This window comes from Nerophis ophidion, linkage group LG14, assembly GCF_033978795.1.
Source record: "Nerophis ophidion isolate RoL-2023_Sa linkage group LG14, RoL_Noph_v1.0, whole genome shotgun sequence".
In the NCBI taxonomy this organism is placed as follows: Eukaryota; Metazoa; Chordata; class Actinopteri; order Syngnathiformes; family Syngnathidae; genus Nerophis; species Nerophis ophidion.
The window spans coordinates 44,751,452-44,895,630 of NC_084624.1; the positions used below are offsets into that span (position 1 = coordinate 44,751,452).

The window sequence follows — 144,179 nt, forward strand, 5'->3', positions numbered from 1 at the left end:
CATTGATACACACAACAACAAAACAATATACGACAGGGGTGTCAAACGTACGGCCCGGATCAGGCTCGGGAACGGGTTTTATCCTGGCCTGCCCGCGCGATGCGTTTGCCGAGTGTAAAAATGAACCGGAATTTTTGGAATGCAAGAAACTGCTGTTCTAAATGTGTCCACTGGATGTCGCAATTGCAATTCTTTGTGTCTTTGTAGATCGTGGGTATCAAACTCTGGCCCGCCGTGTAATTTAATTTGGCCCTTGAGGCAGTGTCAAATTAACATTAGAGCTGGCCCGCCGGTAAAATGCTTCAAAGTGCAAGTTAAAGCTCTACTATACAAAGCGAAAGCCATTTATCAACAACATCCAGAAACGCCGATCTGTAATTTAACCCCCTTGCCATGCTTTAAAACTCACCAAATTTTACACACACATGAGGACTGGCGAAAATTGCCATCTAATAAAAAACCAAACCCTAAAAATCAAAATTGCGCTCTAGCGCCCCCTAGCAGCCAAAGGCAGACCCGACTTTAATTTCATTTGGCCCTTGAGGCAGTGTCAAATTAACATTAGAGCTGGCCCGCCGGTAAAATGCTTCAAAGTGCAAGTTAAAGCTCTACTATACAAAGCGAAAGCCATTCATCAACAACATCCAGAAACGCCGATCTGTAATTTAACCCCCTTACCATGCTTTAAAACTCACCAAATTTTACACACACATCAGGACTGGCGAAAATTGCCATCTAATAAAAAAACCAAACCCTAAAAATAAAAATTGCGCTCTAGCGCCCCCTAGCAGCCGAAGGCGGACCCGACCAACGCTGCTTGCAGCTTTAATTTCATTTGGCCCTTGAGGCAGTGTCATATTAACATTAGAGCTGGCCCGCCGGTAAAATGCTTCAAAGTGCAAGTTAAAGCTCTACTATACAAAGCGAAAGCCATTTATCAACAACATCCAGAAACACCGATCTGTAATTTAACCCCCTTACCATGCTTTAAAACTCACCAAATTTTACACACACATCAGGACTGGCGAAAATTGCCATCGAATAAAAAACCAAACCCTAAAAATCAAAATTGCGCTCTAGCGCCCCCTAGCAGCCAAAGGCGGACCCGACCAACGCTGCTTGCAGCTTTAATTTCATTTGGCCCTTCAGGCAGTGTCAAATTAACATTAGAGCTGGCCCGCCGGTAAAATGCTTCAAAGCGCAAGTTAAAGCGAAAGCCATTTATCAACAACATCCAGAAACGCCGATCTGTAATTTAACCCCCTTACCATGCTTTAAAACTCACCAAATTTTACACACACATCAGGACTGGCGAAAATTGCCATCTAATAAAAAACCAAACCCTAAAAATCAAAATTGCGCTCTAGCGCCCCCTAGCAGCCAAAGGCGGACCCGACCAACGCTGCTTGCAGCTTTAATTTTTCATTTGGCCCTTGAGGCAGTGTCAAATTAACATTAGAGCTGGCCCGCCGGTAAAATGCTTCAAAGTGCAAGTTAAAACTCTATTATACAAAGCGAAAGCCATTTATCAACAACATCCAGAAACGCCGATCTGTAATTTAACCCCCTTACCATGCTTTAAAACTCACCAAATTTTACACACACATCAGGACTGGTGAAAATTGCTATCTAATAAAAAACTAAACCCTAAAAAAAAAAATTGCGCTCTAGCGCCCCCTAGGAAAAAACCCAGACAAAACTGCATGTAACTTCTGTTAGAAATGTCATAGAGACATGAAATAAAAACATCTATGTTGGTCTGACTTAGACCAGGGCTTGAGTAGCGGCGGCATAAGCCAAAGGCGGACCCGACCAATGCTGCTTGCAGCTTTAATTTTCAAATGTTATTGATATTATTTGAAACTTGGTTTTGCATGTCACTATAAAGTTATATAAGCCTTGCTTGTTCAATGTTCAATGCAAAACTTGTTTGGGTCCCTATTAAAAGGTTAACTTGTTCAACCTTGGCCCGCGGCTTCGTTCAGTTTTAAATTTTGGCCCACTCTGTATTTGTACGGTAGGCTACATTGTGGTCTTCTACAACCATGCATTTATAATGGTATTGGTAGGTTCTCTTCCACTCTCTACACACATCCATCTATTGCAGACCAGGGCAGATTAAGGCCCGGGGGCCACATGCGGCTCGTTAGGCTTTTCAATCTGGCCCAAATATTTTTTTTTACATCTTTAAGATGGAAAGTGTAGCTGCCATTATTATTTTCTAACGACCGTAAGTGTTGAACTATACAAAGTATTTCAATGGTTGGAATCTGCACTTTTGCACGATATACTAGTTACTATGGTAATATAGAATTAGTTACTATAGTCATCAGGGACAGAAGCTCTCACAATATTATGTTAGATCCACTATGGACTGGACTCTCACTATTATGTTGGATCCACTATGAACTGGACTCTCACTATTATGTTAGATCCACTATGGACTGAACTCTAACACTATTACGTTAGATCCACTATGGACTGGACTCTCACTATTATGTTAGATCCACTATGAACTGGACTCTCAATATTATGTTAGATCCACTATGGACTGGACTCTCACTATTATGTTAGATCCACTATGGACTGGACTCTCACACTATTATGTTAGATCCACTATGGACGGGACTCTCCCTATTATGTTAGATCCACTATGGACTGGACTCTCACTAATATGTTTGATCCACTATGGACTGGACTCTCACACTATTATGTTAGATCCACTATGGACTTGACTCTCACTATTATGTTAGATCAACTATGGACTGGACTCTCACACTATTATGTTAGATCCACTATGGACTGGACTCTCACTATTATGTTCGATCCACTATGGACTGGACTCTCACACTATTATGTTGGATCCACTATGGACTGGACTCACACTATTATGTTAGATCCACTATGGACTGGACTCTGACAATATTATGTTCGATCCACTATGGACTGGACTCTCACACTATTATGTTAGATCCACTATGGACTGGACTCTCACTATTATGTTAGATCCACTATGGACAGGACTCTCACAATATTATGTTAGATCCACTATGGACTGGACTCTCACACTATTATGTTAGATCCACTATGGACTGGACTCTCACACTATGTTAGATCCACTATGGACTGGACTCTCACACTATTATGTTAGATCCACTATGGACTGGACTCTCACACTATTGTGTTAGATCCACTATGGACTGGACTCTCACACTATTATGTTAGATCCACTATGGACTGGACTCTCACAATATTATGTTAGATCCACTATGGAGTGGACTCTCACACTATTATGTTAGATCCACTATGGACTGGACTCTCACACTATTATGTTAGATCCACTATGGACTGGACTCTCACACTATTGTGTTAGATCCACTATGGACTGGACTCTCACTATTACGTTAGATCCACTATGGACTGGACTCTCACAATATTATGTTAGATCCACTATGGAGTGGACTCTCACACTATTATGTTAGATCCACTATGGACTGGACTCTCACAATATTATGTTAGATCTACTATGGACTGGACTCTCACTATTACGTATATTAGATCCACTATAGAATGGACACTCACAATATTATGTTAGATCCACTATGGACTGGACTCTCACTATCATGTTAGATCCACTATGGACTGGACTCTCACAATATTATGTTAGATCCACTATGGACTGGACTCTCACACTATTATGTTAGATCCACTATGGACTGGACTCTCACAATATTATGTTAGATCCACTATAGAATGGACACTCACAATATTATGTTAGATCCACTATGGACTGGACTCTCACTATCATGTTAGATCCACTATGGACTGGACTCTCACAATATTATGTTAGATCCACTATGGACTGGACTCTCACACTATTATGTTAGATCCACTATGGACTGGACTCTCACAATATTATGTTAGATCCATTATGGACTGGACTCTCACTATTATGTTAGATCCACTATGGACTGGACTCTCACAATATTATGTTCGATCCACTATGGACTGGACTCTCACACTATTATGTTAGATCCACTATGGACTGGACTCTCACAATATTATGTTAGATCCACTATGGACTGGACTCTCACACTATTATGTTAGATCCACTATGGACTGGACTCTCACACTATTATGTTAGATCCACTATGGACTGGACTCTCACAATATTATGTTAGATCCACTATGGACTGGACTCTCACACTATTATGTTAGATCCACTATGGACTGGACTCTCACACTATTATGTTAGATCCACTATGGACTGGACTCATGGGAGGGACAGAAGCTGGAGATGTTTAGGACAAAGTTCTAAAGCTTAGTGATCTATCAGACATATCAGATTGTAGGTGTTTTTTTTTTCTTTTACCATTCGCGTTCATATTTTTGTTGCGTTTCGCTTGATTTTAAAATATGTGGATGGAGAGGGGGTGTGATGTTCATATGTTGTCAATATTCAGTGTTTTATCCTTCATAGTTAATATTGTAAATCCCACAAGTTTTTATTTTCATGTACATTCTGGGTGTCTTATTCAGTTAAAAAAAATTTTTTTTAAATGCCATTCTGTTTTTTAAGGTGGTCTGTCAGAACGTTTTTAGCGTTCGGACATTATTGTGAGGTTTTGTATTACTCTTCCTAAAAATCAGATGTACCGGCCCCAGACACATTGTTTCTCTAAATTTGGCCCCCCCAAGTCAAAATAATTGCCCAGGCCTGATCTATTGTGTACAGGAATGTCTCAGAAATGTTAAATATTGTGATAAAGTCCTTTATTTTCTGTATTGCAACTAAAAACAGGAAAATGTCATACATTCTGGATTCATTACACATAAACTGAAATATTGCCAGCCTTTTGTCGTTTTAATATTGCTGACTATGGCATACAGCTTTAATAAACTCAAATATCCTATCTCAAAATACAAACCCCGTTTGCATTTTGTGTTAGATGTAGATATAAACGGAATACAATGATTTGCAAATCCTTTTCAACCCATATTCAGTTGAATATGCTACAAAGACAACATATTTCATGTTCAAACTCATAAACTAATTAATTTAGAATTTCATGGCTGCAACACGTGCCATAGTAGTTGGGAAAGGGCATGTTCACCACTGTGTTACATCACCTTTTCTTTTAACAACACTCAATAAACGTTCGGGAACTGAGGAAACTAATTGTTGAAGCTTTGAAAGTGGAATTGTTTCTCATTCTTGTTTTATGTAGAGCTTCAGTCGTTCAACAGTCCGTGGTCTCCGCTGTCGTATTTTACGCTTCATAATGCGCCACACATTTTCCATGGGAGACAGGTCTGGACTGCAGGCGGGTCAAGAAGGTACCTGGACTCTTTTTTTACGAAGCCATGCTGTTGTAACACGTGCTGGATGTGGCTTGGCATTGTCTTGCTGAAATAAGCAGGGGCGTCCATGAAAAAGACGGCGCTTAGATGGCAGCATATGTTGTTCCAAAACCTGTATGTACCTTTCAGCATTAATGGTGCCTTCACAGATGTCATGAGGGGAGTTCTCCTGCCTTTTTTTCCCTCTTGTCTGCAAGTCTCTCCCTGGTCGTCAGTTGCAGGTGTGCTGCCAGCCATCCAAACCCACCTGCAGCTAATCAACGACCTGACTTAAACCCTGGATCTCCACCCAGCCAGTGCCAGTTCGTTCGTTGCCTGTGGTACATTCTAACCTGAACACTATCATTCTGACCTTTGCCCTGAAACCTTTTTTGAACCCTGTTTTTGTATTTCCTCAGATGCTGAACAGACTTTTTGACCCCGTCTTCCTGGAGCTGACTTTTGTTACTCTTAAATTATTTTCTCCAGTGATTTTTTGTTATTAAAAATACTTTTTACTGATCCGCAATTGGATTAAATTTTTTGAAACCGTAACAACAGATGTGTAAGTTACCCATGCCTTGGGCACTAATGCACCCCCATACCATCACAGATGCTGGCTTTTCAACTTTGCGTCGATAACAGTCTGGATGGTTCGCTTCCCCTTTGGTCCGGATGACACAATGTCGAATATTTCCAAAAACAATTTGAAATGTGGACTCGTCAGACAACAGAAACTTTTCCACTTTGCATCAGTCCATCTTAGATGATCTCGGCCCAGAGAAGCCGGTGGCATTTCTGGATGTTGTTGATAAATAGCTTTCGCTTTGCATAACAGAGCTTTAACTTGCACTTACAGATGTAGCGACGAACTGTATTTAGTGACAGTGGTTTTCTGAAGTGTTCCTGAGCCCATGTGGTGATATCCTTTAGAGATTGATGTCGGTTTTTGATACAGTGCCATCTGAGGGATTGAAGGTCACGGTCATTCAATGTTGGTTTTCGGCCACGTGGAGTGATTTCTCCAGATTCTCTGAACCTTTTAATGATATTATGGAGCGTAGATGTTGAAATCCCTAAATTTCTTGCAATTGCACTTTGAGAAATGTTGTTCTTAAACTGTTTGACTATTTGCTCACACAGTTGTGGACAAAGGGGTGTACCTCGCCCCATCCTTTCTTGTGAAAGACTGAGAATTTTTTAGGAAGCTGGTTTTATACCCAATCATGGCACCCACCTGTTCCCAATTAGCCTGCACACCTGTGGGATGTTCCAAATAAGTGTTTGATGAGCATTCCTCAACTTTATCAGTATTTATTTCCACCTTTCCCATTTTTTTTGTCACGTGTTGCTGGCATCAAATTCTAAAGTTAATGATTATTTGCACCCAAAAATAAATGTCTTACAGTTTGAACATGAAATATGTTGTCTTTGTAGCATATTCAACTGAATATGGGTTGAAAATGATTTGCAAATCATTGTATTCTGTTTGTATTTACATCTAACACCATTTCCCAACTCATATGGAAACGGGGTTTGTAGTTGCATTACAGAAAATAAAGGACTTTTTCCGAGACAGTCGTGTATTCAGCTCCCTGTGTGAGTACATGTGCTTTGACAAGATGATCTCACTGAAGTGAAGTCCAAGATGAACTCTTCGACCGCGGCCGGCTCCAAGTCCAACCTGATGGCCAGCATGTTGATCACATAGTGGTGAGCAGAGGTCAGCTGCGCCTTTCGCTTCGCCCTCGCATGAACGTAATTGTCCTGGATGAGGAGGAGGATGGAAGGTGTTTATTGTAGTATTTGATTAGTACTTCCTGTTTATATAGCAGGATTACTCACTTTGGGCGACTCCATCACTTAGAGGTGAGTTGCCACTTTGCAGGTGAGATGTTCTCAAGCTTAAGCCTGCATTAAAACATGAACTAGGATTAGTTCAATTGCCTAAATGTGCTGATAAAAACATCAACTTGAAGATAAATGAGTGGACTATTATAAAATGTGTGCTAATCAGCACAAACTTTGCACATTCATTTCCCCTCAGTGACCACGCCCCCTTTTTGTGCCTTTGAGCGCCCGTCTTGTGCTTCATTGTGACGTCATCCTTCTTTTCGTCGTTTAAAAACGAGTTTACGTTGCAAGTGCGAGTACTTTGTAATAGTTTTTTTTTGTTGTTTTGAAAACGTCACACTCGCGTCGCATAACTTTTGGTCGTCGTGATTATAAAAACATCAAAATATTGTGACGACAGCAATACGCATGCTCAGACTCTTCCAGATTATGTGGAAAAACCCTGGGATAAAAAGTACGTGTGTTTAATGTGGGGTCAATTAGTCCGAAATGTGCTTTGAGTTTTTTGCGATTTTATTTGGACTCCCTTTTGTGGACTCATCTCAATGTCTAACTTTGACACTGTAATGTGCCTTTAAAAACATGTGTATACCGAAACATTCAGCCCACAACTAGTCCCACTTTTTTAATGTTTCATCATAAATTACACAATTTTTGTTTCTATAAGCCATTAAAACCTTTTTTTGGGGGGGGGCTCGCTGTTTGTGATGTTAAGTTCCTGTTAAAAGCTGTTATACAGTATATGCCTTGAGCTCTTATTTTGAAGGCGCTACGAACGGAAGTGTTGACAAGGAGGTTTTTATAAAAGAAAGAAAATAAAAGTTTTCCTCGTGTTTATTCCACATAAATAAGAAAACAGCAGCAAAATGATTTGATTTACCATGAATTGATTAACGTGGACCCCGACTCAAACAAGTTGAAAAACTTATTGGGGTGTTACCATTTAGTGGTTAATTGTACGGAATATGTACTGTAATGTCCAATCTACTAATAAAAGCTTCGTTCAATCAATCAATTATGTTTAATTCGTGTTACAAGCTGTTTTACAGTATATGCCTTGAACTCTTATTTTGAAGGCACTAGAAGCGGTAGTGGAGCGGAGGTTTTTGATAATAAAAGCAAATAAAGTGGTACTCGTGTAAAACTGGATCCTCAGTGTTTGTTGATACAATTTCTGAAAGTATTAAGAGCACATTCGAAATATTGTCTGACAAAAATGTTAATGTCTTCATTTATAGGTGTTGTTTTTAGTACAAAAGATGAACGTCCATCCATTTTCTTCCACTTATCCGAGGTCGGGTCGCGGGGGCAGCAGCCTAAGTAGGGAAGCCCAGACTTCCATCTCCCCAGCCACTTCGTCCAGCTCCTCCCGGGGGATACCGAGTCGTTCCCAGGCCAGCCGGGAGACATAGTCTTCCCAACGTGTCCTGGGTCTTCCCCGTGGCCTCCTACCGGTTAAACGTGCCCTAGGGAGGTGTTCGGGTGGCATCCTGACCAGATGCCTAACCACCTCATCTGGTTGCTCTTGATGTGGAGGAGCAGCGGCTTTACTTTGAGCTCCTCCCGGATGGCAGAACTTCTCACCCTATCTCTAAGGGAGAGACCCGCCACCCGGCGGAGGAAATTCATTTCGGCCGCTTGTACCCGTGATCTTATCCTTTCGGTGATAACACAAAGCTCATGACCATAGGTGAGGATGGGAACGTAGATCGACCGGTAAATTGAGAGCTTTGCCTTCCGGCTCAGCTCCTTCTTCACCACAACGGATCGGTACAACGTCCGCATTACTGAATATGCCACACTGATCCGCCTGTCGATCTCACGATCCAATCTTCTGTCACTTGTGAACAAGACTCCGAGGTACTTGAACTCCTCCACTTGGGGCAGGGTCTCCTCCCCAACACGGAGATGGCACTCCACCCTTTTCTGGGCGAGAACCATGGACTCGGACTTGGAGGTGCTGATTCTCATACCGGTCGCTTCACACTCGGCAGCGAACCGGTCCAGTGAGAGCTGAAGATCCCGGCCAGATGAAGCCATCAGGACCACATCATCTGCAAATAGCAGAGAACTAATCCCGCGGCCACCAAACCGGAACCCCTCAATGCCTTGACTGCGCCCAGAAATTCTGTCCATAAAATTTATTAACAGAATGGGTGACAAAGGACAGCCTTGGCGGAGTCCAACCCTCACTGGAAACTGGTCCGACTTACTGCCAGCAATGCGGACCAAGCTCTGATACTGATCATACAGGGAGCGGACCGCCACAATAAGACAGTCCGATACCCCATACTCTCTGAGCACTCCCCACAGGACTTCCCGAGGGACACGGTCGAATGCCTTCTCCAAGTCCACAAAGCACATGTAGACTGGTTGGGCAAACTCCCATGCACCCTCAAGAACCCTGCCGAGAGTATAGAGCTGGTCCACAGTTCCACGACCAGGACGAAAACCACACTGTTCCTCCTGAATCCGAGGTTCGACTATCCGGCGCAGCCTCCTCTCCAGTACACCTGAATAAACCTTACCGGGAAGGCTGAGGAGTGTGAACCCACGATAGTTGGAACACATCCTCCGGTCCCACTTCTTAAAGAGAGGGTCTGCCAATCCAGAAGTACCGCCCCCGATGTCCGATGCTGCAGAGTCTTGTCAACCAAGACAGCCCCTCAGTATCCAGAGCCTTAAGGAACTCCGGGCGGATCTCATCTACCCCCGAGGAGCTTTTTAACTACCTCGGCAACCTCAGCCACAGAAATAGGAGAGCCCACCACAGATTCCCCAGGGACCACTTCCTCATAGGAAGACGTGTTGGTGGGATTGAGGAGGTCTTCAAAGTATTCCCTCCACCGATCCACAACATCCGCAGTCGAAGTCAGCAGAACACCATCCGCACCATACATGGTGTTGACAGTGCACTGCTTCCCCTTTCTGGTCCAGAATCGCTTCGAAGCCGCCCGGAAGTCATTTTCCATGGCTTCCCCTTAACTCCTCCCATGTCCAAATTTTTGCCTCCGCGACCGCTAAAGCTGCACACCGATTAGCCTGTCGGTACCTGTCCACTGCCTCCGGAGTCCTATGAGCGAGAAGAACCCGATAGGACTCCTTCTTCAGCTTGACGGCATCCCTCACTGCTGGTGTGTACCAACGGGTTTTAGGATTACCGCCCCGACAGGCACCAACTACCTTGCGGCCACAGCTCCATCAGCCGCCTCGACAATAGAGGTGCGGAACATGGTCCACTCGGACTCACTGTCCCGCACTTCCCTCGTGACATGTTCAAAGTTTTTCCGTAGGTGGGAATTGAAACTCTCTCTGATAGGAGACTCTGCCAGCTTTCCCAGCAGACCCTCACAATGTGCTGGGGGCTGCCAGGTCTGTCCGGCATCCTCCCCCACCATCGCAGCCAACTCACCACCAGGTGGTGATCGGTAGAAAGCTCCGCCCCTCTCTTCACCCGAGTGTCCAAGACATGAGGCCGCAACTCCGATGACACAACTACAGGGTCGATCATGGAACTGCGGCCTAGGGTGTCCTGGTGCCAAGTGCACAAATGGACACCCTTATGTTTGAACATGGTGTTTGTTATGGGCAATCAGTGACGAGCACAAAAGTCCAATAACAAAACACCACTCGGGTTTAGATCTGAGCGGCCATTCTTCCCAATCAGGTCTCTCCAGGTTTCACTGTCGTTGCCAACATGAGCGTTGAAGTCCCCCAGAAGGACAAGGGAATCACCCGGGGGAGCACTTTCCAGTACTCCCTCGAGTGTACCCAAAAAGGGTGGGTACTCTGAACTGCTGTTTGGTGCATAAGCACAAACAACAGTCATGACCCATCCCCCCACCCGAAGGCGGAGGGAAGGTAGCCTCTCATCCACTGGGTTGAACTCCAACGTGCAGGCTTTGAGCCGGGGGGGGGGCAACGAGAATCACCGCCCCAGCCCGTCACCTCTCACTGGCGGCAACGGCAGACTGGAAGAGAGTCCATCCCCTCTCGAGACAACTGGTTCCAGAGCCCTTGCTGTGCTTCGAGGTGAGTCCGACTATATCCAGCCGGAACTTCTCTACCTCGCGCACTAGCTCGAGCCCCTTTCCCCCCAGTGAGGTGACGTCCCACGTCCCAAGAGCTAGCTTCTGTAGCCGAGGATCGGACCGCCAAGTGCCCTGCCTTCGGCTTCCGCCCAGCTCACGATGCACCCGACTTCTATGGCCCCTGCCATGGGTGGTGAGCCCACTGGAGAGGTGACCGGTGTTGCCTCTTCGGGCTGTGCCCCGCCGGCCCTCATGGGAACAGGCGCTCGCCATCGCGGCCCAACTCCGGGCCTGGCTCCAGAGCGGGGCCCCGGTAACCCGCGTCTGGGCGAGGGAAATCTGAGTCCATTATGTTGCAATTCCATAGAAGTCTTCAAGCTGCTTTTTGTCTGATCCCTCACCTAGGACCTGTTTGCCTTGGGAGACCCTACCAGGGGGCATGAAAGCCCCCAGACAATTTGATTGATTGATTGATTGGTACTTTTATTAGTAGATTGCACAGTTCAGTACATCCATCCATCCATCCATTTTCTACCGCTTATTCCCTTTCGGGGTTGCGGGGGGCGCTGGCGCCTATCTCAGCTACAATCGGGCGGAAGGCAGGGTACACCCTGGACAAGTCGCCACCTCATCGCAGGGCCAACACAGATAGACAGACAACATTCACACTCACATTCACACACTAGGGCCAATTTAGTGTTGCCAATCAACTTATCCCCAGGTGCATGTCTTTGGAGGTGGGAGGAAGCCGGAGTACCCGGAGGGAACCCACGCATTCACGGGGAGAACATGCAAACTCCACACAGAAAGATCCCGAGCCTGGATTTGAACCCAGGACTGCAGGACCTTCGTATTGTGAGGCAGACGCACTAACCCCTCTGCCACCAGTTCAGTACATATTCCGTACAATTTCGGGGGCGGCATGGCGTAGTGGGTAGTGCGGCCTTGCCAGAAATCTGAGGGTTGCAGGTTCGCTTCCCACCTATTGACATCCAAATCGTTGCCGTTGTGTCCTTGGGCAGGACACTTCACCCTTTTCCCCCGGTGCTGCTCACACTGGTGAATGAATGATTGGTGGTGGTCGGAGGGGCCGTAGGCGCAAACTGCCAGCCACGCTTCCGTCAGTCTACCCCAGGGCAGCTGTGGCTACAGATGTAGCTTACCACCACCAGGTGTGAATGAATGATGGGTTCTCACTTCTCTGTGAGCGCTTTGAGTATATAACAATAAAAAAGCGCGATACAAATCTAATCCATTATTATTATTAATTAACCACTAAATGGTAACACCTGAATAAGTTTTTCAACTCGTTTAAGTCAGGGTCCATGTTAATCAAATAATGGTAAAAAAAAAAATAGCTCCTAGGATCATTTGGACACGCAAACTCCTCTACCACGGTAAGGTGGCAGCTCAGAGAGGAGAAAAAAGAACGTAAGGTAATAAAAATGAAATATTGAATGCAAAAATTAAAAAAAAGTGCACAGTTTGGCTTAGTTCAACGGGTGGTGACGCGCTCTCGCTGTAAATGACGTACACGCTGATCCTGGATCAGACTGTGGGAGGAAGCAGTGTTTCGTGGTCGACTGTGATTGGTCCACACGGCCGCTGTTGTCCACCAATAGCGGGCGGACATCTGTTAGCTTGAGCGAGCTCTGGAAAGTCACTCTCCTCTACAACCGTGAGTCTCTCCGGCCAGACCTCCCAGGAAGGACAACACATCTCTAGCCGATATTAAGGCTAAAAAAGAATAATAATAATTAAAAAAAAGGGCAAAATGCAAATGTTGAGCGCTGTCGCGGTGCTTTTAATAGCGTGCTGCGCGGAAGCGACGGTCTACTTTCGTGAGGAGTTCACGGACGGCGGTAAGGTGGAAGTGCAGAAATGGAATTAACTAATTTTATTTATAATAGTCCTTAATTTATATTCTATTCGTACCCATTTGTATCTTAAAGCTCTTTTTTTTTACAATTTTATTCGTTATATTTGCCCTAAGCTAGCAAATATAGCTAATTATTGTGTCGTCGAGTGGGCGTTTTTTTCATTGTGTAATTGGCCCTTCTGTAAATTTTTCATTTTCTACCGCTTGTCCCTTTCGGGGTGGCAGGGGGGGGTGCTCTAAATGACTTCAACGTGTCTTTTCAGCCGAATGGAGAAGTCGCTGGGTGGACTCCAAACACAAGTCTGACTACGGAGAGTGGAAACTGACGTCTGGCAACTTCTATGGAGACGCTGAAAAAGACAAAGGTGAGCATATTAAAATCAAAGGTGAGCATATTAAGAAAATGTGCCTTCCAAGTAAAGGTAACGTCACTCTTTGACATTTTTATTGATGTCATTAGGGTACTTTTTTTTTTTTTTTTTTTAAAGTTTTTTGTTGAATTGCAGTTGGGCGCATTATGAAAGAGAAAGCAAAACTACTCTTGCAGTGCCTGACTAGGAAGCACCGTGCAATAAACGCATTAAAGGCCTACTGAAATATTTAAACGGGGATAGCAGGTCCATTCTATGTGTCATACTTGATCATTTCGCGATATTGCCATATTTTTGCAGAAAGGATTTAGTAGAGAACATCGACGATAAAGTTTGCAACTTTTGGTCGCTAATAAAAAAAGCCTTGCCTGTACCGGAAGTAACAGACGATGTGCGCGTGACGTCACGGGTTGTGGAGCTCCTCACATCTGAACATTGTTTACAATCATGGCCACCAGCAGCGTGAGCGATTCGGACCGAGAAAGCGACGATTTCCCCATTAATTTGAGTGAGGATGAAAAATTTGTGAATGAGGAAAGTGAGAGTGAAAGACTAGAACAGGGGTCGGGAACCTTTTTGGCTGAGAGACATGAAAGCCAAATATTTCAAAATGTAATTCTGTGAGAGCCATATACGGTAATATTTTTTAACATTGAATACAACTAAATGCGTCCATTTTTAAGACCAACGTTTTTAGAGTATAATAAGTCCCTTATTCTTTTTAATAACATTGTTATTCTAAAGCTAACCAATAATAAAAATAATACTTCTTACAATTAATGCAACTTCTTGAACAGGTGCGATTGGAAAATGCATGGATGGATTAAAAATGCATGAGAATGTTTTATAATTTGGACGTTATTTTTAACACTGATTACCAGCGGAATTATTCATTACTTATTGTGTTCAGCAATGTCAGCTAAGATTTATCAGAGAGCCGGATGCAGTCGTCAAAAGAGCCACATCTGACTCTAGAGCCATAGGTTCCCTACCCCTGGACCAGAAAAAGAAAAAAAGACGAGGTCAGTGGGAGCGATTCAGATGTTATTAGACACATTTACTAGGATAATTCTGGAAAATCCCTTATCTGCCTATTGTGTTACTAGTGTTTTAGTGAGATTATATAGTCATACCTGAAAGTCGGAGGGGTGTGGTGACCGCCACGGAGGAGCCAAGAGAGTCACAACTGCCTCTTTGACAGCTGCAGGAAGAACGACACAAGGTCCACTCATGTCTACAATAAGAGCCGACTTATTACCACAATTATCTCACCGAAACCTGTTGGTTGACATGTGGTAGAGAACCATGTTCGCTTGGCCGCTCTGTTCCATACTAAAGCTTCACCGTCATCTTTAGGGAATGTAAAGAAAGAAACACCGGCTGTGTTTGTGTTGCTAAAGGCAGCCGCAATACACCGCTTCCCACCTACATCTTTCTTCTTTGACGTCTCCATTATTAATTGAACAAATTGCAAAAGATTTAGCAACACAGATGTCCAGAATACTGTGTAATTATGCGATTAAAGCAGACTACTTATAGCTGGGATTGGGCTGGAACAAAATGTCCGCTACAACCGGAGACGTCACGCGCACGCGTCATCATACCGACTTTTTCAACAGGATTCTTCGCGCGAAATTTAAAATTGCAATTTAGTAAACTAAAGCGGCCGTATTGGCATGTGTTGCAATGTTAATATTTCATCATTGTCGGTAGTAGTGGGTTTCAGTAGGCCTTTAACGAGGGCTGCGACGATTAAATCGATTACAAGAAAGCTTCAATTGATACATTTGTGCTTCTATTAAACGTTTAAAGGCCTACTGAAAGCCACTACTAGCGACCACGCAGTCTGATAGTTTATATATCAATGATGAAATATTAACATTGCAACACATGCCAATACGGCCGCTTTAGTTTACTAAATTGCAATTTTTAATTTCGCGCTAAGTATCCTGTTGAAAACGTCGCGGTATGATGACGCCTGCGCGTGACGTCACGGATAGTAGTGGACATTTTGATCCAGCACCGATCACAGCTATAAGTGGTCTGCTTTAATCGCATAATTACACAGTATTCTGGACATCTGTCTTGCTGTATCTTTTGCAATGAGTTCAATTAATAATGGAGACGTCAAAGAAGAAAGATGGAGGCGGGAAGCTTTTAGCCTATAGCCACACAAACACAGCCGGTGTTTCCTTGTTTAAAATTCCCGAAAGTGAAGCTTTACTATGGATCAGAGCGAACAAGTGAACATGGATCCCGACTACATGTCAACCGGCAGTTTTCGGTGAGAAAATTGTGGTAAAAGGTCGGCTCTTACCGGAGACATCAGCGGAGCTTCTGTCCTGCTGCAGATGCGTGACTTCCCTTAGAGACTCTGGCGGTCAACACACCCGTGGCCACACCCCTCCGACTTTCAGATACTATTTAATCTCACTAAAACACTAGCAACACACTAGGCAGATAAGGGATTTTCCAGAATTATCGTAGTAAATGTGTCTAATAACATCTGAATCGCTCCCATGGCAATCGCCTTTTTTTTTAATAGTCTTTCACTCTAAATTTCCTCATCCACGAATCTATCATCCTCACTCAAATTAATGGGGAAATCGTCGCTTTCTTGGTCCGAATAGCTGTAGCTGCTGGTGGCCATGATTCTAAATAATGTTCATATGTGAGGAGCTCTACAACCAGTGACATCACGCGCACATCGTCTGCTGCTTCCGGTACAGGCAAGGCTTTTTTATTAGCGACCAAAAGTTGCGAACTTTATCGTCAATGTTCTCTACTAAATCCTTTCAGCAAAAAAATGGCAATATCGCGAAATGATCAAGTATGACACATAGAATGGACCTGCTATCCCTTTTAAATAAGAAAATCTCATTTCAGTAGGCCTATATGACAGCAATGGTGTATGAGTGCCATGATCTCTGTGGTGGTGAATGGCAGAGATTAAAAAATAAATAAACAGCTCAAGAAATGTGGCCCAGCTTGTTTTTTTTTTTTTACTGGCCTGCGTAATATTCTAGCAAAAAAGTTAATAGGGCTGCAGCTCTCGATCTTTTTAATAATCGGGTAATTAATCTATTAATGTGTTCATTACTCAAATCATTGCGTTAAAATAGACGTTTTAGTCTCAATGTGACTTTTAGGACAAATTGTTGAAATTAGAGGTGTCCGATAATGGCTTTTTTATTCCGATATAGTCCAACTCTTGGTTACCGATTCCAATATCAACCGATACCAATATATACAGTCGTGGAATGAACACATTATTATGTCTCATTTTGTTGTTATGCCCTGCTGGATGCATTAAACAATGTAACAAGGTTTTCCAAAATAAAGCAACTCAAGTGTTTGGAAAAAATGCCAACATGGCACTGCCATATTTATTATTGAAGTCATAAAGTGCATTATTATTTTTTTTAACATGCCTCAAAACAGCAGCTTGGAATTTGGGACTAGCTCTTCCTCGGAGAGCATGAGGATGTTGAAGTGGGCGGGGTTCGAGGGGGAATGGTGTATATTGTGCTGCAAGGGGTTCTGGGTATCTGTCCTGTTGTGTTTGTTGTTACGGTGCGGATGTTCTCCCGAAATCTGTTTGTCATTCTTGTTTTGGTGTGGGTTCACAGTGTGCCGCATATTTGTAACAGTGTTAAAGTTGTTTATACGGCCACCCTCAGTGTGACCTGTATGGCTGTTGACCAAGTATGCGTTTTATTCACTTGTTTGTGTGAAAAGCCGTAGATATTATGTGACTGGGGCGGCACGCAATTATTGGTGCCCTGGACTTCTCCCTACTTCTATGTACACAGTGGTGTTCGAAATATCATACATCTTAGCTTTTGAAACAGATATTGATAATTTAAAAAACGATTCAGATATTTTCCGATATTACATTTTAAAGCATTTATCGGCCGATAAAACCGGCAGTCCGATATTATCAGACATCTCTAGTTGAAATAAACAGACTCTGCTGACGACCTTTATTCTTTCTTCTTATAAATGCACATAATATATAAATTGCATTTTTACGGGAGTGTCACCACATAAATACTTCATTTAAAAAAAAAGTAGATAAAAAAATTCAATAGAAGTGCACTGTCAATGTTGATGATGTGCAGGTGTTATAAAAAATGAAGGTTATGTCAAACAGAAAAATCTTTAGTTTAACTGATTTATCTAAAGTGTCTGTGTTGGCCCTGTGATGGAGTGGCGACTTGTCCAGGGTGTACGCCGCCTTCCGCCTGAATGCAGCTGAGATTGGCTCCAGCAACCCCAAAAGGGACAAGCGGTCGAAAATAGATGGATGAAAGGGGCAATAAAGTGTCTTTTATCCGATTACTTTATCAAACAAACTAATCAATGACTCGATTGCTAAAATAATCGATTACTGCAGCCCCAACGCCAACACACATTTACACTAGAATACTTACAAAAAAAAAAAAATAGAAGTGCACTATTCTATTTTAAAATAAAATACAAGGGCACCATACTATTCAAATGTTGATGATGTGAATTTATTATAAAAAATGAAGGTTATGGCAAACAGAAAAATCTTTAGATTAGCTAGTTTATCTAAAATATTAAAAAATAATGATAAAATAGAAGTGCACTATTCGATTCTATTAAAAAATAATAATAAAATAGAAGTGCACGATTCGATTCTATTCTAATCTTGATGATGTGCATTTATTATTAAAAACGATGGTTATGGCAAACAGAAAAATATTTAGATTAGCTAATTTATCTAAAATATATTTAAAAAAAATAAATAGAAATGAACTATTCGATTCTATTCTAATGTTGATAATGTGCATTTATTATAAAAACAAAGGTTATAACAAACAGAAATCTCTTTAGTTCAGCTAATTTATCTAAAATATGAAAGGGACAAGCAGTAGAAAATGGATGCTTTGAGGCTATAAAGTGTCTTTTACTCGATTACTCTATCGAACAAACTAATCAATGACTCGATTACTAAAATAATCGATAGCCGCAACCCTAACGCCAACACACATTTACACTAAAATACTTAAAAAAAATAAATTAATTATTTTTTAAAATATAAGTGCACTGTCAGTGTCAATGTGCATTTATTATAAAAAATAAAGATTATGGCAAACAGAAAAATATTTTGTCCAAAATATAAAAGGGACAAGTGGTAGAAAATGGATGCTTTGAGACTATAGAGTGTCTTTCATTCGATTACTGTATCGAACAAACTAATCAATGACTCGATTACTAAAATAATCGATAGCCGCACCCCTAACGCCAACACACATTTACACTAAAATACTTAAAAAAAAAAAAAATTTAATATAAGTGCACTGTCAGTGTCGATGTGCATTTATTATAAAATATGTAGGTTTTGGCAAACAGAAAAATCTGTAGCTTAGTCTAAAATATGAAAGGGACAAGCGGTAGAAAATGGATGCTTTGAGGCTATAGAGTGTCTTTAATTCGATTACTATATCGAACAAACTAATCAATTACTCGATTACTAAAATAATTGATAGCCGTAGCCCTAACGCCAACACACATTTACACTGAAATAGTTAAAAAAAAAAAAAAAGGAAATAAAAAATGTGAATGTTGTCTGTCTGTGATGAGGCGGCGACTTGTCCAGGCTGTACACCGCCTTCCGCCGGATGCAGCCAAGATAGGCTCCAGCACCCCCCGCCCCCCTGAAAGGGACAAGTGGTACAAAATGGATAGATGGAAAATAGAAGTGCACTGTTAAGGTTGATAATGTGCATTTACTATAAAAAAAATGGAGGTTATGACAAACAGAAAAATCTTTATTTTAGCTAATTTATTTAAAATTGGGGACAAGCAGTAGAAAATGGATGTTTTGAGGCTATAATGTGTCTTCGATTCGATTGCTCTATCGAACAATTTAATCAATGATTCGATTACTAAACCAACACACATTTACACTAAAATACTTAAAAAATAAAAAGATAAAAAAATTTAAGTGTGTGAATGTTGTCTGTCTATCTGTGTTGGCCCTGTGATGAGGTGGCAACTTGTCCAGGGTGTACACCGGGTTCCGCCCGAATGCAGCTGAGAGGCTACAGCACCCCGCCTCCCCCGAAATGACCTGTCCCAAGATGCGGTGCCATAGCACAAACAATAAATAATACACCTTTCTAGTGTCTCTTGTCAACGTAATATGAAAATGATTTCTTGAATATACAACATTATGTCCATAAGTGAAGAAAAATCCATAAATTAGATGCACCGTTTCATAAGCCGCAGAGCTCAAAGCGCTGTGAAAAAAAAATAGTGGCTTACAGTCTGGAAAATACAGTCCCTGTTGGCGTTAACGCACTTTTTGTGTCTTTTTACACTTTGAAATCAGAAAGAACGTGAATTTCCTGAATTTACCATTCTTTTTTTTCCCTTTTTCTTTTTTTATTGGTCGTCTTCCAAGTAATGATCTTTCCGGTACAAATTCGATCCGCTGAAAGTTTTATCAATGACAAATACTGCTCCAGTTTGCACTGGGACAACTTTACCGCGAGGGGCTGTCAAAAGAAAGACTTCATGGTAAACACTAAAGTGAGTGAAAAGTCAATATTTTTCACTTCATCTTGTGCCATGTCTCCAGTAAATGAGTTGTTTTAGTCTTTGTGAGTCCATGGAAACTTCACTTTTATCTCCCGCTGGATCGACATCGTTGGAGGACAGGCTAGCTGTTACTTTGCAGGTCAACAAACGGGGCAAATATGTGCTTTTTGAAGTGTTCTTGTGTGAGGAGTGTTCAAGAGGAGTCTCTTGGAGAAGTGGCTGACAAGTTAGCAAGTGTCGCTCGCATCGCTGACTGTGACGTCATCACCGTCATTACTGAAGCAGAGATGCTGACTCAGCGCTATTATAAATGTGCATGCGTCGCCAGCTTCTGCCTTTTATCGATAGACTTATCAGATTTAATTATTTATCTATGGCAGGGGTGTCAAATGTGTGGCCCGGAGGTGACGTGTTATATGGATTTTTCCATCCCACCTGAAGACTGTCAACAGGGACAAAGGAGCCTACCAACTATCCCACACCTGGGACACAGTCCTGCAGGATAGCGCCGGCCGTTTGGTAGACATCCAGGCGACAGGGGGCGCCATGCCCTACCCCCGGCGCGTGCCAGGGGACACCGAAAGTGGTGGGATGGAAAAATCCATAACATCACGTGACACCTAGGGATGATACTCGAAACTGGTTTTCCCGGTTCGATAAGAAAAGAACCGAGTCCTCGGACTCGAACCCCTTTTTGATTACCGGTACCCGTTATCTAGACCACTATAGTAAAGAAAAACAGTTGGTTCTTTATTCGAATCCGTCCCGACCATAAGTGCTCCGTGAGACATCACAAGAAACGACGTCACGTAGCTCAGTCATTTGGTGCAGATAGCGAAAGCAGGAAAACGGGCGGGAAAAAGCGCTCCAAGGTGTAATAAAGTTCAAAACAAAAGACATAATCCAATGAATAACTTTACTGAGAGATTTGAGCAGGGTACAAACACAGGACCAACACTTTTACGACCAACCGGAAACATAACAACCACATACATATATATACAACATATCCCCCTTTTTTAACTTTTGTTTTTCTTTCCTTGTAAACAAAGCAAAGTCGCACTGTATATGTGTTGTCAGTCTAATTATAAATAATGCAGACCAGGCATGTTGGCTCAGTTCTTGACGTTTACTGCCGGGTGACGACATTTAACAACACTTTTCGGGGCTACCGTCACTCCCGTTGCATGCTGGGTAGTGTATTCGTTATATTCCCTAGCTCAGGGATGGGCATTACGTCGATCGAGATCGACTGGTCGATCTCGGAGGGTGTGTCAGTCGATCTCAAGCCAGGCATTAAAAAATAGACATAAAAATGAGCAATCATCAATCATACCCAGACTTCACTTTCGTCAGTTGTTTGACATTCTCGGCACCCGAGGATCTTGTGAGATGACGCTGGCTGCTGTGAGCTCATATTTAAGAAAAAAATCACTAACAGGTCGGATGCAGAGAAACACATTTTATTTCTAGAGACTCCGTACTTACTGTCAAAACTCTAAAGACCGACTGCACAGTTCCTGTCTTCACCATAAAAGACCTGTTTCATCCTGCCTGTGCTAACAAAATAAGAGTCTCAGAAAGCTAGCGTGCACAAGCTAGCAAGCTACGGAGTTTGATGCCAATGTATTTCTCCCCCGCCCTCAGCGACCGCTTTCTCACTTGCTTGCCCACCCGCACAGTCACTGACGTCACTCACCTGCTGCCAGACATTAAAGGGCCACACACATATGCTACTCTCATAACAAAGTGTTTAAAAAGGAGTATGCAAGTTGGACAAATGAGATGCCAAATCCAACCACTTTCATGTGGTATTGGACAGAAAGGAGGACTTTTTTTTCCCCTCCATTTGAAAATGCGGACGTTATCAGCACCACTGTCTGATTCCAATCAATGCAAGTCATCAGAATCAGGTAATACACCAACTTATATTATATTCTTGTCTTCATGAAAGAAAGGAATCTGTGTGTTAAACATGCTTGTATTATCATTAAACACCATTAACTTGTTAACAAAAATGTCTCTTTCATAAATAAATAAATATAAATTATAAATAGGAATGAGGTAGATCTCCTCGACTTGGTCAATTGAAAAGTAGCTCACCTGCAGAAAAAGTGTGAGCGCCCCTGCCCTAGCTCATAAAGAAATAATGTTAACTCAATATAGTGTATTTCTTTTTTTAGCTTTAACTTTTCATATTTTAGCATTGTAACCACATTTGCAAACAACTTTTTTCTTCATAGAATTTTCTTTCAATAAAGAAATAAAGTGCAAAAATGTCAAAGCATCATAACAAACATTTATGTCAAATAGTAGCAGAAGTGCACTTTTTGGGGAGCTGTATTATTTTCAGTTTTGTGCCCAAGGGACTGATTTTATTTAACACTATATTATTATTTATACACCTATAGTGATCACAAAGACAGGTTGTTTTTGTTACTTTTTATATTTGTTTTTCTGAAAAATCCCACTAAATATACTTTGGGTAACAACAGTCAATATTTATTTATTTTATTTTATTTTTTCAGGGGGGTAACAGTCAATATTTATTAGATTTTATTTTTTTCTTATATAATATAAGTGAGCCTTTGTTAAACCAAATATATATATTTTTTTCCATGTACAACAACCTATCTGGACTCGATAAGGAATCGGTTCGATAAGAGGATTCGATAATAGGTTTGAACTCGATAATTTCTTATCAAACATCATCCCTAGTGACACCTCTGATGAAGGCTGCAGAAGGAAGGTAGTCCAAACTAGTCAGGTACAAAACTTTACCTTACTAGCCTATATAAATCAACCATTTATAAATACTATTAAAACAAACAAAAGTGGAATAAAAAAGCTTACAGGTGAAATGTCATTTAGGAAAAGATGCGATGTTGACTACCCCCGCGACCCCTAAAGGGACAAGCTGTAGGAAATGGATGGATGGATGCAATGTTGACTAATAAAACAAAGCTGTTTTTTTCTTTAAAACTGTCATAGCTCAAGTCATATTATTGAATCAAAATCTAGGTTATTATGAATTATTGACCTATCCAAGGCTCTGATTACAAATATTTCACTTTGAAAAAAAAATGTTGTGGAAGATTTTGCATGTTGTGTGTTTGCCATAAAAAATATGTTTTCTTTGACAAAAAGGGCAGAAAGCAAGCAAGCAAACATAAAAAAACAGCAACTTAGAATTGATGGATGGATCTGAACTTGATGTAGACTCGAGATTTACGTGTTAAATGATGTATGCCCTGGAACATGATTCTCATAATTTAATAGATAGTACTTTATTGATTCTTTCAGGAGAGTTCCATCAGGAAAATTAAAATGACCGAAGCAATAAAACGTTTTACACTTTTTATACTGAAATAAATACACCTACAACTTCCATCCATCCATTTACTACCGCTTCGGGGTAGCGGAGGACGCTGGTGTCTATCTGAGCTACAATCGGGCGGAAGGCGAGGAACTCCCTGGACAAGTCGCCACCACATCGCAGGGCCACACTTACAACTTATTAAATAAAAATATACAATAAACTACTGGCAGCGGTAAAGTTTAGATCCATTGAGGAAAGAAGAAAGTGAATGAATGTTTAACTGAATGGATTTACGTGTGCATAAAACTGTGTTTTCTTTTGTATTATTTTGTTTACGAGTTACCGGTTATGACAACCTTTTTCCAAAACACAATATAGAATGTGAGGTATAACAAGATAAGGCATGCATTTATCATTTGTTTTCAATACGATTACAAAAAAATGGGACCCCATCTTGGGACCCCATTTTGAGATTACCTAGCACCAACACTAAATATAGAATACGACTTTAGAGTAAATGTTTTTTTTTTTTTACTTTTCATGTAAAATAAAGCACTGATGAATAGTATCCATTCATCCATCTTTTTTCGCTCATCCGAAGTCGGGTCACGGGGGCAGCAGCCTAAGCAGGGAAGCCCAGACTTCCCTCTCCCCAGCCACTTTGTCCAGCTCCTCCCGGGGGATCCTGAGGCGTTCCCAGGCCAGCCGGGAGACATAGTCTTCCCAACGTGTCCTGGGGTCTTCCCTGTGGCCTCCTACCAGCCGGACGTGTCCTAAACACCTCCCTAGGGAGGCGTTCGGGTGGCATCCTGACCAGATGCCTGAACCACCTCATCTGGCTCCTCTGAGTAGTATCTAATAATATTAAAATGTGAACAATAATCCCTGATAAACACCTGTAACTCTGCAGTTAAGCAAATTTAAAAGTCGCTGGCCGCCATTGGGGGAAGCACATTATACGTCTGGGTTTTAATGCAAATTACCTTTTTGTTTTGCATAGGGCTCCAGACAAGCCAGGATGCCCGATTCTATGCCACCTCTGCCCGCTTCGAGCCGTTCAGCAACGAGGGCAAGAGCCTGGTCATCCAGTTCACCGTCAAGCACGAGCAGAAAATCGACTGCGGCGGCGGCTACGTCAAGGTCTTCCCAGCCGACCTGGATCAGACGGCCATGCACGGGGATTCTTCGTACTACATCATGTTTGGTAAGTCACAACCGCCCCCCGAATGTAGTTACACAGCGTTTTCTGATTGTGATCATTCACCACAAACACAGGCCCCGATATTTGCGGCTACAGCACCAAAAAGGTCCACGTCATTTTCAACTACAAGGGCAAGAATCACCTCATCAAGAAGGAAATTAAGTGCAAGGTAATTTTGACATTTAAAGTATGGATATTGCCAATGCTCCAGTTATAGCCTGAACCACAAAAAGGAGTAGGTAAATTGGATCGAAGCTGGTATTTCTATAATGTAAATGAATACATTTCTTATGTATTTACTGTCAATCAATCAATCAATCAATGATTATTTTTATAGACCTAAATCACAGGTGTCTCAAAGGGCTGCACAAGCCACAACAACATCCTCTGTTCAGATCCCACATAAGGGTAAGGAAAAACTTACAACCCAGTGGGATGTCAATGTGAATGACTGAGAAACTTTGGAGAGGACCGCCAGTGAGAGTCCAGTCCATAGTGGATCTAACATAATAGTGAGAGTCCAGTCCATAGTGGATCTAACATAATAGTAAGAGTCCCGTCCATAGTGGATCTAACATAATAGTGAGAGTCCAGTCCATAGTGGATCTAACATAATAGTGAGAGTCCAGTCCATAGTGGATCTAACACAATATAGTGAGAGTCCAGTCCATAGTGGATCCAACACAATATAGTGAGAGTCCAGTCCATAGTGGATCTAACATAATAGTCAGTCCAGTCCATAGTGGATCTAACATAATAGTCAGTCCAGTCCATAGTGGATCTAACATAATAGTGAGAGTCCAGTCCATAGTGGATCTAACATAATAGTCAGTCCAGTCCATAGTGGATCTAACATAATAGTGAGAGTCCAGTCCATAGTGGATCTAACATAATAGTGAGAGTCCAGTCCATAGTGGATCTAACATAAAAGTGTGAGAGTCCAGTCCATAGTGGATCTAACATAATAGTGAGAGTCCAGTACATAGTGGATCTAACATAATAGTGAGAGTCCAGTCCATAGTGGATCTAACATAATAGTGAGAGTCCAGTCCATAGTGGATCTAACATAATAGTGAGAGTCCAGTCCATAGTGGATCTAACATAAAAGTGTGAGAGTCCAGTCCATAGTGGATCTAACATAATAGTGAGACTCCAGTCCATAGTGGATCTAACATAATAGTGTGAGAGTCCAGTCCATAATGGATCTAACATAATAGTGTGAGAGTCCAGTCCTTAGAGGATCTAACATAATAGTGTGAGAGTCCAGTCCATAGTGGACCTAACATAATAGTGTGAGTCCAGTCCATAGTGGATCTAACATAATAGTGAGAGTCCAGTCCATAGTGGATATAACATAATATAGTGAGAGTCCAGTCCATAGTGGATCTAACATAATAGTGAGAGTCCAGTCCATATTGGATCTAACATAATAGTGAGGATCTAACATAATAGTGAGAGTCCAGTCCATAGTGGATCTAACATAATAGTGAGGATCTAACATAATAGTGAGAGTCCAGTCCATAGTGGATCTCACATAATAGTGAGGATCTAACATAATAGTGAGAGTCCAGTCCATAGTGGGGCCTGGAGGAGACCATCCCGAGCGGAGACGGGTCAGCAGCGCAGAGATGTCCCCAACCGATGCACAGGCGAGCGGTCCACCCCTGGTCCTGACTTTGGACAGCCAGCACTTCATTCATGGCCACCGGACTGCGCCCCCCCTTCCAGAAGGGAGAGGTGGGCAGAGTGGTAAAGAAAAGAAATGGCAGATCAAGTGGTCTAAAAAGGGTGTCTATTTAAAGGCTAGAGTATACAAATGAGTTTTAAGATGGGACTTAAATGCTTCTATTGAGGTAGCATCTCTAACTGTTACCGGGAGGGCATTCCAGAGTACTGGAGCCCTAATAAGCCGGAGTTCTTTGAAGGCAGATTTCTTGCCGGGACATATGGTACAATACAATCAGCAAGATAGGCTGGAGCTAGACTGTGTAGTATTTTATACGCAAGTAGTAAAACCTTAAGAGTCACATTTTAAGTGCACAGTAAGCCAGTGCTGGTGAGACAGTATAGGTGTATATATTGGTAGTATATACTGTATGTATATACAGTGTAAGCCTATTATGATCAAACTTTCTTGTTCTTGTCTAAAGTCTAGCAACCGCATTTTGTAAAAACTGTAATCTTTTAATGCTAGACATAGGGAGACCCCAAAATAATAGGTTACAGTAATGGAAACGCAACGAACACATGAATAATGATCTCAGTGTCGCTAGTGGACAAAATGGCACGAATTTTAGCGATGTTACGGAGATGAAAGAAGGCCATTTTAGTAACACTCTTAATGTGTGACTCCAACGAGAGAGCTGGGTACTAATTATGTATGATTATTTTTTTAATCATTACAATATTTATTATTACTATTCTATTTTTATTAATGTATTTTGTATTTGCCTTATATAATTAAGTAATGTATGTATTTCTACGTCGAATAAATATTTTGAGTGCATGATAAAATGGAAAGAAAAATCTTGTTTTCTTTGACTAAATTGCCATTTATTGACAAGTATATTAACACAACACTGCCATATCAGAACCAATGTTGCAATAGCGGTAAGGCACGAACTGCTCAGCCATCATTAATGCTGATGAATAAATACAAAAACAATAGTACGGCATTTGTGTAACATCGCCACTTTCCGGCAAACAGAGTATCATTTTGAAGTGTTTGTAGAGAAGCTGCTAGATATTGATGGTACTTCAAATGCAGCTACTGTCATCCTGTTAATGCCAATGCTGTTTGATTTTGCAGCATTAAGGACTTCATTGGTTATTTGCTTTTGTAGACCACATATCCACTAACTATAGGAGACTGCTGGTTGGTTAGATAGAGGTGATAATGAAACTTAAAAGTTAAAGTACTCATGATTGTCCCACACACACAAAGTGTGGCGAGATTATCCTCTGTATTTGACCCATCACCCTTGATCACCCCCTGGGAGGTGAGGGGAGCAGTGGGCAGCAGCGCTGGCCGCGCCCGGGAATCGTTTTTGGTGATTGAACCCCCAATTCCAACCCTTGACGCTGAGTGCCAAGCAGGGAGGTAATGGCTCCCATTTGTATAGTCTTTGGTATGACTCGGCCGGGGTTTCAACTCACGACCTACCGATCTCAGGTCGGACACTGTAACTACTAATTGGATCATTTATGTTATTCCAGGACATGTATTTTATTCATCAGCCCCAAGCCCCCGTTTTCTCACTTCCAGTGTAATCCAATCCCCCCCAAAATGTTTGTCTTTCAGGATGACGAGTTAACCCACCTGTACACGCTGATCCTGAATCCCGATCAGACCTACGAGGTGAAGATCGACAATGAAAAGGTGGAATCTGGCAGCCTGGAAGAGGACTGGGACCTGCTGCCCCCGAAAAAAATCAAGGATCCCGAAGCCAAGAAACCTGAGGACTGGGATGACCGGGCCAAGATTGACGACCCAGAGGACAGAAAGCCTGAGGTATATATCATTAGGAATATACTGTATTTCCTTGACTTGCCGCCGGGTATATAGTATGCGCCTGCCTAGAATTACAGCCGGGTCAAACTCGTTTCGCTAAATATTATTTTTATTAGCGCATGTCTAGAATTTCCGCCGGGTCAAATTCGTTTCGCAAAATAATTAGCATATGCCTAGAATCTTCATCGGGTCAAACTCGTCACGTGACGAGTGACACTTCACCTGTCATCATTTTCAAAATGGAGGAGGCTGATTTCAATCATTTGAAATCGCATAAAGGGAAGAAGATTAAGAGCTATTCAGTAGGATTTAAGGTCCAAGCTATTGAATATGCTAAAAAGAACAGTGAGCAGCTATGTTTTATTATTATACCGTAGCTGCGTGTGTCAAATATGAGTCATTAAAAGACTCCCGCCTCCTGTTGGTAGAGGGCGCTAGTGATCCTTCTCGCAACTACTCGGCTGCAGAAGAAGTGACAACAAGCAGCAAGAGTGAGCAGCGATCGTTTATTTTTTCCTCTCGCTTGCACTTTTAACATGGAGGATTACATATCTAAAATAAAACAGTTTTCTAAACTGGACTTTCAATCGAAGCAGGAGGTAATAAAGGAAGATCTCCATCAAGACAGACACTTTTAAAACTGAAGAAAGATAAGGAAGACTTCTATAAACAAGTTATCGATGCTTTTGATCAGAAGGAGCTGCGCATGGACTTCATTTATAAGTAAAGGTAAGACCACAATAAGGTTTCTTTTAATAAATGTGCTTTTCATCCTTACATCACACTCAAATTTAGAAGCGCAGGCCTAAATGTACCGCATGCCTTTGGTAAACGCCGGAGGGAGAAGAGGTTTTAAATTAATTAGCGCCCCGGCTGCAATTCAAGGAAATACAGCAATAAGGGTGTCACAAGCCAATATTGTTGTATATCAGGAAATAAATCAAGGATGTTATTACATGGGCTGGCAGGTAAAATGTCTGAAATAAGTTCTGATACAAGCGGCAGTCCTGCAGTGTTTTCTTGTGCAAAGCTGTACTGCCAGTTAACATCTAAATGTCCTCCAAAAAGCACACAAGGTTGGTCTTTTCTTGTATTTTAGTCATTTACAAAAGATAAACATGGTAGGTGTATAGGCTACTCGGAGCTAGCGCCTACACAACAGCTAAGCACGCAATAGCACACAAGCTAAACATACTTAGACAAACGTTAATGATCCACAAGGGAAATTGTTCCACAGTAGCTCAGTTACAAAGTATGGAAAGTGTTGGGATGGAAAGGACAATGCAGGTATAAAATAGACAAAAAATTTACCGCAGTAGCAATATAAAATATAACATATATGAATGAATGGGTTCCCTCTGGGTACTCCGGCTTCCTCCCACCTCCAAAGACATGCACCTGGGGATAGGTTGATTGGCAACACTAAAATTTGGCCCTACTGTGTGAATGTTGTCCGTCTATCTGTGTTGGCCCTGCGATGAGGTGGCAACTTGTCCAGGGTGTACACCGCAGTCCACCAAATTGTAGCTGAGATAGGCACCAGCGCCTCCCACGACCCAAAAGGGAATAAGCAGTAGAAAATGGATGGATATATGTAATATTTACATAATATAAGACAGTATATGATATATACTGAAATGTTTATATCAAAAATACAATATATAACAATTACCATGTACAATAGTACCATGAATTGTTTAACGTGGATCCCGACTTAAACAAGTTGAAAAACTTATTCGGGTGTTACCATTTAGTGGTCAATTTTACGGAATATGTACTGTACAATCTATAATAAAAGTTTAAATCAGAACAGTATATGTAACATCTGCCGCATAAAATAGAGTAGATCCAGCAGAAAATAGACATTATAAACAAAGAAGTAGCTAACATTGAAGGTGTCCGGTAATAGACAGATACGTAATTGGTTTCCGACATTGAACAATATTGGAGTCTAAATTGGCACATTTTTAAATATAAATAAGTATCAAATAATCATATTTACATATTACTTACACAAAGTCTACAAGGCAGAAGCATATTGGTAACCAGTAACAAACCTGTCCGTCATTCAAATTACCACACCATGAACTTTACTTCATGAATTATTGTGACCACTAGCTGTCGGCAGAAGATAATTTACTACTTCACTCCACTACCATTGTGCCTTAATTATCATTTGATCTGGGGCTGGGCGATATATCGATATACTCGATATATTGTGGGTTTGTCTCTGTGCGATATAGAAAATGACTATATGGTGATATTGGAGTATACATTCTCACGCAGTTGCTTTTAGCTGCTGGCATTACACTACAGGCTCTCCTCACTCTTGTGTCTCCTTCTCACAGACCGCAAGCGCACCTTACATACGTCATATACTATAACGTCATACGTCACATACTATAACGTCATACGTCACATACGTATTTTTACACGTCACATACTGTCACGTCATACGTCACATACGTATACGCCCTCGCGGAGCAGAGAAGTAACAGCATAGTTACGTTAGCTGTGTCGAGAGTGGGTAACAAATGAAGGGAGAATTCTTTCCCAAGAAAAACGACAGGGGGTCCATCGTTTGGCTTCAAGTGGGAATATGTCGAACTGACAACCGTAATTTGTCCAAGTGTGGGGCAAAAGCATTGCTATAAAAAGTAGCATTACTGCTAATATCATTTGAAAAGTCACCCACTAGAGAATGAAGAGTGCTTACTCAACATATCAACATCTCTATTAGGTGCCGTACGCCCCACCATCAAAATGCTGAGGCAAACATTTCCAGATCAACACAATAGTGATTTTTTTTTTTTGTGATTTCCTTCTCTGCATGAAAGTTTAAAAGTAGCATATATTAATGCAGTATGAAGAAGAATGTTTTAATGTAGACACATAGAATCATCATACTGCTGTGATTATATGCATCAAGTGTTCATTCAAGGCTAAGGCAAAATATTGAGATATATATGGTGTATCGTAATATGGCCTAAAAATATTGTGATATTAAAAAAAGGCCATATCGCTCAGTCCTAATTTGATCCATCCTTTTATAACATTCCACCCTACAAAATAATGAAAACATGACCTATGAATTATGCTGATGTTGTAGCGGGTCAATATCAGTTTTGGTTTATATTAGACGTGACTTGAGAAAGTTGTATCGGGAAACCCCTAGAACAGTGGTGAGTGAACATTTTTTTAAATCAAGTACCCCCTAATAAGAGCAAAGCATTTTTGGTTGAAAAAGAGATAAAGAAGTAAAATACAGTACTATGTCATCAGTTTCTTATTTATTATATTGTATAACGGTGCAAAACATTGCTCATTTATAGTGGTGTTTCTTGAACTATTTGGAAAAAAAGGTATAAAAATAACTAGAAACTTGTTGAAAAATAAACAAGAGATTCAATTATAAATAAAGATTTCTACACATAGAAGTAATCAACTTAAAGTGCCCTCTTTGGGGATTGTAATAGAGATCCATCTGGATTCTTCAACTTCTTTCCATAAATATTTGTTCACAAAAAAAGAAATCTTCAACATCAATATTTATGGAACATGTCCACAAAAATGAATATTGCATTGTTGCATTTCTTTTCACAGTTTATGAACTTACATTCACATTATGTTGAAGTATTATTCAATAAATATATTTATAAAGGATTTTTGAATTGCTGCTATTTTTAGAATATTTTCAAAAAAAAACCCTGCCCTAAAATATAGCATGGCGAGAGGCAGACAGTTTTTTTTAAAGATGTTTCCTTGACTTTCCTCCTTTAGGATTGGGACAAACCCGAGAACATCCCCGATCCCGATGCCAAAAAGCCAGAGGACTGGGACGAAGACATGGATGGAGAGTGGGAGCCACCCATGATTCCCAACCCAGAGTACAAGGTAGCCTTTAAACAGAGACTGTTTTTTAGCCAACTGTCAGGCCAACAAATAGAACAAACATCCTTTGCCGCTGCAGGGAGAATGGAAACCGAAGCAAATTGACAATCCCAACTACAAAGGAACCTGGGAACACCCTGAGATCGACAATCCGGAATACAGTCCTGACGCCGCCATTTACAAATTTGGCAACGTCGGTGTTATTGGTCTTGACCTTTGGCAGGTATGATTTTAATATGACAACAGTTACTGATGTTTACATGTTACTGATGCAATTTGTTGGTCTTGATTAAAATCTCAGGTGAAATCCGGCACCATCTTTGACAACTTTGTGATCACGGATGACGTGAAGGAAGCCGAGGACATTGGAAACGAGACGTGGGGTGTCACAAAGGTACCGGCTCTACTCTCTGTATTTTCTATCAGATATTACCGTATTTCCTTGAATTTCCGCCGGGGCGATAATTTAAAACCTCTTCTAACTCCGGCGTTTACTAAAGGCAAGCATGCGCTAATTATTTTAAAACCTCTTCTCACTACAGCGCTTACCAAAGGCATGTGGTAAATTTAGGCCTGTGCTAATAAATTTGAGTGTGATGTAAGGATACCATCATGAAAAGCACATTTAATAAAAAAAACGTTATGGTCTTACCTTTGCTTATTAATGAAGTCCATGCGCAGCTCCTGATCAAAAGCATCGATAACTTGTTTATAGAAGTCCTCCTTATATTTCTTCAGTTTTAAGACTGTCTCGATGGAGATCTTCCTTTATTACCTCTTGCTTCGATCGAAAGTCCATTTTAGAAAACTGTTTTATTTTAGATATGTAATCCTCCATGTTAAAAGTGCAAGCGAGAGGAAACAATAAATGATCGCTGCTTGTTGTCACTTCTTCTGCAGCCGAGTTGTCGCAATAAGGATCACTAGCGCCCTCTACCACCAGGAGGCAGGAGTCATTCAATGATTCATATTTGACACACGCAGCTACGGTATATTAATAAAACATAGCTGCTCACTGTTCTTTTTAGCATATTCAATAGCTTAAACCTTAAATCCTACTGAATAGCTCTTAATCTTCTTCCCTTTATGGGATTTGAAATGATTGAAATCAGCCTCCTCCATTTTGAAAATGATGACAGGTGAAGTGTCACTCATGACGGGACGAGTTTGACCCGGCGGAAATTCTAGGCATGTGCTAATTATTTGGCGAAACAAGTTTGACACGGCAGTAATTCTAGGCAGGCGCATACTATATTTCAAGGAAATACGGTAAGCAAGAATAAATCCCTAATTACCTTTTTATCCACGCAGGAACCTGAGAGAAAAATGAAGCAGGAGCAAGACGACTTGAAACGAAAAGAAGAGGAGGAGAAAACCAAAGAGCAGGATGCCGAGGCGGGCGAGGAAGATGATGATGATGATGAGGAAGAAGAGGAGGAGGCTGAAGAAGATGAGGATGAGGAAGAAGGACTCTCAGAAGAGGATGCAAAGCTTAAAGATGAGCTTTAAGGAGGTCACAGATTTTCTTTAAAGATAAAACTCCTGTGTACATTCCAGGGATATCATGGCTGCTGTGCATCCTCACCCTTAAAATAACAACACCTTTGAAATGTAGTGCGGGAGGGGAAAAGCTCTGTCACTCTGGTCATTTGTCTCACAACTTCTGGTAATGCGCTGAATTTCAAATCTCTTTACGTCACGTGCTCCAGCCTCTCTAAAAATGGCTTGGTGTAAAACATTTATATTTTCAATATTTACACTCTGTTGTTGTGTGAAGATAAATACATGAATTTCAAATAAAAATCAATGCGGAAAACCCCAATCACTTGGGGGGAAAACCCTGTCATTTCTAAACAGAATGTTAATTCATTGTTGGTACTGATACATCCACGTCCTGTTCCAAGGCAAGTGCAAATTTAATAATTTGGTTTCCATGTCTTTATAAATGATTTAAATAATAGTTTTCATTTCTGTGTTCAACTGTCTTTTGAAGCAACTCTTGCCCAGTTATTATTAATGGAGTACTTTGCCCAATTGTGTTTGATTATACCAACATTTTTAATAAAGTTGTCAGATTCCACTTCTGTATTTATTGGTAAATACGATCATCCATTACCACGATCCTTGGTTGTCTAGTGCAAGTTCAAAATGTTGAAAGAGCCATATTAGACCAAAAATACAAAAACAAATGTGTCTGGAGCCCCAACAAATTAAAAGCCATAATACATACAGATAGTGTGTCATGAGATATAAATTGAATTATGAGGACTTAAAGGAAACTAAATGAGCTCAAATATAGCTACAAATGAGGCATGATGATGCAATATGTACATATAGCAAGCCTAAATAGCATGTTAGCATCGATTAGCTTACAGTCATGTAGTGACCAAATATGTCTGATTAGCACACTCCACACAAGTCAATAACATCAACAAAACTCACCTTTGTGCATTCATGCACAACGTTATCAATTTGGTGGACAAAATGAGGCAGGAAAAAAAAGTGGCAAAAAACACGTCTCAGATAGTCGGAGAAAGTTATACATGTAAACAATCCACGGTGAGTTCAAGGACCGCCAAAACGGTGCTTGCCAATTACTTGAAACAGTGAAGCATGTTTAATATAAACAGCGTGCTTTATAAAAATTAGGGAGATTTGTGTCGTGTGTCCTATTGAAACCAAATTAAAACAAAAAATATGTTTTTCCCCTCATTTCCATTTTTCATATATTTTTGAAAAAGCTCCTGAGAGCCGCTAGGGCGGCGCTACAGAGCCGCATGCGGCTCCAGCGCTGCGGGTTGTCGACCCCTGGTCTAGTGGTTAGGATTCGGCGCTCGGCCCGGGTTTGATTCCCAGTCAGGGAATTCTCCTTTTTTTATGGTCAACAGTATTTTTTTAAACTATGAATGCCTGAAATTCGGGACTAGCACACCCCATTCTTCATTAAAACTTTATAAAAAGTCGGCAGTCGCTTACGTGTTCTCAACGTTGAGTAGCCGCCCACTTGTGAAATTGTCCAATTAAAACCAAGCAGGAAATGTTCCTACAGGCTGAAGCAATTGTCAATCATCTTATGATACACGCCCACCATTTTTACGATTCGAAAGTACTGGAATAATAATACTATATTTACTATAATACTATATAAAATAATAATTTTAATCGTAAAAAACATACAGTTGTGAGCCTTCACTATAAATTGGTTGAATTTGAAAATTTTAAGATTAAGTACCGATGGATGGTCGTCCTTGGAAACAAACTTAACTACAAATACATCACAAATTTAAAATAGTAAATTTGAATGAATGTCGTCATATTTCAATCTTAAAACACGTACACACGTTTCAATAAATTAACATTTAATAATTACATTTTGTGGCCGGAAATGAATAGGCTACAACGTGAACGCGCATCATCAGCGAGGAGTGCGTGCACGCTCCCGAGACACCACCAGGAAACATGGCGGCGCTCCTGACACTCAGCCAGGTAACAACTTTCACCTAAGCTTCGTAAAAGTCGTTTTTACACTTCCAACTTTTCCAACGCTCACACCACATCTAACTTCATCCACACGCGGTGGGGAATGTGTGACTGTAGTCATTTTGAGGGCTGAATTCGTCGTCTAAATCCAAGTTGTTTGGCGTCAGTGAGCCGCCAAGCCTCCTTTCCTCAGGAAATACAACTTAAAAAAACGTATAAAAAACAACCCAATCGAAACAAAAACGATTCTTAGTTTAATAAACACCTTCTTTTTTTTTAATCATACTTCTATGTTTTCCCCTCAGTTGTCAGGCGGGAACCCAGCTTACGAGAGCTACTACAGACAGGTAGGAATGAGGTTTTTGTGAAAGAGCTTGACTTAATAAAGTGGTTTATTTGGATTTTTTTTTGTCTCCCATACGCTTTTTTTTTTTTTTGCAGCTAGATCCGGTCAGCAGTGGCAAAGTATCAGCTGGGGATGCGGCTCAGTTCCTGAAGAAGTCAGGGCTGTCGGACAATACACTGGGCAAGGTATGACGTCATGCATACCTTCATAATATTGTCCTCATAGGGCTGGGCGATATGGCCTTTTTTTAATATTTAGATCAGGGGCGCTCACACTTTTTCTGCAGGCGAGCTACTTTTCAATTGACCAAGTCGAGGAGATCTACCTCATTCCTATTTATAATTTATATTTATTTATTTATGAAAGAGACATTTTTGTTAACAAGTTAATGGTGTTTAATGATAATACAAGCATGTTTAACACACATAGATTCCTTTCTTTCATGAAGACAAGAATATAAGTTGGTGTATTTGATTCTGATGACTTGCATTGATTGGAATTAGACAGTGGTGCTGATAACGTCCGCATTTTCAAATGGAGGAGAAAAAAAAGTCCTCCTTTCTGTCCAATACCACATGAAAGTGGTTGGATTTGGCATCTCATTTGTCCAACTTGCATATTCGTTTTTAAACACTTTGTTATGAGAGTAGCATATGTGTGTGGCCCTTTAATGTCTGGCTGCAGGTGAGTGACGTCAGTGAGTGTGCGGGTGGGCAAGCAAGTGAGAAAGCGGTCGCTGAGGGCGGGGGAGAAATACATTGGCATCAAACTCCGTAGCTTGCTAGCTTGTGCACGCTAGCTTTCAGAGACTCTTATTTTGTTAGCACAGGCAGGATGAAACAGGTCTTTTATGGTGAAGACAGGAACTGTGCAGTCGGTCTTTAGAGTTTTGACAGTAGGTACGGAGTCTCTAGAAATAAAATGTGTTTCTCTGCGTCCGCCCTGTTAGTGATTTTTTTCTTAAATATGAGCTCACAGCAGCCAGCGTCATCTCACAAGATCCTCGGGTGCCGAGAATGTCAAACAACTGATGAAAGTGAAGTCTTGGTATGATTGATGATTGCTCATTTTTATGTATATTTTTTATTGCCTGGCTTGAGATCGACTGACACACCCTCCGAGATCGACCAGTCGATCGCGATCGACGTAATGGGCACCCCTGATTTAGATATTTTTAGGCCATGTCACCATACACTTGGGCTGGGCAATATGTCAATATATGCGATATATATCGCTGGTTTGTCTCTGTGCGATATAAAAAATGACTATATCATAATATTCGAGTAGACGTTCTTACACAGTTGCTTTTAGCTGCAGGCATTACACTAAAGCAGGGGTCGGGAACCATTTTGGCTGAGAGAGCCAAGAAGCCAAATATTTTAAAATGTATTTCTGTACGAGCCATATAATATTTTTTGTAATAACATTGTTATTCTGAAGCTAACTGTGGAGGGGGGCGTGGCCTGCGGGCCTGCATCGAAGCGGGGTGTTGCCAGGATCAGCCTCAAAATCAGCGACAGGTGCGTAGATGGCCCTTCTAGGCCTTGTTATCTAATCACCTGCCGCTCTGTTATAAGCAGCAGCCAGGAGGAGAGACGGGGTTGGAGCTGGAGCCAAAGCACAAGCGAGGATGAAAGACAAAAAGACAATTGCTGAAAAGCAACTGAGGACTTATAGAAAAATAAGACAATATTTTAACCCTGAAACAGGCTCTCATGTTGGTGCTTGGTGGTCTGAAGAACCCCCAGGAGGGCAAGCCCCACACTAACCAATGGTAAATAAATAACTTCCTACCATTAATGCAACTTCTTAAACAGGTGCGGTAGAAAACGGATGGATGGATTAAAAATGAATGAGAAGGTTTTATATTTTGACCCTTATTTTTAACACTGTGATTACAAGTGGAATTATTCATTACTTATCGTTTTAAGCAATGTCAGCTCCGATTTATCCGAGAGCCAGATGCAGTCATCAAAAGAGCCACATCTGGCTCTAGAGCCATAGGTTCCCTACCCCTGCACTAAAGGCTCTCCTTGCTCTTTCCCCTGTCTCCTTCTCACAGACAAGCAGGCGCACTTTCTTACATACGTCACATACTGTCATGTCATATGTCACATACGTATACGCCCTCGCTCAGCAGAGAGGTAGCGTCATGGCTAACGTTAGCCGTGATGCTAGCGTAGGGGTAGGGAACCTATGGCTCTAGAGCCAGATGTGGCTCTTTTGATGACTGCATCTGGCTCTCTGATAAATCTGAGCTGACATTGCTTAACACAGTAATGAATAATTCTGCTGGTAATCACGATGTTAAAAACAATATTCAAAATATAAAACATTCTCATGCATTTTAATCCATCCGTTTTTTACCGCACCTGTTCAAGAAATATAAATGTTATTAAAAAGAATTAGAGACTTATTATACCCTTAAAAATGTTGGTCTTACTTAAAAAATGCACACCTTTAGTTGTATTCAGTGTTAAAAAAATTATATGGCTCTTACAGTAATACATTTTAAAATATTTGGCTTTAATGGCTCTCTCAGCCAAAAAGGTTCCCGACCCCTGATCTAGAGCCAGATGTGGCTCTTTTGATGACTGCATCTGGCTCTCAGATAAATCTTAGCTGACATTGCTTAACACGATAAGTAATGAATAATTCCACTTGTAATCACAGTGTTAAAAATAACGTTCAAAATATAAAACATTCTCATGCATTTTCATCCATCCATCCGGTTTCTAACGCACTTGTTCAAGAAGTCGCATTAATGGTAAGAAGTATTTTATTAATTTTTGGTTAGCCTCAGAATAACTATGTTATTAAAAAGAATAAGAGATTTATTATAGTCTAAAAGTGTTGGTCTTTCTTAAAAATGCACGCATATAGCTGTATTCAGTGTTAAAAAAAAAATTATATCGCTCTCACGGAAATACTTTTTAAAATATTCGGCTTGTATGGCTCTCTCAGCCTAAAAGGTTCCCGACCCCTGTGTTAGCGGGTTCTTGCGAGAGAAAGAATGTGCGAATCTCGTAACAAATGAAGGAAGAATTAATTCCCAAGAAAACAGCACGGGGTCCATCGTCTGGTGGTGCTTCGGCTTCAAGCGGGAATATGTCAAATAGACAACTTTAATTTGTCATGTGTGGAGCACAATCTTTACTACCAAAAGTAGCATTACTGCTAATATGTAGCATCATTTGAAAAGTCACCTGCTATTCCATCCATCCATCCATTTTCTACCGCTTATTCCCTTTTGGGGTCGCGGGGGGCGCTGGCGCCTATCTCAGCTACAATCGGGCGGAATGCGGGGTACACCCTGGACAAGTCGCCACCTCATCGCAGGGCCAACACAGATAGACAGACAACATTCACACTCACATTCACACACTAGGGCCAATTTAGTGTTGCCAATCAACCTATCCCCAGGTGCATGTCTTTGGAAGTGGGAGGAAACCGGAGTACCCGGAGGGAACCCACGCATTCACGGGGAGAACATGCAAACTCCACACAGAAAGATCCCGAGCCTGGATTTGAACCCAGGACTGCAGGACCTTCGTATTGTGAGGCAGACGCACTAACCCCTCTTCCACCGTGAAGCCCTGCTATTAACTTTAATAAATACAATTTTGGTCAATTGACTTAGTTGTGATTTCCCTCTCTGCATGAAAGTTTAAAAGTAGCATATATTAATGCAGTATGAAGAAGAATGTTTTAATGTAGACACATAGAATCATCATACTGCTGTGATTATATGCATCAAGTGTCATTCAAGGCTAAGGCAAAATACAGAGAAATATATCAGATATCGCGATATGGCCTAAAAATATTGCGGTGTTAAAAAAGGGCAATATCGCCCAGCCCTACGATACAACATATATATCTCCATATTTTGTCTTAGCCTTGAATGAACACTTGAGGCATATAATCACAGCAGTATGATGATTGTATGTTTCTACATTAGGGATGTCCCGATCCAGGTTTTTGCACTTCCGGACCGATACCGATATTGTTTTTGCACTTCCGATCCGATACTGGCCTATCCGAGCATGTATTAAAGTTTAAAGTTATTTAGCCTACTTAGTTGTCAGATTCATGCTGAAAAGGATTTTAGTACTCTTGATAACAACTAGCCAGCTGAATTAGGTGAGATTGAATAATACACAATAGTTGGTATTCAAGGATAAACACAAAATATCAAAAATGATACATGACAAACAGAAATGGCATCATTAAACAGTAAAAGAGTGAACAGCATAAAGTGCAAATAATGCTGTAAACATTATTAAAAAAAGCAAAACACACAAACAACCTGAGTGGGATAAAATGTCTATAACTCAGCATCAATACTTGCTCTTGAACAAGTGTAAACTTAAAAAAAAGATATCTACACACTCCCTTCAATTGTTTGCCCCAGTCATGGGGGGCAAACAATTGAAGTATAAGCAAAATGGGGAGATTCTTTCTAACAAAGACGAGCACTTCAAGATGCTGCAGGTGTCAGCCTGCTTCTGTGTTCATCAATGATGAGTGCTAAAAAGCCTCTCACTCGCAAGAGTCATTAAAATGTCTTACAACTTTACCACCACGCTTGACTTTATTGTGGCATGTTTTGCACTCCACCTCTTCATCTTTTTCGTTTTGTAGGGTAAAATAATCCCACGCAGCTGACATTTTTACCGTAACTTTTAATGCACACGGCCGTCTGAACGATTAGAACACAGACCTGTGGATGTGTTGAAGGTGTGCTGGAAAATGCAGAACGGAGTTTAGGGAGCAGCAGAAGAATGGAATGTATTATTTAAATCGGTGCGTTGGAAAACACGGTCCGGAGTTTTCGATCCGATCCAAATTTCGGATCGGGACAACCCAAGTCCACGTTATAACATTCTTCATCATACTGCATTATTATATGGTACTTTTAAACTTTCATGCAGAGAGGGAAATCACAACTAAGTCAACTGACCAAAAGTGTATTTATTAAACAGTTATTAAGCAGCGGCACAAATATTCATGTCATTTACAAAACAGAAAGTGCAAGATTGTCAGAGACATTTTAAAACAAGCTATTAGTGCACTTTTGTGCATGATGTCACTTAGATGACATATCAAAACAGTAAATTAAAGTGCACTATTTGTAGAGAATGCCACTACAATAGTTTAAAACAAATAAAGTGCACTTTTGTGCATGATGTCACACAAGATATTTCAATAACTGTCAAATAAAAATGAGCTGCATAATAGGGAATCAAATAATGTGTCCTTCGCTATGTGGTAGGTTCCTGCGGACGTTATCTCTAGGGCTGCGAATCCCACGATTCGATTCAATATCGATTCTTGGGGTCACGATTCGATTCAAAATCGATTTTTTTTTTCAATTCAACACTATTCTCTATTCAAAAACGATTTTTTCCCCGATTTAAAAGGATTCTGTATTCATTCAATACATAGGATTTCAGCAGGATCTACCCCAGTCTGCTGACATGCAAGCAGAGTCGTAGATTTTTGTAAAAAGCTTTTATAATTGTAAAGGACAATGATTTATCAACTGATTGCTGTAATGTAAATTTGTTTTAACTATTAAATGAACCGGGCTTCAAGGTGGCAGAGGGGTTAGTGCGTCTGCCTCACAATACGAAGTTCCTGCAGTCCTGGGTTCAAATCCAGGCTCGGGATCTTTCTGTGTGGAGTTTGCATGTTCTCCCCGTGAATGCGTGGGTTCCCTCCGGGTACTCCGGCTTCCTCCCACCTCCAAAGACATGCACCTGGGGATAGGTTGATTGGCAACACTAAATTGGCCCTAGTGTGTGAATGTGAGTGTGAGTGTTGTCTGTCTATCTGTGTTGGCCCTGCGATGAGGAGGCGACTTGTCCAGGGTGTACCCCGCCTTCCGCCCGATTGTAGCTGAGATAGGCGCCAGCGCCCCCCGCGACCCCGAAAGGGAATAAGCGGTAGAAAATGGATGGATGGATATTAAATAAACCAAAAATATGACTTACCGTATTTCCTTGAATTGCTGCCGGGGCGCTAATTAATTTAAAACCTCGTCTCACTCCTGCGCTTACCAAAGGCATGCGGTAAAAGTAAGCATGCACTAATTATTTTAAAACCTATTCTCACTCCGGCACTTACCAAAGGCCTGCAGTAAAAATTTGAGTGTGATGTAAGCTTGGACCTTAAATTTTACTGAATAGCTCTTAATCTTCTTCCCTTTATGCGATTTCAAATTACTCGTGACGTCACGAGTTTGACCAGGCGTTAATACTAAGCATGCACTAATTATTTTGCGAAGCCAGTTTGACCTGGCAGTAATTTAAGGCAGGCGCATACTATATGCCCTGCAGCAATTCAAAGATATACGGTATTTTATCTTTGTGAAAATATTGGACACAGTGTGCTGTCAAGCTTATGAGATGCGATGCAAGTGTAAGCCACTGTGACACTATTGTTGTTGTTTTTTTTTTATAAATGTCTAATGATAATGTCAATGAGGGATTTTAAATCACTGTTATGCTGAAATTATAACTAATATTGATACTGTTGTTGATAATATTAATTTTTGTTTCACTACTTTTGGTTTGTTCTGTGTCGTGTTTGTGTCTCCTCTCAATTGCTCTGTTTGTTGCAGTTCTGAGTGTTGCTGGGTCAGGTTTGGTTTTGGAATTGGATTGCATTGTTATGGTATTGCTGTGTATAGTTTTGTTGGATTGATTTAAAAAAAAAAAAAATCTGATTTTTAAAACATGAGAATCGATAATGAATCGCACAACGTGAGAATCATGATTCAAATTCGAATACATTTTTTCCCACACCCCTAGTTATCTCCTGTTGTTAACTTATTTGTTTCATACAGTGGTGATCTGGAAATGGCTGCTTTGGCATTTTGTTGGTGTGGCACCGAACGGAGATGTCAACATGCGGAGTTTCAAGCACTCTTCATTCACTAGCGGGTGACTTAACAAATTATGCTAAAAATGAGCAGCAATGCTACTTTTTGTAGCAACGATTCAGCACCACACTTGACAAATTACGGTTGATTGTCCGACATATTCCCATTTGAAGCCAAACCACCGCCAGACGATGGACCCCCTGCTGTTTTTCTTGGGAATTAATTCTTCCTTCATTTGCACCTTCTTTCTCTGGTATTACCACTCGCATGGCTCCGCTATCATCACAGCTAACATTACTCATGCTGCTACCTCTCTGCTCCGCAAGACAGTATGTGACGTGTGCAGGGTTTCCCACTCATTCATTTATTTGTTGCTGCCCGCCACGAAAGAATTACGGCCACCACAAATAGATTTAAAAATAAAATAAAATAAAAAAAAGTTTATTTATTTATTTATTTATTTTTTTCGGCTTTTGACTCGCTCGACGGGCTTCTCGGTGGAAGAGGGGTTAGTGCGTCTGCCTCACAATACGAAGTTTCTGCAGTCCTGGGTTCAAATCCAGGCTCAGGATCTTTCTGTGTGGAGTTTGCATGTTCTCCCCGTGAATGCGTGGGTTCCCTCCGGGTACTCCGGCTTCCTCCCACTTCCAAAGACATGCACCTGGGGATAGGTTGATTGGCAACACTAAATTGGCCCTAGTGTGTGAATGTTGTCTGTCTATCTGTGTTGGCCCTGCGATGAGGTGGCGACTTGTCCAGGGTGTACCCTGCCTTCCGCCCGATTGTAGCTGAGATAGGCGCCAGCGCCCCCCACGACCCCAAAAGGGAATAAGCGGTAGAAAATGGATGGATGGATGGACTCGCTCGACCCCTCATAAAAGCAATGGGACTCTGTCTGTGAATGGAGCTTGTAGTTACAACTCCAGTGCAGTAGGTGGCGGTAGCCTACTATGCATTTTAACTCCGCCAATGTAATTATATTCCAACTCCGCGTTCTTCTTGGTCATCGCCGCCGCCGCTGACACAACCCCACTGCCTCCACCCCCACAGCCTGACCACACCACCACAAATAGATGCCTGACCTGTGGGAAACACTGCTTGTGTAAGAAAGTGGGTACTGTCACATCACGCCGTGACTTATTTTGAGTTTTTTTGGTGTTTTCCCTTGCGCAGGGTTTTAGTTCTTGTCTTGCGTTCCTAATTTGGTGGCTTTTCCTTTTTCGTATGGTATATCATGGTTACTCTGCCGAGCTCTAGACAACGCCAACACTCAACAACGGCACATTATTTGCAGATTAGAATTACCGGTTTGCAAAAGATATTTTTAACCCAAATAGGTGGAACTGCATAATTGTATCTCACGGGTGGTTGAAAAACACTGCTGTACATGGTTGTTCATTTTTTTTAATCACCCCGTTTTGTCTTCCAAGATATGGGATTTGGCTGACGCAGAGCGAAAGGGCTACCTGGACAAACGGGTAACACACAGGCATCATTTGAAAAAAAACAATCAAATAATACAAATTTATTAAAAAAAGTGCTGTGAGTGAATATTGACTTGCCCACCAGTCACTGGGGTTCACTCCCTTTTTCTCTTCCTCTTCCTCAGGGCTTCTTCATTGCCTTGAGACTGGTGGCCTCTGCGCAGGCAGGACACGAAGTCAGCCTCAGCAACCTTAGCCAAACAGTTTTGCCTCCTAAGTTTGTAAGTAACAAAACTGGCTGCGTCCACGCACTCTGAAGTCACTGACACTGTATATGGAACATGTTAAGGATTTATATATAATGTCAATCAATCATTCAATCAATCAATGTTTATTTATATAGCCCTAAATCATAAGTGTCTCAAAGGGCTGCACAAGCCACAACGACATCCGCGGTACAGAGCCCACATAAGGGCAAGGAAAAACTCACCCTAGTGGGACGTCGATGAATGTTTATATAAAATACAGTAATACAAATATAAAATACAAACAGTTAAATACAACTGTAATTAAAAAGAGAGCACATTTTATTACCTTTTGACCATGTGCTTGGCTTACACACTAGAAAAGGGTGAAAAAGGAAAAAAGTAATGTTCAAACTAGGGATGTCCTGATCCAGGTTTTTGCACTTCCGTTCCGATATTGTTTTTGCACTTCCAATCCGATACCGATACTGGCCTATCCAAGCATGTATTAAAGTTTATTAAAGTTATTTAGCCTACTTAGTTGTTGGACTAATGTTGAAAAGGATTTTAGTACTCTTGATAACAACTAGCCAGCTGAATTAGGTGAGTTTGAATAATACACAATGGTTGGTATTCAAGGATAAACACAAAATATCAAAAATTATACATGACAAACAGAGATGGCATCATTAAACAGTTAAACAGTGGACAGCATAAAGTGCAAATAATGCTGTAATCATTATTTAAAAAAGCAAAACACACAAACAACCTGAGTGGGATAAAATGTCTAAAACTCAACATCAATACTTGCTCTTGAACAAGTGTAAACTTAAAAAAAATATATATCTACACACTCCCTTCAATTGTTTGCCCCAGTCAGAGAGAGGCAAACAATTGCAGTCCAAGCATAATGGGGAGATTCTTTCTAACAAAGACGAGCACTTCAAGATGCTCAGGTGTCAGCCTAGTCCTGTGTTCATCAATGATGAGTGCTAAAAAGCCTCTCACTCTCAAGAGTCATTAAAATGTCTTACAACTTTACCACCACGCTTGACTTTAGTGTGGCATGTTTGGCACTCCACCTCTTCATCTTTTTCGTTTTGTAGGGTAAAATAATCCCACACAGCTGACATTTTTACCGTAACTTTTAATTCACACGGCCGTCTTAACGGTTAGAACACAGGCTTGTGGATGTGTTGAAGGTGTGCTGGAAAATGCAGAATGGAGCATAGGGAGCAGCAGAAGAGTGGAATGTATTATTTAAATCATTGCGTTGGAAAACACGGGCCAGATTAAAAAAAAAAACTGGATATGGATCGGCATTTTCCCATGCGGCCATGCCTTGCCGATACGCATTTTTTGGCAACCCTAGTTCAAACGCAACAAATTTCTGAGCGAAGCTTGTGTTTACACTAATGTCCAAAGAAGGCTTGTCAAAAGTATCAATACTTTTATACCAAGTTGATACCAACACCAAAAATACATTGATACCTGCTTTTGTTTTACTAAATGCAGGGACGAATAATATAAACAACGTTTTCCTTGGCGAGCTGCGTCAATTCTTAGTGTATGAACATTGAGTTAGCATCGAAGAAAAAATGCCTCCTTTATATAAAAAAAGGAGCCAGTTTCTCCATATTATAGCATATTCAAGAAAGCCTGTCACGAATGCGGGTGTGGCGCTTCCGGTTTGCCCTCGCTCACAAACGATAATGGGAGTGTGTCAGTGTAGCAGAACTGTAGGCGCGGCGTAACTCTGCTTCAAAACACACCTCATACACGCTTTCCTAATGAATAAGACTTAGTAGAAATGATCTTTGTTCACTTTAAAAAAGTTAAAGTACTAATGATTGTCACACACACACACACACACTAGGTGTGGCGAAATTATTCTCTGCATTTGACCCATCACCCTTGATCACCCTCTGGGAGGTGAGGGGAGCAGTGGGCAGCAGCGGTGGCCGCGCCCGGGAATCATTTTTGGTGATTTAACCCCCAATTCCAACCCTTGATGCTGAGGTAATGAGTCCCATTTTTATAGTCTTTGGTATGGCCACTTTGTCGCTATACATCTATTTTCTACAGCTTATTCCCTTCGAGGTTGTGGGGCGTGCCGGAGCCTATCTCAGCTAAAATCGGGCGGAAGGCGGGGTACACCCTGGACAAGTCGCCACCCAATCGCAGGGCCAACACAGATAGACAGACAACATTCACACTCACATTCACACACTACGGACCATTTAGTGTTGCCAATCAACCTATCCCCAGGTGCATGTCTTTGGAAGTGGGAGGAAGCCGGAATACCCGGAGGGAACCCACGCAGTCACGGGGAGGACATGCAAACTCCACACAGAAAGATCCTGAGCCCGGGGTTGAACTCAGGACTACTCAGGCCCTTCGTATTGTGAGGCAGACGCACTAAACCCTCCACCACCGAGCTGCCCCATGTTGTCGCTATATTTAATAAATGGAGGTACATATTAAAAGTGAAAGAGAGGTGTATCTTGGGTCATGCATTTATTCATTAATCAAATAGAAGCGGAACGTATTCGCCGCAAAAGTGAGCATGGAAGTCTGCCACCACAAGCCCAGAGAGTGTGCTTGTGCAGAAAACTTCTAGAAGCGTGAAATCCAAGGTTTATCACCTCCATAAGTGCTGAGAAAACACAGCTTGGGGACACTCTTCTGTCATTTGAAAACACTTTAAAACACCGCTGCTTGACTTATCTCACCAGGAAGGCAAATGTGGTCTCGGGGCCATTTATGTCACATTTTAGAAATAAACAAAAAACGGTAACAGCATAATCAGATAATATTTAAACAACACACAAAGATTTGTCTTTAAATACATGGTTTTGCCTTTTTATTAGCCTATTCCATTATAAATGACATGATTATGTCACATTAGCACTTATTGAGATATTGTTTTATTTACAGTACTTGAAGGCTCCATAACGCTGCTGTTTTTTTCCCAAATGTAAAATAATTTCCTATTGTTATTTATGAGCATTTTTATGAGCACAGTATTGTTTAGATATACGGGGGGTTTATAGAACATTCTTTTTTTATGAATGGCTATTTACCACATGGAGTGTAGCCAGATGAGGTGGTTCGGGCATCTGGTCAGAATGCCACCCGAGCGCCTCCCTAGGGAGGTGTTTAGGGCACGTCCGACCAGTTGGAGCCCACAGGGAAGACCCAGGACACGTTGGGAAGACTATGTCTCCCGGCTGGCCTGGGAACGCCTCAGGATCCCCCAGGAGGAGCTGGACGAAATGGCTGGGGAGAGGGAAGTCTGGGCTTCTCTGCTTAGGCTGCTGTCCCCGTGACCAGATCTCAGATAAGCGGAAGAAGATGGATGGATGGATCGGCTATTTACTTTGTGGCACCTATGATTACTATTTAAATTCTGCACAAAAGGATGTTGAAGCACAGGGATCTTAAATACTTGATACTTTGAAACTCTTTTCACTTAAATAGTGAATTACAAAGTGAAGGTTTCAATTTTTTCAATTTTTCATGCGGCACCGGGATTTGTAGTAATTGATAGGTTTCGACTACTGAAATTCTGGTATCGTGACAACCCAAGTCCCAAGTTTTAATACTGCGACACGTCGTAAACTGAGAAAGTTCCTCCTGTACATAGACATCCATCCATTTTTTTATATTTATGTAAATAAATATAAAACGGTGATATCTCGGGTTTTGTTTACTCCATATCCCTTAGGATTTGTTTTTCGGTGGAAAATTTTTCCCAAATTTTGCACCGTTCTACGTGTATCGTCACAGTTGTCGTACGACTAGACACTTCGCAAAAGAAACTTGGCGCGTATCTTTCCATTGAATCGAGTTTCCAAATGAGGAATCCGCACGTTTGTGACAAATTTGTTTTAGTTATTTTTTTTTTATTATGATTGAAAAAATAATCCACCATGGGGCCAAATAAAGTTATAAGTGTCAGCACTTTAAAAAAGAAGGTGAGTAATTCTATTGAATTCAAGAAAAAACCGACAGTGACGTCTGTGTGGTTTATCCTGCCCCTTTCCTTCTCCTCTTATCGTTCATTATTTTAATGAATGAATGAATGAATGAAATAAGTTTATTTCGGTCATATAATCAATCAAATCAAACAACCATTTTGTGTGATCAGTTTTACAGTACATGTTACATGTATACAATAACGCACATTTACACACGAAAGAAAATAAAAAGAATGACCAAAAAAGGAATAGGCTAAAGCCAAAGCTTATATTTGCCTATCCTATACCTTCACAGAAGATTAGATTGCCTGGAACATCAACGTCAAAAAAAAAAAAAAAAAAAAATCAATGGGATGAAAGTAATTGTTACTATATTTTATAATTTTCAATTATTTCACCTTTCAAGGTTTTCTTAAACCTTACCAAAGAATAGCATGTCTTCAGCTCATCACTGAGCTTATTCCACCATTTAACTCCTGAAACTGTAATACATTTGTATTTTATATTTGTTCTCGCTTTACCTATTTCAAAAATCAATATCCCCGTAAATTATAGTTTTCTCCTCTTAAATGAAATAGCCTGAGAATACAATCTGGAAGGCTGATGTTCTTTACTCGAAACATAATTTCCATTGTTTTTAAAAACACAATGTCTGAAAATTTCAATACATTTGAACTCATAAATAATGGATTGGTATGTTCATAGTAGCAGGCTTTGTGTATTATTCTAATGACCCTTTTTTGAAGTTTTATTATTGGGTCTATGTTTGTTTTATAAACATTTCCCCAAATTTCAACACAATACGTTAAATATGGAAAAATAAAAGAATAATACAACATATTTACTTTATAAAGAATAGCAATAGATTTGGATATTTCTCCTTTTATATATTCAATATGCGGTTTCCAACACAGTTTATGATCAATTATTATTCCCAAGAATTTAGTTTCATATACTCTATCAATTTCCACTTGATTTGATTTTAATTTTGCTTCACAATTTGTCCTTGCACCACTAAACACCATAAATGTAGTTTTTTATCATGTAATGATAACTTATTAATATCAAACCATTTTTTTAGCTGAATTAACTCAACCTCTGTTATCCTCAACACTTCCTTCAAGTCTTCTCCTGAACAATACACATTTGTATCATTTGCAAACATAATACATTTCAATTTATTAGATACTGAACAAATATCATTTATGTAGATTATAAATAACTTAGGTCCCAATACCGAGCCTTGTGGAACACCACAAGTTACTCTTCTTGGCTGTGATTTAATCTTATTCATTTCCACATATTGAGATCTGTTACTTAAATAACTACTTAACCACTGTTGCGAAACACCTCTTATGCCATATTTTCCATAATTTTTGTCTATTATCAATGTGAAACTCAAATTCCTCTCTATAAAATGTTTTGTCTTAATATTGTATTGTAGAATTTGGTCTTCATCTGACCCCTGGAATACATCACTAACAAAAGTTGAGATATACATATATTAACTGGTCACAACATACCGTCAACTTTTATTTACAATCTAAACTTGCAGCAAAAATGTTTGGATTATGATATAGTTGATATTATATGATGTATATATGTGATATTCATCATCAGCCAGCGCGGAATATTATTCCACTGCTATGCCAATGACCCTCAACTCTAGCTGAAAACAAACCCAACCCTCTCTGCAGCCTTGCCATCATTCACACTTACCAACTGCCTGGTGACATAAAGGTGTGGATGTAACACAATTTTCTTCAACTGACCAGCTTCATAACCGTAGCCATTCTCGTCGGCACCCCGCATCAGACTCAGTCGTACACCATCACCAGCATCGCCTTCTCCGGCCACGACATTCACGTCTCATCCCTAGTCACTAATCTGGGTGTGAGAATAAACCCTCACCTGACCTTTGAGGCACAAATAAAACAACTGTGCAAGACCTCCTTCTACCACCTCAGGAACATTGCTAAACTCCGCCCCTCACTCGCTCCCTCTGATGCCGAGAGGCTTGTCCACGCCTTTGTCTCCTCCAGGCTCGACTACTGCAACGCACTTCTTGTCGGGATCCCCAGCAAGAACATCCAGAAGCTGCAATACATACAGAATAGTGCTGCTAGGATCCCGATGAGAGTGCGGAAATACGACTATATCACACCAATTCTCAAATCCCTTCACTGGCTTCCTGTTCCACTCAAGATTGAATACAAAGTCTCCTTGCTAACCCACCAGTGCCTCCATGGAAATGCCTCCCTCTACCTCAAATAACTCCTCACCCCCAAATCCTCCACACGACACCTCCGCTCCAGCCAGACTAACCTCCTCCAAACTCCGAGGACAAAGCTCCAAACAATGGGAGACCGTGCTTTCTGCTCCGCCGCTACCAGTCTGTGGAATGCACTCCCTGACCACCTGAGGGCACCACAGACTGTGGATGCATTAAAAAAAAGGCTTAAAAACCCTTCTCTTAAAAAAAATAAATCCTTTTTTTAAGATACATGCATATTAGTTCTAGCTATTAGGCTGTTTTAGATTTTATTTTTTATTTATTTTTGTTATCTTTTTATTTATTCATTTTTTAATACACTGTAATACGTTGAGGTTGTTTGGTCAATATAAAGTGATTTTTACGAATAAAATATATTATTATTTTTATTATAATAGATGCCAAAACATGCACCTGGGGATAGGTTGATTGGCAACACTAAATGGTCCCTAGTGTGTGAATGTGAGTGTGAATGTTGTCTGTCTATCTGTGTTGGCCCTGCGATGAGGTGGCGACTTGTCCAGGGTGTACCCCGCCTTCCGCCTGATTGTAGCTGAGATAGGCTTCAGCGACGCCGAAGAGAATAAGCGGTAGGAAATGGATGGATGGAATTATCACATTTATTGTATTAAGTGGTTGAAAACAACAAACCAGTCCTGTATTCATGTGTAATTTGTACACTTTATCACCTTATGTTGACTTGGTTTTATTGCTAATATGTATTGTAAGTTATCTTGTAATGTATGTATAATGTTGTCAGTAAATGTATGTCTTTTTTTTTAAAGGGCCCTCCTTTGAGCAACAGATAAAATTGAGCTATTGTCGCGAATTTTGGCATATTTACTATGATTTTTTTTTTGCTCACATGTCGATTAATATGCATGTTCCTCATCAAATAAAGATATTCAATTCAATGACATTGTACTTTGCGCCGGTGTGGTACTGTAATGCAGTGGTTCTCAACCTTTTTTTAAATTAAAGTACCCCCTAATCAGAGCAAAGCATTTTTGGTTAAAAAAAAGAGATAAAGAAGTAAAATACAGCTCTATGTCATCAGTTTCTGATTTATGAAATTGTATAACAGTGCAAAAATATTGCTCATTTGTAGTGGTCTTTCTTGAACTATTTGGGGAAAAGATATAAAAAATAATTAAAAACTTGTTGAAAAATAAAAACAAAAAAAGAAATCTTTCACATCAATATTTATGGAACATGTCCACAAAAAATCTAGCAGTCAACACTGAATATTCCATTATTGTATTTTTTTTTCACAGTTTCTGAACTTAGTCATATTTTGTTGAAGTATTATTCAATACATATATTTTTAAAGGATTTTTGAATTGTTGCTATTTTTAGAATATTTTAAAAAAATCTCATGTACTCCTTGGCATACCTTTAAGTACCCCCGTGGGTACGCGTACCCCCAATTTGAGAACCACTGCTGTAATGTACCTTTCACGTGGGTTCAGAAGGTAATAAAACGAAATAGAGCATGACAAACGACAACCACAATAACAAACCTTGTTAGCCATTTGAATGCTAATGCTGGGAAAAATGTGTAAGGCAAAGAGAGTAAAACAACAATAGATTAGATTAGATTAGATAGTACTTTATTTATTCCGTCAGGAGAGTTCCTTCAGGAAAATTACAATTTTCAGCACAATCCCATTCAAGATCAGACAAACATTACAGGGAGACAGAACAGGATCGCTGACGGGTCTGCCGGGTTCCAGCGCCCCTTACAAAAAAGATGACATACAGGTAAACGGGGGGGAAAGAATAAAAGATTAAAATAAAATAAAAATCGGTCTTAGCCTGGGCCCTGGAGAGGGGGTGCAGACTGAGGCCAAGGGAAAAAAAAAAAAATAGACTAATTCATTAAAAGGGAATAATAAGTAATTTCACATAATTGACCAAAATGTCTTGTTTCTTCCAGCGAGACAACAGCAGCCCTCTATTGAGTGCCTCAGCAACTGATTCCAGTTGGGCAATAAGGGCGAGTGATTATTTTAGTTTGAGTTATTTCGGGGTATCCCCATGATTATTTGAATTGTCGTTTGTTACTCAACAGCCGGATGAAAAGGGGAAGTTTGAGGGCATCTTTGAGAGTCTGTCCCCCGTCAATGGCCTCCTCGCAGGCGATAAAGTGAAGCCCATTTTGATCAACTCCAAACTACCTCTGGATGCACTGGGAAAGGTGATGTTACACTCTCTGTATCTTGCTCTAGGCTTGCTGAGTTTTGTTTCGTTGCAGATCTGGGACTTGGGAGACACGGGCAAAGATGGGTACCTGGACAAGGAGGAATTTATTGTGGTAACTTGTCGATCATCAGATTTTTTTATTTTTTTTTTAATCTTCCTTTAGTTAACGCAGCTCATCTAATCTGTTAGGTCATGCATCTTGTGTATCGAGCAATGGAGAACGAGCCGGTGCCGACGACTTTACCCGCATCCTTGATCCCTCCCTCAAAGAGGAAAAAAGTGCCTGGTGCGCTGCCTGGCGCTGTGGCGGTCCTGCCCAGCCGGCCTGGGTTTTTGAGCACCTCGCTTCCTCTCAAAGACACCCTCCGAAGTGCTTCACCTCTCACCACCTCAACTAGGAACCTCTCCCCAAAGTACTCCTTCAGAGCAAGCAAACAGGTATGTTATATTTACAAAGTTTTAATGGTCAAACACATTCTACAGTTTGTTTACACTTTAAAACTGTGTGGGAAATAGTCAGTTCCGCGGTCAATCTGTTCATCATTAAACCCGTTAAATGTTCAGCCATTGTTTAAAATATGAACTGCTGACATTTTTAAGCCTTTATTATGTAAATATGGCCAATACTGTAACAATTCCCGGTACCTGGTAATCCACGAGTACCAATTATCAGCACTTTTGTGGGTGTTCATGTGGCTAAAGTTAGGTTCAAACACTGATGACATCTATTAAACAGACAAGGAGCAAGGAGTCATGCAAAGACAGAGTTCAATTTTGCTCAATTGAGGACAGACTTTTTTTGGGCTGTACTCTAGTTACAGATCCAAACTACGCTCTTAAGTCCAGCCCACGTGCTTCCTCTATTTATTTGGGAGGTCCCTGGTTACATCACTGATGCTGCCGCTGAAGGAAGGGGGTAATCTCGACAGTTCCATTTAGACACAATATAAGAATATTAATGAAATCCAAATGTGCTGACACTCGTAATATCACCATGTCTCTGCTTTGTCTGCGTCACGGCACTCAATGTTCGGCCTTGGCAGTCAGCAGGCTGATTCTGGAAGCAAACATTCATACGAGACTGACTTTGCACAGATAAATGATAAATAAATGATAAATGGGTTGTACTTGTATAGCGCTTTTCTACCTTCAAGGTACTCAAAGCGCTTTGACACTACTTCCACATTTACCCATTCACACACACATTCACACACTGATGGAGGGAGCTGCCATGCAAGGCGCTAACCAGCACCCATCAGGAGCAAGGGTGAAGTGTCTTGCTCAGGACACAACGGACGTGACGAGGTTGGTTCTAGGTGGGATTTGAACCAGTGACCCTCGGGTTGCGCACGGCCACTCTTCCACTGCGCCACGCCGTCCCTTATAGAAAATAATGCAACTTCAGCACAATTGATATTAACTTTAGCAACAGCCCTTAAGCATAAGAGTTGTGTGATAATATATACATAATTATTCTAACAAATTTGTTTACTAATAAAAACATAATAATTTAACATTTGACTGTGAGCTGATAATGATAACTGTGCTGTCCAGTTGTCTGGTATTGCTTGTATTCCAACAAGTGATTTCTTCCTGGAAGTGAAAACCAGTGGTGGTTAACCAAGCCGAGATGGCTGTTGATTGGAAATGGGAAATCCTAAACGCTAAAAGTATATCAAACAAACCTTTAACGGAGTGATCACATGTGAATTCTCCGGCCATGCTCCCTTGTACTGGAGTGCGTGGTACTTTAGTCATCATCTTTCATAAAATCCTGCACTCTTCCGCTCGTCTTGATTACCTCTCGAGGAACGCTGAAGAAATGTTTATCCTTTTTGTAATTTAAACGGTTCATACAGCCCCAAACAACACAAGCAAAGGGTCTGTTTTTTCCTAAAAAAGGCTAAATGGCACCAAATACCCATCAAAAACAGATACTGTCTTGATCACCACGCTTATTCGGTGAGCTGGCAGGATGTCATTTTAAATCCAAGCAATTTACCGCATTTTTTGGATTATAAATCGCTCCAGAGCATACGTCGCACCGGCCGAAAATGCATGATAAAGAAGGAAAAAAACAAATATACGTCGCACTAGAGTATAAGTCGCATTTTTGGGGGAAATTTATTTGAAAAAATCCAACACCAAAAATAGACATTTGAAAGGCAATTTAAAATAAATAAAGAATAGTGAACAACAGGCTGAATAAGTGTACGTTATATGAGGCATAAATAACCAACTGAAAACGTGCCTGGTATGTTAACCTAACATATTATGGTAAGAGTCATTCAAATAACTATAACATATAGAACATGCTATACCTTTACCAAACAATCTGTCACTCCTAATCCATAAATCCCATGAAATCTTTTTCCTCGATGTCGCTTCTAAACAACTCTGTCAACTCCAAAGGTATGCGCCGCTTCCTCTTGTTGTTTTCTGCTGCATATTTCACTACGTCCAGCTTGTAATCTGCAGTACATGATTTCCTTTTCGGTGCCATTTTTGTTCAGCCCTTCTCAGTTTCTATAAGTTACCGCCAACGTTGAAATTATCCATTTTAATAGCTACGGCAGTAGCATATAGCAGTTAACATCCACAATGCACTTCTGCCACGACCCTCCCCCGGCGAATTATTATTGATTGACGTGTATGTGACGATTGCTGACATTTTATTCATCTCTTCCGCAAATTACATAAATATTATTATTTGATATTTTACGGTAATGTGTTAATAATTTCTCACATAAGTCGCTCCGGAGTATAAGTCGCACCCCCGGCCAAACTATGAAAAAAACTGCGACTTATAGTCGGAAAAATACGGTACTTCCACATTTGAGTTCCATTTGCAAGTATGAATTATTTTAGTTTGTCCTAGGTGTGTTGCTGTAGTCAGGAACTACTCTTTGCAATTAAGTTGAATGTGCTAGTCTCATCTTTTGTTGAGTCCTACAAGGTGCTTATACTGTAAGTATTGTAGTTATTACACACCTGCTGTTTGATTGAACGTGCATCTTAGTTATAGTTTTCATAACCATGTTTGAAGGTGTTGCCATGTAAAATCCACCAATCCATTTGCTATAGCGCTTATCCTCACTGGGTTGCGGGTAAGCTGGAGTCTATACCAGCTGACTTCCAGCGAGAGGCGGGGTACACCCTAGAATGGTCATCAGCCACTCGCAGGACTTACCGGTACATAAACCACATATCACACTCGCATTTATACCTAGTCAAATTTTAACGTGCATATTTTTTGGAATGTTTGAGGCCAAACACTAGAAAAGCCTATTTTATCCACTTATCAAACTATAGAGCATTTTTATTTACAGAAGTATTTTATTCAAGACCGAAGACTTAACCTCTAAAGGTCTTAGTGGCCACATGTGTGGACAGCACCTTTTAGCTCTTATTTCCAAAACTGTTTACACTACTGAATTGGGGTCTTATGGCCACTTATGTGGACACTTAAAATGCCATCTGGTGGTGTCAGAACAGTATAACATACAATGGAATTTGGAAAAAAAGTGTAAAAATAAAAATTTGCATGTCACTACACATGAAGTACACATTTGTGTACTTATGGACCAAGTACATTATATTAAAAGATGATTTTTAGTTTTTATTCAAACTAGGGTCCAATAAGCCCAAATAGAAAAGAGAAATATGAAAAGCATGTAAACAAAGAGCTTGGGCCTTAAGAGGTGTTAAGTTTGAATTTATTTATTTGCATGCAATGATATGTGGCCCTGCGATGAGATGGCGAGTTGTCCAGGGTGTACACCGGCTTCCGCCCGATTGTAGCTTAGATAGGCACCAGCGCCCCCCGCGACCCCAAAGGGAATAAGCGGTGAAAAATGGATGGATGGATAGATGATATGCTACATTTTTGTTTACAAAAGTATTTTATTCAAGACTGAAGTTTTGCCTTCCATTGTGAACTCTATATTGAATACCTTAATTGCATATTGATCAATGTATTAGCAAAAGCATCACAGTAAATATGCCAGAATTAGTTTTAATATCTTAATTTAATCTGTTTAGTAATACAAACAGTATTTTACACAAAGTCCAATGTATGCCTGTTTTAATGAGAACCAACTTTATAAAGGTTGTAATTTTTTCTAAGCGTAAGACACAGTGTATGCAGTACACTAGTTGTTGATCAAACAAAAGTGAAACTTGTTTTGAATTATCTCTTGTAATTTGCACTCATTAGTTTCTTTAAACAGTAGGGAGAACATTTGGAAAAAATTGTTCATTTAGTTTTATGTGGAAAAAATCTGAACATTTTATTTTTAGGCCATATCGCCCCAGGCCTAGCTAGTATGAGCCGAGGACTCTCGTCTCATAGAGCTGTTTTTCGGAGAGTTTTTTAAATTATTTTATCGTATTTGTCGGTATAATTATCTGTCGAATATTCATCATGCACCCCTAGTTCCAGAGTATATTTAGCATAGATATCAGTGTTAAAGGGGTCATTCTGATTTTTTTTTCTACATTTCAAACACTTCCTTGTATAAAAAATAAGTCAATACATAATATTTCAGTGGTCCCTTGGCCCTTCTGTAGTGGAAAAGTTGGCACATTTTTAACTCTCCTTGCAAGATGTTTGTGTGGGGAGGCGTTCCCTTTCGATTGCAAATGAAACCGTTCACGCCCCACCCTCTCTAAAAGTGTTATTTTATTTTGTGAAAATGTACACATTTATATATATATATATATATATATATATATATGTATGTGTATTTATATATATATATATATATATAATATATATATATATATATATATATATATATATATATATATATATATATATATATATATGTATGTGTATTTATATATGTATGTGTATACGTATATATGTACATATGTGTGTATATGTATGTATATGTATATATGTATGTATGTATATGTGGATGTACGTATGTATATGTACTGTATATATGTATATGTGTATGTATGTATATACATATATATGTAGATATTCATGTATATATATATATATATATATATATATACATGAATATTTACATATAAATGTGTATATATATACACACATATATATACATATATATATATATATATGTGTGTGTATATGTGTATGTACGTATGTATATGTGTATGTTTGTGTGTATATATATATATATATATATATATATATATATATGTGTGTGTGTATATATGTGTATATATATATATATATACACATATACATGTATATATATACACATACATTTATATGTACATATACATGTATTTATATATGTGTGTGTATGTATATATATGTGTGTGTATATATATGTATATATATATATACACATATACATATATATGTACATATACATGTGTGTATATATATATATATATGTGTGTGTGTGTGTGTGTATATATATGTATATATATACACATATACATATATATGTACATATACATGTGTGTGTGTGTGTATATATATATATATATATATATATATATATATATATATATATATATATATATATATATATATATATATATGATGTCGCACATGGCGCATTGTTTGAAAAAAGACTGCAAAACACAGTGGAAAGATGTATCAAATTTGCATTACAGCACACGCCCAAATGCATGAACCTTATGATTTGATGCTTTAGCATTGTTTAATACGATTTTGACATTGTAACAAAATGTACGTGTCAAAAAAGAGGAAAATCATGGGTAAATGCACGGTCCTATTACAGATTATCTGGGGATTGCCTTGCAAAAACTTTATTTAATGATTATTGGGGATTATAATCAGACACTCTGACAAATCTTGAAAAAAATCTACATATTTTGAAAAAATTTACAGTTAGAGGTTTTAATAATATTTACTCAATTTGTATACCTTTTTGTTTTTTTAGTGAATAATGCTTCAATCCTAAAGGCAGAATACAGGACTATCCTGACAAAATGATTGTATTGGGTTGTCAAGAGTATCACTTCCTTTCAAATGTGGAGTTGTGGTTTTAATTCTACTGGTTAAAAGCCATCCATGTTGGCTGCTGTGTGATGTAAAGGCCGACGCGGCATGGAGAAGCCACACTGACATTTCATGCATTAATTCTGTTCTGTTGCGAATAGAGCAGCTTAACTTGTTCCGCGGCTTTGCACCATTGAGCGTAACTCTTTTCCACGTTGTTGCATCAGGGATCTTTCACTTGCAGAGCTTTGACAAACAGGTTTTTCCCCATGATCGAGAAGCCAGGCCTGTCGGTTGTCCTTTTTTGTCGTTCTCATCTGTCACTTTCATGTCACTTTGTCGTCTTTTTTTTAGGAAACTTGCGTCATAAAATATTTATTCATGCACTTTGTACTCAGAATTGTGTCGCAAATAATTCATAAATAAAACTTGTGTGTGTGCGCTGTGGTGATTCCAGCCAGAGGACAAGTGGGTAGTCCCGGTGGCCGACAGGGAGCGCTACTATGACATCTTCAAGCAAACCACCAAGGAGAACGACAGCTTGATCAGCGGAACGGAGGTCATAGAGATCTTCATGCACTCCAGCCTCTCCCAGACCATGCTGGCACAAATCTGGTGAGACGGAGACATGGCATTGCGACATAAAAACACTTTCCCTATTTCTGTAGAAAACACACCTTAGCTGCACAATAGAACACCTACACTGCATCATTAGGTACACCTACACACTTGTACACAATTCAACACGTGAGCCAATACATGATGAAAGGTTAAGAATGTAAAGTCAATTACCCTGCATAGGTGAGAACTCTGCTCCCTTTGTATGTTACATTCTTACTCCAAAATAGAATGTATTATTTTAAATTTATACAATAAAGTAAATAAAAGTGAATTATATTTACATAGCGCTTTCCTCTAGTGCAGGGGTCGGGAACCTTTTTGGCTGAGAGAGCCAAGAAAGCCAAATATTTTAAAATGTATTTCCATGAGAGCCTTATATTATTTTTTTTAACACTGAATACAACTAAATGCGTGCATTTTTAAGTAACGTTAACATTTTTTGAGTACAATAACTGTCATATTCTTTTTAATAACATTTATTATTCTGAAGCTAACCAATAATAAATATAATACTTCTTACCATTAATGCGCCTTCTTCAACAGATGCGTTAGAAAACGAATGGATGTATTAAAATGCAGGAGAATGTTTTGTATTTTGAACATTATTTTTAACTCCGATTACCAGTGGAAATATTAATTTGTTAGCTTAGATTAATCAGAGAGCCAGATGCATCCATCAAAAGAGCCACGTCTGGCTCTAGAGCCATAGGTTCCCTACCCCTGCTCTAGTGACTCAAAGTGCTTTGCATAGTGAAACCCAATATCTAAGTTACATTTAAGCAGTGTGGGTAATAGGGCTGCAAATCTTTGGGTGTCCCATGATTGGATTCAATCAATCGATCAATCAATGTTTACTTATATAGCCCCAAATCACTAGTGTCTCAAAGGGCTACACAAATCACAACACAAACCACTACGACATCCTCGGTAGGCCCACATAAGGGCAAGGAAAACTCACACCCAGTGGGACATCGGTGACAATGAGGACTATGAGAACCTTGGAGAGGACGAAAGCAATGGATGTCGAGCGGGTCTAACATGATACTGTGAAAGTTCAATCCATAGTGGATCCAACACAGCCGCGAGACTCCAGTCCAAAGCGGATCCAACACAGCAGCAAGAGATTCTTAAAGTCATGATTAGATTCAATTTTTTTTTTTTTTTTTCTCCAATTCAACACGATTTTCGATTCAAAAACTATTTTTTCCCGATTCAAAAGGATTCTCTATTCATTCAATACATAGGATTTCAGCAGGATCTACTCCAGTCTGCTGACATGCAAGCAGAGTAGTAGATTTTTGTAAAAAGCTTTTATAATTGTAAAGGACAATGTTTTATCAACTGATTGCAATAATGTAAATTTGTTTTAACAATTAACCAAACCAAAAATATGACTTATTTTATCTTTGTGAAAATATTGGACACAGTGTGTTGTCAAGCTTATGAGATGCGATGCAAGTGTAAGCCACTGTGACACTATTGTTCTTTTTTTATTTTTATAAATGTCAAATGATAATCACAATGAGGGATTTTTAATCACTGCTATGCTGAAATTATAACTAATATTGATACTGTTGTTGATGATATTCATTTTTGTTTCACTACATTTGGTTTGTTCTGTGTCGTGTTTGTGTCTCCTCTCAATTGCTCTGTTTATTGCAGTTCTGAGTGTTGCTGGGTCAGGTTTGGTTTTGGAATTGGATTGCATTGTTATGGTATTGCTGTGTATTGTGAGAATCGCGATTCAAATCCGAATCGATTTTTTTCCCACACCCCTATTGGGTAAAGTGTCTTGCCCAAGGACACAACGGCAGTGACTAGGATGGCGGAAACGGGGATCGAACCTGGTACCCTCAAGTTGCTGGCCCGGCCGCTCTACCAACCGAGCTATACCGCCCCAATAAGAAAAAAATAAATGTTACTTGAATATTTAATTAAAAATTTACAAAAAATTTAAAAAATTGAATAGAACCCATGTGCACGCGTTCACCCCCCGTCTCTCGTGCTTTCTCTGCAGGGGTCTGGCCGACACCAAACAGACAGGCAAGCTGACCCGGGAGCAGTTCTGTCTGGCCATGCACCTCATCCAGCAGAAGATCACCAAAGACATTGACCCGCCATCCACTCTTACGCCGGACATGATTCCTCCTTCGGAGAGGACGGCGGCTTTAGCAACGATCCCCCCTGTAAGTCTTGACACAAAGGACCCTCTACTTTATGTCATTACAACACCGGCTTCAAGTAGATTCATCCAATCAAAAAGAGTTTTCCTGCTTTCTGGCTCATTCCAGCTCTTCAGTCCTGCTGTGCTTTTGCTTTTTTTTTTTTTGCATTTTTTGAACTGGTTTCCGTCCTGTCTGACAGAGCTTCTCAGGTTTTCTATTTGACGGGAGAGCTGGTAATGCTGCACTCTCTCTTTGCAAAGTGAGTAGTGGCTCTAATCAAACACAAGGAGGCGCTATTGTCCCATGATATATTCTGTCGGTGTCATGCATGAGCATGCTGTCTTGTTTTCTTCTGTTTTCTTTCTTTTTTTTCTTTTTCAAAACCTTCTCCATTACATTACACATACACCATATAAAATTGTCTAAAGACCAATTAATTATGACATATTTTCTGATAATCTGACATTAGAGATGGATGTAGAAAGACTGCACTAGAGAATGTTTATTGCATTTAGAGATGTTCGATAATGGCTTTTTGCCGATATTCTGATATTGTCCAAGTCTTAATTACCGATACCGATATCAACCAATACCGATATATACAGTCATGGAATTAACACATTATTATGCCTAATTTTGTTGTGATGCCCCGCTGAATGCATTAAACAATGTAACAAGGCTTTCCTAAATAAATCAAATCACATTATGGAAAAAAATGGCCACTTGGCACTGCCATATTTATTATTGAAGTCACAAAGTGCACTTTTTTTTTACATGCCTCAAGACAGCTTGGAATTTGGAACATGCTCTCCCTGAGATAATCCTGATACCCACTACAACTATGAGAAATACTATACTTTGACTTTCACAAAGTTACCTTATTCTTCGGAGTATAAGTCGCTCCGAAGTATAAGTCGCACCTGCCGAAAATCCGTAATAAAGAAGGAAAAAAACATATATAAGTCGCACTGGAGTATAAGTCACATTTTTTGGGGAAATGTATTTGATAAAACCCAACACAAAAAATAGACATTTGAAAGGCAATTTAAAAAAATAAAGAATAGTGAACAACAGGCTGAATAAGTGTACGTTATATGAGGCATAAATAACCAACTGAGAAGGTGCCTGCTATGTTAACCTAACATATTATGGTAAGAGTCATTCAAATAACTATAACATATAGAACATGATATACTTTTACCAAACAATCTGTCACTCCTAATCCATAAATCCCATGAAATCTTATACGCCTAGTCTCTTAGATCCCCCATGGATCAATAAAGTACTTTCTATTCTCTTCTATCTATTCTATTACGTGAATGAGCTAAATAATATTATTTGATATTTTACTGTAACGTGTTAATAATTTCACACATAAGTCGCTCCGGAGTATAAGTCGCACCCCTGGCCAAACTATGAAAAAAACTGCGACTTATAGTCCGAAAAATACGGTAGGCACACAGCTTCAGTCCAGAGTATACCAAAGCATACTTGCCAATCTTGAGACCTCCGAATTTTGGAGATGGGAGGGGGTTGAGGTTTGGGGCTGGGTTTGGTGTTAGCGGGGGCTATATATTGTAGCGTCCCGGAAGAGTTAGTGCTGCAAGGGCTTCTGGGTGTTTGTTCTGTTGTGTTTGTGTTGTGTTACGGTGAGGATGTTCTCCCAAAATGTGTTTGTCATTCTTGTTTGGTGTGGGTTCACAGTGTGGCGCATATTTGTAACAGTGTTAAAGTTCTTTATACGGCCACCCTCAGTGTGACCTGTATGGCTGTTGACCAAGTATGCTTTGCATTCACTTGTGTGTGTGTGTAGAAGCCGCATATATTATGTGACTGGGCCGGCACGCAAAGGCAGTGCCTTTAAGGTTTATTGGCGCTCTGTACTTTTTGAAACCGATACCGATAACTTTGAAACCTATACCGATAATTTCCGATATTACATTTTAAAGCATTTTTTGGCCGATAATATCGTCAGCCCAATATTATCGGACATCTCTAATTGCTTTAATTAAGAAAATGGATGTTAAAATGTATCGTTTGCATCATAGATGGCAGTTAGGTGCAAATAAACATAGAGTGGTACAACAAGTTTTAAATGCCCTATTTTTGTATGATTAGGTTTTTACCCAACTTTACGTAAAACATTTTGGTAACTTGTTATACAAACTAGTCTTTTGGCCTGCGTATCATTCTTCGGAATTGAGTGCCCAAACAAATAATTCCACGCGTTCATGATTTAGTCTCGGTACATTTTTTTAAATTGAGTATGGCCGCAAAATAAAACACAGAGGGGCCAAAGAAAGTTGCAAGTGGCAACACTTTGATAAAAGACGCATGGAACACTGTTGAATTCAAGAAATAACTCATAGCAAATTACAAGCGTGGCGTTCACATGACTCATTTCCTCTTAGCTCATCTCCATTGTATTCAATAAATGTGAAAGCGATGTTAAACATTTCATTCATTAGTTATACTTACTTGTTTTCTGCATGTAAATTGTTAATTATTCTTTAAGATTTGTTTCTTCATATTTTTGATGTATTTTTATTTCTTTTGGAAAAAAACTATGCAGTGTTCATAAGATTTAACTTTCTTCTTACCTTGTAGAGCAGATACCGGTACTAAGAAAAGTCATTTATACTGCGCTTTTTCTCCAGTGACTCAATGGGTTTCTCGATGTAAAGCGCTTTATCTACTGTACATTTAAGCTACATTTACACCAGTGTGGGTGGCACTGGGAGCAAGGTGGGTCGAGTGTCTTGCCCAAGGACACAACAGCAATAGGATGCAGAAGCTGGATTCGAACCAGGAACCCTCAAGTTTCTTATTGGCCACTCTATCATCCGAGCTACCCCGCCCTACAAATTAAAAAAAACATAGCTACCACTTGCGTTATGTAACCCGTGAGACAAATTAGCAGTTAAGTATTCGAGGAGGTTTGCTTACCCGAGTTACATTTTACATGACATCATCACTCAAAACTGTGCATTCTTTTGTGTTGTCTTGCCGGAGCGCTTTTCATGTATTGTTTGCTCGTCCTGCACAAGACACACCTCCTTCCTGTCCTTTTATTTTGTTGGACACATCAGCGGGGGGAGCTCCTTCACTTCTGTGTGCCCGATCCTTCACTCTTGCCTCTTGACTTGCGACTACAGCTGGGCGATATGGACTTTTATTAATATCTCAATATTTTCAGGCCATGTCACGATACACCATATATATCTCCATATTTTGCCTTAGCCTTGAATGAACACTTGATGCATATAATCACAGCAGTATGATGATTCTATGTGTCTACATTAAAACCTTCTTCATACAGCATTAATATATACTACTTTTAAACTTTCATGCAGAGATGGAAATCACAACTAAGTCAATTGACCAAAACTGTATTTATTAAACAGTTATTAAGCAGCGGCACAAACATTCATGTCATTTCCAAAACAGAAAGTGCAAGATTGTCAGAGACATTTTAAAACAAGCTATGAGTGCACTTTTGTGCATGATGTCACTAAGATGACATATCAAAACAACACTAAATTAAAGTGCACTTTTTGTACAGAACACCGCAACAATAGTTACAAACAAATAAAGTGCACTTTTGTGCATGATGTCACGCAAGATATTTTAATAAGTGTCAAATAAAAATGAGCTGCATAATAGGAAATCAAATAGTGTATGTCCTTCGCTATGTGGTAGGTTCCTGCGGACGTTTACCAAAAGTGTATTTATTAAACAATTATTAAGCAGTGGCACAAACATTCATGTCATTTCAAAACAGAAAGTGCAAGATTGTCAGAGACATTTTAAAAGAAGCTATTAGTGCACTTTTGTGCATGATGTCACTAAGATGACATATTAAAACAACACTAAATTAAAGTGCACTTTTTGTACAGAACGCCACTACAATAGTTTAAAACAAATAAAGTGCTCTTTAGTGCATGATGTCAGACAAGATGTTTCAATAAGTGTGGTAGGTTCTATGTGGTAGGTTCTTGCGGATGTTATTTCCTTCTGTTGTTGACTATTTGTTTCAAACGGTGTTGATGTGGAAATGGTTGCTTGGGCATTTTGTTGGTGTGGCACCGAACAGAGATGTTGACCTGCGGAGTATCAATCACTCTTTATTCTCTAGCGTGTGACTTTTCAAATGATGCTACATATTAGCAGTAATGCTACTTTTTGTAGCAACGTTTTTGCCCCACACTTGACAAATTACAGTTGTCTGTTCGATATATTCCCCCTCCAAGCCAAACCACCACCAGATGATGGACCCCCTGCTGTTTTTCTTTGGAATTAATTCTTCTTTCATTTGTTACCAGATTCGCACCTTCTGTCTCTCGTATTACCACTCGCACCACAGCTAATGTTACCCATGCCGCTACCTCTCTGCTCCGCGAGGGCATATACGTACAGTAGGGGGCGTATGTAAGAAGGTGGGCTTGTTTTACTGTAAGTCTCTGTAAGAAGGAGAGACATCAAAGAGTGAGAAACGCCTGTAGTGTAATGCCCCCAGCTAAAAGCAACTGCGTGAGAACATATACTCGAATATCACGATATAGTCATTTTCTATATTGCACAGAGAGAAACCCGCGATATATCGAGTATATCGCCCAGCCCTACTTGCAACATCTGCTCATTCTACCTAGTGATCCATCGCCCATCTATGTCAGCGTATCAGTTTTGTTTCACCACTTTTCTGACTGTGCTGCCTCAACCCCCACCCCTACCCCGCCCATCAGGACATCGCCGTTGCGCCAGCTGAGTTGACGGGCATCAAGGAGCTGGATGACCTCAGCCAGGAAATAAGTCAGCTGCAGAGGTGAGCCCTTCCGGCTTTGCAATGAGGAGAGATTCGTTTCTCTTCTTTGTTGGAAAAACGACGGAAAAGGAACTCTGTTAAAAAAAAAGGCTCAATTTTCTTATAATATTAATATTTTTAAGCCCTAAAGCTGATATCTGCTCTTTTATACAGAGAGGCTGTGCCAAGCCAAGCATTTTCACATCCTTTGTTTGTATTTAGAGATTGAATTTACATAGTCATAAGCGGTAGAAAATGGATGGCTGGATAGTCAAATTAACTTGCTTTACATACTTTATAACTTTCAAGATTGTTTATCGTCATATGCACATTTAGACAGTTTTCCGTACAATGACAATCATACTTTGCTAGTCCACCCTTCAACAAGCCACATGGTACTTAGCTAAAATAAAACAATTTTTTTTTATATACAAGGCACAGTGAGTAACATCACAGTACAAATATGGAGGTGACATTGGGTCACAGCAGCAGTTAAGTTTCTTTAGTGATCAAATGTGAAAAGTGTCTAAAGTGATGGTTAACAGTGGTCATGGTAACTGTCTTTTGTTAAAAAGATAAAAGTAAAAAGGGCGGGGGGGAGGGGGGGTTGGTAGCTGGGGGAGCTAGCATTCACAAGCCTGATGGCCTGTGGGTAGAAACTGTTTGTCAGTCTTGTAGTCCTGGGTTTCAGGCTCCAGTATCGTCTTACTGTAGGTTTTTTCCTCATACAAAACCCGTTTCCATATGAGTTGGGAAATTGTGTTAGATGTAAATATAAACGGAATACAATGATTTGCAAATCCTTTTCAACCCATATTCAGTTGAATGCACTACAAAGACAACATATTTGATGTTCAAACTCATTAACTTTATTTCCATCCATCCATTTCCTACCGCTTATTCCCTTTCGGGGTAGCGGGGGGCGCTGGCGCCTATCTCAGCTACAATCGGGCGGAAGGCGGGGTACACCCTGGACAAGTTGCCACCTCATCGCAGGGCCAACACAGATAGACAGACAACATTCACACTCACATTCACACACTAGGGACCATTTAGTGTTGCCAATCAACCTATCCCCAGGTGCATGTCTTTGGAAGTGGGAGGAAGCCGGAGTACCCGGAGGGAACCCACGCGTTCACGGGGAGAACATGCAAACTCCACACAGAAAGATCCCGAGCCTGGATTTGAACCCAGGACTGCAGGACCTTTGTATTGTGAGGCAGACGCACTAACCCCTCTTCCACCATGAAGCCCTTAACTTAATTTTTTTTTGCAAATAATAATTAACTTAGAATTTCATGGCTGCAACACGTGCCAAAGTAGTTGGGAAAGGGCATGTTCACAACTGTGTTACATCACCTTTTCTTTTAACGACGCTCAAGAAACGTTTGGGAACTGAGGAAACTAATTTTTGAAGCTTTGAAAGTGGAATTCTTTCCCATTCTTGTTTTATGTACACTTCATATTGCGCCACACATTTTCGATGGGAGATAGGGCTGGCCTGCAGGCGGACCAGGAAAGTTCCCGCACTCTTTTTTTTTACGAAGCCACGCTGTTGTAACACTTGTCTTGCTGAAATAAGCAGGGGTGTCCATGATAAAGTTGCTTGGATGGCAACATATGTTGCTCCAAAACCTGTATGGACCTTTCAGCATTAATGGTACCTTCTCGGGTGTGTAAGTTACCCATGCCTTGGGCACTAATACACCCCCATACCACACAGATGCTGGCTTTTGAACTTTGCCCCATAACAATCCGAATGGTTATTTTCCTCTTTGTTCTGGAGGACACCACATCCTCTGTTTCCAAATATAATTTGAAATGTGGACTCGTCAGATCGCAGAACACTTTTCCACTTTGCATCAGTCCATCTTAGGTTAGCTCGGGCCCAGCCAAGCTGGCGGCGTTTCAGGATATTGTTGACAAATGGGTTTGACTTTGCATAGTAGAGTTTTAACTTGCACTTACATATGTAGCGACCAACTGTATTTACTGACAGTGGTTTTATGAAGTGTTCCTGAGCCCATGTGGTGATATCCTTTACACACTGATGTCAGTTTTTGATGCTGAGGGATCAAAAGTCCGTAATATCATCGCTTACGTGCAGTGATTTCTCAAGATTGTCTGAACTTTTTGATGATTTTACGGACCGTAGATGGTAAAATCCCTAAATTCCTTGCAATAGCTTGTTGAGAAATTTTGTTCTAAAACTGTTTGAAAATTTGCTTACAAAGGTGTGACCCTCGCCCCATCCTTGTTTGTGAATTACTTAGCATTTCATGGAAGCTGCTTTTATACCCAATCATGGCACCCACCTGTTCCCAATTAGCCTGCACACCTGTGGGATGGTCCAAATAAGTGTTTGATGAGCATTCCTCAACTTTATCAGTATTTATTGCCACCTTTCCCAACATCTTTGTCATGTGTTGCTGGCTTCAAATTCTAAAGTTAATGATTATTTGCAAAAAAAACAATGTTTATCAGTTTGAACATCAATTATGTTGTCTTTGTAGCATATTCAACTGAATATGGGTTGAAAATGATTTGCAAATCATTCTAACACAATTTCCCAACTCATATGGAAATGGGGTTTGTACATATCATGCATGCACAATCTACTGTAATCACCTCGACCTGTATTGACAATACTGTGTGGCTCTATTACAGAGATAAATATATCCTTGAACAAGAGATACGGGAAATGCAAGAAACTATCAGGAAGCAGAATATTTCTGTTCAAGTAAGAGGAAGTACAACCAAAAAAAATGTCTGCAAACAGGAAGAACATGTGAATTTATCGGCCCTATGTGTTTTAGGACATGCAGCAGGATTTTGACCGGGAGAGCAGCAGCCTGCAGGACATGGAGTTTCAAAAGCAGGACGCACAGAAGCGCCTGGATGAGATGGACCAGCAGCGTTCCAAGCTGGAGGGGATGCTCAACGATGTCAAGCAGAAGTGTCAAGAAGAGACGCAGATGGTTAGTTTAGCCCTGATTATACTCATTTTCCAATACATTAGTGTTCCATAGCTCGTTTTTTATTGCCACATTCTAACAATTAAATGCATTTATTATTAATGCAATATATTTTTAGATATTACACTGATTTGCTTTCAATCAATCAATATCAATCAATGTTTATTTATATAGCCCTAAATCACAAGTTTCTCAAAGGGCTTCACAAGCAACAAAGACAGCCTCAGTTCAGATCCCACATAAGGGCAGGTAGAAACTCACAACCCAGTAGGATATCAATGAGAATGACTATGAGAAACCATGGAGAGGACCGCAGATGGAGATCGGATTCAATGGACATTGAGTGGGTCTAGCATAATAATGTGAAAGTCAAGTCCAATAGTGAGAGTCCCGCCCATAGTGGGGCCAGCAGGAGACCATCCCGAGCGGAAACAGGTCAGCAGCGCAGAGATGTCCCCAACCGATGCACAGGCGAGGGGTCCACCCCGGGTCTCGACAGCCAGCACTTCATCCATGGCCACCAGACCTGTGCCCCTCGTTCCACAAGGGAGAGGAGGGCAGAGCAGAAAAAAAAAGAAACGGCAGATCAACTGGTCTAAAAGGGGGGTCTATTTAAAGGCCAGAGTATACAAATGAGTTTTAAGATGGGAGCTAAATGCTTCTACTGAGGTATCATCTCTAATTGTTCCTGGAAGGGCATTGCAGAGTACTGGAGCCCCAATAGAAAACGCTCTGTAGCCCGCAGACTTTTTTTGGGCTCTGGGAATCACTAATAAGGTAGGTAGGTAGGTCTTTATTGTCATTGCAACAAGTACAACGAAACTTTGTTTTCAGCACAAACCTGTTCAAGATTAGACAAACAGTGTACAGGGTTACAGAACAAGAACGCTGACGGGTCGCCATAAGGTGCCCCGTAAAAGATGGGAAAAAGATAAACGCTGGGGAAGGGTGAGTAAAGAATTACAATCCAGACTGTGCTCCTAAGGGGGCCCAGTTCGGAGTGAGAAAAAACCTCCTTAGCAAAGCGCATATACATATTACAACATACATCTCGAGATATGTAGCAACAGAGGGAAGGTAGTTCAAGGTCATGGTGGTAGGCCGCAGCTCTCAGGCGCTGACCATCCATTCATCACCCCTACGAGATTGCGTCGAGGGCGTTGGATTGGGGGACAGGAGGGTGTATGTGTGGCGTATATTTTTGTGTGGATGTGTGAGTGTGTGTGTGTATAAGCCCATAGTGTGTCTCTGTTCTGCGGCCTTGATGTATTTGCCGTCGCTAGTCCAAAGTTCACAACAACAGTTGTGTGTCCATGAGAGACAAAAAAGGGAGTTTGTTGTGTCTTCCTGCAGTGATCCTCGGGAGAGTCTCGAAGCTAGGGAAAAAAATCCAAGTTAAAATGATTTGTATGCGAGTGAAAATAAAATTTGCTTTTCACTCTAAAATTGTCTATAACTGGTCCTCAAAAACTGCGGGGTAGACAGTACGATGTAATCCGCAGTTCTTCCGGCATCCTCCAATCATTTGTGGCAGCTTTGGGGTACTTTGAAGACTGCCAGCAACTTCCAATTTGTCGACAAACCAGAGCAACGCTTACTCCAATCAGCAAATGTCCTGTTGTCATAAGTCCGAATAGGTGGATAACTTCACGTCCTCGACAGAAAAGGGTCGCCAGACACGCAGCACTCCTTCTCCCAAGAGTCCGTCGTGTGTCGAGCAACAACCGCTTCGTCACGACAGCAGGTTCCCCCAAACCCAAGATCTTGTCAATTTTGTTGAGGCCAGTTAAATAGTTCCAATGTTTAGATTTGGAGAGCAGTGCAAAAAGAGGCAACAAGAAAGTTAAGACAAGACAAAACAAAGAAGCAAGCAGGAGAGATAAGGGAGAGGAAAGGGGAGCGTCCACCCTCGGTGAGTGCCAGAGAGAAAAAGCCGGAGTTCTTTGAACGCAGATTCCTTGTCGGGACGTATGATACAATACAATCTTTGCATTGTATTGCGTATTGTAATATCTAGCTTTGTCATCTATAACAGTAAGCTAAGATGTGGATGCAGTTTTGTTTTGATATCTTTGCATGTATTGACTCACACTAAGAAAACAAGAGTCCTAAAATTGAGGGGTATCTTTAAAATAGTCAACGATTTTGATTCGGAAAAGTCCAGTTTGGCAATCAACCTCACAATTGAATCGTTAGACATTGAACCCTGCTTCTCTCTCCAGAGAAGGAGGCAAGTTTTTGCCTTTGTCTTTGAGATGGATTTGAAGAAATCCCAATTGGCTGTGCTCTTAAAAAAACAAAAAGTTAAAGTTGGATTCGACACTTAGTCAACAACATCCTTACTAAAATTTCAACTGCGTTGGTGTAGATCTCAACTCTGCAGAGCCAGATCCGCTCCGAGGAGACCAACCTGCAGAGCCAAGAGCAACAGGTGGGCCGCACCAAGGCGGACCTCAGTCGGCTGCAAGAAGAGGAGGCCCAGCTGGAGCAGAACCTGCTATCAGGGCGCGTTCAGCTAGACAGCATCACCAAGTCTCTGAAGAACACCCAGGAAGAGATGAACCAGGTTAGAGTGGTCACTTGGGGATGGTTAAAATCATTATGCCTCATTCAAAAGTGCATGTGTAAATCAATAGGGCTCTTCTTTTAACATACAACTCCTGGAAGTTTGAATAGAGATGGATTAAATGGGCTTGTGGTCTGCTATCAAAAAAAGAATAGCCAAAGCCGTCACAGTCCGTAGGTTAGACCACAGTCAACAATAACCCCTTTTGTTCTGTTCCTTTTTTAGGCTCGCAGTAAGTTGTCACTCCTCCAGGAAAACCAGAAGGAAGTCTCCAAGACCATCGAGCAGTACAACGCTGCACTGAGCGACCTCGGGGGAGGAAACAACATGGCTGACATGACCGACCTGCTCGCCGAGAATGAGAACAGTGTCTTCAGAAGTGTGGTAAGACGAATCGTAAATAACCTGTCACACCACGTGACTTCTCGGGTTCATTCTATTATTGTGCGTCAAATGTTTCCCCCATTAGGATGAATCATTCAAGTCAAGACTAGCCATGTTCAACCAAAGCGCTTCCAAGGCAGCAGACCCTTTCCAGACAGAAGACCCCTTCAAGTCCAACCTCTTTAAAGGTCTGTTTCCTAGAGCGACACTGTGCTGTAATTCAAACACCGACACATTGGCCATTTCTTTCTAATCTAATTGATGTGTCAACACTTGGGCACTAAGCAAAATTCCCCAAAAAAGTATTTTCTTAAAAATATGTTGCCTATTGTACACAATCATTATGAGAGTCAAGAAATCGCATGTCTTTTTTGTTTTTAGGATTTTAAAGATGATTAAAAAAAAATGTTTGCAAGATGCAGCTGATTGGAGTCACCATTTGAGCCTTAGAAGCCCTCTAAAACAACTTCAAAACCCTCCGGCAATGTTATGTATACAAGCTGCAAATCTATTTACAATATAGTTACAGACACAATCATAACAATATGTAATATGTACAATATATACCGTATTTTGGTCATTTTATGCACAGCCTGAACTAATAAAAATAATAGATTTTATTTGTGAAAAGCAATTTACATTGAGCAAACAACCTCAAAGTGCTACAGTGTAATTAAAAAAAAGAAAAATAATTACAAGATAATAAAAATAACTAAAAACTAGAACAGCTTCATAGCTAAAACCATCAATCAATCAATCAATGTTTACTTATATAGCCCTAAATCACTAGTGTCTCAAAGGGCTGCACAAACCACAACACAAACCACTACGACATCCTCGGTAGGCCCACATAAGGGCAAGGAAAACTCACACCCAGTGGGACGTCGGTGACAATGATGACTATGAGAACCTTGGAAAGGACGAAAGCAATGGATGTCGAGCGGGTCTAACATGATACTGTGAAAGTTCAATCCATAATGGATCCAACACAGCCGCGAGAGTCCAGTCCAGTCCAAACTAGTATGCTTATAAGGGACGGCGTGGCGCAGTGGGAGAGTGGCCGTGCGCAACCCGAGCGTCCCTGGTTCAAATCCCACCTAGTACCAACCTCGTCACGTCCGTTGTGTCCTGAGCAAGACACTTCACCCTTGTTCCTGATGGGTGCTGGTTGGCGCCTTGCATGGCAGCTCCCTCCATCAGTGTGTGAATGTGTGTGTGAATGGGTAAATGTGGAAGTAGTGTCAAAGCGCTTTGAGTACCTTGAAGGTAGAAAAGCGCTATACAAGTACAACCCATTTATCATTTATTTATCATTTATATCTATAAAAAGGCTTGTTTAAAAAGAAAGGTTTTTAAGACTTTTTAAAAAAGCATCCAGAGTCTGTGGTGCCCTCAGGTGGTCAGGGAGAGCGTTCCACAGACTGGGAGCGGCAGAGCAGAAAGCCCGGTCTCCCATAGTTCGTAGCTTTGTCCTTTGAGGTTGGAGGAGGTTAGCCTGTTTGGAGCGGAGATGTCGTGTGGAGGATTTGGGGATGAGTAGTTCTTTGAGGTAGAGGGGGGCATTTCTATGGAGGCACTGGTGGGTTAGTAGGGAGACTTTGTATTCAATCCTGAGTGGAACGGGAAGTAAGTGAAGCGATTTGAGAGTTTGTGTGATATGATTGTATTTCCGCACTCTCATCAGGATCCTAGCAGCACTATTCTGTATGTATTGCAGCTTATGGATCAGGCCTGGGCAATTATTTTGACTCGGGGGCCACATTTAGAGAAAACAATGTGTCTTGGGACCGGTATATCTATTTGTAAGAACACTAATATAAAACCTCACAATAATGTCTGACTGAATGCTAAAAACGTTATGACAGACCGCCTTAAAAAATGTGATGGAATTTTACATTTTTCTATGAATGATAAAACACCGAATATTGACAAAAATGAACGTCACACCCCCTTTCCTTCGACATATTTTACAATCAAGTGAAACGCAAAAAAATGCAACAAACAGTGACACATAAACGCGAAGGGTACACAGTAAACCCACCTACAGTCTGATATATCTATTTGCTGAATTTCCCCCAGTGATCAATAAAGTACTTTCTATTCTGTGTATCACTAAGCTTTAGAACTTTGTTGTGAAAATCTCCTTCCACGTCTGTGGAAACGTTTCCCACCCACACTGCTTGGTGCTTCGTCTGAGCTGCTGTGAATTAGATTACCATCGTAACTAATTAGATTACCATCGTAACTGGTCTATCATCCATTTGTGCAGATTCCAACCATTGAAATACTTTGTATAGTTCAAGACTTACGGTTATTAGAGAACATCACTGCACATCATAATGGCAGCTACTTTCCATCTTAAACATCTAAAAACATTATTTGGGAATGTCCGGCGGGCCAGATTGAAAAGCTTAACGGGCCTTATGTGGCCCAGCCTTTAATTTGCCCAGGTCTGTTCTGGATGTTCTTGCTGGGGATCCCGACAAGAAGTGCGTAGCAGTAGTCGAGCCTGGAGGAGACTAAAGAACTAATTCTTCTGCGTATTTATTTCCGTTTCCATAGCAGCGCACTTCCAACTTCCAACAAAATGTGTTCAAAGACCCTGGGAAATATGACCACCATTACACGCTAACATACACATTAACACTAGCCATGTGCACGGGGTTGTCTGGCGCAGAAGCAGCGTGTCTGCAATGTGGATGTACTTAAATATATTTGGGACGGCGTGGCGCAGTGGGAGAGTGGCCGTGCGCAACCCGAGGGTCCCTGGTTCAAATCCCACCTAGTACCAACTTCGTCACGTCCGTTGTGTCCTGAGCAAGACACTTCACCCTTGCTCCTGATGGGTGCTGGTTGGCGCCTTGCATGGCAGCTCCCTCCATCAGTGTGTGAATGTGTGTGTGAATGGGTAAATGTGGAAGTAGTGTCAAAGCGCTTTGAGTACTTTGAAGGTAGAAAAGCACTATACAAGTACAACCCATTTATATACCCGCGGACAGTCATATTTACAATTTAAGATAACGGTTTTCAATAAGAGAGAGGCTCCCAGCAGCGCGAATCAAGTGGGCTTGTCATCATGGACATAGCGTGACAGAATCTAAACAGCATTTCTAAACACGAGTACGGTCGCCAGTAACACCAGAAATAGATGATATTGTTTATTGTTTATTGAATGCATCCCCATTAGCTGACGCCAATGCGACTGCTAGTCTTCCTGGGGTCCATATAGGAGCATACAAAATAAAAATACCGTATTTTTTGGACTATAAGTCAGTTTTTTTTAAGCGTTTGCGACATATACTCCGTAGTGACTTATGTGTGAAATTATTCACACTACCGTAAAATATCAAATAATATTGTTCATCTCATTCGCGGAAGAGACGAAGAAAATGTCAACAATCGTCACATACACGTCAACCAATAAGAATTCGCTATATGCTACTGCCGTAGCTATTAAAGTGGATCATTTCATCGTTGGCGGTAACTTATAAAAACTGAGAACGGCTGAACAAAAATGGCACCAAAAGGAAATCATGTACTGCAGATTACAAGCTGGACGTAGTGAAATATGCAGCAGGAAACGCGCCAAGAGGAAGCGGCGCATACCTTTGGAGTTGACAGAGTTGTTTAGAAGCGACATCGAGGAAGAAGATTTCATTGGATTTATGGATTAGGAGTGACGGATTGTTTGGTAAAGGTATAGCATGTTCTATATGTTATAGTTATTTGAATGACTCTTACCATAATATGTTAGGTTAACATAGCAGGCACCTTCTCAGTTGGTTATTTATGCCTCATATAACGTACACTTATTCAGCCTGTTGTTCACTATTCTTTATTTATTTTAAATTGCCTTTCAAATGTCTATTCTTGGTGTTGGATTTTATCAAATAACGTTCCCCCAAAAATGCGACTTATACTCCAGTGTGACGTATATATGTTTTTTTCCTTCTTTATTACGCATTTTCGGCCGTTGCGACGTATACTGCGGAGCGACTTATAATCCGAAAAATACGGTACAAAGAATACATACATTACTAAACATTATACAAAGGAAAAATACAACATGACATAAAAAGCTAGCTAAACTCAGTATTAAAAATTCACGCCATGTGGGCAGCTGCAATAGGTGTATCTTCAAAGCTGTCTTGAATGACAATTTAACTTTGTGAGAGATGAATGTGAGATGGCAACAGATTCCAGAATAATATACATCTATACATGATTGTATGTTTGAGCATATTGGTCCTGGGAGCAGGAAGTGCCAAATAGCCATTGCTGGCATTCCTAGTGTCCTAGTGATAGATTTGTTGCCAATTCTTTTTATTACAGAAAAAGTGACTAAAGGGATCAGAGATATCTCCAAAAAGAAAGAAAAACTATTATCAACAAAGTACATTGCACAATAAACAGTAACAATTTAAAAATAGAACAAACCGTACTATGAAAGAAAAATAAAGGGGGACCTAATGGAAATCTCAGATCAAAAGCCATGGGAAGTTGTTCTCGGGACCAGACATGACAATTTTACTTTAAGTCGGCATGAGACGACGAGATTGGAGAGAACATTGAGCGTGCATTGCTGCTTGGAGTGAGGAGAAGCTTTACGTTCGTGCTTGGATTACAGTTAAGAGCTTTGAAAACATAGTTTAGTAGGGTTTATTATTTCTTCGGTCGGTGGTCAACAAAATAAACAAACAGTTTTACATAAACACTTGTGCATTCATAAATTGAACATGTTGCAGAGCAAAAGGGTTTAGGCTAAAGTTGAACACTTATTGCGCCAAACCCTATAAACAATGTCAAACACAAGATGAGCTTCCAAAAATTATGAAATTTCCTTTGCACGACATATTATAAATACACCTTGTACACAACATAAACACTGTTCAACTATATTCACAGTAAAGGCATACGAAATATCCATGTACACGTGTTAGTTAAACCTTTGTACCAATGATATACTACATATTAGAGGAGTGGGAAAAAAATCTATTTGAAATTGAATCGCGGTTCTCACGTTGTGCGATTCAGAAGCGATTCTGATTTATAAAAAATCGTTTTTTGTTTTTTCTAATCAATCCAACAAATCAATACACAGCAATACCATAACAATGCAATCCAATTCCAAAACCAAACCTGACCCAGCAACACTCAGAACTGCAATAAACAGAGCAATTGAGAGGAGACACAAACACGACACAGAACAAACCAAAAGTAGTGAAACAAAAATGATTATCAACAACAGTATCAATATTAGTTATAATTTCAGCATAGCAGAGATTAAAAATCCCTCATTGACATTATCATTAGACATTTATAAAAAAAAAAAAAAAAGAAAGTGGCTTACACTTGCATCGCATCTCATAAGCTTGACAACACACTGTGTCCAATGTTTTCACAAAGATAAAATAAGTCGTATTTTTGGTTCGTTTAATAGTTAAAAAAAAATTACATTATTGCAATCAGTTGATAAAACATTGTCCTTTACAATGATAAAAGCTTTAAAAAGAAATCTACTACTCTGCTAGCATGTCTGCAGACTAGGGTAGATCCTGCTGAAATCCTATGTATTGAATGAATACAGAATCGTTTTGAATCGGAAAAATATCGTTTTTGAATCGAGAATCACGTTGAATCGAAAAAATCTATTTATTATAGAATCGCGACCCCAAGAATCGATATTGAATCGAATCGTGGGACACCCAAAGATTCACAGCCGTACTACATACATAAAATGTAGATTGTTACTCGACCTGCTTTAGTAAGATGGAATACAAGCTCAGCAGGAATCTTAAATCTCTGTTATCGGAGATTTTTATCAAAACATCTCATGTCTTTTCTCATACCAATCACACACGTCCGGTTGGAGGCTTCACAATAATAGCGCTACGCTTCACATCCAGTCTAACCAACACAACTAGGAAAAATCATCTTACAATAGATCATGCTATTATGTTACTCTGTGATATTGCTACCTAAATAAATGTTTTCTGGCAGATTAAAATTAAGTATATGGTAGCTGCAGCGTTCGCATGCTCTCCCCGTGACTGCGTGAGTTCCCTCCGGGTACTCCGGCTTCCTCCCACCTCCAAAAACATGCACCTGCGGATAGGTTGATTGGCAACACTAAATGGTCCCCAGTGTGTGAATGTTTTCTGTCTATCCGTGTTGGCCCTATTTTGATTGATTGATTGATTGATTGAAACTTGTATTAGTAGATTGCACAGTACAGTACATATTCAGTACAATTAGCCCCTAAATGCTAACACCCGAATACGTTTTTCAACTTAAATCAATTCAGGGTAATCCAGTGTGATGAGGTGGCGACTTGTCCAGGGTGTACACCACCTTCCACCCAAGTAGAGCTGGGATAGGCTTCCAGTACCCCTGTGACCCCGAGAGGGGCAAATGGTAGAAAATGGATAGATGAATGAAATGGCAGCGGCGATGTGAAGGAGGAAGACTTTCTCTCTTTGGAACAATCTAGTCATCTTTTTCGCTACCCCTGAGACTAGGTTTATCACTGCAGGCATGCCTACCACTGCCCTCTGCAGCCCACATCCGGTAACTACAGTTCACTACACAATATTACCAACGCTATGGCATATTATTTTATAACCTGTTCTGATTGATCGTCCGCATTCGCAGAATGTTTAACAGGCTGAATATTAAATTTAATTAATAGGTAGGTAGTGAAGGTTAAAACATTGTCATGCAGGGATATGAATGCCATTAACTTGAACTACTGTGTAGAAGTTTGGGGCAATGACTCCACGAGCACATTATATGCACTCATCAACCTGCAGAAGAAAGCAGTAAGGGTAATTCTTAAGGCAGGATATAGGGATCACACAAATAAATGTTTCCTACATTCCAAACTAATGAAATTAATGATCATTGTGAAACTGCAAACAGTACAAATTACATATAAAGCACTAAACCAGGGGTCTCAAACTCCATTTACCAGGGGGCCACTGGATGCAGAAACTGGGTGAGGCTAGGCCGCAAGAAAAGGTTTCTTTAAAAAATCTAACATGCAATTTTTAATGAATTCACCTTCTTTGAATGGCTTTTCCGCCCTAGCAAAATACTTAACTCTCGCTATCCTTTAACGTCCTTTACAACTCGCTGACTCGTCTGCATTTCCCCCATATAAACAGTGTGCCAGCCAAGTCACATATTATATGAGGCTTCTGCAGACCCACTCAAGTGACTGCAAGACATAGTTGATCAACAGCCATACAGGTCACACTGGGGGTGGCCGTATAAACAACTTTATCACTGTTATAACTGTGCGCCACATTGTGAACCCACACCAAACAAGATTGACAAACACATTTTGGGAGAACATCCGCACTGTAACACAATATAAACACAACAGAACAAATACCCAGAATAAAATGCAGCCCTAACTCTTCTGGGCTACGAAAGGGGACGGGGTTGGGGTGGCGGGGGTGCATATTGTAGCCCGGAAGAGGTGTGACCTGTGTGGCTGTTGATCAACTATGTCTTGCAGTTGCTGGCTGCGTCATTAGAAGCCAAATACAACATGGGGCTGAGTTGGCACGCTATTTGTACAGATTGTAGAGGACGCTAAAGGCAGTGCCACGGTGCCCCCTTAATAGACCAGTAGGGGTGAAATTTGGGAGAATGACTTCCCTTGGAGGGGAACTGAAAATTGAGTGTGTCCTGGTAAACTCGAGGGTACACAAGTATGACGCTGTAAAGCGCCATTCATATAAAACTCGCGGGTCGCACCAACATATAATTTTCATATCTAGCTGCGGGCCGCAAAATAACGTCACGGCCCACGGGCCGCGTGTTTGAGACCCCTGCACTAAACAATTCCTTTGTCCCATGGGATTTTCAAACAAATGTTTTCACACCATATTTTTAAACTTTGAGCATCGAACCTTTTGCCGCCTTTATGATGTGCAGTACCATTTTTACATTTCCGTAGTCTTGAACTATAGAAAGTATTCCAGTGGTAGGCATCTGCGCTTATTACAGTAATTATAGGGACTACGTCACAGCAGATGAGGCACTAAGCAGAATGGCCGGAGTTTGTTACCGCTCGGATTTGGCAGTCCCAGAGTTAAAAACTCCGACATGGGAGGAGTTCGGGGAAAACTAAGGTAAAAAGGCTTCTGGACGGCTTCAAAGCGATTCCGGACCACCATCTGCTGCTTCAGGAGAAGAAAGCAATGTCAACCCCTTTTATGGTGGGGTGCTGCTGACCTCGACTCAGGATGTTGTAGATTGGTGGTGGTTCCTCTTTTTAAGAAGGGGAACTGGAGGGGGTTTTATAGTGGGATCACACTCCTCAGCTTTCCCGATAAGGTCTATTCATATGGACTGGAGAGGAGGCTACGATGAATCGTTGAACCTCGCATCAAAAAAGAGCAGTGTGGTTTTAATCCTGGTCGTAGAACTGTGGACCAGATCTATACTCTTGGCCGGGTCCTTGAGTGTGCATGGGAGTTTTCCCAACCAGTCTACATGTGCTTTGTAGACTTGGAGAAGGCATTCGACCATGTCCCTTGGGAAGTCCTGTGGGTAGTGACCGGAGAGTATGGGGTATCGGACCATCTGATTATGGCGGTCCGCTTCCTCTATGATCAATGTCTAAGAGTTTGGTCCACATTGTAAGTTTCCAGTGAGGGTTCTGTTTATGACTTTTATGGACAGAATTTTCTAGGCTTAGTCAGGGCGTTAAGGGGAGTCGATCTGGTAGCTGTAGGAATAGGTCTCTGCTTTTTGCAGATGATGTGGTCCTGATGGCTTCATCTGGCCAGGATCTCATTGGATCAGTTTGCAGCTGAGTTTGAAGCAACTGGGATGAGAATCAGCACTTTCAAGTCCCAGTCCGTGGTTCTCTCCCGGAAAAGTGTGGAGTGCCATATCCGGGTTGGGGAGGAGATCTCGCCCCAAGTGGAGGACTTCAAATGCCTTGTGAGTCTTTTTCACAAGTGAGGGAAGATTGGATCGTGAGATGGACAGGTGGATCAGTGCATCCAGGGTCTGCATTGATTGATCCATTGTGATGAAGAAGGAGCTGAGCCGGAAGGCAAAGCTCTCAATTTACCGGTTGATCTACTTTCTCATCTTCACCTATAGTCATGAGCTTTGGGTTATGACCGGAAGGACAAGAACACGAGTGCAAGCGGTCGAAATGAGTTGTCTCCATCGGGTGGCGGTTTTCTCCCTTAGAGATAGGGTGAGAAGCTCTGTCATTCCGGAGGAACTCAAACTAAAGCAGCTGCTCCTCCACATCGAGGGGAGCCAGATAAGGTGGTTCGGTCACCCAGTCAGGTTACTCCCCCGGGCGCTCCCTGGGGAGGTGTTCAGGGCATGTTCAACCGGTAGGAGGCCAAGGAAGACCAATGACATGTAGGGGAGACTATGTCGTCCTGCTGGCCTTGGAATGCCACAGGATCCCCCAGGAGGTGCAGGACGAAGTGGCTGGGAAAAGGGAAGTCTGGACTTATCTGTTTAAGCTGCTTCCCCCAAGACCTGACCTTGGATAAGCGGAAAAAGCTGGATGGCTGGATGGATGGGTGGCTGGCATTCTATTAAACATTCTGTGACCCAATGGACCCAAGCACACATCCATCCATCCATCCATCCATCTTTTCCGCTTATTCGAGGTCGGGTCGCGGGGGCAGCAGCCTAAGCAGGGAAGCCCAGACTTCCCTCTCCCCAGCCACTTCGTCCAGCTCTTCTCGGGGGATCCCAAGGCGTTCCCAGGCCAGCCGGGAGACATTGTCTTCCCAACGTGTCCTGGGTCTTCCCCGTGGCCTCCTACCGGTTGGACGTGCCCTAAACACCTCCCTAGGGAGCCGTTCGTGTGGCATCCTGACCAGATGACCAAACAACCTCATCTGGCTCCTCTCGATGTGGAGGACCAGCGGCTTTACTTTGAGGTCCTCCCGGATGGCAGAGCTTCTCACCCTATCTCTAAGGGAGAGCCCCAGCACACGGCGGAGGAAATTCATTTTGGCCGCTTGTAGCCATGATCTTATCCTTTCGGTCATGACCCAAAGCTCATAACCATAGGTGAGGATGGGAACGTAGATCGACCGGTAAATTGAGAGCTTTGCCTTCCGGCTCAGCTCCTTCTTCACCACAACGGATTGGTACAATGTCCGCATTACTGAGAAACGTCGCACCGATCCGCCTGTCAATCTCACGATCCACTCTTCCCTCACTCGTGAACAAGACTCCTTGGTACTTGAACTCCTCCACTTGGGGCAGGGTCTCCTCCCCAACCCGGAGATGGCATTCCACCCTTTTCCGGGCGAGAACAATGGACTCAGACTTGGAGGTACTGATTCTCATTCCGGTCGCTTCACACTCTGCTGCGAACCGATCCAGTGAGAGCTGAAGATCCCGGCTAGATGAAGCCATCAAGACCACATCATCTGCGAACCGATCCAGCGAGAGCCGAAGATCCCGGCTAGATGAAGCCATCAAGACCATATCATCTGCAAAAAGCAGATACCTAATCCCGCGGCCACCAAACCGGAACCCCTCAATGCTTTGACTGCGCCTAGAAATTCTGTCCATAAAAGTTATTAACAGAATCGGTGACAAAGGACAGCCTTGGCGGAGTCCAACCCTCACTGGAAATGTGTTCGACTTACTGCCGGCAATGTGGACCAAGCCGGAACACCTCAACGCCTTGTCTGCGCTTCGAAATTCTGTCCATAAAAGTTATTAACAGAATCGGTGACAAAGGACAGCCTTGGCGGAGTCCAACCCTCACTGGAAATGTGTTCGACTTACTGCCGGCATTTCGGACCAAGCTCTGACACTGATCGTACAGGGAGCGGACCGCCACAATCAGACAGTCCGATACCCCATACTCTCTGAGCACTCCCCACAGGGCTTCCAGAGGGACACGGTCGAATGCCTTCTCTAAGTCCACAAAACACATGTAGACTGGTTGGGTAAACTCCCATGCACCCTCAAGAACCCTGCCGAGAGTATAGAGCTGGTCCACAGTTCCACGACCAGGACGAAAACCACACTGTTCCTCCTGAATCCGAGGTTCGACTATCCGGTGTAGCCTCCTCTCCAGTACACCTGAATAAACCTCACCGGGAAGGCTGAGGAATGCAATCCCATGATAGTTGGAACATACCCTCTGGTCCCCCTTCTTAAAGAGAGGAACCACCACCCTGGTGTGCCAATCCAGAGGTACCGCCCCCAATGTCCACGCGATGCTGCACAGTCTTGTCAACCAAGACAGCCCCACAGCATCCAGAGCCTTAAGGAACTCCGGGCGGATCTCGTCCACCCCCGGGGCCTTGCCATCGAGGAGCTTTTTAACTACCTCAGCAAACTCAGCCCCAGAAATAGGAGAGTCCACCACAGATTCCCCAGGCACTGCTTCCTCATAGGAAGACGTGTTGGTGGGATTGAGGAGGTCTTCGCAGTATTCCTTCCACCTATCCACAACATCCGCAGTTGAGGTCAGCAGAACACCATCTGCACCAACACGGTGTTGATAGTGCACTGCTTCCCCTTCCTGAGGCGGCGGACGGTGGTCCAGACTCTCTTCGAAGCCGTCCGGAAGTCGTTTTCCATGGCTTCCCCGAACTCTTGCCATGTCCGAGTTTTTGCCTCCTCGACCACTGAAGCTGCACACCGCTTGGCATGTCGGTACCTGTCCACTGCCTCCGGAGTCCTATGAGCCAAAAGAAGCCGATAGGACTCCTTCTTCAGCTTGACTGCATCCCTCACCGCTGGTGTCTACCAACGGGTTTTAGGATTACCGCCCCGACAGGCACCAACTACCTTGCGGCCACAGCTCCAATCAGCCGCCTCGACAATAGAGGTGCGGAACATGGTCCACTCGGACTCAATGTCCAGCACCTCCCTCAAGACATGTTCAAATTTCTTCCGGAGGTGGGAATTGAAACTTTCTTAGACAGGAGACTCTTCCAGACGTTCCCAGCAGACCCTCACAATGCGTTTGGGCCTACCAGGTCTGTCCGGCATCCTCCCCCACCATCGCAGCCAACTCACCACCAGGTGGTGATCGGTAGAAAGCTCCGCCCCTCTCTTCACCCGAGTGTCCAAAACATGAGGCCGCAAATCCGATGACACAACTACGTCGATCATAGAACTGCGGCCTAGGGTGTCCTGGTGCCAAGTGCACATATGGACACCCTTATATTTAAACACGGTGTTTGTTATGGAAGATCCATGACAAGCACAAAAGTCCAATAACAAAACACCACTTGGGTTTAGATCCGGGCGGCCATTCTTCCCAATCACGCCTCTCCAGGTTTCACTGTCGTTGCCAACCTGAGCGTTGAAGCCCCCCAGAAGGACAAAGGAATCACCCTGGGGAGCACTTTCCAGTACTCCCTCGAGTGTACCCAAAAAGGGTGGGTACTCTGAACTGCTGTTTGGTGCATAAGCACAAACAACAGTCAGGACCCGTCCCCCCCACCCGAAGGCGGAGGGAAGCTAGACTCTCGTCCACTGGGTTGAACTCCAACGTGCAGGCTTTGAGCAGGGGGGCAACAAGAATTGCCACCCCAGCCCGTCGCCTCTCACTGTCGGCAACGCCAGAGTGGAAGACAGTCAAGCCCCTCTCGAGAGAAGTGGTTCCAGAGCCCATGCTGTGCGTCAAAGTGAGTCCGACTATATCCAGCCGGAACTTCTCCACTTCGCGCACTAGGTCAGGCTCCTTCCCCCCCAGTGAGGTGACGTTCCACGTCCAGCAGATTATTATATGCACCCACCGGCCCCAACACCTCCAGATGCACTTTTTTCTATAAATTTGGCCCCATAGTAAAAATATATCTCCAGGTCCGTACTAGCCTAATCAAACTATTTATCATACTCACATTTGCATGTGTCTTCAACCAAGATTCTTTTGGGGATCCTTTCACAGAAAGTGACCCCTTCAAAGGCACCTCATCCGAAGATGTCTTCAGCAGGACCGGTAGCTTGTTTGCACACTCCGAAGCTTTTGCAGGGAAACCCAGGCCTCCAATTAAGGTACTGTTGAAGATTTGATGGGTTTGACGTCACCGTGTGTTTTAAGCTTCACTCACTCAACTTTTGTTTATTGTCAGCCTGGCTCCTACAGTGATAGCGACCGCTTTTCATCCCTCCGCTCCATACCAAAGAATTCAGGTACTTATTCATAATTTTCATATAGAAAGACAGTTTTGAGATGAGGATCAGTCCTGGCGGGGTTACACTTTTTTTTTTTTAATGACTTAATTATCGGAAATGCTTTTTTACCAGTGAACGTTTAATGTTGCATAGGACCCCTACTTCAATTTTAACCTCAGTGGAATAATTAGTTTTCATTAACTTTTGTGTGGTAATGAATTGAATTACACACAAAAATGACAAAGAGGAACCCTTTAAAATCTGATCAGTATTCTGATAAAAGCCAAGCTAAATTTGTGTGGCACTTTTTAAAAAAAACCACCACTGACCATTGTGCTTATATTTTCTATTCGTGTTAATCTATTTTTTAATCTCTAATGTTACTGTTTCTGTGTTTGAGTTGCTTTTTGCTTGATGAGCTAAAACAACGCCAACACTCACAGAACAGACAACCTCGCAACTCGCCGGTGAGAAGTGCCGCAAAGTAACACAAATTAGGAGGGAAAAAATAAGATTACAAAACCAGATGTCCTGTTGTGGAAATATTTCAGCTTCAAATGAAATGAGCCATAATGAGCCCATCAACACGGACAAACAGGCGAAAATGCCGTGATCACGTGATGGCAATAAACAAAAAAACAACGTTCAACCCCATTTTTCCAAGACCACTTTTAAGTTGTTAAATATTTCTATTAAGGATAAGTTTTTGCTTACAAAAATGAGTATTTTTATTTTTTGTTTGTTTCTTTGTTTATTTATGATAAAGTTATGTACCTTCCAATTACACTACAATGGTTAACGATTCTACGGTAATTTGAAATCAAATTGTATTTATATCCTTTTAAATTGGTACTCACATTAGTTATATGTTATGATAACATTACGTAATAAACACTGTATAGTTTTTATCAATTATGTGTTCAGTTAAGGAGCATGATTCAGACAAAAGCTCAGAGTCTGTCTGCATAAAGCCAAATACGTTTTTAAGTAAATTATTTCATCTTGTCGCCGCCTCTTCACAGGGCCAACACAGACAGACAATATTCACACACTAGGGACCATTTAGTGATGCTAATCAACCTATCTCCAGGTGCATGTCTTTGGAGGTCGGAGGTGGGAGGGGCTTATCCCCAGGTGGATGTCTTTGGGGTGGGAGGGGCCTATCCCCAGGTGCAAGTCTTTGGAGGTGGGAGGGGCCTATCCCCAGGTGGATGTCTTTGGGGTGGGAGGGGCCTATCCCCAGGTGCAAGTCTTTGGAGGTGGGAGGGGCCTATCCCCAGGTGCAAGTCTTTGGAGGTGGGAGGGGCCGATCCCCAGGTGCAAGTCTTTGTAGGTGGGAGGGGCCTAGCCCCCGGTGCAATTATTTGGAAGTGGGAGGGGCCTATCCCCCGGTGCAAGTCTTTGGAGGTGGGAGGGGCCTATCCCCAGGTGCATGTCTTTGGAGGTGGGAGGAAGCTGTAGTACCCGGAGGGATCACAGGGAGAACATGCAACCTCCACACAGAAAGATCCCGAGCCCGGGATAGAACTCAGGACACTATTGTGAGGCACATGCACAAACCCCTATTCTACCGTGCTGCCCACCGACTATAAAATGATGTATCAAATATACATATTGCTACAACATTATTACAGCATTACTTCGTACAACTACTGAAGTTGTTTTTAATACATTCTATTGTATTTTTTACTACAATATTTATTATCTAAAATGATTTTTAAAAGTGAAGTGAAGTGAATTATATTTATATAGCGCTTTTTCTCTAGTGACTCAAAGCGCTTTACATAGTGAAACCCAATATCTAAGTTACATTCAAACCAGTGTGGGTGGCACTGGGAGCAGGTGGGTAAAGTGTCTTGCCCAAGGACACAACGGCAGTGACTAGGATGGCAGAAGCGGGAATCGAACCTGCAACCCTCAAGTTGCTGGCATGGCCGCTCTACCAACCGAGCTAAACCGCATGTTAAAACTGCTGTTCTGGGAAGGAACAAGCAGTGACATTGATGTAATTTCATTTTAATGGTTGACACGCTTTCACAATACGAGCTTTTTGGAGTACAAGCTGCATCACTTATTGACATAACTATTTTGTAAGAGAGACAGACAGATCCTTCTCATGATTCTGTATTGCCAATGGTAAATAAAGAGAGTTGGAGAGGTATTGGACCTTCGAACCATTTGTGTCTAAATTAGTAGTTTACACACATTAATTATGCAAATTAGGCAATGGCATCATTTAGTGACGCACAGCAAGTTTTTTTTTTTTTTTTTCTTTAACAGAAGAGTTGACCACAATGGTGTAATTGTCAAGAAGCAATGACTCCAAAAGTGTCTTATGTGAGGGAGCATTGTGCAACACCTCAAAGAAGCTCTTCTTTGCCACTCTGGGCGATACGTTCAAAAATTACCTTTTCCCTCTCTGTGGCTTCCGATGTTCCGGCGGTCGGAGGCTATTTTTAGTCGAGCGCCTACGCATTTAACTACCGGCCAACTAAAAATATCTTACCTTGCCCTGGAAAATCAGGAGCCAAAGCCAACAAAGTCTGTGACGGTACCAAGCACACTGTCACTGCTTGTCTTGCCTTTTACGTGTGCTGCAAAAAGTCAGTGTTCAAAAACAAGAAAAAAAAATACAAAAATTAGGGGTTTTCTTATTTGAACTCAGCAAAATTTTCTGCCAATAGAACAATAAATTTTGGCTTGTCAAGACTTTCCAAAACAAGTCGAATTAGCTAACCTCAATGAACCCCAAAATACCTTAAAATAAGTATATCCTCACTAATAAAAAGTGTACTACTATATTAGTACGTATTTTCTATTGTTTCGTTAATTCCCAAAGATGAAGCTTTACTATGGATCGCAGCTGTCAAGCGAACATGTCAACCGGCAGTTGGGAGAGTGGCCGTGCGCAACCCGAGGGTCCCTGGTTCAATCCCCACCTAGTACCAACCTCGTTACGTCCGTTGTGTCCTGAGCAAGACTCTTCACCCTTGCTCCTGATGGGTGCTGGTTAGCGCTTTGCATGGCAGCTCCCTCCATCAGTGTGTGAGTGTGTGTGTGAATGTGGAAGTAGTGTCAAAGCGCTTTGAGTACCTGGAAAGTAGAAAAGCGCTCTACAAGTACAACCCATTTATCATTTATCAAAGTCCATTTGGCTGTCATCTGTTTTTATATGAAACACAATTGTGTCAAAGTCATGATTTTTTTTCATGCTTGAAATAAGAAATTATTACTTTAAAAAAGTAGTTATATACTTGTGAGTAGAGATGTCCGATAATGGCTTTTTTGCCAATATCTAATATTCCGTTATTGTCCAACTTTTAATTACCGATACCGATATCAACAGATGCCGATCGATACAGTGGTGGAATGAACACATTATTATGCCTAATTTTGTTGTGATGCCCCGCTGGATGCATTAAACAATGTAACAAGGTTTTCCAAAATTTATCAACTCAAGTTATGGAAAACAATGCCAACATGGCACTGCCATATTTATTATTGAAGTCACAAAGTGCATTATTTTTTTAAAATGCCTCAAAACAGCAGCTTGGAATTTGGGACATGCTCTTCCTGAGAGAGCATGAGGAGGTTGGGGGGGCGAGGTTTGGGTAGGGGGTAGTGGGGGTTGTATATTGTAGCGTCCCTGAAGAGTTAATGCTGCAAGGGATTCTGGGTATTTATTCTGTTGTGTTACGGTGTGGATGTTCTCCCGAAATGTGTTTGTCATTCTTGTTTGGTGTGGCGCATATTTGTAACAGTGTTAAAGTTGTTTATACGGCCATCCTCAGCGTGGCCTGGATGGCTGTTGACCAAGTATGCCTTGCATTCACTTGTGTGTGTGAAAAGCTGTAGATATTATGTGATTGGACTGGCATGCAAAGACCGTGGCTTTAAGGTTTATTGGCGCTCTGTATTTCTCCCTACGTCCGTGTACACAGCGGCGATACCGATTATTTCCGATATTACATTACATATTAAATAATATCGGCAGTCCGATATTATCGGACATCTCTACTTGTGAGTGTTAATGACACAGCTTTGCAACAGTTGATATTCTAGTTTCAAGCATGTTTTACTCAATATAGGTCATCACATCTCAGCAACAAGCTGTAATATCTTACTGAGATTATTTAAGACCAGAATCCTTAAAACAAGTAAAACACTCTAACATTATATCTGCTTAGTGAGAAGAATGATCTTATCAGACAAAAAATAAGCCAATATCACCCTTATTTGAGATATTTCATCCTACTTACATTTCACTTTTTGCAGTGTGTGCTGTGCTTCACTTACGTGTCTTCATTCAACGTGGAAGTTGTTTTAAGTTGCCGCTAGGGGCGACCGCCGCTTTGCCCCGCCGTCAAATGAAAACAGAGGCGACTGTGGACCAGTGCGGAAAAGAAAACACGGCCAGCCCCGCATCAATAGGGCCTCTTGTGGGCGCACACGCACAACAAACATATTCTATTACAATGTTTTGTTTTTTCACTGTAATCATCTGCACATTTTTTTTCATAAAGTGGCGCAACCACAAAGCTTCAAAACAAGCCGGTTACAGTTCTGCCTAACAGTGCTTCAACTGACGCCTTTAATTAGCTAATCAGAGGCATACGTCGGGTTTAAACAGCGCAGACGCTTTTTTCAGGATTTGGGCAAACGTTGTGGAACGTTTAGCAGCTGTGACGGCGAAAATAGCTCACAGGCCCTCCCGGAATAAGCAAAGCGAGATGATTTCGAGCATGTGTTTTTTTTTTTTTAATGATTTTTCCACGTTTAAATATTCCAAATCTGCTCCTGTCGCAGAGTCCTTCAGGACGGCAGACCACTTTGGAAGCACCGCCTTGAGAAACAAAGCCGGATTTACTGATTTTGGCCAGATGTCAAAGGTGAGTAGTGCACACATCAGTCGTGTTGGCACAATAGTTTGATTACTCCGTTAAATAGACGTTTACATTTGAGGTAACGATATGACTTAGCGTCGTGTCTGTCTCAAAATCAGGGGTGTCCAAACTTTTCCACCGAAGGCCACATCAAAAAAAATGTAAGGATACTAAAAATAACTTTAAGAAAGTAATCCAGTGTAGGTCATTGAATAAGTTACTTTAAGAAAACATCTTAGTGTTGTCTTGTTATAGGAAACAGAGAAAAGTTGTTGACTAACAAAGAACGCTATTGAACTACTATTAAATGTTTTCATCGGATTAATCACACTTAAAAACTTTAATGCATAATTTTAATTAAGTCATATTTTGACACAAAAGCATTCATCCAGGAACATTTTTCAAATGATTTACTTGAATGTAATATTTGCTAAAAGTTTTATCTAAAGTCGGGTTCATTTTCAAGTGAAGTTTGCCAGCGAGCACACTAGACAGAGTCTACTCAATCCTCTTTGCACTAACGTGTGCATTGACTGACCGTATAACAATACACTCCTTATTTTAGGTAACCATCCGCCAAAATAAAAGGAGCATTTGTGGGCAAAATAAACAGCAGCTTAGAATTTGGGACATGCTCTCCCTGAGAGAGCATAAGGAGATTGAGGGGGGCAGGGTTGAGGTGAGGGGGGATGTAGGGGATAGCGGGGATATATATTGTCGCGTCCCGGAAGAGTTAGTGCTGCAAGGGGTTCTGGGTATTTGTTCTGTTGTGTCACGATGCGGATGTTCTCCCGAAATGTGTTTGTCATTCTTGTTTGGTGTGGGTTCACAGTGTGGCCTATATTTGTAACAGCGTTAAAGTTGTTTATACGGCCACCCTCAGTGTGACCTGTATGGCTTGTATTCACTTGTGTGTGTGAAAAGCCGTAGATATTATGCAACTGGGCCGGCACCAAAAGACGTGCCTCTAAGGTTTATTGGCGCTCTGTACTTCTCCCTACGTCCGTGTACACAGCAGGGTTTTAAAAAGACATACATTTTACTTTTTGAAACCGATACCGATAATTTCCGATATTACATTTTAAAGCATTTATCGGCCGATAATATCGGCAGTCCGATATTATCGGACAACCCTAATTGTTAGCATTTTTTTTTATGTGTTCTTGTCTCAAATAAGCATTGAATAAGATTCCAAAAATAGTGCGGTTCCCCTTTCATGCGTTAACTTTGTCCTAATTATATTTTCAGAACATCCATAGGAAACCAAACCAGCTGCCGATTGACACATTAAACATCTATCTCTGTTTTAAAGCATTAACCTCGTATGATGATGTAAATACTGAACTTTTTCCTTGTGTGTGAACAGAAGTCCGATAACCCTGTTCTCCCTTCAAAGAAAAGCATCCCTAGCCGGCCTGCCCCTCCCTATGGTAAGTTTGTGTGCATGTGTTAGCTCCACCTGTACCCAAGCTAGTTCTGAATAGTGTTCCTTCTATAATGATGAGGGTTAACTTCCAAACAAATACCTTAACCCACACTTGACACTTCTTACGATCTAAAACCTACAACATTTTAACATGAACAGGGTACTCTATTCACAGTGCACTTGATCGTAATTTTGGGGGATGAGTACCGAATCAATGCTCTGAGACCATAGTGAGTGAACTGCAAAATAGAAAGGAATCTCTGAACGCACTTTGTTTGTTGCATATCCACTCTAAGCCAGGGCAATATGCCTTAAACATGCCGCACTTCCCTATTTGAGTTTCGAGATGCCACAAAATAATTGAGTTTTTTTTTACATGAAACCTGTGTTTCACGCAGTAGCATGAGCCTCCAGTAAACGTACTTTTAAAGTCGGACAATGCAAAAAAATGTACTCAAGCGGAAAAAAAACGTGTGTGTGTGCGCGTTACTCTTGCAAAACCCACAGGCCGTGCCCAGCACCTGCCCTTCCACTGTGACCTTGCACTTGTGCTTTAAAGCAGAAGCCAGAGCGTGAGAAAGTCAGTGTTCCTTTTTGCTCAACCACACAGAGTGGCAGTGGGCATGCGTGTGTGGCGGGCTAGGTTAAATGTGAGGTCTCTAATAAGATGATTAAAAAAACACTATTCGGCGCTAAGAATCTGAGAAGTCATTTTTTTATGAGGGAAAATGGCACAAGAACACAGACTGCTACATCAAAATCCTGCACCTTTTATCTAGATTTTCACCAAAAATATTTTTATTATTCATTATTAGGCAGCCTACATACAAGTACCGTATTTTTCGGACAATAAGTCGCAGTTGTTTTTATAGTTTCATAGTGTGCGACATATACTCCGGAGCGACTTATGTGTGATATTATTACCGCATTACCGTAAAATATCAAATAATATTATTTAGCTCATTCGCGGAAGAGACGAAGAAAATGTCAGCAATCGTCACACAAACGTCAACCAATAAGAATTTGGCGGGGGAGGGTCATGGCAGAAGTGCATTGTGGGTCATGGGATGCCAACTACTATATGCTATATGCCAGTGGTTCTCAACCTTTTTTCAGTGATGTACCCTCTGTGAAATTTTTTTTAATTCAAGTACCCCCTAATCAGAGCAAAGCATTTTTGGTTGGAAAAAAAATACAGCACTATGTCATCAGTTTCTGATTTATTAAATTGTACAACAGTGCAAAATATTGCTCATTTGTAGTGGTCTTTCTTGAACTATTTGGAAAAAAAGATATACAAATAACTAAAAACTTGTTAATAAACAAGTGATTCAATTATAAATAAAGATTTATATACATAGAAGTACTCATCAACTTAAAGTGCCCTCTATGGGGATTGTAATAGAGATCCATTTGGATTCATGAACTTAATTCTAAACATTTCTTCACAAAAAAAAGAAATCTTTAACATCAATATTTATTGAACATGTCCACATAAAAATCTAGCTGTCAACACTTAATATTGCATTGTTGCATTTTGTTACAGAATTTATGAACTTACATTCATATTTTGTTGAAGTATTATTCAATAAATATATTTTACAACGGATTTTTGAATTGTTGCTATTTTTAAAATATTTTCAAAAAATCTCACATACCCCTTGGCATATCTTCAAGTACCCCCAGGGGTAAGCGTACCCCTATTTGAGAACCACTGCTATATGCTACTGCCGTAGCTATTAAAATGGATCATTTCAACGTTGGCCGTTACTGAGAAGGGCTGAACAAAAATGGCACCGAAAAGGAAATCATGTACTGCAGATTACAAGGTGGACGTAGTGAAATATGCAGCAGAAAACGACAAGAGGAAGCGGCGCATACCTTTAGAGTTGGCAGAGTTGTTTAGAAGCGACATCGAGGAAGAAGATTTCATGGGATTTATGGATTAGGAGTGACAGATTGTTTGGTAAAGGTATAGCATGTTCTATATGTTATAGTTCTTTGAATGACTCTTACCATAATATGTTAGGTTAACATAGCAGGCACCTTCTCAGTTGGTTATTTATGCCTCATATAACGTACACTTATTCAGCCTGTTGTTCACTATTCTTTATTTATTTTAAATTGCCTTTCAAATGTCAAATGTTTCACTTGTCCTATTTCCAAACAACATTAACTTAGTCTTCAGTAATGCGGACGTTGTACCGATCCGTTGTGGTGAAGAAGGAGCTGAGCCGGAAGGCAAAGCTCTCAATTTACCGGTCGATCTACGTTCCCATCCTCACCTATGGTCATGAGCTTTGGGTCATGACCGAAAGGATAAGATCACGGGTACTAGCTGCCGAAATGAGTTTCCTCCGCCGGGTGGCGGGTCTCTCCCTTAGAGATAGGGTGAGAAGCTCTGCCATCCGGGAGGGACTCAAAGTAAAGCCGCTGCTCCTCCACATGGAGAGGAGCCAGATGAGGTGGTTCGGGCATCTGGTCAGGATGCCACCCGAACGCCTCCCTAGGGAGGTGTTTAGGGCACGTCCAACCGGTAGGAGGCCACGGGGAAGACCCAGGACACGTTGGGAAGACTATGTCTCCCGGCTGGCCTGGGAACGCCTCGGGATCCCCCGGGAAGAGCTAGACGAAGTGGCTGGGGAGAGGGGAGTCTGGGTTTCCCTGCTTAGGCTGTTGCCCCCGCGACCCGACCTCGGATAAGCGGAAGATGATGGATGGATGGATGGATGGATGGATGGATGGATGGATTAACTTAGTCAGGTTTAAAGACAATTTATTATAGTCAAACCAAATTTTTAGTGTACTCATTTCTTCCATTAGTCTTAGTCAGGTTAAATGACAATTTATTATAGTCAAACCAAGTTTTTAGATTACTAATTTCTTCCATACTGACCTCTTTCTTTCTTCTTTCTTCCTTAGTTTATTTCGAACATGAACATACTTACAACATAATGCATCAGACAATTTCATATCATTTCACATTACATCATGTCCGAAAAGGAGTAGGAAGAAGCAAAGCTAATTTAATCCTACCCCTTTCCCACGTCAGAGCGTTTACAAATATATACATTCATTTACTGACGTTTTTATAGTAAAATAACGTCCGTGATTGAGTAATACAACAGTTTTGTAATATGTAATTATTTTTTCCAGTCATAATTAACATATCTTATTTTCAATAAGGTTGAAAGTCTTTCTCCTAATTCTTCTTCTTTGTACTTTGTAAGCACTATTAATTTGAACAGCCTCTTAAACTGGATCATATGAGTACAATGTTTAACTTCTTTACTTAATCCATTCCATAATTTAATTCCACATACAGATATGCTAAATGTTTTAAGTTTTGTACGTCCATGCAAATGTTTTAAATTAGATTGCAGTTGATTTAAGTCATCCCCTGAACAAAAAATTGCTAGTGTCATTTTTCTCATAGTAGCATTACTAGTTGTTGTGACATGTAAAGCACTAAGATGTTTGTTACGATTTTGTTTTTGTTTTCTATTTTATTTTACGTAGCTTTGACACATCCGTAGACTTTCTCCGTCCTGACTTTGACAAGCCTGATTCAAGATTGTTTATTTTCATATGCTCAGTTAAACAGTTTGCCGTACAATGAAAATCTTACTTTGCTAGTCCACCCTTCAACAAGTCACAAGGTACTTAGCTAAAATAAAATAAAAATACAAAAATGTTATATACAAGGCACAGTAGGTAACATAACATTATTGCACATTCTGATTCACAGTCTACAGTATAAATATGGAGGTGACATTGGGTCACAGCAGCAGTTAAGTGTCTTTAGTGATCAGAGATGAAAAGTGTCTACAGTGATGGTTCACAGTTCGGGGGTGGTCATGGTAGCTGTCTTTTGTTCAAAAATTAAGATAAAAGTAAAAAGGGGGTGGGGTAGTTGGGGGAGCTGGTATTCACAAGTTACCATGAATTGATTTACGAGGACCCCGACTTAAACAAGTTAAAAAACTTAGCATTTAGTGGTCAATTGTAGGAAATATGTACTTTACTTTGCAATCTATTAATACAAGTTTCAATCAAGCATTCACAAGCCTGATGGCCTGTGGGTAGAAACTGTTTGTCAGTCTCGTAGTGCTGGCTCGACTTCTTAATGGCTCTGCCTCTTACCGTTGGGTGGTTTGCGTAACCCAGTGTGGTTGTGCCGTGGGAGATTATCTAATTTCACCTATTTGGGGTAAAAAAAAAATTGCAAACCAGTAATTATAGTCTGCAAATGATGTGTTGTTGTTGTTGAGTGTCGGTGCTGTCTCGAGCTCGGCAGAGTAACCCTTTGATACTCTTCCATATCAGTAGGTAGCAGCCAGCAGCTAATTGCTTTGTAGATGTCGGAAACAGCGAGAGGCAGTGTTCAGGTAAAAAGGTGTCTATTGTGGCGACTTGTCCAGGGTGTACCCCGCCTTCCGCCCGATTGTAGCTGAGATAGGCGCCAGCGCCCCCCGCGACCCCGAAAGGGAATAAGCGGTAGAAAATGGATGGATGGATGGATGCTTAAACCAAAAATAAACCAAAGATGGGTGCCCCTAAGAAAAGGCATTGAAGCTTAGGGAAGGCTATGCAGAACGAAACTAAAACTGAAGTGGCTACAAAGTAAACAAAAACAGAATGCTGGACGACAGCAAAGACTTACTGTGGAGCAAAGACGACGTCCACAAAGTACTTTCGAACATGACGTGAAAATCAACAATGTCCCCACATAGAAGGATAAAAACAACTGAAATATTCTTGATTGCTTAAACAAAGTAGATGCGGGAAATATCACTCAAAGGAAGACATGAAACTGCTACAGGAAAATACCAAAACAAGAGAAAAAGCAACAAAAATAGGAGTGCAGGACAAGAAGTAAAACACTGCACACAGTAAAACAGCAATAAACTCAATAAGTCAGAGAGTGATGTGACAGGTGGTGACAGTACACATACTTTGAGACAAGAGCTATATTGATGCATGCTTAGTTATGCTTTAAAGTCATATTCAACAATTGCGACAACGACATTTTACTGTCAACTTAGTTTCATTTTTTAATGATGTCTGCTGGTGGTGTGCCTCCAGATTTTTTCAACACAAAAAATGGGCCTTTGCTCAAAAAAGGTTGAAAAACACTGGTTTAACCAAGGCAAAATAAATTTGTTTCTGATTGGGTCTGCCCCTTACTCGTGCACAGACCGAGTAACCAATCAGATGGCGCGGGGGGCGGGACAATGCTTGAGATGCTAGCCCGACTGCCTCTGAGCCAAACTGACTCGATTTGAATGGGTCCGTCGGATTAATAAGAGCTGACGCTTGTTTGATTATTACATTTGAAATGATAGTAATGGTGATAATAGAGGTTAAATAGTACTATTTATTATCAATATTAAAAAAAAAAAGCCATGGATAAAGGCCGATGCAAATTTCATATATCGTAGCCGATAATTGGTTGATGTATGATCACTCAAAATATCTCATGTGGGGTCGCATCTTTCTGTGGGGTTCGATCTCCCAGGACGCAGACGGACCACTCCGGACAAGGTGAGCAGGTAGGAACATGATTTAATCTTCAAAATTAAACACCTACCAAGAACAGAAAACAAGCAGAAGGCACAACGTGCCGATTGCACGGGAAGCTAAGGTACCAAGTTAGCTCAGGAAGGATAAACTAGGAGTCAAGAAATACTAATGTAACTTGTTGTGTGTGTTCAGCAAACAATGAAACCACCCTGAGCGTGGTGAGAAAGGTGAATAAGTAGCTCTCTGATTAGTGGTCAACAACAGGTGAGTTTGCTGACCACTAACAAGAGGCAGGTGAACCCAATTAATCTCCACGGAAACTCGATCAAACCCAGAGGTGCACAAACAGGAACGAAGGAAGTCCAAAACTAACAGAAAATAACCAAACATGATCCGGGCCACAGATCATGACACACATGACTTATGTCTTTTTTTGTTTTGCTCCTGTGTGTCAACATGGTGAATTTTTGTATTTTGTGTTCTCCCGCCAGAAAATGAAGGCGAGCAGGTAAGATCGGTCGGCCAGTCCGCATCCCAGCTTCTTGCATGTGCCGCGATCGTGCCGACGCGTTCAAAAAAATGTCTCGGTGATCCGAACTGGCATGTGCGAGGTGGACTTTGTGGGCCGCGTGTCTTTGTGCTTCCATCTGCCTTGTTTCTTTGCTGCAACATTAATCTCAAATCAGCTCAGCCACGTTTGGATGTACTTTTCCTTTCCTTTATTTTTTTGTTTTGTTTTTTTTTGACAAAATTTGCATCCTAAGTCCAAGTTAAGCCTTTTGCCCTTGCTGTGTTTCCTCTGGTAACGTCTTGTTTGTGGTCTTCTAGCTTGGAAGTGAAAGCCAGCAGCTGGAGTGGGCCAAGCGGGAGAGCGAGCGTGTGGAACGTGACCGGCTGCAGCGGCTGAAGGTCCAGGAGCAGCAGGACCTGGAGCTGGCCATCGCTCTTAGCCGGGCCGACGTTACCAGTTCCTGAGAGGCGCTCTGGCCCTCCAACAAACTCCACTCGTCCTTCCTTCCCCCGCTTTCTGACGTTTGCACTGACACCCAACCAACACTCCAAAAGCCCTCTAAGACCCTGAACCATCGTGTCAAATGACTGCGCTTTTAGCGTCTAATCTAAAGTCATTGCTCCCATATAATCATGGCTCGGATGGATCCTCCTGATATCTCGCGTGGTTTCATTTGGACTCAACCTTGCCATCTGAAGGAAACACAAAGCAGGTGGCCACTTAGGTTTTGTCTCTGTTATGCCCTCCAAAACCCTGAACCATCGTGTCAAATGACAGCGCTTTTAGCGTCAAATCTAAATTCATTGCTCCCAAATCATGGCTCGGATGGATCCTCCTGATATCTCACGTGGTTTCATTTGGACTCAACGTAGCCATCTAAAGGAAACATGAAACAGGTGGCCACTCAGGTTTTGTCTCTGTCATGTCCTCCGAGACCTTGAATCATCGTGTCAAATGACTGCGCTTTTAGCATCTAATCTATATTCATTGCTCCCAAACATGATGATACAATCAAGGCTCGGATGGATCCTCCTGATATCTCGCGTGGTTTCATTTGGACTCAACGTAGCCATCTAAGGGAAACACGAAGCAGATGGCCACTCAGGTTTTGTCTCTGTTATGCTGCCTTATTCCAAAGCCTGCCAGGAAACTTAACTTTTTTTTTATCATCATAATTTTTACTGTGTTTTATTGTATTTATAAGCAAAGGTGTGAAGGTGTGCTGCATGAATGAACTTATGAAATGCACTAAATCAGATGTTTTTATTTTTCGTAGTCTCTTAGATTCTTTTGGAGGAACTTAATATCCTGTAGATATTAAAACATAGTAATGCTCTTTGTTATTAATTGACACGGTCAGAGACGTGTTCATTGAACAATATGACTAAAGTTGTGGGTGAGCGGTTCCAATTGTTTGGTTACATTATTTAGCAATACACCACGACAAAGTACAACCACAATATTTAAGTAAATATTGTTCCAAGAATGCATCTTTGCATCATATATTGTGCAAGTGTACTTAATGAAATGGCTTCTGTGTATCAGATCACATGTTTTATTTATCTTGCACGAGCATTTGTGCCTATGCGTATTTTATGTGGCCTTATATTCCAGACTGCACAGGTGGTACAAAGTATTTGTCCTGAAATTGCTGAAAAGCATTATTTAGTCACCTCAGTTTTTTTTTTTTTAAAGGCCGGAAGGAATGTTCCAAACTTTTAAGTGTAAAACCACTTTATTGACACTTGTACTGTTACACAAAGCTTTAACACAAACGTAGCTTTAAGACATAATCATTAAAAGTGCCAGTAACATGCATAATTAGCAGCATATACATGTCATGTTACAGTATGTCATTGATTCATGGGGATTTATTTAACAGTGCTGGATGAAGGTGACTTTTCATAATAAAACATATCGGTACTGAGGTGGTGCATTTGAAATGTTGTAGTGCAGTTTCATATTGGAACTCTTAGGAGACAAAAAAGTGAAACTGAAATAAATTTGCATTCAAAACATATTTTTGGACACTTTGCCCACTTCCTCCTTTTTAATACGAGCAATGTCCTTTTTTCTTCCAGAATATTTCTACGCTGACGGTGTTTCTTGGACCATCTAAGTGTTCTCTCTTCTGGTGGAAGGTACAAAATACCTATTTTTTTAGTCCACAATCAATTGTATTTGGTCCCGCTTATCGTTTTACTACATGCATGTGATAAACAACTTAACACTTTTTCCCAAAAGCCAATATTTTATGCTCTTAAGGGACAAATACACTTGGATATGCAAAACCCAAAACCAGTGAAGTTGTGTAAATGGTAAATAAAAACAGAATACAATGATTTGCAAATCCTTTTCAACCAATATTCAATTGAATAGACTGCAAAGACAAGATATTTAATATTCGAAAAGGTAAACTTTTTTTTTTACAAATATTAGCTCATTTGGAATTCGATGCATGCAACATGTTTCAAAAAAGCTGGTACAAGGGACAACAAAGACTGAGAAATTTGAGGAATGCTCATCAAACACTTATTTGGAACATACCACAGGTGAACAGGCTAATTGGGAACAGGTGGGTGCGATAATTAAGTACAAGCGAAGCTTCCATGAAATGCTCAGTCATTCACAAACAAGGATGGGGCGAAGGTCACCACTTTGTCGACAAATGACTGGGCAAATTTTCCAACAGTTTAAGAATATTACTCAACGAGCTATTGCAAGAAATTGAGGGATTTCACTAACTACGGTCCGTAATATCATCTAAAGGTTTGGAGAAATCGCTGCACGTAAGCCATGACATTACGGACCTTCGATGCCTATGGCGGTACTGCATCAAAAAGCGACATCAGTGTGTGAAGGATATCACCACATGGGCTCAGGAACACTTCAGAAAACCACTGTCGGTAACTACAGTTTGTCGCTACATATGTAAGTGCAAGTTAAAACTCTACTATGCAAAGCGAAAGCCATTTATCAACCACACCCAGAAACGCCCGAACTCATCTAAGATGGACTGATGCAAAGTGGAAAAGTGTTCTGTGGTCTAATGGGTTGACATTTCAAATTGTTTTTAGAAACTGGACATTGTGTGCTCCGGACCAAAAGAACAATCCGGACTGTTATAGGCACAAAGTTGAAAAGCCAGCATCTGTGATGGTATGTGGGTGCTTTAGTGCCTAAGGCGTGGGTAACTTACACATCTTGGAAGGCACCATTAATGCTGAAAGGTACATACAGGTTTTGGAGCAACATATGTTGCCATCCAAGCATCGTTATCATGGACGCCCCTGCTTATTACAGGCACATTTTTTACGTTGAAAAAATGCTGAAGCACACCACTAGCGGAAATCATTAAAAAACGAAACTCAGTTGACAGTAAAAAGTCGTCACAATTGTTGGATATGACTTAAAAGCATAACCAAGCATGCATGACTATAGTTCTTGTCTCAAAGTAGGTGTACTGTCACCACCTGTCACATCACACTCTGACTTATTTGGACTTTTTTGCTGTTTTACTGTGTGTATTGTTTTACTTCTTGTCTTGCGCTCCTATTTTGGTGGTGTTATCTCTTTTGTTGGTATTTTCCTGTAGCAGTTTCATGTCTTCCTTTGAGCGATATTTCCCGCATCTACTTTGTTTTATCAATCAAGAATATTTTAGTTGTCTTTATCCTTTTTCGTGGGGACATTGTCGATTATCATGTCATGTTTGAATGTACTTTCTGGACGCCGTCTTTGCTCCACGGTAAGTCTTTGCTGTCGTCCAGCATTCTCTTTTTGTTTACTTTGCAGACAGTTCAGAGTGAGTTTAGTTCTGCATAGCCTTCCCTAAGATTCAAATACTTTTCTTAGGGGCAGTCACCTTTATTTATTTTTGTTTTACGCATTAGACACTTTTTTACCTGCACGCTGTCTCCCGCTGTTTCCGACATCTACAAAGCAATCAGCTACCGGGTGCCACCTACTGATATGGAAGAGTATTACACGGTTACTCTGCCGAGCTCTAGACAGCACCGACACTCAACAACACATAATTTGCACACTATAATTACTGGTTTGCAATAAATATTTTCACACCGAATAGGCGAAATTAGATCATCTCCCACGATACACTAGTGTGCCGCAGCACAGTGGTTGACAAACACTGATCTAGTTACATTTGAACCAGTGTGGGTGGCACTGAGAGCAGGTGGGTGAAGTGTCTTGCCCAAGTGACTAGGATAGCAGAAGCGGGGGTCAAACCTGGAACCCTTAAGTTGCTGGCACGGGCCACTTTACCAACCGAGCGATGCCGCCCCTGATTTTTAAACGCCACTGCGGTGGCACACGGAGGCCAACATCATAACGAGCTCCTGTCATCCAAATACTTGTGGACCTGGTCAAATTGGCACGAAAATGTCAGGTTCAAACACTGATGACATTTATTAAACAGACAAGAAGCAAAGAACCATGCAGAGACAAGAGCTCAATTTAGCTCATGAGGAGAACGCGTGGAGCTGCACACTTAATCACAGTCTCGCACTACGCTCTAAGCTTCAGGGGTCACATATGTCATGTGGTTACATATATCAAAGGAGTGGTCACATATATCATGCAAAGCAGGTCCAGTACGCACGATATGTGACGGAATGTGCTGGGGGCCTTGTGATTTCCATGTTTCTGCTTATCTTCGTTGAGGTCCTTGAAGTCTTTGGCTGTTAGCGGACTAAAACAAAGATAACATCTGCGGCTGAGGCCACCCCTCAGACAAGAATTTTTGTCCTTGCACAGATAGAAAACATGCAGTTTGAGCACAGTAGCTAATAACTATAGCAACGGACTTTAAGCATACTAAAGTTGTGTGATAATACAAACCCCGTTTCCATATGAGTTGGGAAATAGTGTTAGATGTAAATATAAACAGAATACAATGGTTTGCAAATCCTTTTCAACCCATATTCAATTGAATGCACTACAAAGACAATATATTTGATGTTGAAACTCATAAACTTGTTTTTTTTTTTGCAAATAATAATTAACTTAGAATTTCATGGCTGCAACACGTGCCAAAGTAGTTGGGAAAGGGCATGTTCACCACTGTGTTACATCACCTTTTCTTTTAACAACACTCAATAAATGTTTTGGAACTGAGGAAATTAATTGTTGAAGCTTTGAAAGTGGAATTCTTTCCCATTCTTGTTTTATGTAGAGCTTCAGTCGTTCAACAGTCCGGGGTCTCCGATGTCGTATTTTACGCTTCATAATGCGCCACACATTTTCCATGGGAAACAGGTCTGAACTGCAGGCGGGCCAGGAAAGTACCCGCACTCTTTTTTTTTTTTACGAAGCCACGCTGTTGTAACACGTTCTGAATGTAGCTTGACATTGTCTTGCTGAAATAAGCAGGGGCGTCCATGAAAAAGACGGCGCTTAGATGGCAGCATATGTTGTTCCAAAACCTGTATGTACCTTTCAGCATTAATGGTGCCTTCACAGATGTGTAAGTTACCCATGCCTTGGGCACTAATGCACCCCCATACCATCACAGATGCTGGCTTTTGAACTTTGCGTCGATAACAGTCTGAATGGTCCGGATGACACCATGTCGAATATTTCCAAAAACAATTTGAAATGTGGACTCATCAGACAACAGAACACTTTTCCACTTTGCATCAGTCCATCTTAGATGATCTTGGGCCCAGAGATGCCTTCGGCGTTTCTGGATGTTGTTGATAAATGGCTGTCGCTTTGCATAATAGAGCTTTGACTTGCACTTACAGATGTAGCGGCAAACTGCATTTATTTACAGTGGTTTTCTGAAGTGTTCCTGAGCCCATGTGGTGATATCTTTTAGAGATTGATGTCGGTTTTCGATACAGTGCCGTCTGAGGGATCGAAGGTCACGGTCATTCAATGTTGGTTTCCGGCCATGCCGCTTACGTGGAGTGATTTCTCCAGATTTTCTGAACCTTTTGATGATATTATGGAGCGTAGATGTTGAAATCCCTAAATTTCTTGCAATTGCACTTTGAGAAACGTTGTTCTTAAACTGTTTGACTATTTGCTCACGCAGTTGTGGACAAAGGGGTGTACCTCGCCCCATCCTTTCTTGTGAAAGACTGAGCATTTTTTGGGAAACTGTTTTCATACCCAATCATGGCACCCACCTGTTCCCAATTAGCCTGCACACCTGTGGGATGTTCCAAATAGGTGTTTGATGAGCATTCCTCAACTTTATCAGTATTTATTGCCACCTTTCCCAACTTCTTTGTCGCGTCTTGCTGCCATCAAATTCTAAAGTTAATGATTATTTGCAAAAAAAAAGGTTTTTTTTCATAATGCACCACACATTTTCGATGGGAGACAGGTCTGGACTGCAGGCGGACCAGGAAAGTACCCACACTTTTTTTTTTACGAAGCCACGCTGTTGTAACACTTGTCTTGCTGAAATAAGCAGAGGTGTCCATGATAAAGTTGCTTGGATGACAACATATGTTGCTCCAAAACCTGTATGGACCCTTCAGCATGTGTAAGTTACCCATGCCTTGGGCACTAATGCACCCCCATACCATCACAGATGCTGGCTTTTGAACTTTGCGCCTATAACAATCTGAATGGTTATTCTCCTCTTTGTTCTGGAGGACACCACGTCCTCTGTTTCCAAATATAATTTGAAATGTGGACTCGTCAGACCGCTGAACACCTTTCCACTTTGCATCAGTCCATCTTAGGTGAGCTCGGGCCCAGCCAAGCTGGCGGCGTTTCAGGATATTGTTGATAAATGGGTTTGGCTTTGCATAGTAGAGTTTTAACTTGCACTTACAGATATAGCGACCAACTGTAGTTACTGACAGTGGTTTTATGAAGTGTTCCTGAGTCCATGTGGTGATATCCTTTACACGCTGATGTCAGTTTTTGATGCAGTACCGCCTGAGGGATCAAAAGTCCGTAATATTATCATCGCTTACGTGCAGTGATTTCTCCAGATTCCCTGAACTTTTTGATGATTTTACGGACCGTAGATGGTAAAATCCCTAAATTCCTTGCAATAGCTCGTTGAAAAATGTTCTTAAACATGTCCGACAATTTGCTTACAAAGTGGTGACCCTCGCCCCATCCTTGTTTTTGAATTACTTAGCATTTCATGGAAGCTGCTTTTATACCCAATCATGGCACCCACCTGTCCCCAATTAGCCTGCACACCTGTGGGATGTTCCAAATAGGTGTTTGATGAGTATTCCTCAACTTTTTATCAGTATTTATTGCCACCTTTCCCAACTTCTTTGTCACGTGTTGCTGCCATCAAATTGTAAAGTTAATGATTATTTGCAAAAAAAAAAAAGGTTTATCAGTTTGAACATCAAATATGTTGTCTTTGTAGTGCATTCAATTGAATATGGGATTTGCAAATCATTGCATTCCGTGTATATTTACATGTAACACAATTTCCCAACTCATGTGGAAACGGGGTTTATATATATACATGATTATTCTAACACCGGCCGGGGATGCTCGTGAAGCCAGTGAAACGCGCGCACGTGTGTAATTGTAGCATTAAGGGGGCGCTTTTTGATGTGCTATAATTTCTAGCCGGCAGAAAAAAAGCAGGAGTCTGTTAAGGGCTTTGCTGCATGCGCCCCTCTTGTCCAGACGGCTCCGGGCTCACTCTGTAATTATGGAAATGGAGTGTTTGTATTTATAGGCTAAGCCCGCAAGTGGCTTGCAGCTTGCCTTCCCTGCAGCTGCAAAACATCACAGTGGAAATCAAGTGTTCATATGTTAAAAAGAAAAGTGCTTACACAACGGCAACGTGCTTAAACCCTCTCCTGGCCAAGGTCTTGCAGGTATTTTCAGAAGCCAAAAAGAGAAAAGGAGTCTTACATGATGTTTGCGTTCAGGTTTTAATATTTACAATAAATACACATTCCACTGTATAAAATCCATTGTACATATTTATATAAATTTACGTATAAAATAATGCACAGGACGTCAAGCCCTGATAGTGTACACAAGGGGGGTGGGATCACAAAAAAAAAAAAAATAATAATAATTAGGCCACTCAGTTCATTCATTGAGGCAGTTTTTCTTTGGATTGGAATAAACAAAAACATTGTCTTAATAGCACTTCCTGTCAACAAGATTGTCTACTTAAGTGGCGTGCGGGACACGGTGAACAGTAGCAGAGTCGTAGAAAGGCACTTCTGTGTCAAACACAGCGTTCCAGTTGCGTGGATGAGGAGGAGAGTACATCACATGTGCAGGTGCAATCAGTTACAATATGCCGAGGGGAAAAGAAAAAAAATAGATTCACGGATTCCAGAAGTTCCAATTCAGATGACGAGTCAAAGCTCGGGACATAGTTATATATATTTTTTTCTGATGAGAGCGTCAATCTTTAGTTCGCACTCATCAGACATTTTTAAATAACAGCAATATTAAAATGATGAAGAAATACTTTTTTTTTTTTTACTTTTTGAATTGAACCACTGAAATAAATGACCCTTATAAAAGCAATTGAACTGAAGCACCTGTATATTCTGTACAGGACCAGCCCCTTTTTCTTTTTTCTTTTGGCATCTTTTCTCACCCAAAGTAGTACCAGCTACATTATTGGATACATTATTAATATTATAGTCGGTAACACTTTGGTATGGGGAACATATTCACCATTAATTAAGTGAAAGTACCACTAATAGTCACACACACACACTAGGTGTGGTGAAATTACCCTCCGCATTAGACCCATTACCCTTGTTCACCCCCTGGAAGGTGAGGGGAGCAGTGAGCAGCAGCGGTGGCCATGCCCGGGAATCATTTAACCCCCAATTCTAACTCTTGATGCTGAGTGCCAAGCAGAGAGATAAAGGCTCCTATTTGTATAGTCTTTGGTATGACTCGGCCGGGGTTCGAATTCACGACCTACCGACGTCAGTGCGGACACTCTAACCACTAAGTAGGTCTGAGTAAGTTGCTTATTAAAACCTCTAAAGGCCTTAGTGGCCACATGCGTGGACAGCCCATTTTAGCTCTTATTTCCAAAATTGTGAACACTACTGAATTGGGGTCTTATGGCCACTTATGTGGACACTTATACTGCCATCTGGTGGTGTCAGAAGAGTACAACATACAATGGAATTTGAAAAAAAAAGTGTAAAAATAAGAATTGGCATGTCACTAAACATGAAGTACACGTTTGTGTACTTATGGACTGAGTACATCATATCGAAAGATGATTCTTAGTTTTTACTCTAATTAGGGTCCAAATAGTAAAGAGAAACATGTAAAAAAAAAAACAGCTTGGGCCTTAAGAGGTTAATTAAAGTAACAAAGACGTAATTTAGAGTTATTTGGACACTAGGGGAGTATATAAGGGTTACTAATGAGCAACAATTTTGAGACTCTTAGTTAATGGCTTAAGGCATTAATAAGTACTTTATTAATAAGTAACCTCCTCCAACTTTCACGGACAAAGCTACGAACTATGGGAGACTGGGCTTTCTGCTTCGCTGCTCCCAGTCTGAGGAACGCTCTCCCTGACCACCTGAGGGCACCACAGACTGTGGCTTAAAAACCCATCTTTAAAATAAAAAAAAAGCCTTTCTATAGACATGCATGCTGGTTCTAGCTATTGGGCTGTTTCTAGTTTTATATTTTATTATCTTTTTATTATTATTATTACTATTTTTTTAGACTGTGGCACTTTGAGGTTGTTTGCTCAACGTAAAGTGCTTTTTTACAAATAAAATGTATTATTATTGTTATTACTGTAATGACTAATTAACAGCCAATATGTCCCCAATTTGCATGTTTATAAGCAACTAATTAATGGTGAAAATGTGCTCCCCATACTAAAGTGCCATCCATCCATCCATTTTTTCTACCGCGTATCCCTTTCGGGGTGGCGGGGGTTGCTGGAGCCTATCTCAGCTACAATCAGGCGGAAGGCGGGGTACACCCTGGACAAATCCCCATACTAAAGTGTTACCTTATATTCATATATATGTGTAAAAAAAAAAAAAACATGTAGAGAACACTTTAAATTAAAAAAAAAAACGACATCAAAACAAAGGAGCACCCACGCCCTTAAGTCAGTCCTTCACATGTGTCTCTTCATGTGCAGTGCGAGGTGGTCAGACCGGGAGAAGGCGCGCTCGCACAGGTGACACTGGAACGGCCGGTGTCCGTGTGTTTGCGGAAGTGACGCGTCAGCTCGTCCGAGCGGGCGAACTTCCAGCCGCAGCCTTCCCAGCTGCAGTGGTACGGTTTCTCACCTGCACGGGAAAAAAACAAACACATGCGATAAGAACGTCGGCGTGTAGCGCAGGGCCACCCAAGTGCGTAAAAGACGCCGCGCTTACCCGTGTGCGTCCGCAGGTGCGCCTTCAGGTGGGAGCTTTTGGTGTAGGTCTTCCCGCAGCCGGCGAAGGTGCAGGTGTGCGTGGCCGTGCGCTTCCTCGGCCAGGTGCGTCGACCCCGCTTGGGCTTGGGCTCCAGCAGCTCCAGCGGGGAGGACGGAGGGGTGAGCATCCCCGCTGGGCGCCCGGCTGCAGGCCCAGGGCGTCGTCGTACACGCCGAAGGCCGGGTGGCGCCCGCCGTGGTAGGCCATGTGCATGTGGTGGAAGGAGGCCGGGTTGTGGTGGTACTTGTAGCAGCTCATGTCCGAAGCCGCCTGCTCGTCCGGACTGAGCGGGGGCCGTCAAGGGGGAGATGGCGGCCCGGGGCTGCTCGAAGGACATCATGCACGAAACGTTCCCCTCTTGCTTGATTTTGCCGCAGCTTTGAGGCGCCATGCCGTAGCTCTCCATGGAGGCTCTACCTTAATGTCCTGGCGCGGGAAATGCGCGGTGTTGACGTAAAACCTGCCTGCACGGCCGGGTATCCGCCGGGTTCGGAGCGCATCAGCTCGGCCATGAGGCTGGCGCCGTAGGGCGGCGGCGGGGAGCGGTGCTCGCCGGGCGCCGGGGAGAAGGCCGGCTCCTCGGCGTACACCCCCGGGTCGGCCGGAGCCACGTAGGCGGCGGTGCTGTTGGCCAGAATAAAATCCAGGTCCAAGTAGTTGCTCAGGTCCTCCTCGTCCTTTTTGGGACACGGACTCGTCTCTAGCATGGAGCAGCCACCGGAGGCAGCTTGTCACTTTCGGCTTTCCACCTCTGAAAAGTCCCCCAAAAATGCATTTAATTTATTTATTTATTTATTTTTTTTAAACAAGTTTGCCGGTACTTACGTGTTCCCATGTCGGGTTGCTGAAGGTGGAGAAGGAAGGCAGCATCACTCCTGTCAGCGCCATGCTTTCTCTTCTTATGTCTCGCTCCAAAGCCGTGCGTAAAACCGTGCGTAAAATCCCCTGCGCTTCGGTTAGGTCCGCGCAGCTCCACGGACACGCGTCAAGTCTTCTCGCCTGCGAGGTGGAGGCTCCGCTTTTTTCCGTATTTATCCAAATATTCGTATTTAGCGCTTTATAAAAGCGGCTGCGTGGGGAGTACGAGCGCTTCCAGTGCGCGCAATGACGGCCACGGAGCTCCGCGAGTGGGGCTCTTTAACGTGCGGGAGGTGGGGGGAGGAGACATGCCCACGCGTGGATGACGCACAACCCCCGTCCCTCCTCCCCCTTCTCCACGGTCACACCCCACTATGCGTGTGGAAAAAACGTTACAAACACACACAAGCCGTTCATATGGCAACCGTTACGTAATTTGGCCTATCAGCTAAGACGTTCTAATGATGACTTGTCTTCCTTTTGATCAAGTACCTGCCAGAAATGTAATATATATATATATATATATGTGTGTGTGTATATATATGTATTTATATGTGTGTATATATGTATATATGTATTTATGTGTGTATATATGTATTTATATGTGTGTATATATGTATATATATATGTATATTTATGTATATATATGTGTGTATATATATATATATATATATATATGTGTATATATATATATATATATATATGTGTATATATGTGTGTATATATAAATATATGTATATATATGTGTATATATATGTGTGTATATATATATATGTGTATATATATGTGTGTATATATATATGTATATATATATATGTGTATATATGTATTTATGTGTGTGTATATATGTATATATATGTGTGTATATATGTGTATGTGTGTATATATATATTTATGTGTGTGTGTGTATATATGTATACTATAGACTGGACTCTGACACACATATATATATATATATATATATATATATGTATATATATATATATGTGTATATATGTATTTATGTGTGTGTATATATGTATATATATGTGTGTATGTATATATATGTGTATGTGTGTATATGTATATATATTTTGTGTGTGTATATATGTATATTTTATGTGTGTATATATATATATATACGTATGCATATATATGTATTTTTGTATGTATGTATATATACGTATGTATATATATATATATATATGTATGTATGTAGTATGTATGTATGTAATATATGTATGTCTATATATATGTATACATATATATATATATTATATATATATATATATATATATATATATATATATATATATATATATATATATACACTTGTGTGTGTATATATATATTTATGTGTGTGTGTATATATGTATACTATAGACTGGACTCTGACATATATATATATATATATATATATATATATATATATATATATATATATATATATATATATATATATATATATATATATTATACCTCACCTGCACAAGCCAGTAGGAAAAAGCTCTTTACATTTTTTTATTTTATTTTTTATTTTTCGTAAACTTTTAAAAATTATTTCCCAAAATAACACCAGCCAAAACATATAACAAATTGTATCAATCAATTGTACGGAATATGTACTGTACTGTGTAAACTGTACTGTTTCACATAATGTATTCTCCATCCACCCATCCATTTTTCTACCACTTGTCCCTTTCGGGGTCGCTGGAGCCGATCTCAGCTGTATTCCCTTCCTGAGCAATTGACTAATAAAAGTTTCAAAGCGTATTTAATTTGTACCCCTTTTCATACCATGGATATTTTATACCATTTCCTTGTTCTCTATAACAGAACAGTGAACAAATGAATAAAAAAAATCAATAATATGCCATAGTAAGCAAACAAATGTTAAATACACTAATAATATTTGTCTCAATGATAACAAAAACATTTTTTTTATTTTAATTTAAATTTATTGTCAGTGATATTTATGTCTGGACTGGACTCTCACTATTATGTTAGATCCACTATGGACTGGATTCTCACTATTATGTTAGATCCACTATGGACTGGACTCTCACTATTATGTTTGATCTACTATGGACTGGACTCTCACTATTATGTTAGATCCACTATGGACTGAAGGAGTCTCTCACTATTATGTTAGATCCACTATGGACTGAAGGACTCTCTCACTATTATGTTAGATCCACTATGGACTGAAGGACTCTCTCACTATTATGTTAGATCCACTATGGACTGGACTCTCACACTATTATGTTAGCTCCATTCTGGACTGGACTCTCACACTATTATGTCCGATCCACTATGGACTGGACTCTCACTATTATGTTAGATCCACTATGGACTGGACTCTCACTATTATGTTAGATCCACTATGGACTGGACTCTCACTATTATGTTAGATCCACTATGGACTGGACTCTCACTATTATGTTAGATCCACAATGGACTGGACTCTAACAATATTATGTTAGATCCACTATGGACTGGACTCTCACTACCATGTTAGAACCACTATGGACTGGACTCTCACTATTATGTTAGATCCACTATGGACTGGACTCTCACTATTATGTTAGATCCACTATGCACTGGACTCTCACTATTATGTTAGATCCACTATGGACTGGACTCTAACAACATTATGTTAGATCCACTATGGACTGGACTCTCACTACTATGTTAGAACCACTATGGACTGGACTCTCACTATTATGTTAGATCCACTATGGACTGGACTCTCACTATTATGTTGGATCTACTATGGACTGGACTCTCACTACTATGTTAGATCCACTATGGACTGGACTCTCACTATTATGTTAGATCCACTATGGACTGGACTCTCACAATACTGTTAGATCCACTCAACGCATTTTTGTTTCATCTAAAAACTTCAGATTAATTCACCAATGAATTGTGCATCTTTTACAGTCCTCCGTGCGGGGCTAACATAAATCCACATTAACCTAGACCGAGGTAACTTTTCTGTTTACATATGAAGAATTTCATAGACTTTCCTGAACTGCAACTCATGTAATGAATATTTATTTTCAGGGAAAAACACACATCTCATAGTCTGTCACAAGCAATTCTTTAGCATTTGAACATCCTTCAGTTTACCTTTGATCCCAAGAGTTTTGGTACTTGCCTTGAAGACTACTCTTTGATCCCTGCCTAACAAACTGGTTTGTCTTCTTTCACGGTCTTGAGGAAACTGTCATACCCGACCTGAGATGTGAACAATTGTCTTCTTGGCTGCGGTTTCATCCCAGTTTACATGTGTCGGTATCGAGCTGTCTATCCAGTTGTCCTGTCATAGCTGGTTTTACGAGCAGGCGAGCATGTTCGGCAGCGTACTATCACCGAGTACTTACAAGTAGACACACTGTGTAGACAGAAAAGGGAGAACGGACGCATTTTTGCTTAAAACTAAGGATAAAGGTCAAGTTATAACACTGAAACACCCACCAGAAGAGGCACTTTAGGAGGCTTATCTGCAGTCTACAGTGTTGTAGCTACTTCTAAATCACTAATCCTCGTGTCCATGGCGACAAGTAAAGTAAGTTTCTTACAAGTATCATTATCACTAGCTCACCAGCGTCACAATGTAAACAAACGCCATTGGTGGATCTACACCTGACATCCACTGTAATGATACCAAGTACAAGTGCGTATCTCGTTGATACTACTATAATTTCGTCATTATTTTTTGGCATCACATCTTTTGTTTTTTTTTAAATGTATATTATGTTATTAAGTCAGGAAATATGTCCCTGGACACATGAGGACTTCAAATATGACCAATGTTTGATCCTGTAACTACTTGATATCGGATTGATACCTGAATTTGTAGATTGGAAATATCGAAAAGTATTAAAACATTTCTAGTATCGGATGAATACCTGAATTCACAGTATCATCCAAAACTAAGTTAAGTTAAGTTGTTAAAATTAAGCCAATAATGCTATTTTTGTGGTCACTTTAGAAAAATATCGAAAAGTATCGAAAAATTTCTAGTATGAATTCACACTATCATCCAAAACTAAGTCAAGTTGTTAAAATAAAGCAAATCATGCTATTTTTTGTGGTCCCCCTAGAAAAATATCAAAAAGTATCGAAGTATTTCTAGTATAGGATTGATACCTGAAATTACAGTATCATCCAACACTAAGTTAAGTTAAGTTGTTAAAATAAAGCCAATTATGCTATTTTTGTGGTCCCTTTTCTTTAAAAAAAATATCGAAAAGTATAGAAACATTTCTAGTATTATATTGATACCTGAATTTACAGTATCATCCATAACTAAGTTCAGTTAAGTTGTTAAAATAAAGCCAATAATGCTATTTTTGTGGTCCCCTTTACTTAGAAAAATATCAAAGTATGGGAAAATTTCTAGTATCGGATTGATACCTGAATTTACACTACCATCCAACACTAACTTTAGTAAATTTTTTAAAGTAAAGCCAATAATGCTATGTTTTGTGATCCTCTTGGAAAAATATCGAAACATTTCTAGTATCGGATTGATACCTGAATTCACAGTATCATCCAAAAATAAGTTAAGTCGTGAAAATAAAGCCAATAATGCTGTTTTTGTGGTCCCCTTTACTTCGAAAATTATTAAAAAGTGTGGAAAATTTTCTAGTATCGGATTGATACCTGAATTTACAGTATCATCCAACCACTAAGTAAGTTAAGTTGTTTAAATAAAGCCAATAATGCTATTTTTTGTGGTCCCCTTTACTTAGAAAAATATCGAAAAGTATGGAAAAATTTCTAGTATTGGTACCAGTACCAAAAATATTGGTATCAGGACAACATCAGTTTGTTTTTTTAGAGTGCATACAAAACTAAAAGATATGTGTGCTTGTCTCACATAAGGATTGTCAATAATTTGCAAAATTCCCCCCCAAAAATGTGCAATTCTCCTTTAAGAAAGTCTACAAGAATGGCCTTCATGTCACATATCCATCCATCCATCCATTACACCTTCTAAAGCGCGTGTTGTTATTTTTGGAAAGGCTCGATTGTTATTTTTATATATATATATATATATATATATATATATATATATATATATATATATATATATATATATATATATATATATATATATATATATATATATATATATATATATATATAGAGGTGTACCTAATGGAGTGACCCGTTGGCGCGCGCGGCGGCGCGAATAACCAACAGTGCGCCTGCGCGCCCGCGTCAGCGCGGTGAATGGCGGAGCGGCGGCGGCGGCGGCCCAGCAGGCTTGAGTCCACACAGGCGCCATGAGGCCGCCCGCACAAAAGGGAAAGAGAGAAAGAGGCCGCGAAGCAGCGTCCATTTGGAAGTCTCTCCTCATTCTCCTGTTAATGCGCCGCATTTGCATCACAAGGCGGCCATCAGCGCGCACGCATAGCGCCGTGACTCCTGCGCGCACATAGGGCTGTGGCTCTTGCGCGCACACAGAGGGCCGTGGCTCCTGCGCGCACATAGGGCCGTGACTCCTGCGCGCACATAGGGCCGTGGCTCTTGCGCGCACACAGAGGGCCGTGGCTCCTGCGCGCACATAGGGCCGTGACTCCTGCGCGCACACATAGGTCCGTGGCTCCTGCGCGCACATAGGGCCGTGGGTCCTGCGCGCACATAGGGCCGTGGCTCCTGCGCGCACATAGGGCTGTGGCTCCTGCGCGCACACATAGGGCCGTGGCTCCTGCGCGCACATAGGGCTGTGGCTCCTGCGCGCACACATAGGGCCGTGGTTCCTGCGCGCACATTGGGCCGTGGCTCCTGCGCGCACACATAGGGCCGTGGTTCCTGCGCGCACATTGGGCCGTGGCTCCTGCGCGCAAACATAGGGCCGTGGCTCCTGCGCGCACATAGGGCCATGGCTCCTGCGCGCATATAGGGCCGTGGCTCCTGCGCGCACACTTAGGGCTTTGGCTCCTGCGCGCACATAGGGCCGTGGCCCTTGCGCGCACATAGGGCCGTGGCTCCTGCGCGCACACTTAGGGCTTTGGCTCCTGCGCGCACATAGGGCCGTGGCTCTTGCGCGCACATAGGGCCGTGGCTCCTGCGCGCACACATAGGGCCGTGGTTCCTGCGCGCACAGTGGGCCGTGGCTCCTGCGCGCAAACATAGGGCCGTGGCTCCTGCGCGCACACACAGGTCCGTGGCTCCTGCGCGCACATAGGGCCGTGGCTCCTGCGCGCACACACAGGGCCGTGGCACCTGCGCGCGCACATAGGGCCGTGGCTCCTGCGCGCTTACATAGGGCCGTGGCTCCTACGCGCGCACATAGGGCCGTGGATCCTGCGCGCTTACATAGGGCCGTGGCTCCTGCGCGCGCACGTAGGGCCGTGGCTCCTGCGCGCGCACGTAGGGCCGTGGCTCCCGCGCGCTCTCGTCACTTTGCTGCCAAGTGGCACAGAGAAAATACTTTTAGGACTTTATTATACATTTTGGAAATATTAACTCTTTTAAAAAAAGTTAATTTTGTTGATCACATGATTTGAACTATGACAGTAATATTTTATTCCCTCATGATGAATCATACACAAAAACAATGGCTCATAAAATGTGAAATATGTCATTTAAAATGTAAAAGAGGCTGATTAATGCCATCTACCTGTCATGTAACCATAGCAACCAAACTGTAGAAATTTCCCAAGCCTCTTTAATTGTTGACAGAATATTCTCATTTATTGAAATGCATTTACATTTTAATCAATCAATTTTTATTTATATAGCCCTAAATAACAAGTGTCTCAAAGGGCTGCACAAGCCACAACGACATCCTGGGTTCAGATCCCACATCAGGGCAAGGAAAAACTCTACCCAATGGGACAATGAGAAACCTTGGAGAGGACTGCAGATGTGGGTGACCCCCCTCCCCTCTAGGGCAAACGGTGCAAGAGACGTCGAGTGGATCTAACATAATAGTGTGAGAGTCCAGTCCATAGTGGATCTAACATAATTGTGAGAGTCCAGTCCATAGTGGATCTAACATAATAGTGTGAGAGTCCAGTCCATAGTGGATCTCACGTAATAGTGTGGGAGTCCAGTCCATAGTGGATCTAACATAATAGTGTGAGAGTCCAGTCCATAGTGGATCTAACATAATAGTGTGAGAGTCCAGTCCATAGTGGATCTAACATAATAGTGAGAGTCCAGTCCATAGTGGATCTAACATAATAGTGTGAGAGTCCAGTCCATAGTGGATCTAACTTAATAGTGAGAGTCCAGTCCATAGTGGATCTAACATAATAGTGTGAGAGTCCAGTCCATTGTGGATCTAACATAATTGTGAGAGTCCAGTCCATAGTGGATCTAACATAATAGTGTGAGAGTCCAGTCCATTGTGGATCTAACATAATTGTGAGAGTCCAGTCCATAGTGCATCTAACATAATTGTGAGAGTCCAGTCCTTAGTGGATCTAACATAATAGTGTGAGAGTCCAGTCCATAGTGGATCTCACGTAATAGTGTGGGAGTCCAGTCCATAGTGGATCTAACATAATAGTGTGAGAGTCCAGTCCATAGTGGATCTAACATAATAGTGAGAGTCCAGTCCATAGTGGATCTAACATAATAGTGTGAGAGTCCAGTCCATAGGGGATCTAACATAATAGTGTGAGAGTCCAGTCCATAGTGGATCTAACATAATAGTGTGAGAGTCCAGTCCATAGTGGATCCAACATAATTGTGAGAGTCCAGTCCATAGTGGATCGAACATAATAGTGAGAGTCCAGTCCATAGTGGATCTCACATAATAGTGAGAGTCCAGTCCATAGTGGATCCAACATAATAGTGTGAGAGTCCAGTCCATAGTGGATCTCACATAATAGTGAGAGTCCAGTCCATAGTGGATCTAACATAATAGTGTGAGAGTCCAGTCCATAGTGGATCTAACATAATAGTGAGAGTCCAGTCCATAGTGGATCTAACATAATAGTCTGAGAGTCCAGTCCATAGTGGATCTAACATAATAGTGTGAGAGTCCAGTCCATAGTGGATCTAACATAATAGTAAGAGTCCAGTCCATAGTGGATCCAACATAACTTTACGACATTTTTCTTCAGTAAAATCCATTCTAGGGTTTCATGCAGTCTAGTGATGTTGTCGTCATAAAGGCTGACTATGTCAACGCGGTACCTGTGTGGAGACGGCCGAGTGTCCACACAATATCAACCTTGTCACTTCTCCCTCCCAGCGCGGCGCGGCTGGGAAACATCACGCTCACGCTCTGAAGATGATGTAAGCAAACAGACAGCTCACCTCACGTCCAGCTGTCATGTCCGCCATCAGCGCCTTCGCTGGAAAGTGTGTCACGCCGCCCGAGGTCCGGTAAGAACAGCTGATGGAACCTTTTGTTGTCATGACCCATGAACATGTCAGTCATGTATCTTTGGTGGAGATATCATCACTCTTTGGTTTATTTGGACGTCACCACCACCGGATGAAATAAATTAGGAACTGCATGATCGTTATTAATGGCATTGGAATGTACAAACCCTGTTTCCATATGAGTTGGGAAATTGTGTTAGATGTAAATATAAACAGAATACAATGATTTGCAAATCCTTTTCAACCCATATTCAGTTGAATATGCTACAAAGACAACATATTTGATGTTCAAACTGATAAACTTTATTGTTTTCTGCAAATAATCATTAACTTTAGAATTTAATGCCAGCAACACGTGACAAAGAAGTTGGGAAAGGTGGCAATAAATACTGATAAAGTTGAGGAGTGCTCATCAAACACTTATTTGGAACATCCCACAGGCTAATTGGGAACAGGTGGGTGCCATGATTGGGTATAAAAACAGCTTCCCAAAAAATGCTCAGTCTCTCACAAGAAAGGATGGGGCGAGGTACACCCCTTTGTCCACAACTGCGTGAGCAAATAGTCAAACAGTTTAAGAACAACGTTTCTCAAAGTGCAATTGCAAGAAATTTAGGGATTTCAACATCTACGCTCCATAATATCATCAAAAGGTTCAGAGAATCTGGAGAAATCACTCCGCGTAAGCGGCATGGCCAGAAACCAACATTGAATGACCGTGACCTTCCATCCCTCAGACGGCAATGTATCATAAACCGACATCAAACTCTAAAGGATATCACCACATGGGCTCAGGAACACTTCAGAAAACCACTGTCACTAAATACAGTTGGTCGCTACATCTGTAAGTGCAAGTTAAAGCTCTACTATGCAAAGCGAAAGCCATTTATCAACAACATCCAGAAACGCCGCCGGCTTCTCTGGGCCCGAGATCATCTAAGATGGACTGATGCAAAGTGGAAACGCGTTCTCTGCTCTGACGAATTCACATTTCAAATTATTTATGGAAATATTCGACATCGTGTCATCCGGACCAAAGGAGAAGCGAACCATCCAGACTGTTATCGACACAAAGTTCAAAAGCCAGCATCTGTGATGGTATGGGGGTGCATTAGTGCTTAAATCATGGGTAACTTACACATCTGTGAAGGCACCATTAATGCTGAAAGGTACATACAGGTTTTGGAACAACATATGCTGCCTTTTAAGCGTCGTCTTTTTCATGGACACCCCTGCTTATTTCAGCAAGACAATGCCAAGCCACATTCAGCACGTGTTACAACAGCGTGGCTTCGTAAAAAAAAAGAGTGCAGGTACTTTCCTGGCCCGCCTGCAGTCCAGACCTGTCTCCCATGGAAAATGTGTGGCACATTATGAAGCGTAAAATACGACAGCGGAAAACCCGGACTGTTGAACGACTGAAGCTCTACTTAAAACAAGAATGGGAAAGAATTCCACTTTCAAAGCTTCAATAATTAGTTTCCTCAGTTCCCAAACGTCTATTGAGTGTTGTTAAAAGAAAAGGTGATGTAACACAGTGGTGAACATGCCCTTTCCCAACTACTTTGGCACGTGTTGCAGCCATGAAATTCTAAGTTAATTAATATCTGCAAAAAAAATGTAAAGTTTATGAGTTTGAACATCAAATATGTTGTCTTTGTAGCATATTCAACTGAATATGGGTTGAAAAGGATTTGCAAATCATTGTATTCTGTTTATATTTACATCTAACACAATTTCCCAACTCATATGGAAATGGGGTTTGTACATGAATATTTAATTTTCTACCAGTTGTCCTTAGTAATTTAAAAAAATAATAATATGTTACTGCTTAATTTAGGAGCCTTTGTTTGTTTACTTACTACTAAAAGACAAGTTGTCTTGTATGTTCACTATTTTATTTAAGGACAAACTTGCAATAATAGGCAACATTTTTAATGTACCCTAAGATCTTTTGGTTGAAATGAAGCCAATAATGCAAATTTTTCTGGTCCCCTTTATTTAGAAAAGTATCAAAAAGTACTGAAAGTATCAAAATAATTTGGTACCGGTACCAAAATATCGGTATCTGGACCACACTTCTCCATTCTAACAAACAGCGGTCACAGTTGGGGGGTAAAGAGGTGTGATGTCATGTGTTTACTCATTCATGTGTTTACACATTCATGGCCGCCGGCCGTCACTTCTTCACCTGCAAAAAAGGGAATTCCATCCGAGCAGTGAAGGGTGAAACCGTCTTTGGAATTCGGGCCTGGCTAAGAAGTTCATAATTGATCCCCGTAGGGACCCCCCCACCCCCACTCTTTTGTTTTGGGGAACGAGCTTTGGGGTGAAAGGTCAAGAGCAAGACAAACAGCTCAGAGCTTTTTGGCATGGAGTGTCATCCACCTCGCCGACTAACAGCTGCACTGAAAGCAGAAGCAGAGACATGGTGAGCAACACTTCCAGCCCGGCTTTTCTCAGCCCGTCTTTCCCGAACGCTCTTTTGCACAATCCTCCTATCGTGAGGCAACCTCTGAGTCTGTGTGTGTGTGTGTGTGTGTGTGTGTGTGTGTGTGTGTGTGTTGTACTTCGGACCTTCTTGAGACATCATATGGAATAACAAGTCCGTGTAAAAATGTTAAGTGCTTCCCTTCTGGCCAACATATGAAATAACAAGTGTGTGTAAAAAATTCAAAGTGCTCCCTCTCTGGCCAACATATGGAATAACAAGTGTGTTTGAACATTTGAAGAGCTCCCCCTCTGGCCAACATATGAAATAACTTGTGTGTAAAAAAATTCTAAGTGCTCCCTCTCCGGCCAACATATGGAATAACAAGTGTGTTTGAACATTTGAAGAGCTCCCCCTCTGGCCAACATATGGAATAACAAGTCCGTGTAAAAATGTTAAGTGCTTCCCTTCTGGCCAACATATGAAATAACAAGTGTGTGTAAAAAATTCAAAGTGCTCCCTCTCTGGCCAACATATGGAATAACAAGTGTGTTTGAACATTTGAAGAGCTCCCCCTCTGGCCAACATATGAAATAACTTGTGTGTAAAAAAATTCTAAGTGCTCCCTCTCCGGCCAACATATGGAATAACAAGTGTGTTTGAACATTTGAAGAGCTCCCCCTCTGGCCAACATATGGAATAACAAGTCCGTGTAAAAATGTTAAGTGCTTCCCCTCTGGCCAACATATGAAATAACAAGTGTGTGTAGTAAATTTGAAGAGCTCCTCCTCCGGCCAACATATGAAATAACAAGTGTGTGTAAAAAAATTAGATAATAAGTGCCCCCCCCCGCGGCCAACATATTGAATAACAAGTGGGTGTAAAAATTCAAAGTGCTCCCTCTCTGGCCAACATATGGAATAACAAGTGTGTTTGAACATTTGAAGAGCTCCCCCTCTGGCCAACATATGGAATAACAAGTGTGTTTGAACATTTGAAGAGCTCCCCCTCTGGCCAACATATGGAATAACAAGTCCGTGTAAAAATGTTAATTACTTCCCCTCTGGCCAGCATATGAAATAACAAGTGTGTGTAGAAAATCTGAAAGGCTCCTCCTCTGGCCAACATATGAAATAACAAGTGTGTGTAAACATTTTAGAGTGCTCTCCCTCTGGCCAACGTATGGAATGACAAGTCCGTGTAAAAATATTAAGTGCTCCCGCTCTGGCCAACATATGAAATAAGAAGTGTGTGTAAAAATGTTAAGTGCTTCCCCCTCTGGCCATTAAATGTAATAACAAGTGTGTGTAACAATTGAAGTGCTCCCCCTTTGGCCAAAATATGAAACAACAAGTGCCTGTAAAAATTTGAAGAGCTTCTACTCTGGCCAATGTATGGAATAACAAGTCCGTGTGAAAATGTTAAGTGCTTCCCTTCTGGCCAACATATGAAATAACAAGTGTGTGTAGAAAATTTGAAGTGCTCCCCCTTTGGCCAACATATGAAATAACATGTGTGTGTGAAAATTCAAAGTGCTCCCTCTCTGGCCAACAAATGAAATAACAAGTGTGTGTAGAAAATTTGAAGTGGTCCCCCTCTGGCCAACATATGAAATAATATGTGTGTGTGAAAATTCAAAGTGCTCCCTCTCTGGCCAACAAATGAAATAACAAGTGTGTGTAAACATTTTAGAGTGCTCTCCCTTTGGCCAACGTATGGAATAACAAGTCCCTGTAAAAATATTATGTGCTCCCGCTCTGACCAACATATGAAATAACAAGTGTGTGTAAACATTTTAGAGTGCTCTCCCTTTGGCCAATGTATGGAATAACAAGTCCCTGTAAAAATATTATGTGCTCCCGGTCTGACCAACATATGAAATAACAAGTGTGTGTAGAAAATTTGACAAGCTCATCCTATGGCCAACATATGAAATAACAAGTGTGTGTGAAAATTCAAAGTGCTCCCTCTCTGGCCAACAAATGAAATAAGAAGTGTGTGTAGAACATTTGAAGTGCTCCCCCTCTGGCCAACATATGAAATAACATGTGTGTGTGAAAATTCAAAGTGCTCCCTCTCTGGCCAACAAATGAAATAACAAGTGTGTGTCAAAATTTGAAGTGCTCCCCCTGTGGCCAACATATGAAATAACAAGTGTGTGTAAACATTTTAGAGTGCTCTCCCTTTGGCCAACGTATGGAATAACAAGTCCCTGTAAAAATATTATGTGCTCCCGCTCTGACCAACATATGAAATAACAAGTGTGTGTAAACATTTTAGAGTGCTCTCCCTTTGGCCAATGTATGGAATAACAAGTCCCTGTAAAAATATTATGTGCTCCCGGTCTGACCAACATATGAAATAACAAGTGTGTGTAGAAAATTTGACAAGCTCATCCTATGGCCAACATATGAAATAACAAGTGTGTGTGAAAATTCAAAGTGCTCCCTCTCTGGCCAACAAATGAAATAAGAAGTGTGTGTAGAACATTTGAAGTGCTCCCCCTCTGGCCAACATATGAAATAACATGTGTGTGTGAAAATTCAAAGTGCTCCCTCTCTGGCCAACAAATGAAATAACAAGTGTGTGTCAAAATTTGAAGTGCTCCCCCTGTGGCCAACATATGAAATAACAAGTGTGTGTAAACATTTTAGAGTGCTCTCCCTTTGGCCAATGTATGGAATATGGGGACGGCGTGGCGCAGTGGGAGAGTGGCCGTGCGCAACCCGAGTGTCCCTGGTTCAAATCCCACCTAGTACCAACCTCGTCACGTCCGTTGTGTCCTGAGCAAGACACTTCACCCTTGCTCCTGATGGGTGCTGGTTGGCGCCTTGCATGGCAGCTCCCTCCATCAGTGTGTGAATGTGTGTGTGAATGGGTAAATGTGGAAGTAGTGTCAAAGCGCTTTGAGTACCTTGAAGGTAGAAAAGCGCTATACAAGTACAACCCATTTAGATTTAGAATAACAAGTCCCTGTAAAAATATTATGTGCTCCCGCTCTGACCAACATATGAAATAACAAGTGTGTGTAGAACATTTGACAAGCTCATCCTATGGCCAACATATGAAATAACAAGTGTGTGTGAAGATTCAAAGTGCTCCCTCTCTGGCCAACAAATGAAATAAGAAGTGTGTGTAAAAAAATTGAAGTGCTCCCTCTCTGGGCAACATATGAAATAACAAGTGTGTGTAAGAAATTTCAAATGTGGCCCTTTTGGGCAATTTTTTAGAAATAAATAAATAAATATATATATATATCGAGAAATACTGTAATAACTTGAAGTAAATAATGAAGATTAAAAAACAATTACAAACCAAAAATTAAAAAAATAAATGAAAATAACTAAAAGCTTACCTTATTTATATTTGAATAGTATGTATATATTATGAATGTAGGGAAATATAAATCTTTATATATCTAGTAAGGGTGGTCCGAAAGAAGTAGGCATCTTTCGGAGGTCTCAAGAAGGTAAGAAATACAAGAATGTGTGTGTGTGTGTGTGTGTGTGTGTGTGTGTGTGTGTGTGATACGACAATTGCAAAGTGTGTATTGTGCGTGGCCATACTTAAAGGAGCAGGTTCTCATCACTTTGTCAGCCAGCTCAGGAGTTGTGAAGGCGATGAGGACTCCTCCAAGAGATTCTGTTTTGACAACACACTTTCCCACGAGCCGACCATGCCGCTTTGTTTTCTTTTTTTTCTTTTTAGGCCTAGGAATCTAGTCGAGGCAGACGGCCGCCCCGCACGGAACCAGGGTTCTGGTTTAAATGTCTCTCCATTTTTTTGCGTGTTTTTTTTGCTTACCCAAGTTCTTCTTGAATCAGTCCTTGCAAGATTTCGCTGCCTTTTTTTTGCGATTGTCTCAGCCTAAAATGCCTGATTTCACAGGTGCATTTTGGGGCGGTATAGCTCGGTTGGTAGAGTGGCCGTGCCAGCAACCTAAGGGTTGCAGGTTCGATTCCCGCTACCGCCATTCTAGTCACTGCTGTTGTGTCCTTGGGCAAGACTCTTTACCCACCTGCTCCCAGTGCCACCCACACTGGTTTAAATGTAAATTAGATATTGGGTTTCACTATGTAAAGTGCTTTGAGTCACTAGAGAAAAGCGCTATATAAATATAATTCAATTCTATTCAAAATTTTCAAAAAGTTATTTTTCATGAACAACACTCAATTTTTTTAAATTTTTTTTTACCTGAACTCCAAAAATCAAAATATTCAAAGACATCTAACTTAGTTTTATTTGCGTCTTTAATGAAACATTTTAAACTACAAACCCTGTTTCCATATGAGTTGGGAAATTGTGTTAGATGTAAATATAAACAGAATACAATGATTTGCAAATCCTTTTCAACCCATATTCAGTTGAATATGCTACAAAGACAACATATTTGATGTTCAAACTCATAAACATTTTTCTTTTGCAAATAATCATTAACTTTAGAATTTGATGCCAGCAACACGTGACAAAGAAGTTGGGAAAGGTGGCAATAAATACTGATAAAGTTGAGGAGTGCTCATCAAACACTTATTTGGAACATCCCACAGGTGTGCAGGCTAATTGGGAACAGGTGGGTGCCATGATTGGGTAGAAAAACAGCTTCCCAAAAAATGCTCAGTCTTTCACAAGAAAGGATGGGGCGAGGTACACCCCTTTGTCCACAACTGCGTGAGCAAATAGTCCAACAGTTTAAGAACAACGTTTCTCAAAGTGCAATTGCAAGAAATTTAGGGATTTCAACATCTACGCTCCATAATATCATCAAAAGGTTCAGAGAATCTGGAGAAATCACTCCACGTAAGCGGCATGGCCGGAAACCAACATTGATTCAATCCCTCAGACGGCACTGTATCAAAAACTGACATCAATCTCGAAAGGATATCACCACATGGGCTCAGGAACACTTCAGAAAACCACCACAGAAAACCAATACAGTTTGTCGCTACATCTGTAAGTGCAAGTTAAAGCTCTACTATGCAAAGCGAAAGCCATTTATCAACAACATCCAAAAACGCCGCCAACTTCTTTGGGCCCGAGATCATCTAAGATGGACTGATGCAAAGTGGAAAAGTGTTCTGTGGTCTGATGAATCAAAATTTAAAATTGTTTTTGGAAATATTCGACATGGTGTCATCCGGACCAAAGGGGAAGCGAACCATCCAGACTATTATCGACACAAAGTTCAAAAGCCAGCATCTGTGATGGTATGGGGGTGCATTAGTGCCCAAGGCATGGGTAACTTACACATCTGTGAAGGCACCATTAATGCTGAAAGGTACATACAGGTTTTGGAACAACATATGCTGCCATCTAAGCGCCGTCTTTTTCATGGACGCCCCTTCTTATTTCAGCAAGACAATGCCAAGCCACATTCAGCACGTGTTACAACAGGGTGGCTTCTGTAGTAAAATAGTGCGAGTACTTTCCTGGCCCGCCTGCAGTCCAGACCTGTCTCCCATCGAAAATGTGTAACGCATTATGAAGCGTAAAATACGACAGCGGAGACCCCGGACTGTTGAACGACTGAAGCTCTACATAAAACAAGAATGGGAAAGAATTCCACTTTCAAAGCTTCAACAATTAGTTTCCTCAGTTCCCAAACGTTTTTTGAGTGTTGTTAAAAGAAAAGGTGATGTAACACAGTGGTGAACATGCCCTTTCCCAACTACTTTGGCACGTGTTGCAGTCATGAAATTCCAAGGTAATTATTATTTGGAAAAAAAAAGAAAAAGTTTGAGTTTGAACATGAAATATGTTGTCTTTGTAGCATATTCAACTGAATATGGGTTGAAAAGGATCTGCAAATCATTGTATTCTGTTTATATTTACATCTAACACAATTTCCTAACCCATATTTAAACGGGGTTTGTAAATAAATAGATTACTGTACAGATAAATATATTGCACTTTTGCATATGCATCCAGGTTTATGGATGTATGTTATATTGTCTTTATATTCCAGCCAGTTCATCCATTTTTGGGGGTAATTGAGGGGATTATTATGATGCGTTAAAGAGTTTTACGGCCTGTGGGAAGAAGCTGTTACAGAACCTGTAGGTTCTGCTACGGAGGCTGCGGAACCTCTTCCTAGAGTCCAGCAGTGAACATAGAACATGATTAACTGAGTAAAATTAGTTAATGAGTGAATCTGTGTCCATTCGTCTTGTCCTAATAACAATTTTTGATACAAATTTCGATACTTTTCGGTACTTTTTCATACTTTTGCAAATAAAGGGGACCACAAAAAATTACTTTATGGGCTTTTTTTTGACAAAAAATCTTCAAGTACATTAAACATATGTTTATTAGCACAGGTATCAAACCCAAGGCCCGGGGTCCCAATGAGCTTATACCAAAAAGTTCTATTTTGGTTTCATCTGACCACATGACATTCTCCCAATCCTCTGCTGTATCATCCATGTATCCATTTTGGTATAAACTCAACTGGTCGTGTTTGGAGGAAGAAGAATACTGAGTTGCATCCCAAGAACACCATACCTACTGTGAAGCATGGTATGGGGCTGTTTTTCTGCTAAGGGGACAGGACAATTGATCCGTGTTAAGGAAAGAATGAATGGGGCCATGTATCGTGAGATTTTCAGCCAAAACCTCCTTCCATCAGTGAGAGCGTTGAATTGTTGGCCAAATACTTATTTTCCACCATAATTTACAAATAAATTCTTTAAAATTCCTAGATTTTTTTTCCCACATTCTGTCTCTCACAGTTGAAATGTACCTATGATGAAAATTACAGACCTCTGTCATCATTTTAAGTGGGAGAACTTGCACAATCGCTGGCTGACTAAATACTTTTTTGCCCCACTGTATATATAGGTATATATTCATATATCTGAGGGGAACCATAACTGCAATGTGGCCCCCAATGCAAACCAGTTTGACCCCCCCGGTGTAAAGAGTCTGGCCAGTAGATGACGACAACAACGTCTCAACTTAACTTAAGCTCAAATTTGACGCGACAAAAGTGACTTTGAACATGAAAATAAAACCCTCGAAATAAGCCAAACGCATCGGTCATAGTTTCCATGACGATGTTGTTGTTGTTGTCGAGCAGAAGCCAGGCATGCATCATGTCTGTGTCAAGTCTGCAAAAGGTTCCGTCACCTCTCTTGGGGAGGGGGGGGGGGTCAGCTTGGCCTTACGCGTCGCACTCTGTTACAACGTCCGAGGAAAGTTGTGTGTGTGTGTGTGTGTGTGTGTGTGTGTGTGTGTGTGTGTGTGTGTGTGTGTGTGTGTGTGTGTGTGTGTGTGCCTGGGACGTCCCGGCCCAGCAGCAACGAGGGCGGCGAGAGTCTGAGAGCGAAGGTCCCGGCGCTGGGCTTATATAGTGGTTATTTTTAACCGCCCGCCCCTCGCTCATTACAGCATCTCGCCCTCCCCCGCCCCCCCTTCGGACCCACTCAGGAAGCACGTTTTGGCTCCTTTTCCTGCTCGCACGCGGCCAGACCCAAAAAGAATGAGAGCATTGAGCGGCTTACAGCACCATCGACCCCCCCTCCCCCCCCGCCTCCTTTCCTGCCCTCACTCCTACATGTTTGGGCCTAAAAAGGTTTCGGCTCGTGCCAATTCTGCTCCGTTTTTGCCCAACCTAAAAGGCTTCGGGCCTGAAAAAGTGGACATAAGTATTGGGACATAGAGTGACACCTCCATCTATGGACCTGACACTTTTGTGACGTTCGTATTGTTGTGACTCAGCCAGCCTTGCATTTTGTGGCTTTTAATGCCTCACAATCAAACTGTTTTGTGTTAGAATACTGAACAGGTGTTTATTGGTGTAAGGTAAAGATAATTGATTTCCTAAGAGGAGTCCATTCAAATTCCTGACGTGTTCTTAAACGCCCAAATTGTTCTCACCTGCTGTTCTTATCACACTATTATGCTAGATCCACTATGGACTGGACTCTCACACTATTATGTTAGATCCACTATGGACTGGACTCACACTATTATGTTAGATCCACTATGGACTGGATTCTCACTATTATGTTAGATCCACTATGGACTGGACTTTCACTATTATGTTAGATCCACTATGGACTGGACCTTCACACTATTATGTCAAATCCACTATGGACTGGACTCTCACACTATTATGTTAGATCCACTATGGACTGGACTCTCACTATTATGTTAGATCCACTATGGACTGGACTCTCACTATTATGTTAGATCCACTATGGACTGGACTCTCACACTATTATGTTAGATCCACTATGGACTGGACGTTCACACTATTATGTTAGATCCACTATGGACTGGACTCTCACTATTATGTTAGATCCACTATGGACTGGACTCTCACTATTATGTTAGATCCACTATGGACTGGACTCTCACTATTATGTTAGATCCACTATGGACTGGACTCTCACACTATTATGTTAGATCCACTATGGACTGGACTCTCACTATTATGTTAGATCCACTATGGACTGGACTTTCACTATTATGTTAGATCCACTATGGACTGGACGTTCACACTATTATGTTAGATCCACTATGGACTGGACTCTCACTATTATGTTAGATCCACTATGGACTGGACTCTCACTATTATGTTAGATCCACTATGGACTGGACTCTCACACTATTATGTTAGATCCACTATAGACTGGACTCTCACTATTATGTTAGATCCACTATGGACTGGACTCTCACTATTATGTTAGATCCACTATGGACTGGACTCTCACTATTATGTTAGATCCACTATGGACTGGACTCTCACACTATTATGTTAGATCCACTATAGACTGGACTCTCACTATTATGTTAGATCCACTATGGACTGGACTCTCACACTATTATGTTAGATCCACTATGGACTGGACTCTCACTATTATGTTAGATCCACTATGGACTGGACTCTCACTATTATGTTAGATCCACTATGGGAATAAGCAGTAGAAAATGGATGGATGGAAAAACACAACTTTTAGCCCAAAATCTAAGGAATCAGATTGGACCATATTGGGCGGCATAGCTCGGTTGGTAGAGCAGCCGTGCCAGCAACTTGAGGGTTTCAGGTTCGATTCCCGCTTCCGCCATCCTAGTCACTGCCGTTGTGTCCTTGGGCAAGACACTTTACCCACCTGCTCCCAGTGCCACCCACACTGGTTTAAATGTAACTTAGATATTGGGTTTCACTATGTAAAGCGCTTTGAGTCACTAGAGAAAAGCGCTATATAAATATGATTCAGTTCACTTCACTTAAGCAACGTCAGCTCAGATTTATCAGAGAGCCAGATGCAGTCATCAAAAGAGCCACATCTGGCTCGCGAGCCATAGGTTCCCTACCCCTGCACTAACACATGAAGTACACGTTTGTGTACTCATGGACTCAGTCCATCATATGCACAGATGATTCTTTGTTTTTATTCTAATTAGGGTCCAATAAGCCCAAGTAGCAAAGAGAAATAAAAAGGAATTCTGTAAACCAACAACTTGGGCCTTAAGAGGTTGAATTGTGTTGGATTTCCTACGGCGACAAACGTGGACAAACTCCATCCATCCATCTTCGGACTTTGGAGAAAATTGGAGCCTCGTTCTGTTGTGTTTCTTTCCACACGGCGCTGGGAGTCCATTTGAACTAAACCGTGCCAGCTGTCCAAACAGCCGACGCTGGGTGCCGGGGACACAGATTCCCCATTGAAGGCGCGCTGGCCCTTGATTGAGTGATCCGGCCTGCAGTGCACTTTACAGTGTACACACCTCCGAATGGCGACATTTGTAGAAAAAAAAAATGGGGGTCTAATAAAAACATTCCTTTGCGCGAGGAATGCTGCAGGTATTTCCTCCCCTACACCTGGTTACCATTCCTTGAGCGCAGTGGTGTGTTTGCACAGAACCGGCGCTTGTCAGAGAAAGATTTTTTTATCTTTTTTTATTTTGCGGGTGTTGTGTTTTTCGCTCAATGGACCCCATTGAAAAAAAAAAAAAAAACACACACACACGACGCAGAAACGATCGGTATTGTGTCTAATAAGTGGCAATCGGCGGCTGTTTGAAGAAAGTTGTGAGGCCCGTTATTCGGTCGGAATGAACGACCTTCTTGTCCGGACCAAAAATAGTTGAGGAAGTATGAATTGAGAGGATGTTTGTGCAAAAAAAAAAAAAAAAAAAAAATTGGTACTCATTCGACCTTTGTACAAACCCTGTTTCCATATGAGTTGGAAAATTGTGTTAGATGTAAATATAAACAGAATACAATGATTTGCAAATCCTTTTCAACCCATATTCAGTTGAATATGCTACAAACTGATAAACATTGTTTTTTTGCAAATAATCATTAACTTTAGAATTTGATGCCAGCAACACGTGACAAAGAAGTTGGGAAAGGTGGCAATAAATACCGATAAAGTTGAGGAATGCTCATCAAACACTTATTTGGAACATCCCACAGGCTAATTGGGAACAGGTGGGTGCCATGATTGGGTATAAAAACAGCTTCCCAAAAAAATGCTCAGTCTTTCACAAGAAAGGATGGGGCGAGGTACACCCCTTTGTCCACAACTGCGTGAGCAAATAGTCAAACCGTTTAAGAACAACGTTTCTCAAAGTGCAATTGCAAGAAATTTAGGGATTTCAACATCTACGCTCCATAATATCATCAAAAGGTTCAGAGAATCTGGAGAAATCACTCCACGTAAGCGACATGGCCGGCAACCAACATTGAATGACCGTGACCTTCGATCCCTCAGACGGCACTGTATCAAAAACCGACATCAATCTCTAAAGGATATCACCACATGGGCTCAGGAACACTTCAGAAAACCACTGTCACTAAATACAGTTTGTCGCTATACCTGTAAGGCAAGTCAAAGCTCTTCTATGCAAAGCGAAAGCCATTTATCAACAACATCCAGAAACGTTGCTGGCTTCTCTGGGCCAGAGATCATCTAAGGTGGACTGATGCAAAGTGGAAAAGTGTTCTGTGGTCTGACGAGTCCACATTTCAAATTGTTTTTGGAAATATTCGACACCATGTCATCCGGACAAAAGGGGAAGCAAACCATCCAGACTGTTATCGACGCAAAGTTCAAAAGCCAGCATCTGTGATGGTATGGGGGTGCATTAGTGCCCAAGGCATGGGTAACTTACACATCTGTGAAGGCACCATTAATGCTGAAAGGTACATACAGGTTTTGGAACAACATATGCTGCCATTTAAGCGCCGTCTTTTTCATGGACGCCCCTGCTTATTTCAGTAAGACAATGCCAAGCCACATTCAGCACGTGTTACAACAGCGTGGCTTTGTAAAAAAAGAGTGCGGGTACTTTCCTGGCCAGACCGGTCTCCCATTGAAAATGTGTGGCGCATTATGAAGCGTAAAATACGACAGCGGAGACCCCGGACTGTTGAACGACTGAAGCTCTACATAAAACAAGAATGGGAAAGAATTCCACTTTCAAAGCTTCAACAATAACGTTTGAGTGTTGTTAAAAGAAAAGGTGATGTAACACAGTGGTGAACATGCCCTTTCCCAACTACATTGGCACGTGTTGCAGCCATGAAATTCCAAGTTAATTATTATTTGCAAAATTAATTTGATCAGTTTGAACATCAAATATGTTGTCTTTGTAGCATATTCAACTGAATATGGCTTGAAAATGATTTGCAAATCATCGTATTCTGTTTATATTTACATCTAACACAATTTCTCAACTCATATGGAAACGGGGTTTGTATATAACACCATTCAAAATGAATAGTGTGCTTGCACAGGAAAAATGAAAAACTGTCACTTTGAGTAAATGAGACTGGATCAATCAATCTTCCATCAATCCATATTCTTCCGCTTATTCGAGGTCGGGTCGCGGGGGCAGCAGCCTAAGCAGGGAAGTCCAGACTTCCCTCTCCCCAGCCACTTGGTCCAGCTCTTCCTGGGGGATCCCGAGGCGTTCCCAGGCCATTCAGGAAACATATTAATCAATGTTTATTTATATAGCCCTAAATATCACAAGTGGGACGTCAATGAGAATGACAATGAGAAACCTTGGGGAGGACCGCAAATGTGGAGAACATGAGAACACCAGAAACAAGACAAGTTTACTGGTTTGACCTTGGACTTCAGCTATTTCTGCTCGTTCTGTTCTTAACGAATGGCGTGCTTGCTCGAAAAAAAAGAAGCCATTTGTCAATAGTGGGAGGAAATTGGTTGAGTACACTGTGTTTTTTTTTTTTTTTTTTACTTAAAAAAAAAAGAAAAAAGAATTGTGTTCCTGCTCTGGAAATGATCAACCCTTCCTTCAGCGCTGCAAGCTCGGGAAAAAGGGAACACGGCTTATCTGTTTCAGATAGCGTTCGAAATAAGTTGTGTTGTTGCCTTCATCGTTCAATGAGAACTGATGACAGATATTTGGTGGAAAATACAGAATTTACTAAATCAAAATTCACTCGGAAAGATGGACTTAGCTCTTTTATTGAGCAGAGAATATAAACCGTCTTCGAGCCTAATAGAGTTCAACCTGGCGGTAAAAAAATGTGTTGGGGAAACTATCAAAAACATGACTGGTTGTTTGGACTATCTCAACTGTGGGACACAGGTGCAAAAGAACTCATTGATTAACGTGGACCCCGACTTAAACAAGTTGAAAAACTTATTCGGGTGTTACCATTTAGTGGTCAATTGTACGGAATATGTAGTGTACTGTGCAATCTACTAACACCCGAATAAGTTTTTCAACTTGTTTAAGTCGGGGTCCACGTTAATCAATTCATGGGAGGATTCATCTGTAGAATAGTTTGGATTAGAGATGTTTGATAGTATCGGACTGCCGATATCATCAATGTTTTTATTATATAGCCCTAAATCACGAGTGTCTCAAAGGGCTGCACAAGCCACAACGACATCCTTGGTTCAGATCCCGCATCAGGACAAGGAAAAACTCAACCCTAATGTGACAATGAGAAACCTGGGAGGGGGCCACAGATGTGGGGAACCCCTGAATCCATAGTGGATCTAACATGATAGTGTGAGAGTCCAGTCCATATTGGATCTAACATAATAGTGAGAGTCCAGTCCATAGTGGATCTAACATAATAGTGAGAGTCCAGTCCATAGTGGATCTAACATAATAGTGTGAGAGTCCGGTCCATAGTGGATCTAACATACTAATGAGAGTTCAGTCCATAGTGGATCTAACATAATAGTGAGAGTCCGGTCCATAGTGGATCTAACATAATAGTGAGAGTCCAGTCCATAGTGGATCGAACATAATAGTGAGAGTCCAGTCCATAGTGGATCTAACATAATAGTGTGAGAGTCCGGTCCATAGTGGATCTAACATAATAGTGAGAGTCCAGTCCATAGTGGATCTAACATACTAATGAGAGTTCAGTCCATAGTGGATCTAACATACTAATGAGAGTTCAGTCCATAGTGGATCTAACATAATAGTGAGAGTCCAGTCCATAGTGGATCGAACATAATAGTGAGAGTCCAGTCCATAGTGGATCTAACATAATAGTGTGAGAGTCCGGTCCATAGTGGATCTAACATAATAGTGAGAGTCCAGTCCATAGTGGATCTAACATACTAATGAGAGTTCAGTCCATAGTGGATCTAACATAATAGTGAGAGTCCGGTCCATAGTGGATCTAACATGATAGTGAGAGTCCAGTCCATAGTGGATCGAACATAATAGTAAGAGTCCAGTCCATAGTGGATCTAACATAATAGTGTGAGAGTCCGGTCCATAGTGGATCTAACATAATAGTGAGAGTCCAGTCCATAGTGGATCTAACATACTAATGAGAGTTCAGTCCATAGTGGATCTAACATACTAATGAGAGTTCAGTCCATAGTGGATCTAACATAATAGTGAGAGTCCGGTCCATAGTGGATCTAACATAATAGTGAGAGTCCAGTCCATAGTGGATCGAACATAATAGTGAGAGTCCAGTCCATAGTGGATCTAACATAATAGTGTGAGAGTCCGGTCCATAGTGGATCTAACATAATAGTGAGAGTCCAGTCCATAGTGGATCTAACATAATAGTGAGAGTCCAGTCCATAGTGGATCTAACATAATAGTGAGAGTCCGGTCCATAGTGGATCTAACATAATCGTGTGAGAGTCCAGTGTGATCTCATCTAAATTGTCCCTCCTGGGTCAAGAAACCACCCCAAACAATAGTTCTCCTGCTCGGGAAAAGGGTTCATTTTTTCTGACCTTATGACAATCGATAGAGAACTGTGAGCGCTGACAAGAAAGCAAAGTTGTTGAGCATTTCGCCTCGGAGCCGCTCGTCCCTGTGGTCTGCGGGGCCGGTCCTTCTAGAATGGACAGAAGGTTGGACAGGTTCCTGTGCACCACTGATGTTATCTCAAAGGAGCGCCTGGATGAGGGGCGAGAAAGATGCTTATCTGCTACGTTATCAGTTGGTGTCATCGAGTCAAAAGAACCTTTTGTTGGACTTTCCATTGTCCAAAGTCCTAGAGGACCAACATGTCCCAGTCTCACCGCTCTCTTCCCAAAATACACAGCAAACAACAAAAAGCTTAACTTCACGTCTTGAAAGAAAGCCATCCATATGAGCCAGCTAGAGATCCATCCATTTTCTACCGCTTATTCCCTTAAAGGTCGGTGGGGGCGCTGGTGTCTATCTCAGCTACAATCGGGCGGAAGGCGGGGTACACCCCGGACAAGTCGCCACCTCATCGCAGGGCCAACACAGATAGATAGACAACATTCACACTCACATTCACACACTAGGGACCATTTAGTGTTGCCAATCATCCTATCCCCAGGTGCATGTCTTTGGAGGTGGGAGGAAGCCGGAGTACCCGGAGGGAACCCACGCATTCACGGGGAGGACATGGAAACTCCACACGGAAAGATCCCGAGCCTGGATTTGAACCCAGGACAACTCAGGTCCTTCTTATTGTGAGGCAGACACACTAACCCCTCTGCTGCCTGGTTCAGAAGCAGTTCAAACAAAATGTGCTTGGAGCGGTGTCAGGTTTGCCCCTTCTCTGCTCGTCCGCCTTGTCTTCTTGGAGACTTCAGGTCCTGTCCAGATCTGAAAAACAGACACTTTACAAGCGGTCCGCCTTTGCATGATAAAACAAGGACAGCTTTGTGAGCACAAGTGGATAGAAACCAGGTCCACTTGAACTGCAAGAGTTGTGTGATAAGTTCCATCCATCCATTTCTACCGCTTATTCCCTTTTGGGGTCGCGGTAGGCGCCGGCGCCTAGCTCAGCTACAATTGGGCGGAAGGCGGGGTACACCCTGGACAAGTCGCCACCTCATCGCAGGGCCAACACAGATAGACAGACCACATTCACACTCACATTCACACACTAGGGCCAATTTAGTGTTGCCAATCAACCTATCCCCAGGTGCATGTCTTTGGAAGTGGGAGGAAGCCGGAGTGCAAATTTCACACAGAAAGATCCCGAGCCCGGGATTGAACCCAGGACAACTCAGGACCTTGTTATTGTGAGGCAGACACACTAACCCCTCTGCTGCCTGGTTCATAAGCAGTTCAAACAAAATGTGCTTGGAGCGGTGTCAGGTTTACCCCTTCTCTGCTCGTCCGCCTTATCTTCTTGGAGACTTCGGGTCCTGTCCAGATCTGAAAAACCGACACTTTACAAGCGGTCCGCCTTTGCATGATAAAACAAGGACAGCTTTGTGAGCACAAGAGGATAGAAACCAGGTCCACTTGAACTGCAAGAGTTGTGTGATAACTCCCATCCATCCATTTTCTACCACTTATTCCCTTTTGGGGTCACGGTAGGCGCTGGTGCCTATCTCAGCTACAATCAGGCGGGAGGCGGGGTACACCCCGGACAAGTCGCCACCTCATCCCAAGGCCAACACAGATAGACAGACAACATTCACACTCACATTCACACACTAGGGACCATTTAGTGTTGCCAATCAACCTATCCCCAGGTGCATGTCTTTGGAAGTGGGAGGAAGCCGGAGTACCCGGAGGGAACCCACGCAGTCACGGGGAGAACATGCAAACTCCACACAGAAAGATCCCGAGCCCGGGATTGAACCCAGGACAACTCAGGACCTTCTTATTGTGAGGCAGACACACTAACCCCTCTGCTGCCTGGTTAATAAGCAGTTCAAACAAAATGTGCTTGGAGCGGTGTCAGGTTTGCCCCTTCTCTGCTCGTCCACCTTATCTTCTTGGAGACTCCGGGTCCTGTCCAGATCTGAAAAACCGACACTTTACAAGCGGTCCGCCTTTGCATGATAAAACAAGGACAGCTTTGTGAGCACACGTGGATAGAAACCACGTCCACTTGAACTGCAAGAGTTGTGTGATAACTTCCATCCATCCATTTTCTACCGCTTATTCCCTTTTGGGGTCGCGGTAGGCGCTGGCGCCTATCTCAGCTACAATCGGGCGGAAGGCGGGGTACACCCCGGACAAGTCGCTACCTCATCCCAAGGCCAACACAGATAGACAGACAACATTCACACTCACATTCACACACTAGGGCCAATTTAGTGTTGCCAATCAACCTATCCCCATGTGCATGTCTTTGGAAGTGGGAGGAAGCCGGAGGGCATATTTCACACAGAAAGATCCCGATCCCTGGATTGAACCCAGGACTACTCAGGACCTTCTTATTGTGAGGCAGACACACTAACCCCTCTGCTGCCTGGTTAATAAGCAGTTCAAACAAAATGTGCTTGGAGCGGTGTCAGGTTTGCCCCTTCTCTGCTCGTCCACCTTATCTTCTTGGAGACTCCGGGTCCTGTCCAGATCTGAAAAACAGACACTTTACAAGCGGTCCGCCTTTGCATGATAAAACAAGGACAGCTTTGTGAGCACAAGTGGATAGAAACCAGGTCCACTTGAACTGCAAGAGTTGTGTGATAACTTCCATCCATCCATTTTCTACCGCTTATTCCCTTTTGGGGTCGTGGTAGGCGCTGGCGCCTAGCTCAGCTACAATCGGGCGGAAGGCGGGGTACACCCCGGACAAGTCGCTACCTCATCCCAAGGCCAACACAGATAGACAGACAACATTCACACTCACATTCACACACTAGGGCCAATTTAGTGTTGCCAATCAACCTATCCCCAGGTGCATGTCTTTGGAAGTGGGAGGAAGCCGGAGGGCATATTTCACACAGAAAGATCCCGATCCCTGGATTGAACCCAGGACTACTCAGGACCGTCTTATTGTGAGGCAGACACACTAACCCCTCTGCTGCCTGGTTAATAAGCAGTTCAAACAAAATGTGCTTGGAGCGGTGTCAGGTTTGCCCCTTCTCTGCTCGTCCACCTTATCTTCTTGGAGACTCCGGGTCCTGTCCAGATCTGAAAAACCGACACTTTACAAGCGGTTCACCTTTGCATGATAAAACAAGGACAGCTTTGTGAGCACAAGTGGATAGAAACCAGGTCCACTTGAACTGCAAGAGTTGTGTGATAACTTCTCTACAATTATTCTGACAGTGACCATTAGTGGGTGTGGACAAGCACACCTGATTAGCATTAAAGCCACAGGCACACAAACAATGTGTTACCAGACGATCTTACTAAAAATCACTTAAAACTGGGATTTTGAACAGAAAAATACCGTCTTTTGGGACTTTTTACACAAAGAAGCAGTGCTGAGTCAGGTTTTTTTTTGTTTTTTGAGGGCGTCAGGTCTTGTAGGTCGTTCTGGACGGTTAAATCAGTTGATGGTTGAAGGTGTGTTCCCGCTACTGAGTAATTCGGTGGCCGGCAAACTAACGAGCTGCGGTCGCCAAAAACAAATGAGGTTGCGAGCACGCCACGCGCGGCGTTCGGGTTCTGATGTGTCCCTCTTTCGCTCTCGAGCAGGAAGCGTGTGCTTGCGGTGGCGTTTGGGTTCACGTGGGATGACTTCAACGGAGACAGAGAGAGAGAGAGAGAGAGTTTTCTCTGGAGGAAGTTTCCTTTCTTTTCTCTTTTGGCGGTTTCCAGTGATGTAACCTGACTTTTGTCACTTGAGATTTTGATGAGTGTGCTGAAAAAAAGGTCACTCAACGTGATTTGTGACGTTGTTAATTGGTGGATTTTGCTCACCTGGCTTCTTAACATACAAACCCCGTTTCCATATGAGTGGGGAAATTGTGTTAGATGTAAATATAAACAGAATACAATGATTTGCAAATCCTTTTCAACCCATATTCAGTTGAATATGCTACAAAGACAACATATTTGATGTTCAAACTGATTTTTTTTGCAAATAATCATTAACTTTAGAATTTGATGCCAGCAACATGTGACAAAGAAGTTGGGAAAGCTGGCAAAAAATACTGATAAAGTTGAGGAATGCTCATCAAACACTTATATGGAACATCCCACAGGTGTGCAGGCTAATTGGGAACAGGTGGGTGCCATGATTGGCTATAAAAACAACTTCCCAAAAAAATGCTCAGTCTTTCACAAGAAAGGATGGGGCGAGGTACACCCCTTTGTCCACAACTGCGTGAGCAAATAGTCAAACAGTTTAAGAACAACGTTTCTCAAAGTGCAATTGCAAGAAATGTAGGGATTTCAACATCTACGCTCCATAATATCATCAAAAGGTTCAGAGAATCTGGAGAAATCACTCCACGTAAGCGGCATGGCCGGAAACCAACATTGAATGACCGTGACCTTCCATCCCTCAGAGGGCACTGTATCGAAAACTGACATCAATCTCTAAAGGATATCACCACATGGGCTCAGGAACACTTCAGAAAACCACTAAATACAGTTGGTCGCTACATCTGTAAGTGCAAGTTAAAGCTCTACTATGCAAAGCGAAAGCCATTTATCAACAACATCCAGAAACGCCGCCGGCTTCTCTGGGCCCGAGATCATCTAAGATGGACTGATGCAAAGTGGAAAAGTGTTCTGTGGTCTGACGAGTCCACATTTCAGATTGTTTTTGGAAATATTTGACATTGTGTCATCCGGACCAAAGGGGAAGCGAACCATCCAGACTGTTTTCGATGCAAAGTTCAAAAGCCAGCATCTGTGATGGTATGGGGGTGCATTAGTGCCCAAGGCATGGGTAACTTACACATCTGTGAAGGCACCATTAATGCTGAAAGGTACATACAGGTTTTGGAACAACATATGCTGCCTTCTAAGCGCCGTCTTTTTCATGGACGCCCCTGCTTATTTCAGTAAGACAATGCCAAGCCACATTCAGCACGTTTTACAACAGCGTGGCTTCGTAAAAAAAGAGTGCGAGTACTTTCCTGGCCCGCCCGCAGTCCAGACCTGTTTCGCATGGAAAATGTGTGGCGCATTTTGAAGCGTAAAATACGACAGCGGAGACTGTTGAACGACTGAAGCTCTACATAAAACAAGAATGGGAAAAATTCCACTTTCAAATCTTCAACACTCAGTTCCCAAACGTTTTTTGAGTGTTGTTAAAAGAAAAGGTGATGTAACACAGTGGTGAACATGCCCTTTCCCAACTACTTTGTCACGTGTTGCAGCCATGAAATTCTAAAGTTAATTATTATTTGCAAAAAAAATACATTTTATGAGTTTGAACATCAAATATGTTGTCTTTGTAGCATATTCAACTGAATATGGGTTGAAAAGGATTTGCAAATCATTGTATTCTGTTTATATTTACATCTAACACAATTTCCCCACTCATATGGAAACGGGGTTTGTACATACTTAAACAAAACAAAAACATGTTTTAAAAATGCTCCAGGGAAATGACCCCCGAGCTAAGGTGTCATGAAGCTGCTGTTTGATCTTTCACTGACTCAACAATCACACACACTTGTGCTGTGAGTGTGTGTCACAGACTACTCAGCGGGTCAAAGTGGATTCTTCTTTTCTTGACTTCTTGACCCTCAGAAGAGCTTTTCAATTAGCTGGCCTTTTTTTTTTTTCCAAGCTGGCCCATTAGAGGGGCTATTTGCAACTTGTACATACATTTTTCAAACCAAAAACTACAACCAGAACACCTTTGACTACCTTATATTACCATTGTTTTTTTTAAAAAATCTTCTATATTCTGTTCATAACTTTTATGAACAGAATTTCTAGATACAGATGATGTGATCCTGATGGCTTCATCTGGCCAGGATCTTCAGCTCTCACTGGATCGGTTCGCAGTGTGAAGCGACTGGGATGAGAATCAGCATAATAGTGTGAGGGTCCAGTCCATAGTGGATCTAACATAATAGTGTGAGAGTCCAGTCCATAGTGGATCTAACATAATAGTGTGAGAGTCCAGTCCATAGTGGATCTAACATAATAGTGTGAGAGTCCAGTCCATAGTGGATCTGACATAATAGTGTGAGAGTCCAGTCCATAGTGGTTCTAACATAATAACGTGAGAGTCCAGTCCATAGTGGATCTAACATTATAGTGTGAGAGTCTAGTCCATAATGGATCTCACATAATAGTGAGAGTCCAGTCCATAGTGGATCTAACATAATAGTGTGAGAGTCCAGTCCATAGTGGATCTAACATAATATTGTGAGAGTCCAGTCCATAGTGGATCTAACATAATAGTGTGAGAGTCCAGTCCATAGTGGATCTAACATAATAGTGTGAGAGTCCAGTCCATAGTGGTTCTAACATAATAACGTGAGAGTCCAGTCCATAGTGGATCTAACATAATAGTGTGAGAGTCTAGTCCATAATGGATCTCACATAATAGTGAGAGTCCAGTCCATAGTGGATCTAACATAATAGTGAGAGTCCAGTCCGTAGTGGATCTAACATAATCGTAAGAGTCCAGTCCGTAGTGGATCTAACATAATAGTGAGAGACCAGTCCATAGTGGATCTAGCATGATAGTGAGAGTCCAGTTCATAGTCGATCCAACATAATAGTGAGAGGGTCCAGTCCATAGTGGTTCTAACAAAATAGTGTGAGAGTCCAGTCCATAGTGGATCTAACATAATAGTGTGAGAGTCCAGTCCATAGTGGTTCTAACAAAATAGTGTGAGAGTCCAGTCCATAGTGGATCCAACATAATAGTGTGAGAGTCCAGTCCATAGTGGTTCTAACAAAATAGTGTGAGAGTCCAGTCCATAGTGGATCTAACATAATAGTGTGAGAGTCCAGTCCATAGTGGTTCTAACAAAATAGTGTGAGAGTCCAGTCCATAGTGGATCCAACATAATAGTGTGAGAGTCCAGTCCATAGTGGTTCTAACAAAATAGTGTGAGAGTCCAGTCCATAGTGGATCTAACATAATAGTGTGAGAGTCCAGTCCATAGTGGTTCTAACAAAATAGTGTGAGAGTCCAGTCCATAGTGGATCCAACATAATAGTGTGAGAGTCCAGTCCATAGTGGATCTAACATAATAGTGTGAGAGTCCAGTCCATAGTGGATCTAACATAATAGTGAGAGACCAGTCCATAGTGGATCCAACATAATATTGAGAGTCCAGTCCATAGTGGATCTAACATAATAGTGTGAGAGTCCAGTCCATAGTGGATCTAACACAATAGAGTGAGAGTCCAGTCCATAGTGGATCTAACATAATAGTGAGAGTCCAGTCCATAGTGGATCTAACATAATAGTGTGAGAGTCCAGTCCATAGTGGATCTAACACAATAGAGTGAGAGTCCTGTCCATAGTGGATCTAACATAATAGTGAGAGTCCAGTCCATAGTGGATCTAACATAATAGTGTGAGAGTCCAGTCCATAGTGGATCTAACACAATAGAGTGAGAGTCCTGTCCATAGTGGATCTAACATAATAGTGAAAGTCCAGTCCATAGTGGATCTAACATAATAGTGTGAGAGTCCAGTCCATAGTGGATCTAACATAATAGTGTGAGAGTCCAGTCCATAGTGGATCTAAAATAATAGTGAGAGTCCAGTCCATAGTGGATCTAACATAATAGTGTGAGAGTCCAGTCCATAGTGGATCTAACACAATAGAGTGAGAGTCCAGTCCATAGTGGATCTAACACAATAGAGTGAGAGTCCTGTCCATAGTGGATCTAACATAATAGTGAAAGTCCAGTCCATAGTGGATCTAACATAATAGTGTGAGAGTCCAGTCCATAGTGGATCTAACACAATAGAGTGAGAGTCCAGTCCATAGTGGATCTAACACAATAGAGTGAGAGTCCTGTCCATAGTGGATCTAACATAATAGTGAAAGTCCAGTCCATAGTGGATCTAACATAATAGTGTGAGAGTCCAGTCCATAGTGGATCTAACATAATAGTGTGAGAGTCCAGTCCATAGTGGATCTAACATAATAGTGTGAGAGTCCTGTCCATAGTGGATCTAACATAATAGTGAAAGTCCAGTCCATAGTGGATCTAACATAATAGTGTGAGAGTCCAGTCCATAGTGGATCTAACACAATAGAGTGAGAGTCCAGTCCATAGTGGATCTAACACAATAGAGTGAGAGTCCTGTCCATAGTGGATCTAACATAATAGTGAAAGTCCAGTCCATAGTGGATCTAACATAATAGTGTGAGAGTCCAGTCCATAGTGGATCTAACATAATAGTGTGAGAGTCCAGTCCATAGTGGATCTAACATAATAGTGTGAGAGTCCAGTCCATAGTGGATCTAACATAATAGTGAGAGTCCAGTCCATAGTGGATCTAACATAATAGTGTGAGAGTCCAGTCCATAGTGGATCTAACATAATAATGAGAGTCCAGTCCATAGTGGATCTAACATAATAGTGAGAGTCCAGTCCATAGTGGATCTAACATAATAGTGAGAGACCAGTCCATAGTGGATCCAACATAATATTGAGAGTCCAGTCCATTGTGGATCTAACAAAATATTGTGAGAGTCCAGTCCATTGTGGATCTAACATAATAGTGAGAGTCCAGTCCATAGTGGATCTAACATAATAGTGAGAGTCCAGTCCATAGTGGATCTAACATAATAGTGAGAGACCAGTCCATAGTGGATCCAACATAATATTGAGAGTCCAGTCCATTGTGGATCTAACAAAATATTGTGAGAGTCCAGTCCATTGTGGATCTAACATAATAGTGTGAGAGTCCAGTCCATTGTGGATCTAACATAATAGTGTGAGAGTCCAGTCCATGGTGGATCTAACATAATAATGAGAGTCCAGTCCATAGTGGATCTAACATAATAGTGAGAGTCCAGTCCATAGTGGATCTAACATAATAGTGAGAGTCCAGTCCATAGTGGATCTAACATAATAGTGAGAGACCAGTCCATAGTGGATCCAACATAATATTGAGAGTCCAGTCCATTGTGGATCTAACAAAATATTGTGAGAGTCCAGTCCATTGTGGATCTAACATAATATTGTGAGAGTCCAGTCCATAGTGGATCTAACATAATAGTGAGAGTCCAGTCCATAGTGAGGCCAGCAGGAGACCATCCTGAGCGGAAAAACCCTCTGGAGGAAAGATCAGTGTCCAGATGAAACAAAAAGTTGAGCTGTTTGGTCACAATACCACGAAATATGTTTGAAGCAGAAAATGTGAGACCTTTAATCCCAGGAACACTAAACCTACTGTCAATCATGGTGGTGGTAGTATTATGCTCTGGGTCTGTTTTGCTGCCAATAGAACTGGTGTTTTAAATGGGACAATGAAAAAGGAGGATTACCTCCAAATTCTTCAGGACAAGCTAAAATTATCAGCCCGGAGGTTGGGTCTTGGGCAAAGTTGGGTGTTCCAACAGGACAATGACCCCAAACACACGTCAAAAGTGGTAAAGGAATGACTAAATCAGGCTAGAATGAAGGTTTCAGAATTATTTTCCCAAAGTCCTGACTTAAAGGCCTACTGAAATGAGATGTTCTTATTTAAACGGGGATAGCAGGTCCATTCTATGTGTCATACTTGATCCTTTCGCCATATTTTTGCTGAAAGGATTTAGTAGAGAACATAGACGTTAAAGTTCGCAACTTCTGGTCGCTAATAAAAAAGCCTTGCCTGTACTGAAAGCCACTACTAGCGACCACACAGTCTGATAGTTTATATATCAATGATGAAATATTAACATTGCAACACATGCCAATACGGCCTTTTTAGTTTACTAAATTGCAATTTTAAATTTCCTGCGGATTTTCTTGTTGAAAACGTCGCGGAATGATGATGCGTGTTTGTGACGTCTCGGGTTGTAGCGGAAATATTAGCCCAGCACCACATACGGCTAAAAGTCGTCTCTTTTTATCACATAATTACACAATATTTTGGACATCTGTGTTGCTGAATCTTTTGCAATTTTTTTTCAATTAATAATGGAGACATCAAAGAAGAATGCTGTTGGTGGAAAGCGGTGAATTGCAGCTGCCTTTAGCACCGAAATACAGCCGGTGTTTCTTTGTTTGTTGTGAAGCTTTAAAGGGGAACATTATCACCAAACCTATGTAAGCGTCAATATATACCTTGATGTTGCAGGAAAAAGACCATATATTTTTTTAACCGATTTCCAAACTCTAAAATGGGTGAATTTTGGCGAATTAAACGCCTTTCTATTATTTGCTC

General features: G+C 41.4%; 3 protein-coding genes across 6 annotated transcripts; 2 read left to right on the forward strand and 1 right to left on the reverse strand.

Annotated features, from left to right (window-relative positions):
• The first annotated feature begins 12,866 nt into the window (after positions 1–12,866).
• Positions 12,867–34,047, forward strand: calr3b (calreticulin 3b). Its single transcript, XM_061920847.1, has 9 exons — positions 12,867–13,087; positions 13,368–13,469; positions 24,365–24,568; positions 24,640–24,734; positions 27,867–28,076; positions 31,857–31,970; positions 32,047–32,190; positions 32,269–32,361; positions 33,279–34,047. Exons 1-9 carry the CDS (start codon positions 13,000–13,002, stop codon positions 33,474–33,476), a joined length of 1,248 nt encoding a protein of 415 aa, XP_061776831.1. The 5' UTR covers positions 12,867–12,999; the 3' UTR covers positions 33,477–34,047.
• A 1,326-nt stretch (positions 34,048–35,373) lies between these two features.
• On the forward strand, positions 35,374–99,678 carry LOC133568744 (epidermal growth factor receptor substrate 15-like 1). Of its 4 annotated transcripts, XM_061920854.1 has the most exons (24): positions 35,374–35,453; positions 35,753–35,794; positions 35,889–35,978; positions 44,107–44,154; positions 44,286–44,381; positions 52,534–52,593; positions 52,669–52,794; positions 52,852–52,911; positions 52,989–53,237; positions 59,201–59,358; positions 61,382–61,550; positions 61,729–61,788; positions 66,272–66,351; positions 68,998–69,070; positions 69,147–69,308; positions 71,674–71,871; positions 72,097–72,255; positions 72,341–72,443; positions 85,166–85,272; positions 85,350–85,410; positions 90,199–90,281; positions 91,642–91,705; positions 97,716–97,732; positions 98,053–99,678. In XM_061920854.1, the coding sequence occupies exons 1-24, from the start codon at positions 35,427–35,429 to the stop codon at positions 98,197–98,199; spliced, it is 2,439 nt and encodes an 812-aa protein (XP_061776838.1). In that variant the 5' UTR covers positions 35,374–35,426; the 3' UTR covers positions 98,200–99,678. The 4 variants fall into 4 exon arrangements, with proteins under 4 accessions (XP_061776838.1, XP_061776839.1, XP_061776840.1 ...); XM_061920855.1 differs by lacking the exon at positions 61,729–61,788; XM_061920856.1 differs by lacking the exon at positions 97,716–97,732 and having other exon boundaries at positions 98,053–98,204.
• A 5,921-nt stretch (positions 99,679–105,599) lies between these two features.
• On the reverse strand, positions 105,600–109,242 carry LOC133568739 (Krueppel-like factor 2). The gene is given in 9 exon segments (XM_061920848.1): positions 105,600–107,902; positions 107,905–107,988; positions 108,076–108,246; positions 108,249–108,412; positions 108,414–108,525; positions 108,528–108,584; positions 108,587–108,844; positions 108,847–108,868; positions 108,943–109,242. Coding segments are annotated over 9 exon segments (1,020 nt in total). The 5' UTR covers positions 109,006–109,242; the 3' UTR covers positions 105,600–107,813.
• Positions 109,243–144,179: the final 34,937 nt, after the last annotated feature.

Coding starts and splice junctions, on each gene's coding strand:
- calr3b (XM_061920847.1), top strand. CDS start 13,000: ATGCAAATGTTGAGCGCTGTCGCGGTGCTTTTAATAGCGTGCTGCGCG. Junction 31,971..32,046: donor TTCCCAACCCAGAGTACAAG/GTAGCCTTTAAA, acceptor TTGCCGCTGCAG/GGAGAATGGAAACCGAAGCA. Junction 32,191..32,268: donor TTGGTCTTGACCTTTGGCAG/GTATGATTTTAA, acceptor TTAAAATCTCAG/GTGAAATCCGGCACCATCTT.
- LOC133568744 (XM_061920854.1), top strand. CDS start 35,427: ATGGCGGCGCTCCTGACACTCAGCCAG. Junction 44,155..44,285: donor AGGGCTACCTGGACAAACGG/GTAACACACAGG, acceptor CCTCTTCCTCAG/GGCTTCTTCATTGCCTTGAG. Junction 72,256..72,340: donor ACAGTGTCTTCAGAAGTGTG/GTAAGACGAATC, acceptor TTCCCCCATTAG/GATGAATCATTCAAGTCAAG.